Source organism: Molossus molossus, unplaced genomic scaffold, assembly GCF_014108415.1.
Source record: "Molossus molossus isolate mMolMol1 unplaced genomic scaffold, mMolMol1.p scaffold_m16_p_14, whole genome shotgun sequence".
Classification (NCBI taxonomy): Eukaryota; Metazoa; Chordata; class Mammalia; order Chiroptera; family Molossidae; genus Molossus; species Molossus molossus.
Genome location: NW_023425349.1, coordinates 49,206,337 through 49,350,515, shown reverse-complemented (window position 1 = coordinate 49,350,515; position 144,179 = coordinate 49,206,337). Strand labels below are relative to the sequence as shown.

The 144,179-nt window shown below is 38.8% G+C and overlaps 2 protein-coding genes and 1 pseudogene across 3 annotated transcripts in view; 1 reads left to right on the top strand and 2 right to left on the bottom strand.

Moving 5' to 3' along the window:
- Positions 1-35,304: 35,304 nt before the first annotated feature.
- On the top strand, positions 35,305-92,792 carry CUNH9orf85 (chromosome unknown C9orf85 homolog). Of its 2 annotated transcripts, XM_036261332.1 has the most exons (5): positions 35,305-35,482; positions 69,940-70,046; positions 90,920-91,033; positions 91,502-91,661; positions 92,471-92,792. In XM_036261332.1, exons 1-4 carry the CDS (start codon positions 35,381-35,383, stop codon positions 91,644-91,646), a joined length of 468 nt encoding a protein of 155 aa, XP_036117225.1. In that variant the 5' UTR covers positions 35,305-35,380; the 3' UTR covers positions 91,647-91,661; positions 92,471-92,792. The 2 variants fall into 2 exon arrangements, with proteins under 2 accessions (XP_036117225.1, XP_036117224.1); XM_036261331.1 differs by lacking the exon at positions 92,471-92,792 and having other exon boundaries at positions 91,502-92,104.
- Positions 92,793-116,323: 23,531 nt separating this feature from the next.
- Positions 116,324-116,671, bottom strand: LOC118629303 (annotated as a pseudogene).
- Positions 116,672-138,331: 21,660 nt separating this feature from the next.
- Positions 138,332-144,179, bottom strand: part of CUNH9orf57 (chromosome unknown C9orf57 homolog) — a 13,749-nt gene continuing 7,901 nt past the window's right edge. Inside the window, exons 2-3 of the mRNA XM_036260352.1 lie at positions 143,325-143,444; positions 138,332-138,456 (exon numbers count right to left, since the gene is read on the bottom strand). Of these exons, the coding sequence (XP_036116245.1) occupies positions 138,332-138,456; positions 143,325-143,444 (245 nt within the window). The remainder of the gene's footprint in view (positions 138,457-143,324; positions 143,445-144,179) is intronic.

Here is a 144,179-nt window from a genome sequence, read left to right as displayed (position 1 = left end):
CTAAAATCAATAAAATACATTTAAAAAAGAGAAGGGCAGAAAAGTGTCTCTTGGATACTGGGAAACAATTTTACTTATTTTATCTTTATTCTTTTCAGCCTTCAAAGCAAAAACAGCCTGAATATGTTAATATCTTGGTCTGATTGGAACTAGAGCCAGAACAAAAATGATAACTAGGTATCATCTCTAGTGCCAAACTCCCTGAAGTGGTATGCTAAAAAGGATTCTGAGGGCATGCCCAGGGCTTAGCAGGTGAAGAATGTGTGATAAATGAACAATGTTTACCATAGAATTTGGCTATAAATTTATTATCCTGGTCAGGAGGATAAAGGACCTGGTGAAGGAAATGGAGTTCTAAGGGTCAGTTCCCAAGAAGGAGATGACCTGGAAAAAAGTTGAGGCAGCCCTGGCCGGTTTGGCTCAGCGGTTAGAGCGTCGGCCTGCGGTCCAGAGAGACCCGGGTTCGGTTCCCGCTAAGGGCACGTACCTCGGTTGCAGTTTGTCCCTGGCCCTGGTTGGTCGTGCAGGTGGTAGCCACTCGATGTGTCCCTTTCACGTCGATGTTTCTCTCTCTCTCTCTCCCTCCCTCCCACTCTATCTGAACAAAAAATGGAAAAATGTCCTCAGGTGAGGATTAAAAAAAAAAAAAAAAGTTGAAGCAGAAGGTACAATATAGCAATGCTATCTATTATTTCTTAACCCCCAATATATTACATACATGCCATCAACTGCTGACCCACAACAGTCTATTAAAAGCTTGATTAATAAGTAAACTGTACATAGCTTGACTATGTTCCTATAATTTACCACTTGAACATGGAGACTTTTACATACTATAAATAAAGTAATTTTGAAATAAACCTGGCTGACTGAACATATATAATGCTTCAGAGATGCTCCCGGGGATAAACGCAAAGGTGAGCAGCACAAAGGAGAAGAGCTGCAGTGCTAGGGTCTAGTTTAATAAAAAGACAATCTCACTTCCTTCAGGGTGGCAGAAGAAATTATTCCCATCACCACTGCTTTAAACAGATCACTGATGTCCACTTAATAAAAGCTTGCAAATTAGCACCTTCCTAATAATAGGTCTGGTATAGAAAACAGCAATATGGACTTGCTTAAAAGTTATTTTCTCCTTTTCTGTGTGAAACAATTCACAAAAAAAGTATAAATGAAACAAATAATCAGAATTGAGTAAGTTACTAAGAAAAAACATTTTATTCTTTTTTTTTTTTTTTTTTTATCCTCACCCAAGGACATTTTTCCTTTTTTTTTTTTTTTTTTTTTTGTTCAGGTAGAGTGGGAGGGAAGGAGAGGAACAGAGAGAGAGAGAAAGAGAAACATCGATGTGAAAGGAACACATCGAGTGGCTGCCACCCGCACAACCGACCAGGGCCGGGGACAAACTGCAACCAAGGTACGTGCCCTTAGCGGGAACCGAACCCGGGTCTCTCAGGACCGCAGGCCGACGCTCTAACCGCTGAGCCAAACCGGCCAGGGCAAAAAAACATTTTATTCTTAATAAAACTTAAGAATCATTAAAATATTAAATTTAGATAATTTAAATCCAATTTGTTTTATATGAAACTCATCTGAATAAAAAATGTCATTTACTAGTCATTTCTTGGCAACAAAATCTTGAAGGGACAAGGCAGAATAATCATAGGGAGAAAGTGATAGAAATCTCAGAGTACACAAAAGCCATGAAGGACAGACAACAAACTGAATGACTTTTAGAATTTTAGGGCCAGATAAGGATTTAAAATAAGTTCTAATACAGACTCATAACTACAGAGAACTTTTTGTTGGGTGCCAGGTGAGAGGGGGCTTGGGTGAAAAAGGCTAAGGGATTAAATTGGTTGTTTAGACTGATGAACCTCAAGAGGGAAGGGGGCAGGGGGCGGGAAGAGAAAAACCAAAGAATTTAGTAAATTCAGATTGAAATAGTTCAGTGCCAAACAGATTCTTAAGAACAGATTAACTACTAACGAACATGAATCAGATGAACATCGAACTTTTCAATAGCAACACAAGAAACCAGAAGACATTGGAGAGATAGTATTAAAGGAAGGAAAAAAAAGGCATGTTGAATCTAGAATTTTACATAGTAACAAAATACCATTTTAGTGAGGATAAAATAAAAAAGCTTTGAAGGTTTACCAAACCAAGACCCTCTTTAAACAACTCCAGCAAGGAGGAAAATAAATCTAATAGATTCTATGAGATAGCTGAGCTATGACCAAAAAAAGTTAATCTATTTTTTGTAAGTAAGCAACGGATTTAAAAAAAAAAAAGCAGCAAAGTATATCCCTAACAATCCAAAATCAAAACTTTGGAGAATACCAATCTGAAGAGGATTGGAAGAAGAGTTAGTGAGTATTTAAGAAAATGTGCTGGGGCCTAGTCACTTGACTTGTTCAGAATGATATTAGTACTGATAAGCATAAGACATGGAAGAAAAACATGAATATGAGTATGACTCAGATATAACTACCATAAAGATTATAGTCTGTAGGAGTCACCTCAAGTAGTTATTCATTACAATTATCTAGATTTGAATATTTATCAGCATGTTAGATTCAAGAAGGAGCATAACCACAAAAAAAAAAAAAAAAAAAAATTAAGGGCAGAAAACAAAAAGCAAAAGAAAAATGTAAAAGACCCAAAAGCTGATTCTTAGAAAAGGCTTCCACTACTACTAATAACTAGCATTCACAGAGCACTTACTGTCGGGTGTTACTTTAAACATTTTTCATATATTAACTCATTTAACCTTTAAAACAACCCTCTGACATAGGAACTATCATTTGAGGAAACAGGGGCACAGAGTAGTTATGTAACCTGCCAAAGGTCACATAGCTGCTAGGTGGTGAAACTGATAAGTGGCTGAATGACTGGAGCCTGAACTCATATTCACTATTTTGTGAAAGAGTACTCAGACAAGACTCATCAAGAAAAAAACCAAAACACTAAATACTAAATGAAAAAGAAGGCAGACTTACAGATAGTTAAAAAGTGACAATAAATTAAATAACTTTGATGAAATACACAAACTTGAGTAATAAAAAACAAACAAAAAAGGCAATTAAAAAATGAACAAAGAATCTGAATACACATTTCTCTAAAGATATAAAAATGGCCAGTAAGTACACGAAAGGATGTTCAACATAGTCATCAGAAAACGCAAATCAAAACCATGATACCACTTCTTACCCACTAGCATGGTAGAACAAAAAAAATCGTATCAAGGGTTAATAAGGATCTGGAGAAACTAGAACCTTCATACACTGTTGGTGAGAAGTAAAATGGCGCAACTAATTTGGAAAACAGTTTGGCAGTTCCTTAAAAACCTAAACACAAAATTACCATTTGACCAAGTGATTCTACTCCTAGGTATACACACAAGAGAAATGAAAACATATGTCCAGCCCTGGCCAGTGTGGCTCAGTTGGTCTCGTGCACTGAAAGGTCACCAGTCAGAGCACATGCCCAGGTTGGGGGGTTGTTCCCTGGTTGGGTGCATGCAGAAGGAGACCAATAGTTGTTTCTCTCTCACACTGATGTTTCTCTCTCTCTCTCTCCCTCCCTACCCCTCTTCCTTCCTCTAAAAAACAAAATATCAGTAAGAAAACATATGTCCACACAAAAATTTGTACATAAATGCTCACAGTGCTATAATTCATGTAGCCAAAATAACCATAAAATGTCCGTCAACCAATGAATAAGCAAAATGTGTTATGTCCATGATATGAAATATTGTTCATAAAAAAGAACAAGTATTGATGCATACTTCAAAGTGGATGAATTTTGAAAAAATTATGCTAAATGAAAGAAGCCAGTTACAAATATCTTTTACTATATGATTCTATTTATATGCAATGTCTAGAATAGGCAAATCTATACAGACAGAAATAGATTAGTGGCTCTATGACTATGGCAGGTAGGAGACTAGGGGAGCAATGGCTATAGAGTATGGGGTTTCTTTTGGGGGTAAGAAAAATGTTCTAAAATAAATTTGGGTAGTGGTTGTACAACTCTGTTAATAGTATATTAAAAACCACAGAATTGCCCTGGTTAGTTTGCTCAGTGGTTAGAGCGTAGGCCTGTGGACCAGAGTCCCGGGTTCGGTTTTCGCTAAGGGCATGTACCTCTGTTGCAGTTTGTCCCCAACATGGTTGGGGTCGTGTGGGTGGCAACTACTCGGTGTGTCTCCCTCGCATCGATGTTTCTCTCTCTCTCTTCCCCCCTCTCTCTCTCCCGCTCTGTCTCAAGATAGATGCAAAAATGTCTTCGAGAGAATAAAAAAAAAAAACCCACCGAATTGTGCATTTTAATGAATAGATTGTATAGTATGTGAATTATATCTTAATAAAGTTGTTAATAAATAAGGGTATTTGAAAAGCTAAGGTAACTTGACAAAGAAAGAAAGAGCAATAGTACCCATGTTGGGTAGCTGGGAATTTTCCCTTTCAGGTATTAAGACAGACTACACAAAGACAAAGTAATAAAGACAAACTGGTGCTGGCACAGAAACAAATAGACAGTCACAGAAGAGAGCTTATAAACAGACCCGTGCATAAATGAGAACCTTCTATGACATAGCTGGTTTCTCAAAGCAGGACGGAGAGGATGGATCCTTGAGAAGACAGTTCTGGGAAAATTTACCAGACAAGCAAACGTAGTTGGATCCCTACCTCTTATTATGTAGAACATAAACCACAGAGGGATTATGGATCTGAAAGGCAAAACTAATATAACAACAACAAAATCCACAAAAGATAAAAAATGGTAGATTTAGTTTCATTTAAATAAAGAATTTCTATGCAGTGAAAAATGCTTTGAGAAAGATGATTTCTTCATCTCAAACTATCAGAGGGTTAATATTAAATAATAAGGAACTTCTAACTGCTGCAAAACAAAAACAAAAACAGGTAACTCAAGAGAACAAATGGGCAAAATATACGAACAGGCAATTTACAGAGGGATAAGTAAGGCTAACAAGTATATATGAAGAAAGGTCACCCTCCTCAACTGTCAAAGAAATAAGAAATATAACTTCAACACTATAAGAAAAATAATAATTCTAAAACTAACTAATATCAGTGGGGGAAATGGAGGAAAGAGGAATCTTTGTGAAATGCTTGGTAAGCCATTTTGTTTACCTATTATTCAGAATCCCACTCCTGGGTTAAGTACTCCAAAGAAATACTTGCACAGGCCTCATGAACAAGGGAGCTCCCTGTAGCATTTTATATATCAGGTGTAGGAAGCAACATAAATTCCATCACTGAGGAAATGAATATAAATGTGTTGGATGCACATAATGGAATATTAATGCAGAGTCAGGAACAGAGCTATGCTCCCAATAATGTCAATTAAAAACACATAAATGTTATATATCTTCAAGGACAAATATCTAAGGGCGTGCATGACTGAGTGGATGTTTATGGAGGGAGAAAGAAGAAAGGAGGTTGAAGGAAAAAAAATAAAAATGAAGTAAACAGCCCAGCCAGTGTGGCTTAGTGGACTGAGGGTCGTCTCATTTACTGAGAGGTCCCAGTTCGATTCCTGGTCAGGGCAAGTGACCAGGTTGAAGGCTGCATCCCCGGTGGGGGGTGTGCAGGAGGCAGGCGATCAATATTTTACTCTCACATCGTTTCTCTCTCTCCCTAAAAAAAATCAATAAAAAAATTAAGTAAACAAGAGCAGGACCCATGTTCACTGATGATGATAATGTGCCACAAACTAAACTAGAAGTTGCAGGGGGTAAAATCATATCTGCTTGCCTACCACTGGACAGCTAGTGCCAATCAGAGTACCTGACACATAATAGGATTTCTAATATTTTTTGGATGAATGAATTAGTAAATTAATAAGATTAATTCAACTCAAGCCCCCCAACAAAAGAAAAAAGTTTACCAAATCACAAATTAACAAAGAAAGCAAGTACATTTTGTGATAATGACTTAAGTTTCTTGTATGGGGATAAAACAGAGGCAGTCAAATAAAAACTTAAGAACGTAAGTTTTGGGGGGGGTGTATGTGGGAAAAAAAATTGCTAGGCACTAAAATCATTCAGTGCATTATGAAGCTCAGAATAGGATAAGTCTTCAAGGGAGGAAGCCTTGCCTCTCTCAAAATCAGTTCACCAAATGAAAGGTCAACTCAATGTTAAACAGATGGCCCATTGTGAAAATTAAGGTTTTCCTTTTGGCAGGGGATTTCAGAGTTACTTCACTTATAGCAGGAGGAATTTCCTAAAACTGTATAAAATAATTTAAGAACCTGCTTCAATGACAAAGGAAAAAAGATGAACATCTGAGTTCTTTCTCAGCAAAACAGGAAGACTATGCTAAAAAAATGTCTCCAAATAGAATGACCTACTATATCTCCTTCCTCTCTTCTGACAGAAAAAAAAAAAAAAATCACTGAAAAAAACAAAACAAAACTCTCTGCAATCTCCTTTATAATAGTTTCTTGATAATGCAGATTGACTCATATTAACCAATAAAGGACAACTGATTCTTTTAGGGTTCAAGATTTTGTTGTAATGAACGGTCTTTTTTTAGAAGGTTTTAGAGAAAACATCTAAAATGTTTCTATCTTTTCTTCATTTTGTGTGAAATTTTGACAACTATGCTCTATCCAATTTAGAGTGTAGGTAGTATATGATAAACCACTTAAACTGTGATACACTAGATTTCATGTTAAGAACTATATTTAAAAAAATTTTTTTTCCCCTTTATTGATCTTTAGAGAGAGAGAAAAGAAGAGAAACAGAGAGACAGAAACATCGATTGGCCACCTCCAGCATGCCCCCACACTGGGGATTGGGCCCACAACCTGGATATGTGCTCTGACAGGGAATCGAACCGGCAACCTCAAACCGGCAACCACTGAGCCACACTGGCTGGGCAAGAACTATATTCTAAAGTCCAGTTGAATTATTTTGAATTTGACTTCATTCATGAATAAATCTGGAGAAATAATTTAATATATTCTGTTCTGTAGAATGTCAGAATTTGTCATGTCACTTAGAGAATCTGCAACTACACTTCCAGTTAGTTATAGGGCCATTTATTTAGAAATCAGACTTCTAGAGGTCCCCAATGATTCAGCAACATTTCCCAGAAATTATTTTCTTAAAGTTACAAACCAATATCTAAGCATTTAAAGACAAAAAAATAATTGAAAATGGGAAGACTGAGCCAAACATAAAGATTAGTTCATTTGTTAGCATTTTAAAAACCACACAAAGGACAAAAAAAAAAAAAAACTAGAATGAAAAATTAAATAAAAAGAGGAAAACAAAAAAAACTCCACACAAATCCACTTTTAATGTTTATTTTTTATTATAAAAATTAAAGCCGGATGTTTTAAACTGACAGAAGAAACAAAAAATAAAATAAAATATAGATTTATAGTCCTGGTTGGTGTGGTTCAGTGGTTAGAGTGTTGTCCCATGCACTGAAGGGTTGTGCATGTGTGAGGCAACCAATCAATGTCTCTCCTCTCTTTCTGTCCCTCTCCCTTCCTCTTTCTAGAATCAATGAAAAACATATCCCCAGGTGAGGATTAAAAAAAAAAAAAGATTTATAGCAGAGCTTCATACCAGAAATGGAAAAATAAGATAGATGCTTGTGACAGCAGAGAAGAGAAGATACATATTCAACTATGAAAAAGAAATAAGATTTTAGCCCTGGCCGGTTTGGCTCAGCGGTTAAAGCGTCGGCCTGCGGTCCTCAGAGACCCGGGTTCGGTTCCCGCTAAGGGCATGTACCTCGGTTGCAGTTTGTCCCCGGCTCTGGTCGGTCGTGCGGGTGGCAGCCACTCGATGTGTCCCTTTCACGTCGATGTTTCTCTCTCTCTCTCTCTGGTCCTCTCTCTCCCTCCCACTCTACCTGAACAGAAAGTGGAAAGATGTCCTCGGTGAGGATTAAAAAAATAAAAATAAATAAAAATAAAATTCAGACTTTAAAAAAAAAAAAAAAGAAATAAGATTTTAGGTCAGTTCTGCACAAGGGGGTCAGAGCCCAACATATCCCAATAGAATGACCCCAAAGAAATCACCATAACACTACTATACAAAGATGGTCAATTATATAACAGCTCAGTAGCCTAAAGCAAATACCAAAGCAAGGAAAAATAAACTCACTTCAGTATCCTTTGAGGGTACCAAGCAAGTTAGGCACTACCAGCCTAAGATTCAGTATGTAATCTGTAACAGCAATTACCAAAGTACAGTGATAAGTAGGAACCATGAATGTTAGGGTCTACATTAGAGTTTAGTACAAATGGAGAAATTGAATATTCACCTTGTAAGTTTGATAATATGCTTTTTCAGTCAAGATGGAGCCCCCAAACATTTATAATGATCAAGAATTCAGCTAAGTGTAACTTAGAAACTAGGTGTTTGGTATGATGTTTAACACATTTTCTGTCTTATTTGTGTTTGCATTATATAGACATATAGCTTGTGAAACTCTTTGGTCTCTTTGAGGTGGACTGTATTTCTTTCCTCTTTTAGACCATCATAGAAATCAGCAGCAGAGGCACTGCACTGTCCAAGAGATCACAGGACATGACTGAGTGACTTTGCTAGGAAAATTCAACTCCGAAGACACAGACCGTATTAACTATGCTACATGGGAATAGAATCTTAAAAGCTTAAGTCCTACATAGTCAGTGTAGCTGTTTTTATACTTATGTTTTCCCTCAGTTTCTTAATACTCACTGCACTGTCTAATACAGGAGCCACTAACTACATATAGCTATTTAAATTTAACTAAAATTACATATTCAATTCCTCAGTCACCTAGCCACATGACTAGTGGATACCAAAATGCACTGGCCTTCCCATCAAAGTACATGTAGGCAATTTTTATAGATTCTCCTCTTGAACACTGTTAAACCACATAGCACTAAATTATACCTACATTATACTGTTTTAGAAGAATGTTACCTTGACAAAAATATTACAACAGCTAACCTAAATTCTAATGTAAAAGCCATTTTGTTAAAAATGAGTAATTCAAATTAATTAGGCTATCTACACATTTTAATGCACTGTCAAAGGGATCCAGGTTCCTGAAAGGTTCCCTGTAAGCTAGAGGTGCGAGTAAATCATAAAAAAAATAAATAAATAAAAACATTTGAGACTATTAGACAACTAATTTATGAACATAGTCCATACAGTATTCTAAACACTTAAAAATCCTGATGATCCACTTAAGCAATGCCCTAAAACAAGTGAATCAAGTCTTCCAGATTAAGCAGGACAGGTTGTCAATTTTTGCATAAGCTAATACCATAGATTCCCATCAAGCTTTTGGTGCCTGGAAAGTGCAATTAGCTCAGCATTCAAAGAGACACCTCTACAAGCATAAGCTAAAACACGGACACATGCCCCCACCCCCTTTCATCAGTTTTTGGCACCTCTATGGAAAGACTTTCCAACACATGCTTATCGTTAAAGTTCACAGAAGAGCTGTCATAGTACAATGGTAGAGACATTCCACAAATACACATTATTCTCTCCCCATTTATAAGTATATGTATTTCTGGAGAGCTTTTCAGGTGAATACTTATTCAACACATTCCAAACCACATACAGCCATCCCTTTGTATTTGAGGGGGATTGGTCCCAGGACTCCCAAGAATACCAAAATCTGCAGATGCTCAAGTCTCATATAAAATGGCACTGTATTTGCATGTAATTTATGCACATCCTCCTGTATACTTTAAGTCACCTCTAGATTACTTATAATGCCTACCTAATACAATATAAATGCTATGTAAATAGTTGTTATATTGTATTGTTTAGGAAATAATGACAAAGGGAAAAAAAAGTCTGTACAAATTCGGTACTGATACAACCACTGTAGGTCTAACTACACAATGCATGTCAGCAAAAACCTAACGTTTTTTGTGAATATTTTCAATCCCTGGTTGGTTGAATCCATGGATGCAGAACCTGCCCTGAGGATAATAAAGTACAGTGATTTTTCAACTGGTGTGCCACAAGAATTTTTAAAACATGCAATACCTATTTAGTCAGGGGCACTGACCTTTCTCCCCTTAGATTGTCATTCAAATGACAACAGCCAACACAATAGCTGTCTGGTGTGAATGAATCAAAATTATATAAATTTTTTTTGTCATATTGGGAAAAAAATGTATTTTTTGGTGTGCTGCAGAATTTTAGTAATTACATGTGCCATGAGATGAAAAAAGGCTGAAAATTGAGGATATAATGAAATCAAAGTAGCCTTAGTTTTGGGAAATGTAGGGATTTGTGATTATAAATGCTGAAAATTTTTTTCAAAAACAGGGCTCATATTTCTGGTATCCTGGTTTGACTTTCTAAGAGTTATAAACAAGATTATAAAACCATTTACAGCCAAAAGTGCCTATGAACAATTATCCAATCGGTCATTCCTTTCCAAGTAGTAAATATAAAAAGCTGTAAGATAAACTGGAGCCAGTCAAAAAACAAATGTAAATGGCAGTAACACTACTACATTCAAATAATTATTAAACAAGCTGCACTTTTAAGATGATATATTAAAAATACAACACTGCACCTGGCCGGTGTGGCTCAGTGGTTGGGCAAAGACTATGCATCAGGAGGTCGCTGGTTTGATTCCTGGTCAGGGTACATGCCCAGGTTGTGGGCCAGATCCCCAGTGGAGGACATGCAGGAGGTGGCCAATCGATGTCCTCTCTCATTGATGTTTCTCTCTCTCTCCCTTTTCCTTCCTCTCTCTCTAAAATTGATAAAGAAGAAAAGAAAATTTTAATAAAAATAAAAATTCAACACTGCAATTACAAAAGTATTACAAGACATGGTTTAAAAATTTCAAATGAGGCCCTGGCCAGGTGGCTCAGTGGGTTAGAGCATTTTCCTGATATATCAAGGTTGTGGGTTTGATTCCCAGCCAGGGCTCATACAAGAATCAACCAATGAGTGCATAAACAAATGGAACAACAAATCTCTCTCTCTCTCAAAATCAACAAACAAAATTAAAAAAAAAAAAAAAAAATCAAACCACACAGGAGGTTACAAAATAAAAAATAAGTCTCACTAGGCTAAAATAAAGACTGTTTAAAAGTCAATTTTAGAGTGCAGTTCCCTAGATATTCTCCCTAACTCAGAAGACCAGTGGTTTACATTGGAAGAACCTTCTCTGAGGAAACAGACTGATCTGAAAGAAAGATTCAAAGATACTGATACTAGCAGTTACACGGAAAGTTGGAGGAATGGGAAAGATGTGTGTAACAGTGATGGTGAGGAGCTATATCCTCTTCTATAAGTGGAATGTCAACACGTAAGTAGCAATATAATACTGTTATCTAAAGATGTGGATGTAAACATCAAAAAAGTCCTTAAAAAACAGAGATATATATCAAGGAGATGGGTGCCCAGGCTTGACAATTTTCATAATAAAGTTTGTAGAATAATTTGGCTTATTAATCATGTGCTTGCATGAATTCAGTAAAAATAAAAATGTAAAACAAAGTCTCTTTCCTAACCCAAATCCAAGACCAAACCCAAACTCAGCTCAAACCCAGAAGTTACAATTTTGGATCATTTGTTTTTAGTGCTGGTGTTTAATACTGTATATGTATCTTCTATTATCATATCCTCATTATAAAATATTTAGATAATTTATCCTACTCTCTTCCTTCTTTGCTCATTCTAATGTGTTATTTTCCATTGGTTATTTTTATAACTTTATATATTACATTTGAATATCCATTTCTTGTTCCATTAAATTTAGGAAGTTTCTATTGGTTCCCCATGTAATCGTATACCATTATTGTTGGGTGCACAATTATTTTCACATTTTTATATCACTTACAGTTTTTAAAACACAGTCTTTAAAAATACAAGCATACCAACACTGTACTAGAGTCCCCTTTTCTCTACACCCTCGCCAGCACTTGTTGTTAGATGATTTGTTGATGGCAGCCATTCTGGCAGGTATGAGGTGATACCTCATAGTTGTTTCAATTTGCATCTCTCTGATGATTAGTGATGTTGAGTATTTTTTCATATGTCTCTTGGTCATTTGTATGTCCTGTTTGGAGGTGTCTATTTAGGTCCTCTGCCCATTTTTTTAATTGGGTTCTTTGTCTTCCTTTTGTTGAGTTGTATGAACACTCTATATATTTTGGAAATTAACCCCTTATCTGATGCATCATTTGTAAACCACATTTTTATGTACACTTTCAGAAAGTTCTTATTTTGATTTCACACCTATGGCAAACTACACATGCTTTATAATTATAGGTTAGTTTGTTCTTTTTTAATTTTCTTCTCCAGCATCCAATGTTGATGTCTAATGCCAATCTGATTTTTGTTTAAGCGATTCTCCTCTCTCCCCACCACACACAAAATAATGAAAATTTCCTTTATCTTTAGCTCTGAAATTTTATGAGACTACATACAAATGTGCGCTATTTTTCATCTCTTCTGTTTTGTATTTAACAGGTCTTTTCGATCTAAAGCCCCAGGACTCCTTTAGCTCAGATTTTTTTCTCCTACTACTTTATTTTCTCTCTACCTTCTTCCCTGTTCTACCAGCAATTCCTATTATCCATTATACCCATAAACTTCCCCTCCCTTTTCCCCAACTCTTTTAGCTTTATGTTCTACAGAGGATTTCTTCTAGTTGATCTTACAGAGCACTACTTTAATATCCTAGAGTATAAAATCAATATTAACATTAAAACTTTTTATTTTATGGGTGCAATATCTTCTCAAATCTCTCTTAGAATATTAACTGAGACCAATTTTGTTGTTCAATCTATCTTGCATTTTCATGCTGTTGAACTGTTTCTTCACTGTTCATATTTATGAACAAAGAATGAAATTGAGTTTCCCTTATATTTTTGTAAGCCTGTTGACCCAGAAGACTTCTAGTCTGAATAGGACTAAAATAAAGAGGATTTCTGAGGGTACTTTAGTTGAGTCAGTCTCAAGTCTGTTTCTCTGTCACTTTTTCTGACACACTCACACACACACCTCTACCTATGAAACAAACAAGTGTGCTCCTTAAATCTTCAATGGAAACACAAGAAACTTTACAAATATTCAAGAACATGGTACAGCTTTAACTATTGGGTCCAGTAATGCAATTAGGGATTCTACCCAGCACATTATTCCAGTGAGTACAGTGTAGTCCAGAAAACACAAAGTTTAAGAATCAAGACATCTGGCTTTTACTTCTAATTTTGCTATGAAAAAATTGATGACATTAGTGAAGTAAATCTTTTTATACCCAATTTTCCTTTTCTATAAAATGAGAAGTTTGAACTAGATATTAAGGTTTCTTCTAGTTCCACAACTTTATGACTAAGATTCATTTTCTTCTCAAAAGCTTCAGATTCAATCTTCCATAGTATGTAAAAGAATAAATTTATTATTAGAAAAACTTCAGATATTTTCAAAGTTCCCACCACTACAAAAGCAAAGCACCTGAACAAGCACATTAATTTATATTTAGCAAGTTATAATTAATTACTTGCAATTTTGGGGGTGGGGGGTGGGCAATGAGGTTGAGAAAGGGAGTGCTGGTTTTCCTGAGGGGGTGAAAGTCCCATTTCTCACAGCTCTGCTTTCCAAACTGAGTGATTTTTCTGTCTGCTGGCTACTGTGGGGAAACAATGCTTTTTGCTTGTTTGTTTGTTTTTTATCCTCACTCGAGGACATTTTTTTCATTTTTTGTTCAGATAGAGCAGGAGGGAGGGAGGGGGAGAGAGTGAGAGAGAGAGAGAGAGAGAGAGAGAGAGAGAGAGAGAGAGAAACAAACAAGGATCGGCCCTGCACAATCCCAACCAGGGCCTGGAACAAACTGCAACCAAGGTACATGCCCTTAGCAGAAACTGAACCCGGGTCTCTCTGGACTGCAGGCCAACACTCACTCTAACCGCTGAGCCAAACCAGCCAGGGCGAAACAATGTTGTTTTAATTGTGGTAAAAGACACGTAACATAAATTTATCATGATAAGCATTTTTTTAAGTGTACAGTTCTGTGGCATTAACTACATGTACATTGTTGTACAATCATCATTACCAATCTTCTCCTGAACATTCTCATCTTTCCCAAATGGAACTCTATCCATTAAGCAAAGACTCCCCAATTTCTTCCTTTCCCCAGACCCTGGCAACCACCATTCTACTTTTTACCTCTATAAATTTGACTACTCTAGGCACCTCATATAAGTGGAATCATACAATATTTGTCCTTTTGTGACTGGCTTATTTCATTTGGCATAATGTCTTCAAGGTTCATCATGTTGTAGCATGTGTCAGATTTCCTTCTTTTTAAAGGTGGCATAATATTTCACTGTATGTATATACCATTTCTGTTTATCCATTAATTCATCGATGGACTTTGTTTTGGTTATTGTGAATAATGCTTCTATGAACACAGGTGAAAAAAACTATCTGTCCCAGTCCCTGTTTTCATTTCTGTCTCCTTTTAGTGGTGACGGTGGTGGGGAGACAACACTGTTTTGGAAAGTGTAAAAATACTTTTAGTGTCAGTCTAATGTATTTTATTGTTTTGAATTGTATTTTACATCCCATTAATTGAAAATGAAATGAAGAGATGTATCTAGCAACTTCTACTTAAATAAAACAAAATTGAGTTAATACTTCAAAGTAAAATTTAAAACCTGAATTAAATATACCTTAAATTTTAATCTATTGAACATGAAAATTGTAAGACCTATCAAGTACTCTAAATACTTAATTCCTAAAATTAAAAATTCCAGCCTATACAAATTATTAAAAGGTATCTTCTAAAAGCACAAAAAAATATACATGAAGGGTCCAGGAAGTCCTGTATAAAAAGGAGCTAGACTGCTTAGGCTTAAAAAATGTTTTCTCTTTAAATGTATAACACAGGGAAAATAGTCAATAATATTGTAATGACTATTATGGTGACAGATGGTTATTAAACTTATTGTGATCACATTGTAAGGTATATAAATGTCAAATCACTATGTTATACACCTGAAACTAACATAAAGTGCATGTCAATTACACTTTTTAAATAAAAAACAAATTTAAATAGTTTGCTCTTTATTGTACAATTAATCAACTGAACCACTTTATAAATTAAGAACTATTTACTAAATCACAAGATGTCCTTAACTGTTTTGAACCATCTCGCTCTCTTTCTCACACACACACACACACACACACACACACACACACACACACACCCTTCATTGGATGTACTTAACATTCAATTATAACTACTTCTAGCAATGGCTGTCAATGTTAGTTGAGCTGAAGTTTGTAAAACAAATCAAATCAAATAGTATTAGTACTAACTTTTGATATTAAAAATTCTAGGTTTACAGATTTGAAATTAGGGTAGGTTATGAAAGCCAGCTAGTGTTTGTATCAAAATATTCTTATATAGCTATATATTATTGTAGAAACTGCATAAATATTAACCTTATTTAATCCTCATAACAATACAATTAGATACCTTATTTCTCCCCTGCCCTGTCCCAATTTACAGATGAGAAAACAATTTAAATTTCCTAAGATCACAATGCTAGTAAACAGTGAAGCCAGGCTTCATATTCATTCAGCAGCTGGGGTCCAGAGCCATGCTTTTATTCACTGAGTTTGATTAGTATGGGACAATGAAGAAAAAAAAAATGTTTTGCTACACTGTGAACAAGAGAGAGTGTAATGAGTCCAGTGGAGAAAGAAAAATAAAGATAAGGACTTTCCATTTCATATATCAAAACAACAGCAACAACAACAACATTTTTTTAAAATCAAAGATTAGATGAAAAAAATAAAAGTGAGATAGTTGTTCAGAATGTCAAAATATGTATCTGGGGAAAGAGGAAGGAAATGATCTTGGCCACCAGATGGCAAAAGAAAAAAGAAAAAACAAAACAAACAAAAAAGTAAAACCTGGACTGGTATCTGTAAAGTCACAGCTTTGTTGTTCTCATCTGAGATTCTGAAGTCACTTTAAATAGGTAAATTTTACTTGTTACCAGGAAGAAAGTGATATATTTCAATGGTCTTTAAATGTATAAGGATTCTAGGAAGCCTTTGGATATAAAAGCTACAATATTGTAAAAATTCTATTCCATAAAATGTACTTGAAACAGACTACCAATCTGCTCTCAAAGGTAGCACCAGTTTGCAGTTAACACCTATACAATGACCCCATGGGGATTTGTCATTTGGATTAACTTTGATAACTTAATAATTTTAAGTGATACTCTGTTGGGATGTTGATGAGTGGCACTGAATCTAGAAATCAATGTGGGAGGAACCGAAATCTCTTGAGTGTCAGTATTCCTGAACAATGTCTCTCTATTTATAGCTTTTTTGAAATCCCATCTTCGAATTGCTTGCTGATGTATTGAAATGTAATACATTTTTATGTGCTGACTTAATATACAACAGTTTGTAAATCCTTACTCTTGTATTACTGTTTCTTGCTTTACTTCACTGGCTGGAATTCCAGTTCTCTGTCAAGTAAGCTCCTGGTCTTCATTGGTGAAACAATGACAGTATTCTTTGAGTATACATTTTCCTATAGAATTTTTATGGTTATCCTTTAGAGACTAAGAAAGTTTCCTCTTTTCCTAGGAGTATTAATGGAATAAATTACACAAAATCCACTTGGCATTCTTGGAATCTAATTTGATGTTAGTTAATACTGCTAGACTCACTTTTCTATTATTTTGCACAGAATTTTTTATGTTCATGAGTGAGAATGGTCTTTAATTATCCCCTTTCATACTTCTCTTGTCAAGTTTTTGTACGAAGGTTATGCTAACCTAATAAAATTTAGTTCGGGAGCATTCTCTCTCTATGCTAAAAAAAAAAAAAAAAAATTAGTTACATTTTCTTATGGCCAATAATTAGATTATCACATTATTTCTGCTAAAGATTTTGTTCTGTTGTTTCTTGATATTCTTTTTTATTTTTTTATTTTTTTTCTTTATTGATTTTAGAGGCTTATTGGCAGCATGGGAGATCATAATTCTGCTTGTTCTTCAGGTTGACAGGCCATTTAAATAAGGACAGGCCACCTGAAATGCCTCAATTTTAACCAGGAAATAACCCAAGATGGCTGGGTCCAAGTCCATCCTTCTTTTGGTGGTGGTGGGGAGTGGTATTTTAGGCTTTTCAAATCCCTAAGAACTGTTTCCCTTGGAATTACTAGAGGCATAGACATGAAAAACTCCTGAGAACTGGGAAGAGCTTTGTAGAGACTGCAATGAAGACATTCACAGTGAAATTAAAACTTATCACTATCCAACAAACTACCACTATTGATGGGTAGTCAGTAGATAAGTACATAAAGATGTTTGTTACATAGGAAATCTATCCTAGTGGTCTGGGAGACACTCTGAGCAGCAGCATGTATTGATGCTACTTCCTTTACTATCTTTCAGTGCTGGAGCTCAGTAGAAATAATCAATCCCATTGCTTGGAAGTCCTATCCTCCACCTCCCACCACATTGACAGTGTATTTATTTATGAGTTTCAGTGTTTGCCATCAGTGAGGTGTGCTTAGATCTGGAAGCCAAGAAGTTATAACCCCTGAAGAACTGACTAGACCAGTACTTAATGTCTAAAGCCTATATCCTGACCTAATGGGTATATATACTATCTCTCAGGGTTGAACGATCTGTTTTTACACCTTACTCTCAAGGTTCTTCTGCCCTTTGTAGAACACCAGTGGGGAGAATCTCAGCTCCGCCAACCTTAGTCAGTGACAATTTAGGAATTGTTCTCGTTGCTGCTCCTTCTGTCCTTATTCTTAACTTTGACTAAATCTAGGGATGAGTGAAGATTATAAATCAATAAAGATCTGTAAGATAGATCACCTTCCTTTGCAAAGTCTGAACAATTTGAAGTCCTTCAGCATGCAACCTTATCAGTATTCTAATGCTTAAGGAGTTGTTTCTTACTAACATCCTCTACCCCAAAATAGTATGAGATAACAACGCAGTATTATTGCTTTCAAACTTAACAGACAAACCGTAATCTGGGCAGCTCTGAGCTAGGTACTATTTAATCAATTCCATGTAAAATCAGTTAATGTGCTACCAGCTTGGGGTCAAACCTGAAAATAATCTTATTTAGACAGCAACAGTACTACTAAAGGGATGTGTGGTTCTATGACCACTGAAACTACATGCAAAGATCCAAAACAGTTAATATTAGTGACCTGGACACTCTATTTAAAAATGGGGTGGGGTGTTGTTTTGTTAATCCTCACCTCAAGATAGCTTTCTATTAATTTTGAGGAGTGGAAGGGAGGGAGAAAGAAACATTTATGTGAGAGAGACACATTGATTGGTTGCTTCCTGTACGACACTGACCAGGGCTGGGGATCAAACCTGCAACCCAGGTACATGCCCTTGACCTGAAATTGGACCTGCAACCCTTCAGTGTGAGGGCAGATGCTCTAACCACCGAGCCAAACTGGCCAGGGCAAAAGGGAGTTTCTTGAGTTAAGATTTCTGTTACAGCCCTGGACAGTTTTTCTCAGTGGTTAGAACGTTGGCCAGCAGACGGGAGAGTCCCAGGTTCGGTTCCTGCTAAGGGCACGTACCTCAGTTGCAGTTCATCCCTGCCCCAGTTGGGGTCGTGTGGGTGGCAACCACTTGATGTGTCTCTCCCACATCAATGTTTCTCTCTCTCTTCCTTTCTCTCTCCCTCCTGCTCATCTGAAGATAAATGCAAAAATGTCCTCGGGTGAGGATAAAAAAAAAAAAAAGAGTCATAGGTATGATTCTGGCCAAGGGCACATACCTCAGCTGTGGTTGTCCCTGGCCCTGGTCGGGGGTCATGTGGAGATAACCAGTCAATGTTTATCCCCCCGCCCCCCTTTCTCCCTCCGTCCTACCCAATCTGACATAAATGAAAAACTATCCTCAGGTAGAGATTAAAAAAAAAAGGAAGAATTTTAGGTGCCAATTAATGCTAATAGATTGATAGGCCCTTTTAACCTAAAGATTAATCCAAGAAAAGCTACTGAACTCTCCATTCCTATAAGCTGCAGCTCCATGAATAAGCTATAAATTAATAAATTCGTTTAGAGGGGCTTCAACAACTCTATTATCTTCTTGTAACCCTGTTCTAAATGAGATATAAAATCACCCAGCAAAGAAGAAATTATTTCCTAAGTTATAACAATATCAAGGGCTGGAGAAAACCATATGCCCTTGTCACAAGTGAGGAAGAACTGTCAACTATCATATATTTTAAAAATTAGAAGAACACAGGAAAGTTTAAACAAAGACTATGTCTAAATTTAACAATGTATAAGGTCTGATCCTCCCCTCCCCTACCCCCATTTTCAATAATAACTAGCTGGCAGCATAGTAGGAAGAATCCCAGTCAATGAATCAGGAAGGCTGGATCTAATCCCCACTCTGACACAACTAGCTCTGAGGCATTAGGGAAGTCATTTTTCTTTCCTGAATCTGTTTCCTTATCTCTAATACAAAGGTTTTGGTTCAACACCACTTGAATTACATTCTAGCATATAGGCTTCTTAATTTTGAATATAAGTATAAGTAGCTAAGAACTAAAAGAGTGAGCGTTTAAACAGAATGTAAACAAATTAATAATTTATTCCTTTCAAAATATTCTTTGGATTCTTAGGCTTTTCCTCTCATTGAATGTATCTAGGCTCTAATTGCTTTTCTCTTCCAGTTAACCTTTTTTCTTGGTTCCTTTAAATGTTACCTTCTACCTTGGCCTTTTGTTTAGCAACTCCCTTTTTAAAGAAAAGAAAATTCAACTGCCTTCCTTGTTATGACATTCAACCACCTTATAGAACAGACTAAAAATGGAAGTGGCCCAAATCTGCATACGAATAGTAACCATTCTCAAAAGGCTCTTCTACTAGACCAGTTCTGAGATGTAACATGTTTATTTGGTGAAGAAGTACAATTTAAGTTATTTAAATTAAGCCAATTTTAACCTACAGCTTATTTAATAAAGCAGTACAGAAAAGTGAAACAGATAAATCTGTTTAAGCATACCAGAAAAAAACAACAAAATCTTATGTCTTTGGAATGGATCAGACTACAATTTCAACTGTTTCTACAGTTATTTTGAAAGAGGAATTTTATCAACCACTGGGACAACAAAACCACAGAACTGCATAGTAAGCAGCATGTAAGTATATTCCTCGTGTCTATCAATTGCTTCTCCATATATATAGTATCCCCTAAAAATGTATATACAACTTTGAATAATTATAAAGCCAGTGTTTATTAAAATACATTTCATTTTCAAAATGTAATAGAATCTACAGACACCCTGTACATAATACCTTTTAAGTAGGGATACAGAAGGAATTATGGCATTTATGCAGTGTCAATCTAAGAGTAATTTTCCATAATGAGGATCATTACCTCTCTCTTTTTTTAAATTGATTTTGAGAGAGAGATAAAAACATCGATGAGAGAGAACATCGATTGGCCACCTCCTGCATGCCCCCCACTGGGGATCAGGCCCACATCCTGGGCATGCACCCTGAGCAGGAATTGAACCGGCGACCTCTTGGTGCATGGTTCGATGCTCAGCCACTGAGCCATACCAGCCCGGCATTACCTCTCTTTACACAGATTGTAATATGGCCAGTCTGTCTATCAACGGTTTCACTATCTACATAAGCTGCCATCTCCACCACTTCCTTTTCCTCTGGTTGCCAGTTGCCTCCCTTCAGTTGTATTCATCTGCAAGTCAAGGTTTGAAGAAACATCACTACATACTCTTAGAAAATATCTAACAGATACTAGTCACTGTCAATTGTGCTTAATTCCTTTCCTGGATTTAACAAACACACATTTTGCCAAGGTTTCTTAAAACACTGAAATTTGCCCTGGCTGGTTTGGCTCAGCGGTTGGAGTGTTGGCCTGCAGTCCAGAGAGACCCAGGTTCGGTTCCTGCTGAGGGCGTGTGCTTAGGTTGCTGTTTGTCCCTGGCCCTGGTTGGGTCGTGTGGGTGGCAGCCACTCGATGTGTCCCTTTCACATCGATGTTTCTCTCTCCCTTTTCCTCTCCCTCCCGCTCTGTCTGAATAAAAAATGAATTTTACCTTTTGCATGAGTGCATAACAAGAATGAGAATAATTATGTCTAAGAAGGTGTAAATGCCTAAGAAAACAAAAACAACATATTTAGCAGATTAGGAGTCAGTTTTAATTCTTTAAGAGCTTGGGTAGCCCTGGCCGGTTTGGCTCAGCGGTTAGAGCATTGGCCTGCGGTCCCGAGAGACCCGGGTTCGGTTCCCGCTAAGGGCACGTACCTCGGTTGCAGTTTGTCCCCGGCCCTGGTCGGTCGTGTGGGTGGCAGCCACTCGATGTGTCCCTTTCACATCGATGTTTCTCTCTCTCTCTCTCTTCCTCGCTCTCCCTCCCACTCTACCTGAACAAAAAATGTCCTCGGGTGAGGATAAAAAAAAAAAAAAAAAAAAAAGAGCTTGGGTAAATCACTTATTTCAACTGTTGAGTATGTTTCTTCATTTGAAAATATAACGTAAAAGACCTAATGTTTGGTAAAGTCTCTTAATTCTAAATTCATGAGTTTTTTTGTTAATTGGTACTCAATATTTTAAATATATTATAATGAATGTATTTATAAATTAATGCTCTAGAGGGTCTTTTCATTTTATGAAAAAATAAGTGTTATGTAATATGGAATAGATTTTAAACTTAGGAAATCACAAAAAATTAGCAAAGACTTTGTGAAGGTATTAGATATGAGTTCCAAAAGCAGAAGGAAACCCCTCCTGGCCAGGAGAATAATATGTGTAAAAGTATGACAGTCAGAAAAACCAAAGAAAAGAATACATGGTAGAGAGAGAAAATTAACAAATGAATGATGATCATTTATATTGCAAATGTATAAACTACATCCTTTAGTTAAATATCAGTACTTGACTACACACAAAAGTAATTTTCTCCATTTTGGTAACATATGTAATTTTCTACTATGCAAAGTAAAGATGATGATTTACTGGATATTTCAGTTAATAAAAATTTGTCTTATATTCCTTCTTTTAAAGACACAAGTAGCAAACAAATATTGTAGACAGTTTTGTTCTCTTTTAGAGACAATTTCTACAGTACGTCTGAAAAACATTTTATATGAGGCTGATAGAGAACAATATACTGACCCTATATGCCAAGTAATGCAATAGGCAAAGGGAGGTGGAGGGAAGGCAAAGAGAGGTTGCAAAAAAAAAAAAGGTTCAGGCATATCCTTAATGCCTGACTTGAGAAGAGTATGATAGCAATATGTCTATATGTCCAGTGTATCTCTGGTGTAAATACTTGTTTGGGATGAGGAAGAAAGCAAGCATTAAAGATCATCCTTACAAATGTCATTAATTGAGTTACTAAATATTATCTTACATGACACATTAGGCATGAAATATCAAACTCATCTAATGTTTTTGGCATTGCATACAATTTTCAACTTTTGAAGAAGTCTTGTTTCACATTTTATGTATCTCATTTTAATAAAATAAACAGTAGAAACAGCACTAGCCTAGGAAACTCAGGTTCTAGTTATAATTCTAATTAAAGTGAATTCCTAAGCCCATCCTTAACTGCCTCAATTTTAATGTGAGAAGACTGAACTGTAGCATCTACAGCATTTTCCTAGCAAGAATAGTTTATCACACTAAATCCTCCCTCTCTAAATCTGCCTGGATTTTTTGGGCCCCTTATCCTATTTTCACATTATTTTTCTTCAAATAACTAGATATGGTTTCATGCTCTCTTTGCCACTGCAGAAAGAAAAATCTTATTGTACAATCTATTAAAAACAGAGTGTATGGTTGCAGTTTGTCCCCGGCTCTGGTTGGGTCGTGCGGGTGGCAGCCACTCGATGTGTTCCTTTCGCATCGATGTTTCTCTCTCTCTCTCTGTTCCTCTCTCTCCCTCCCACTCTACCTGAACAAAAAAAAATGGAAAAATGTCCTCGGGTGAGGATTAAAAAAAACAGAGTGTAAAAGAGATATTTCTTTATTTTTTTTAAAAAAGATGTTTTTATTGATTTTTTTAGAGAGAGGGAAGAAGGGAGAGACAGAAACATTGATGTGAGAGAGAAACATGGATTGGCTGTCTCTTGCATGCTCTCCACTGGGGATGGAGCCCACAACCAGGGCATGTGTCCTGACCGGGACCTCTCAGTCTAGGAGAGGATGCTCAATCCATTAAGCCACACTGGCCAGGCGAAAAAAATTTCTAAAGGAAAACCTGTGGGAGCATTACTAAAAACAAGTCAAAACAGTATCAAAGAGTAGGTAGTTTTCATTGACCTCAACTTCTTAAAGTCTAAATAAAAATAAAAAGAGTTCAATTGGAAAGTCATTCAATTTCTGTCATCTTTTAATTGTAGATAAACACATATGTAATTCTCTTGATTTACTGAGGTTACATTTTCTACCATTTTATAGTAGTTCCCAGCTTTTACAAACAAAAGGGTTATATAGAATAAGACAACAAAAGGAACTCAAAATGTGTAAGCAAATAAAAAAAATATTTGAGAATAAATGTTCATTTCTTCCATTCATACATTCTCCTAACCTACAATTTCTTTTCTGCTTACAAGGTGATCGTATGTTTAAGAACTCCTTGATGGCTTCATTCTGTACTTGTAATAACATCAAACTTCTCCACAGGTCCTTAAAGGCCTTGCATGATCTGGCCTTTGCTTACCTCTCCAAACTTATTTTGACACTCTCCCCTTTCATTACTATAGTTGCATGAAAGCTGTTTCCACATAAGGGTCTGCATATATGTTTTGCTCTTTCTCTGACTTCTCACTATTCCAGTCTCAAATGCCACTTTTTCAGAGAGATCTTGTGAACTCCAAATCTAAACTAAGTTATTCTTTCTCATTGTACCCAGTTATTTTCCTTTAGTATAGTTGCAAATTGAGATGCCTTTACTATTAAGTCAGTGACTATGTGTTTTCTCTTTAGCAGTATACAGGCAGCAGCTGATAAAAATAATCTAACTAAATGTGAGAAAAGAGTAAAGAAAATAAGAACCTGTAGTTATACCTAAAGACCTGACAGCATATAAAATGAGATAATGCTAAATATAATAAAAATAAGTTTTGTTTTGAACCAAATTAACATTAATGTATGTAATTTATAGCTCGAATCTTTCTGAAACCCATGCTAATAAACAGTGCTTCTATTTACATTGTACTCTATGCATTTAAAAACCACCTGATATATGAGGTAGACAAAGTAGGTTTACAGTTGTTTGTATGGAAAATACTACAATAAAGATAATACAAGAATAAACTCTGTATCTCATGCACTCAAAACTGTAAACCTACTTTTGTTCACCCTGTATAATCCCTGAGAGGCAATAAACAGATCATTAAGTTGAGGATAATTACAATTTATTAATTGGAGATATATTTTATCTGGTTAATGCCAATTAATTGCAACATAGCAAATCAACTTCCTGATGATAAAGCTATATAACACTATATTTTTATATATTAAGTTATATCACGAGTACCCTTTGACAAGCCTGGAAAATTCTGTTTTTAAAGGTTTATTTGGATGATGGCAAAAAAAAAAAAAAAAGGTTGAGATGCTTCCCAATGTATTAATTTGGGAGGCAATTTTAGAGAGCCTAGCAGTATTCATTAATTATTTTGAAGGGATAATTTAACTTTTGTATTGGCAAAACTGAACATTCTCTTATGTTTGACTGAGTTTCTTTTGGGGTGAAATCTGTACCCTTAAAGCATTTATTTTAAAATGATTTGGGCATTTAAAGAGAGTGAGTGATTTGTTCCTGTAGTCCCCAAGTGCACCATACTGTCCCTAAGTGAGAAGTGATAATGCCCTAACAACACTGCAAAAGCAATACTGTTTTAAAAGTGCCTTGCCTTGTCATCTAGTTGGGTTGACCAACTGTAGCTGCTGAAGACCTCAGATGGTGGAGCCGTATCCTAACTCAAACATAAAAGTAGACCACACAGTGACTGGAATACTCAGATGCCAAGAAAACAAAAGTTCTTTCCATCTTCACCATTAGCATTAACATTAAGGGATAGTAGTCAATACCATGCTAACCATCTCTAATAGCCTTCATGACTTAGGGAAGAAGGCTGGTAACAGTTGTGGCTATAAGCCCCTAAATATTGATTTTTTTTTTCTGTGTTACTCATTACTTTCCAGTGTCATTACAGGCAGCAGCAGAACTTAAGATTTGAAGAGAAGAATAACATGGACCCTAGCTCAGTTTTTCACTCTGGTAGAAACCCATGTATGGATTAAAGATGTAATGTGGTACTGATTCTCGTATGTGCCCTGACCCAGGATCAAACCCACAACCTTGGTGTACTGGGATGACACTCTAACAAACTGAGCTACCTGGCAAAGGCAAATGTTTTTGTTTTTGTGTGTGTGTGTGTGCAGATTATTTTATTTTATTTATTTTTTTTATCCTCACCCGAGGACATTTTCCATTTTTTGTTCAGGCAGAGTGGGAGGGAGAGAGAGGAACTGAGAGAGAGAGAGAGAGAGAGAGAGAAACATTGACATGAAAGGGACACATTGAGTGGCTGCCACCCACACGACCAACCAGAGCTGGGGACAAACAGCAACCGAAGTACGTGCCCTTAACGGGAACCGAACCCGGGTCTCTCTGGACCACAGGCCGACGCTCTAACCGCTGAGCCAAACCAGCCAGGGCTATTCTGGAAGATTTCAATGCCTTATCCAGCAACTTCTGAGTCCATGCCTAATCAGTTATCTTCTCTATAGGTTTCCTGCATCTTTAGCCTCTCCTGCTGTACTGTTTCATTTTTTCTGTTTATAAATATATTCAAGACTTAAAACAAAAACCTGTGTGTATCTACATTCTAACCACTATGTCTGAGTGTCCTCCAGAATCAAACTTCCCACTATTTCCCACTTGGGCCCAAATAAATTATGATCTAACATCTATCAATGTGTTAATCCACTTAGGATAATGACCTCTTAGTATTTCAAAGTACACTGGGTATTTCTCGGTCTCAATTTACAAGATCACTTTGTGGTATTAAACACCATTTGTCCTTTCCTTCCTTCTTGAAACTAACTTCCAATCTTCCTTTTTTCTGGTGACCTCTTCAAAGGTTTTATTTACTTATTTAATTTTAAAAAACAAAAACAAAATAAATTGGTCATATTTTGTCTTCTTATCCTTTGTCTAACACAAGGCTGTAACTACCGCTTTGGTCATCTTTTGTCTTCCTGTCTTTTTATTTCAACCACACCTATGGCTTTTACTACTACTAATACAATAATGATGCCTAAATCTAAAAACTCAAATCTCTAGTAGCACAGACCTATAGACCCTACAAATCTCCATTAGTATTTTCCTCCCTCTCCCTCTTCATTCTTCTCCTTTAATCAAAGCCTATCTCTCCATCCCCTCAGCCACATCTTAGCTCAGCCACTTTTTATTTAATGTTATAATCACTGACCAATATCTATCTCATAACCCTCTAATTCACACAACACTGCTGCCCGGTAATGTCACATTCCTGTTTAAAATTTTTCAGTGAGCCCGGCTGCTGTGGCTCAGTGGATTGAGTGTTGTCCCATGAACTGAGAGGTCCTTGTTCCATTCCAGGTCAGGGCACATGCCTGGGCTGCGGGCTCAATCCCCAGTAAGGTGCATGCATGAGGCAGCCAATCCATGTTTCTCTCTCACATCAATATTTCTATCGCGCTCTCCTTTCCTCTATTAAAAAAATAAAAAAATCAATAAAAATTTTTTTTCAATGAAACCTCTAAGCCCTCTTGAATAAATTTAATTTCTTTAGCATGCCATACATGACTACTCCCTCACTCTCTGTACTTCCTGGTCTCTACCCTTTTTCTGAGTACTTCCCTATTCATTCATTCTACTAAACATATTGTCCCTCAATAACAGAAACATTATTTCCTGCTTATACACCTTTGCACACTGTTCCCATCTCTGCTGGTAAAATCCTCCCAATGTATCTCAGCCTGGTGTGGCTCAGTGGATTGAGTGTCCAACCATGCACCAAAAGGTCACTGGTTGGATTCCTGGTCAGGACACATGCCCATTGTGGGCTTGATCTCCAGTAGGGAGCATGCTGGAGGCAGCTAGTTGATGTTTCTATCTCTCCCTCCTCCCTCCCTCTCTCTCTCTCTCTCTCAAAAAAAAAAAAAAAAAAAAAAAATCAATAGACATTTTTAAAAAATTCTCCCAATTCCTCACCAACTTACCACTCCTTTCTACAAATAAATGAAACAACTTTTGTTGTATTTTAAAAAGCTTATTTAAGTTTTACTTTTCTTCAGAGATTAAAAAGAAAAAAAAATCTGAACCATGTAGATAATCTCTTCTGTGTATGTATGCATGAACTGGCTCATGAACCAAAATGTTTTCTTATGGATTCTAACAAAAAAAATTGAAAGCCATTATATCAATGGAGATTGTATCAGAATACAGAATATGTATCCTTAATGTATAATTTTAAAAAGTCCTCACTCCTTTAACTTTATTGACCTAAATCTTTATCAATAAATGACATTGAGGTCTATTAAAAAACTGAACAAAATGTAAGCTTTTGTGTTTCATATATGAATTTGCCAAATCAAGTTACTAACCAGCATTATTTTCTTGCTGATAATGTACAGAGATTAATTTTTACATGGGGGGTGGGCAACAGCTAGGAAGTAAACAATTATCAGTACACCAAGCAGGATAATAATCAGAAACAAAAATATCTAGGTCGTGGTCTGTGGATAGCATTTCTGGGATAAGTACTACAGGAATTATTTCAATTGATTTTAATTTCTAAAACTCATTTACGATCAATCTTCTAAATTCAGAAACAAAACAAGTTTATTGAAATCAATAAACTGATGATGTCTTCTACTTTTATTCTTGGAGACACTGGCTTTACTTCAGGTTTGCCGGAAGTGGAATGGAGAATTGCCTACACCAAGTTATTGAGGTTATTTCAACCCCTTTCTTATTCATCCTGACCTACATTAAGCATATATTTATTTTCTTAACCCTATGTGACTACATCTTAAAAAGAAATCTTAAATACTCTAAGACATTTTTAGCACTATGTGTATTTTCAAGGGTAAAGACCTCTAAGTCTACTGCCAATCCTAATACCACCTCCTTAGATACTGTGAGAAAAATGTCTTGGAGTATTTCATGAGGGAAAACTGAAAGTCATAATTAAAATATTGTTTGTATCTTAATGATTTTCCAAAGGCCATGATCTAAAAATATAACATAAGCCACATAGTTTTGTTTTATAATTTAGAGTCAATTTTAGCAATAGTGCAGGAAAAAGGGGGGGAGAGACATAGTGAAAATACAGTCAAAGGTAACCAGATTCGATCCAAATTCTCCTTGACTTTCTGCATCACTTTATAATATTTAACAGCTTCAATTTCAAGTGCAAGATTATACATATCCACTGCCTCCATCAAAGATGATGTGTGGTGATTAATGAGCTAATGCCTATAATAATGCAATGTGGATCTCTAGCATAAAGACACTCTATAAATAAAAAATATTTTCTTCACAAATTTGCATGAGATGATTTTCAAATAAAAACAGGTATAAAGATAATTTACAAATGAGTATGCTAATGAAATATTACCACACTGACTGGTTCTTCTCATTAATATTTCTGAATGGGTGGGATAAAATTTACAACTAAAGACACAGACTATTATACATGCTGATAAATGCTATGAAAATATAGAGTGCCACATGAGAACTAGGTGGGGGTAGGAGGTACATGCTTTCACTTATTATCTCCTTTATCTTAATAATACTTTTCTCAGCTTATCATCCTTTTACACATGAGGAAATCAAGTCTTCAGGTTGTTAAGTCAATTAATTTGTCCAAGTTCACACAACTTAAGTGGGAAAGCCAGGAACACAGGTTTAACTCAAAGACTACAGTCTGTCCACTCTTCCAAGATTTTGCTGTCTTCTTCATGTATGGCTAATGCCCTCATTGCACATCTCAGCTCATTCATTCTTCCTTTCTCAATGAAACCTACCCTAACCATCCTATGTAATAATTTCTCCGTACTTCTTTTTCTTTAGAAGTATTTATCCTTTCTAATATATATATTATTTATTTATTGCGCATACTGCTTATGGTCCTCTGCTAGGTGATAAGCTTTAGGAAGTTAGGGATCTTCCTTTGTTTTCATATGTATCCTCCCAAACCTAGAATGTGATTGATTCACAGTAGACTGGCCCATTTTTTCCTTACCCACTTTTCATCTCTACCTGTGTGCAAGAACTTGTTAACCTTTAATTTTTGGGAAAACAAAGTTAGGGCCTATATCTGAGCCAAATTAACATTAAAATACTTAAATTTACTCTAAAATTGTGTCAGGGTCATAAGTATCATTTAAAAAAATTCTAGCCAGAATAAAAATTGATGAAAAGACATGTGAAATAAACTGTGGAATGTGGAGAATACAAATGATGACAGAAGATCAGCACGCTTAAGAGTGCTCATTTTCTGTGATGTTTTAGAGGTTGAATGTGAGACTCAGATGAAACACAGGAATCTGAGTACACTGAAGCAGTGGTTCTCAAACTTCATGGATTTCAAAAACCAGTTCAATTAAAAAGAAAAGTTGGAATGTCAGAGTTGCCAAATTTTAGTTTTGCAACAAAGGGACATTACAAATGAAATACAATCTACTACTACTATAATTCATGAGGGTATATTAACACAAAAAAGACAATTTCAGTATAAAGGTTAGCCATTCTTCTTAAGCAAATTTAGATTCACAAACACCTCATTACACAAAAATAGTTCTATGTAAATGTAAGATCTAAATGTGAAAAAATAAAACTTTTCAAATAAGCTATAACAGAATCCATAACCTCAAGGATAAAGAAGACTTCCTTTAAAGAGAAAAAGTACAATCATAAAAAAATAAATTGACATTAAAATTAAGAACATCTAGTCATCAAAAGGCACCATATTTAAAGTGAAAAGGCATGCTAAAGACTAAAAAGATATTTGTAAAACCTACCACATATTTTTACCAGTATAAAAAGCATTTACAAGTCAGTAAAATGAACACTCTCATTAATAAAACAAGTAATGCATAGAAAAGAAACATGAATGTCTAAAAATAAAAGTGTTCTCAATTACAGGACTAATTAGGGAGAAACAAATGAAAACTACAATGGGGTACCATTTCATACTCAGAATGGGAAAACATAAGAAGACTAAAGTATTTGGAAGGTGGGAAAATAGACCTCATCCATTACTGAGACAGACACTTTGGAGAGAAAACTGGTAGTTATCTAACAAAGGTGAAGAAGCAGCATTTACCCTGTGTTCTAGCAATCTACTACTAGATTTATATCCCAAGGCAATCATTCTCAATGTTGGCTTTTAGTTGTTATAATGGATGGGGGGGGGGGGGGTACTACTGAACAGATGCCAGGGGTGCCAAGAACTCTTGGTGTGTAGAGATAATGCTGCTCTGTGTCCCATGTCTTTTGAACATTCTGCTGGACAGTAAGGTCAGATATTTATAAACAGGACTTAAAACAAAGTATATCTGTGTTGTTTTAATATAGATGAAGATTTTAAAGAATGCAACCACTGTTTAAAGAGATAAGAATGCACTTTTATTTTTGTTCAAACTTCACTGAAAATAGTTATTTCAGAAATGTATTTATCATCAACAGTGCTACCACTGGTGTCTGAATGGCCAATTCAACCTACCTGTTTTAATCTGCATTAGTAACTGTCATACTCATGGTGACACTACCAATTGGTACAAAGTAGCTGACTACTACTATTTCTTCTAGCAGTGCTTCTTAGACATCAATGTGCACACAAATCACCTGGAAATCTTGTTAAAATTCAGCATCTGAGTTAGTAGAGTGGGGCCTAAGCTTCTGATTTCTAACAAGCTTCCAGAATTCTGATGTTACTGGTCTACCATCACACTTGGTAGAAAGATTTGTAGTTGAGTCCAAGCATTTATACAGCAAACTATATGACTTTGGTCTGGTCAGTGTGACTCAGTGTACTGAGTGCGTTCCCATGGGCTGAGAGGTTCCTATTTGATTCCTGGTCAGGGTACATGCCCAGGTTTCAAGCTTGATCCCCAGAAGAGGATATGCAGGAGGCAGCTGATCCATGTGTCTCTCAAATCAATGTTTCTATCTCTCTCTCCCTTCCTCTCTCTAAAAGAGCAATAAAAACATATTTAAAATATATATATATATATATATATAACTTTGTTATAAATTACTTCTTATATTTTAGTAAGGGCATTACCTTATTTAAAATATGAATGTAAGTTTATTAGTATGAATTTCATTTAAGGACAATATTGGGAAAATTGCAAACCATTTCTATAAAATTGAGATATAGGATCAAGAACCACGGCCTTAAGTAAACATATTCAAGAATATTCCCTACTGTACTGTTTAATAAGCAAACAATTGGAAACAACTAAAATGACCAACAGAAACTTGATATAGTCACATAATGGAACACATATCATATTGCAGTAAAAATAAACTAGAACTACCTAAATAAACAGATAAATCTTGGCAAACTGAGTGAACAAAGCAAGCTACATATACAAACATCCTATTTAAATAACCTTAAAGTAAAGAAAAACTATATAATGTTCATGGATATAAAGGTAGGTAGTAAAGTATAAATATGGATAGGAGGATGCATTTAATTTTGGGTGACTGGTAGGGAATGGGGAAATTGGATTTAATTGGATAAAGCTTCATTTTGTTTTGTAGTTTTATTTCTTCAAATTGGTAATGGATGAATGGATATTCATTATATTGTCTTTTGCCAATACTTACACTGCTATATTATTTCTCTTTTCACCTGAACTGGCAAAAACTGTTGGGTCTAGCCAGGTGTTTGAAAAACACTGCTCCAGAGGAAAGGATTTAGAAAGGATTTAGGACTAGATGTTAGAAAATTCAGCTTCAAGTCTCAATTCTGCATCTTACAAATTGTGTAGCTTTAAGCAATTCAAATAATTAACTTTCCTGGGCTTTATTTCACTTGTATAAGACATCAGTTTTCCCCTCCAACTTACAAAGCTGGGTCTGAGAGACATATAGGGCAATGCACGTGAAACATTTTTAACAGGGTAGGAAAGGAGGGCATAAATTTTCAGCAGTAAGAGCAAATCCTTGAATATATTAGAAATAAAATGTTATCAGTAAATAAACTAACCAAGTTACTTTGTCATTCCCTTTGCTTGTCATCACAGATTCTAAAGATATAACACCAATCTTAACATAGAAGGAACTTTGAGTCTTATCAATTCTTAAATGACATATAGATAGCTAGTCTCCCTATTGTAACTTTCTTTAAGCTAATTCTTCACCAAGAAATTGAAATTCATAATACTAAAACAAAATAAGTGAACTCCACTAAGAAGTACTTAACTAGAACAACCAATGTCACATAACAGAGTAACAGGTGGAACATTTTATTAGCCCTATATTACAGATGAAGAAACTGACTCAGATGGTGGGATAACTGGCCTGGAGCTGTTGACCAATTCAGTGACAGAACTTGGATTGTCTAATACTTCTGTATTCATCAAGCAACCAAAAACATTATTTTGTCATGATGCTTTATGGTACTTTTATTTATCATAGGGATACAGAAAATTATTTGTCAGATGTCATTTCATACACATTTCAAAATGGGCAAAAATATACAAGAAAACAAGCCACTTATCTACTACAGTACCATAGTACAGCAAGGGACAAAGTTAAAACTCCTAGCCTACTAAAAATCTAATCCTAGCCTTGCCAATTAACCTTATTAATACTACAGTAGGAGAAAAGAGAGGTAAAAATATAGGTTGAGGGTGCTATTCATTTCCTCCTGGATCTCAAAAAAAATATAGCAGTTATTACACAACAGAGATTTTATATTTTTTATTAGTGGAAACACGGCTTTCTCCACTGTTCTTCAAGCAACTCACCACCCTTACTCCCAAAACAGAAATTTAACAACAAGCAAAGAGTTGGTAGTACCAAATTAGAAGACTGCAATTACGAAAATTATCAAATTAGACATATTACCCAAGTGAGTTTATTCTATAAACATATATAGAGACAAACTCTTTATGGAGAAAAGTTCATTTTATTTTAAGTCTCCCTGTTAATGTAAACAGATGAATGCTATCACAACACGTTCCTGACTTTTATTCAGACCCATTAGGTAGTTTCAAATGCTGACACAAGATATCCAAAATTCATTTTATTAATTGGAGCCTTATAAAACAAAACAAAAAACAATGAATCATCCTGCGGATCAAGTATTATATATTACAAAAAATATTAAACAGTAATACTTTTTCATAAACAGCTAAAATTTAAAGGTCACCCTCTCTGTATTCCGTTATTCATCCACCTCACACTGATTTAAATGGAAGCATCGTTTTAAAAAAAAAAAAAAAAAATGCCCTGGCACTGCCAGAAATTTCACCACGGATCATCAGGAACACTTTTTTAAAACAAGAAGCTGGGTTAAACTCTCTTTACAAAAGCCCTTCACAACAATACAATCTCATTTAAAAGAACTTTCGTTTCAGGATTAAAAAAAACCACCAAAACACCAAACATAAGCTCCAGTTTTCCGATTAAAAATTCCTGACCAGTTACCGTCGAGTCCGAAAACAGGTAAGACTGCAGTTCACCCACCTAGAGAACAAGTACTGTACCGCCCGCAAATCACTAGGCACCCGGCAGATTCGATCTCAAATCGAGGCTGACACACGAGCACACTCAGGAGAAAGCGTTCAGGCACCGCGAATCTCCGTGAACCTGACCTCCTCTTTCGGTCCACGGGGAGAAAAGCACAGGAAACAAAATGAGACCCTTCGCGGCAAGAAGGACCCGAGACCTTTCCCAGTCCGTCAGCCTGCCTCTCCCAGGCCCCCGATCCCCGCAGCCCCGCGGACCACCGGGACCCCGCTCTACCTTTCCTTCTTGAAACCACTGGAGAATCCTCTCCAAAATCGGGAGGGGCTTCCCCGCCTTTCCCGGCGTCGAGAGGGATCCCGGTCTCTAACAACAAAGACGCCTCCCGTTCCCCTCCCCCGCCGGCCGCGGCTCGTCCCGCCCGCGCTGCGGCTCCGGGCCTAGCGCCCCCTCCCCAAGCCCGGCCGCAGTGTCCCCGCCGCTCGCGGCCTCACGCACCTGCACCTGAGGGGCCGCAGCCAAGGGGTCTGGCAGAAAGGGCCGGGAGCGAACCTCTGCCGCCGCGCTGTCCTCCACTCGGCGCGATCCGCGATGCCGCCGGACTCTCCCGGCCTGCGGGTGGGCCCGGCCGAGGAGGAGGGACGAGGGCTGCTGTCCCCGGCGACGGGACGAAGAAAGACGGCAGCGCCCGAAAGGGCCCACTCGCGCTCCCGAGTCTCGCCTCCTCGCGCCGGCACTGCTCCTCCACACGGGCTCGCGTTCTGCTGACTAACGACCCCGGCGCGAGGCACTGGAGGAGCTGCTGCTGCTGCCGCCGCCGCCGCCGCCGCCGCTTGTTCTCGGGCCTCAGGTCCCGAGTGGCCGTGGTCGCAGCTGCTGCCGCCGCCACCACCAGCACCAGCACCTCCACCGCCGCCCTTTCTGGCACTGCGGACACCACCCAGACCCAGCCAGGTGTTCCTTCTCTTCAGTCTTCCTTTCTTGCTCCTTTTCAGCCTACCAGCCGCTGGGCTCGCCCTCGTGGCGGGAGGGAGGCTGGAAGGGAACCGTAGGGGGACCCGCAGAAGACTTGCTAAGCCTGGAGTTGGTCACTGACTGGATGAAGATGCCAAAGCTGACCCCGGCTCCAGCCTGCGAACGGCCGGGGGGGAGGAACGCAGCCCAGTTTAGCCCGACTTCCACCAATCACAAGCCGCCCAGCCAAGTCGGGCGCCAGGAGAGGCTGAGCTGAGTCGGCAGGAGGCGGGGATTGCGGAAAAGAAGGGCCAATAAAAGTAAAAGTTCCCCGCCCCTCCGCCTTGATGGACTACCACGTTTGGGCCAATGGGGGAATCTTCGCTTCGAAGAAAGCGGGATTTATCTGCGGGGTTTGAGGGAGGTTGAGCAGAGAGATCAAATCTTGGCCAGGTTTAAGAGACTTAAGGTTGCTGAGGGATCGAGGATGTCCTTTGACCTCTGCGCGGAGTCACGTGGGTTGACGGGGGCGGGGCGGGAAAAGCTAGCTAAGTTCCTTCCGGGTTAGTGACAGAGGCCTCTGCTGGTGGAGGTAGTTTCTGGCTTCTCGCATCCTCCTTGTCCCAGCGTGTGTTGATTGTGATTTCCGCGATGAGCTCCCAGAGAGGGAACGTGGCCCGTTCCAGGCCTCAGAGACATCAAAATACGTTTAGCTTCAAAAATGACAAGTTTGATAAGAGTGTTCAAACCAAGGTAGGAACCTGCCTGTTGCATTAAATCCGACTCCAGGGGAAAGGGGAAATGAGAGGAGCTAGCGAGGGCGAGTGTGGACCGCAGCCCAGAGTTAGTGTTGGCTGCAGTGCAAACCTTTCGAAAATGATATTCTCACACCCTTTCTTTGACCTGGATGTGTTGTCTCCTCATAAATGTATCTGGCAACACTTAACGAATTGCACAGAGTGAATGTGTCCCTCATCAAACTTAAAATGCAAATGGGTAAATTGAGTCGTGGAAAGCTCCCATCTGGATCACATATTTACAGTGGCAGAACGAGGATTATGGCACCGAGTGCCTCTAAAATTTTGTGCCAGTTTTATGCAGTAACTGTTTCTTTTTGGAAAACCCCAATCCCACATGTTTGTGGGGAGAATGTGAAGGACTAAGTACTCAGCCCAGTGCTTTCACCAACACAATGGGTATATGTCTCTCTTTGTAAAGATTGTTTTGAGGATCAAGTTGTTTGGTTAATGTAAAAATGCTTGTCTTGCTTTTTGTAACTCATTTACTTCTTTAGCAGGATTTCTGTAAGCTGGAAGAAAATTCCGACTGTCTACATAGCCACAGGTCTTGGGTTGTATAAAACAACTAATTGGTTGTAGGTGTCTCCCCCTCCAACTTCTCCATAACTGTATGGAGAGATCATTGAAGACAGGGCCTCTTGGGGTCCACTAACACATCAGATAAACCTGATATTCACATATTCTAGAGTTCAAATTTACTAGGTGTGTGGTTTAAGAGAATTGTTTAATACTTAGTTTCTCTGAGCTTTACTTTAGTTTCAAATGAGAAACCTGGCAGTTGTGAGGCTAAATTAAACGATGTATGGAAAAGGTCTAGATAATAATAAGTGTCCAACAAGTGATTAATTTCTCAACATTGAAATTAGTGTTGAAGGCAAACTGATTGTGGTAACTTGTGGTCCCCTTTTCCTTTCCTCTTTCTGTCTTCACTAATTCTACAAATATTTAATGAGCACATTCCATGAGCAAGGAAGGCCCTATGCTCAAGTGCACATAATGTTCAAAAGAGTTGACTCTGTCTTAGAGGAGCTTATAGTTTCCCGAGTCACTGGACAATGAGCAAGCACAAAGACATGTACTTACAAATTATAATAAATTCTGATGAGGGGAAAGACAGTTCAGTAAAGAAGAGTAAAGGGATATTTTCAGTTAGGTTCTCAGAGCACCTTTTCTTTCCCTTAGGTTCTGATTCAGAAAAAATAAAACCGAAGCACCATTTGAGAAGACTTTCTCAAGTTTGTGTCAATTATCATTAGGTAAAAAGCTGTGCTATTCCCAATAGATGTCTGTCTGGTCCTGTATTCTTACTGTAAGTTTTGGCACAAACAATTAATTCTGATTTTTTTCATCAGATGATAAAAAGCAGTTTTAGTAAGTATTTAGCTACAGTGTACCTTCCTGTACTTCTAGTACTTATAAGTACAAGACTTCTTGTGCTTGCAGTTCTTTATAGACTTCTTGTCCTTTTCATTGTCAGTTTTCTTGGTGTTATCTAACAGCCATGTCATTGTGGTCTTAAATCTTTTCATGAATCTCTAGTTACTAAGTTTTATTTTGTTTATCACTTTTATTATTAATTCCTTTGCTTCTTCTAAATTGTGAGAAAGATCTGGTGTGGTTCAGTTGGTTGGACATCAACCCTATCACCAAAAGGTTGCTGGTTTGATTCCTGATCAGGGCACATGTCCAGGTTGTGGGCTCAATCCCTGGTAGGGGGCATGGAGGAGGTAGTCCAATCAAAGCTTCACTCTGGCGTGGATGTGGATGTTTCTCTTTCTCCCTCTCCCTTCCTGTTTCTCTAAAAGTCAATGAAAAAAAAAGGTTAAAAAAATAACTGTGAGGAAGCCTCATTTGTCCATTGGTAGAAACACCAGGTGTTTTGTTATTGGAGGTACTAACAGAAACAGCAAGAAATATTTTACTGAGGAAATATTATTAGGTTGATTGTTTATCTGTCTAATGGAGGAATAATAATTGGCCGCATTTATAGCAAATTCTTGAGCCAGTTAGATGCTGCTATCTAAAGCCAAAATTTTGTCAGAAGCATCTGACTCTGTCTTCTTTCCTATACTTTATATCAGAAAGCTATTTGATTTAGTGCCATGTAACAAAGAAGGACTAATAAGAAGTGCATGATTCTTTGTAAGTCTCCTTAAAGAATTGTAGTAACAATTGACTACTTGTATGTCATTATTTTGCAGGATTCCTGCATTAGTTCCCCTTCTCTTTCTCTGCCAAGCAGTTTGTCAGGATGTCACTAAAATTAGAAGATGAATAATGACATGTTTTACTGGGAAATTTTTATAGGCAAAGACCCATTCCCAAAAGTGTTAGCTGTCTTCATATACTCGAATATTTTCTAGAAGAGTAGACAAGCTTGTTCTGTGGCATTCTAAGAGACCACACTGGGACTAAAAGGTCAGGCTAACAGAGGTCAATTTTAGCTTCATAAAAGGGAGTTTTCTAATAATGAGGAGCGTGCACTGGGATTTTTAAATTTCCCCTTCACTGGGGTTATTTAAAAGAGGCCTCTATCGCTATTGGCCTGCAGTGCAGAATCGGGACTTAAAGAAGTGAGGTAGAGGTGGAAATAGGATTAAATCTCTTCTAGTCCTTTGGTACTAAAATGTAGATATTAAAACAGTCTTGTGATTCTTACTGGAAAGGCAGTGCTATGTAATGAGAAGAACACAGGACTAGGAAAAAAGGGTAAATTTTAGTCCCAGTTCTGTCATTTATTTTGTTGTGTGATGTTTACCTATAGCTTTCAATCTAGAATATGGGGTTAATGCTATGGGGTCTTACTTTCCTCAAGATTGCTATGGGAATCATTATAAAAATATTTGAAAGAAATAGTGATGTGAATATAAACTATGTGTAAAGCACAAGATATAATTTATGTGGACTTGCTGATGATCAAAGCCTTAAAAAATTAATTAGAAAAGAAATGTATGCCTGGCCAGTGTGACTCAGTGGTTGAGCGTCGACCCATGCACCAAGAGATTGCCAGTTCAATTCCTGGTCAGGGCACTACCCAGATTGTGGGCCAAATCCCCAGTAGGGGTCATGCAGGAGGCGCCCAATCGATGTTCTCTCTCATTGATGTCTCTATCTCTTTCTCCCTCCCCTATCCTCTCTCTCTTTCTAAAAATCAATAAAGAAATGCATACTTGTTGAAGAATATTGAAATAATAGAGAAATGAATAAAGAATAAGAATGAAAGTACCCTTTCCCAGCCCTATTCTTCTTCAGATTCAGTCACTGTTAACAATTTGATGTGTATGTTTTTAGACATCTGTGCACAATATAGTACATACTGGCTGGGCAAAAGTAGGTTTGCAGTTATTTGTATGGAAAATAATGCATTAATTAATAAATAGTAATATAAGAAGAAACTGTGTTTCCCATACTCACAACTATGAACCTGCTTTTGCCTACCCTGTATGTAATAAAATTATTTTTTCTTTCTCATTTAGTGATGTCAGCACATAGGACTGAGCTCATTCTTTTTAATGGCTGTATAATATTCTGTAAAGTAAGTGTGGAGTAACTTAGTTACTTTTCCATTAATAACGTGTTTTACTATGACAAGTAAAACTGGAGTGAAATTTTTGTATTCACATGTTTGTTCCACATCTGTTGTCAAACATTGCATCTACCCATGGGTGTAGGGTTGAGCATAATATATGGGCATGGCTTTAATTGAAACTTACAGTTTGGTGGGCAAGGTGACAAGCATTAATGAGATAGTCTTTCAAATATTTTAATATAGATGGCAGTGAGGACTATGAAGGAAAAGTCTAAGGGAACCCTGAGAGTAAGAGGAATACTTGGTTAAGTTTGGAGGTTAAAAAGGTTTTCCAGAGATCCGAAGGATGGATAGCATTTAATTAATAAAATGGAAAGAACATATATTATCTTCTGAAGGATGCTATTTGTTTTATATATGTTGTCAGCATTTTTTACTAACATTTCTATAATGTTAGAGAACCAGAATCACATGATGCAGGAGTCAATTTCATGGTCAAATTACTTTGGAAATACTATATATTATATCTCACTTTTAGAGAATCGTAGTGTACATTAGCATAATGCACCGATGTTTTGCAGTTTGAAAAAGTTAATTCAACCAAAACTTGCGTGGCCACCTTTGGTTTATATGACACCTACTGAACTTGAACTAATTTTTGGAGGAAACTCATTTATGGGAAACTCTTGTCTTTACTTTGAAATGGAAAAGGAAAGGAAAATCTGAGGTTATACACTCTAAACAGTTTTGAAACTATAGTTTTGTTAATAATTAATATTTTGTAATGAAGTATGTTAGTCACTATGCACACATGATATACATTATCTAGTTTGATCTTCAGAATAACACTAAGATAATGCTATAATCATCCCATTTTACATATTGGGAAATTAGGACTTAGAGGTAAATGATGTGCCTAACGTTACATAACTTGCACATGGCTGTCCATTGCTTAGGTGAAGTCTGTGCTAGGGGACCTCAAAAGACATTTAAAAAAAACCTCATTTGTGTATGTGTTCAATTGTCTTTTTTTTTTTTTTTTTAAATACTGTAATTTTGTGTGTAATAGAAGCAATGTGATACCAATTGGATTTATGTTAAATATATCCTCCCCCCAATTGACTTGCTATTAAACTCAACATACTTTTTTCAATTGATAAAGAGACTTAATCTCTGATGTGCTGGGCCTTATGATATACATACAAGTATTATTCCAAATAAAAGTCATAGTGCTAGTGAATATTCACTATTGTGACTATTTTAAAATATAGTATGCTCTGTTATTTACCTCTTATGTTGTCTCCTCCCTTTCACACAAAATAATTTTATCCATGCTTGGTACATTCCATATACCTACATTTTCAAGGTGCTTTTACTTGAAGCCAATAAATCGATTTTGCATGTTTCTTAATGTTGAGACCTACTACAGTATAATTGCTTTTTCTACATCAATCATATATATATTATTTATTTGTTTGTTTGTTTTGTGGAAAAAAAACACCATAAAGCTAATTTGCCACTCGTGATCAGCAAAATGGTGATTATTTTTTCTCCCAGAAAATTCTCTCCCTCCTTACCTATTATAATGTTTAGTATAACACGAATGGAGTAAGTCAGACTGAGTTGCAGTCTCAGCTAGCATTTTTCTTTGTTCTTGCTACTTAGCATGTAGTAGGTACATGGACCAGTAAAATCTGTATCATGTGGAAACATTTAAAATGTAGACTCTCTTGCCTAGCTGGTGTGGGTCAGTGGTTGAGCGCTGACCCATGCACCAAGAGGTCGCCAGTTCAATTTTCCTGTCAGGGCACATGCCCAGGTTGTGGGCCTGATCCCCAATGGGGGGCATGACGGAGGCAGCCAATCGATGTTCTCTCTCATCAGTGTTTCTATCTCTCACTCTTTCTTCCTCTCTCTAAAATCAATAAAGAAAAATAAATAAAGCATAATATGCATTTTTTAAATGTAGACTCTCACTCTTCATTCTATACCTACTAAACTAGAATCTGCATTTTATTTATTTATTTAATTTTGTTACTCCTCATCTGAGGATATTTTTTCATTGATTATTTAGACAGAGTGGAAGGGTGGGAGGGAGGGAGGGAAGGAGAGAAACAGATGTGAGAGAGACATGGATAGGTTGCCTCTCGCACGACCCCGACGGGTCAGGGATTGAACCTACAACCCAGGTACATCCCCTTTACCAGGAACAGAACCCACAGCCCTTCAGTCCAAAGGCTGACTCTCTAACCACTGAGCAACTGGCCAGACTTAGAATCTGCATTTTAAAAGACTCCTAGGTGATTCACAGCATATTAAATTTTACCTCAATCATATGTTTTATAATTAAAAACATTTTTTAAATATGTTTTTATTGATCTTTTAGAGACAGAAGAAGGGAGAGAGAGAGAGAAACATCGATGTGACAGAGAAACATCTACTGGCTGCCTCCTGCACACTCCTTACCAGAGACTGAGCCCGCAACCCAGCCATGTGCCCCAATCAGAATCGAATCTGGACCTCTCAGTCCACGGGATGGCACTCAATTTACTAGCCACACCGGCCAGGCTCAATTATATATTTTAGACATTTAATTTAATATATAATAAAGGACAACTGAGACTAATTTATCTTGATTTTATGTATGTTAAGGAATAGTACTATACTCACTGTTGGGGTATAATTGTCAACACTTGTTTCTACATAAAGTTAAATACTACACTGTTAGCATATTCTCAGAATTTTTCATCTAGGTAAATTAGTTCACCTGAGAGAGAGAGAGAGCGCCAAAGTCATAATGTATATTAACTCTTTCCAAAATGGTTTCTTTTCTATTTAGAGAAACACCAGCAGGGAGTGGTGCAGTTGGACAAAGAACCTCAAGGCTGAGAGTTACAAGCTGCTGTGGCACTTGTTATGTTAAGCCCGAGGACTCTTTCCACACTTGCACAAGTTATTATGAGGTCACAGGCAGGTGTCAGAGAATCTTGTCCTCAGAACAACCCTCCTGCCAGCTCACTCCATCCTCAATTGTCTTTGCTCTTTTTCTCACCATTGACTTTTGTGAAAGGAAGAAATGAAATGAGAAGGGGATAAAGGAATAGTTAACATGCCTAAGATTCCTTTCTGAGATTTTATCACTCCAAGCTAAATAACACTTGAATGTATCGAGTACATTAAATAAACATTACTTTTCTGAACTTTTCTGATATGTGCAAGGCCTTCTACATGAGGGTAATTATCATTAGGATTTCTTAGTTGCTAAGTTAAGCAAAAGGGGAATTTATTGTAACAATACGGAGCTGTTCTCATGAAGCTTATAGAAGGTGTTTTTTGTTTTGTTTTTTTACTTCTGAGAAATTTTATGCTTATTTGGCTTTGCTCATGTCTAACGACGCAGCCTTCCAACCTTTCAGTGCCACCTCCCCTAACCCTTCCAATTTGCCTCCTGGAATTGATAGTGTATTATCATCAAATAGAGACACAGTGTTGAAAATAAAGTTTCTTTCACTTTCTTGCCCTACCTGACTGTTCCCTATAGTCCTTAAGTAAAGGTGTTTGTTCAACCCCCATTTAGAACCCTTTCTCCCATTTGCTGCTTCAGTCCATTTCTTCCTCACTCAAAACCCCAGCTCTTCTGAAATACATACCATCTGACTGTTACCCTCTCCAGATCTGTCCTTATCTTCTAGTTATACCTCCTCATTTGTACCTGGCGCACTGCTTTTCCACAATTCCTGTCATTATATTTAGTGACTGCTACATCCACATGGATAATCCATCATTTGATCTCTCAGCTTTTAGACACCTCCCCCCCCCCCTTGGAATCTCCTCCTGTGGTCAAACCTTAAACACTGTTATTGCTTTTAATTGCTCCACTTACAAATTTAAAAAAGAAAAATACTATCACCTACTTTCCTGGTTTCCTTATTCCTCAAGTATATCTTTTTTTTTATTTTTTATTTTTATTTATTTATTTTTTTTGATACGTGCCCCTAGCAGGAACCGAACCTGGGACTCTCTGGTCCGCAGGCCGATGCTCCAACCGCTGAGCCAAACTGGCCAGGGCCAAGTATATCTTTTTTACTCCATTGGGTGCTCCTATCTATTAAGCCTTCCACTTTTCACTGTACCTCATTCATGCCCCTTTCCCCCTCCTTATCTAGTTTGTAGTCCATATTCCATTAATATAACTGCTCTTTTGCATATATCTCAGCTTCCTTATTCTTCTTTCCCTCTGTGGTACTTGCCTAATAGAATTCTAACCTTGCTTAGATCCATCTTTCTGTTATTCCATCATCATCACATCATCACATCTACCAAACTATCGGTATCTGTACCCATATATACTGCCCTTCTATTACAGTGGGTGAAAGACCTATTTCTCCTTAGGACTAGTCCCTCCACTTGAACCCTTGAGCTGTTTCCCTAAAGTACTCAAGGCTTAAGGCTGCTTTGTGGTCCATATTCTTGAGCATTATCAATCTTTCCATATCTAATGGATTATTTCAGTTTCTTTAAAAACTCTCCTTAGATGGAATCCATGTTCTTTTGTAGCTCCACCCTATTTCTTTCTTCCTCGTTGTAGAAAAGCTCCTGGTTATTCACTTCTTTACCTCCTATTGTTTATATCCCTATCCAAATAGTTGTGTACCCACCATTTCACTAAAACCACTCTTGTCAAGGTTATTCATCTCTGTTTCCAAACCCTTGGTGGATAATGCTCAGTCCTTGTCTTACTCAATTGCTCAGCAGCATTTGCCTCTCAAACAGTCTCCTGAAATAATTTCTTCAGTCAGTTCAGTCCATGGTGTTAAATACCATCTTTACACTGATACCTTGGAGATCTGGAACTCCAGGCTAACCTTGCTCCTGAGCTGTAGAGTTGTTGTTTAACTACCTACTTGATCTCTATTCTTGAATATCCAAAAAGCATCTTAAGCTTAACATGCAGAAGAAAGAACTCTTCATTTTTCTCTCTTAAACCTTTTTTTCTCTAGTGTTCTCCAATTCTGTAAGCAATCACCATTTACTCAGTTTCTCAAACCAAAAATGTAAGAATCACCCATGATTCTTGGCCTTTTCTCACATTCTGTGTTTCCATTTATCAAAATTGAGTGGTTACATTATTTTACTTTTCATAACCTCATTATTTTTTGGCATATTGTTTGTTTACTTGTTTGTCTTATTTATAGCCCACCGTAGAATATGATTTATGTGAAGCCAAAGATTTCCTTTACATTTTCAAAACCTAGATCAGGAGTTGGTACATAGGAGGTATTGTATAAGTAGTTGGTGATTGAATAAAGTAAATAAATAATTATAACAGTGTGTTAAATTCTGTAATGAAGGTAGTGTGGGGCATTACCACAATAATTCAGAAATAAAGGGAAAGACAGAATGATTAATATAGCATTATCCTCAAGGAGATAGTACAGCTTGGGGATGAAAGGATCAAGGAGAAGTTGAATGGAATCAGGTAGATGAATGGAATAACGCAGAAAGATGAATGGGTGCTGATGAATTTGTAGGTTGCGGGTCAGGAAATTAAAGGAGTTTAGTCTGAGAAAGTGACATGAAAAGGATCAGGTAAAATTGTTGCACTGGGGAATCTTTTGAAAATGAGGCTTCTCTTTTATTCATTTTTGAGGGAAGGTTTTGTGGCATATTAAAGTCTCCTCAGTAATGTGTGAATAATGGTCATCTTAAAAGAGAGGAGGGCAAAAAAGGCTAAAAGTTGGTAAAGGCTTTTTGCCAAAACAAGATTAGAAATAGGTATTTGTGCTTATTTCCAAAATGAATATATAATATTATGTGATTATAAAAGCATAAGACTGAAAGCCTCTCTTAGGTAATAGGCTCCCTAATTAGAAGAGTGTGGTTGACGAAGACCTTTTTGCCAAAAAGGATAGTCGAATGGATTGATCTCAAACTGTGAATTAAAATTCCAGTACTGTCAGCCCTGGCCTGTGTGGCTCAGTTGGTTGGAACATCATCCAGTACATCAGAAGTTGGTGGTTCGATTCCTGGTCAGGGCACATACCCAGGTTGCGGGTTCGATCCCCAGTTGAGGTGTGTGCAAGAGGTAGCGGATTGATATTTCTCTCTCACGTTGATGTCCCTCTCTCTATCTCTCTCCCTTCCTCTCTCTGAGATGAATGAAAGAAAAAAAAAATTCTAGCCTGGTTGTTGTGGCTCCATGGTTAAGCACTGACCCATGTACCAAGAGGTCATCAGTTCGATTACCCGTCAGGCACATGCCCAGGTTGTGGGCCACATCCCCAGTGGGGGGCATGCAGGAAGCAGCTGATGGATGTTGATGCTTCTCTCACATTGATATTTCTATCTCTCCTTCTTCCTTTCTCTCTAAAAATCAAAGTCCTCACCCAAGGACTTTTTTCCATTTTTGTTCAGATAGAGTGGGAGGGAGAGAGAGGAAAGAGAGAGAGAAACATCGACGTGAAAGGGACACATCGAGTGGCTGCCTCCCGCACAACCACAACCAGGGCCGGGGACAAACTGCAACCGAGGTACGTGCCCTTAGCGGGAACTGAACCCAGGTCTCTCTGGACCGGCCGATGCTCTAACTGCTGAGTCAAACCGGCCAGGGCAATAAAACATATTTTTAAAAAATTCCAGCACTGTCAATTTAGTGCATCGTTCTTATAAAAAGATTTAGTCTGTTTTATTTTGGTTTTGGTCAGATTACTTTGAGGAATAAAAATATTTATTTTATTTTTTTTATCCTCACCCGAGGACATTTTTTGTTCAGGTAGAGTGGGAGGGAGAGAGAGGAAGAGAGAGAGAGAGAGAGAGAGAGAGAAACATCGATGTGAAAGGGACACATCGAGTGGCTGCCACCCGCACGACCGACTAGGGCCGGGAACAAACTGCAACCAAGGTACATGCCCTTAGCGGGAACCGAACCCGGGTCTCTCAGGACCGCAGGCTGATGCTCTAACCGCTGAGCCAAACCGGCCAGGGCAGGAATAAAAATATTTTAAAGTATATGCATTGGTTAGGAAAATTTTTTGTCAGTTGTCAGATTTCAGATGTGTTTGGATATTTGGGCCAAAGGTATCAAGCTCTTGTTTAAGACAGTGGCGACATGGTGTGGTAGAAAGACATTGATTTTGGAATCAAAAGATTTAGGTAAAATTCTCTGCTATTTACTGGCTGTATGATCTTCAACAAATTTCTTAACCTGTTAGGGTCTTAGTGGGTTTAACTGTATTGTGAGAGTTTAGGAAGGTTTGTGAAAATGCTCACATGGTACTTGGCATTAAGATTCTGTAAATGCTAGTCCATTCCTTCACCCTAACTAAGATGTTCATCATCCTCACATGCTACACCCTCAGCTAGTAACTTTCCTGATGAATCCTGTTGGAATGTTTCTCTCCTTCCCTATGGCATTTATTGCCCTCCCCACACATGTGGTACATTTCATATTAGTTATTAGTATATATATGTTGGCTTATTTCTCTCACATACATGAATATCATCTATTTCTTAGAGGACAGGGCCTCAAGCATTTTAAAACTACTCATGGAGTATAACATGCACCTGTAGCAGCAGTTCTGTCCTGTGGGATGAAGGCATAGAGGTCAAGTAGTTCTTATTGCCATTGTACAGTGGATTACTGATCTATGTTAATTCCCCTGTCTTTATTGAATCCCAGGCACTGAAATGATATGAATCCTTTATTCAGGAATCTTAGACTAGTAACTACTTCAAAAAGTGGAAAAACAATAGCTATGAAACATTTTCATTTAATAAACCTTTGCTGAAGTATAACATATAAACATAGAAAAGTGCAAAAATCATAGTAGAGTTTAATTAAGTTTCACAAAGTGGATGCAGTTATGTAACCAATACCTAGATCAAGAGAATGTCACTGGCCTCTCCTAGTCACTACCACTCTACCATTATCTTGATGAATATGAAGTACTTGAAAATAATCTTCAAGTCTAGGCTTTTGAGGGCAAAGGAGAGAGAGAGATACAGGTACTCGGGTGACCAGTTTCTCTTTTCAGCAGTGGTTAGTGGATGTAGATAAGCATCCTAATGCTCATGTATTACTACTTTGGCTGAAAGAAATTGTTATGATTTGATTTCCCAATAGTGATTAATTTGGTACCTGTTGGATTTTTGGCTTCTAAAAACAGCAAAAGTACATTTGAACTTCCCCATAGCTTTGGAGCTGATTATTTCAACTTCATTCCTAATTGTCTTCCACTTTATCTGCTTATTCATGAGGTTGAGTAACATTTTTAGAACTTGATGGTGGACATTTTCTTGGATATTTTATCAAGTTTATTTCTAGTTGGAATAGTTAGGTTTACATTCAAAAGTTAATATAATTATTCAAATTGTTTTTTGGGGGACTAAGTGGTATTTTTGTTCTTGCTGTTTGGTTTTGTTTTCCTTTTTGTTGTGGCTTTGGCAGAGTCATATGCCATTAACAAGGAAGTATTCTTGTAGGCAGTGGAGCTATGTGTGTATAATAATTATCAGTAAATTTATTCTGTTAGCACTAGAATTCTATGTAACTTTATATTAATCAGATCTGGTTTTTAACGTCATTTGATGATATAGGTAGGGCTTTTACAACATCATGGATATGATATACCAAGTAAGCTAGGGACTATTTTTTTTTCTTTATTGAGTCTTGAGAGAGAGGAAAGGAGAGAGAGAGAAACATCAATGACAGAGAACATGAATTGGCCGCCTCCTGCATGTCCCCCACTGGGTATCGGGCTCATAACCTGGGCATGTGCCCTGACTGAGAATTGAACCAGTGACCTATTGGTGCATGGGTTAACTCTCAACCACTGAGCCACACAGCCCAGGCAAACTAGGCAGTATTTTGAATGCTTTTTTGTTCTGTGAAGATTTATGTTACTAAATGCTTAGCCTTCTGTTACCAGATGGCTGATTTGTTGGTTTTGAAATTACTCATGTGACTTAAGTCATCAATTTGAGTAATATATTTGACATCATAGTATATGTCTGTATATGTGAATGTTCTATATACCAGCATTAGCCTTTTTCATAAGACATTATAGTTATTCGATATTGTGTTTCCTATAAACTTAAAAGCTTATAGGACATGATGGTAGATCTAGTTTTAATAAAGTTAAAATCATCATCTGGGATAAATTATTTTCATCTATATTAAAATATTATTATTCCTTTTACATATGTGATGCTGTTGCTTTTTTTTTATCCTCACCTGAGGACATTTATCCATTTTTTTTTTTTTTCAGATAGAGTGGGAGGGAGGGAGAGGAAAAGAGAGAGAGAGAGAGAGAGAGAGAGAAACATCGACGTGAAAGGGACACATCGAGTGGCTGCCACCCACACAACCAACCAGGGCCGGGGACAAACTGCAACCGAGGTACGTGCCCTTAGCGGGAACTGAACCCGGGTCTCTCTGGACTGCAGGCTGACGCTCCAACCGCAGAGCCAAACTGGCCAGGGCGATGCTGTTGCTTTAATTTAAACTTTTTTATTGAACCATGGACAGTTCTTTGACCCTCATGATGACTTCAAGGTCAGCTATTCCTTAATAAATTTAAATAACAAACTCCCTGTTTTACAGTGGCAATTAACTATTCTTAAGACTTCTCTAGGGACACCTTTATTAAGGCCTTCTTTTAGCTACCTAGTGGAAAAAATAAGTCAAATGTTACTAAGGCTTGTAATTCAAAATGACTAACTGAAAATATACACTTACCTTTCTGTTTTCCCCAAATTTCATAGAAGTGACAGAAGAAAAAATAAACCTACAATATTAGAAAACTGAAAAAGCAGACAAAAACATTAAGTACATTTAAGATAAGGAAATAGTATTAGACTGATGCAGCTAAACAGTTTATGAATCTGTTCTACAATACAGATGGAAGTCCAGATTTTTTTCAGTAAAACTCTAGAATAATGCCAGTGTCAGAATTAACAAGATCTGTACCACTCCAACAGTCATCTAACAGTTGCCCTCAAGATAAAGTCAGAAGAACAACTCTCTCAAGTGGGAAATGTCATGAACGACAAATGCAGGAACGACCAGTTCCTGGTCAGTGTTGGTCTCAGAGCTTAACAAGGAACCTCTTATACTTGGAAGCACATGCTTCTATGCTTGCTAAAGTGAAAGCTATCAAACTTTCAACCAGAGGCAAGGATTATATAATTAATTCACTTCCAAAGCATTCACAATTCTCAATTCTGTTTTAGTAATTCATTCTATATTTAATACTGCTTATTCTATACCAGTACTATCCAGGAGAATTTTCTTTGATGATGGAAATATTTCATCTCATTGCTATCCAGTATGGAAGCCACTAGCCACATGTATCAACCGACTACTTGAAATGTGGCCCATACAACTAAGGAACTGAATTTTAATTTTATTTAATTTATTTCCATTTAGATAGGCACATGTGGATAGTGGCTACCAGATTGGGTAGTGCAGATCTAGGCTCTCATAAATATTAAAAGACTGCTAAGAAGCACCAAACTTTTCAGGAAAACCAAAACCATGAGAGATATGTGACTGACTGGAAACCCTACCTCCCACACCCTTTTAACAGAGGTAATATAAGACACAGAAGAGAACTTTTAAAAATATAATTGGTATGCATCCTTAGTAATTCAAAAAGCTCTCAAAATCCATAAAACAAGGATAGCCTGCTGTTAAAAAATGTGACATTTCATGAAAACTACAACTGTGTTGCCTAGCCGGTGTGGCTCAGTGGTTGAGCATCAACCCAGGCACCAAGAGGTCGCCAGTTTGATTCCCGGTCAGGGCACATGCCCAGGTTGTGGGCCAAATCCCCAATGGGAAACATGCAGGAGGCAGCCAATCGATGTTCTCTCTCATCGATGTTTCTATCTCTTTCTCCTTCTCTAACATCAATAAAGGAAAAAAGCAACAAAAAAACTACAACTGTGTTTGTAGAAATGTAAACATCTTAATAGGATGGTTGAATAGCAGTATGGATAAGAATAAAAATTAAATTAGTAATTTGGGAGATCAAGCTGATGGATTAGTCTAAAAGGCCAAAGTGATAAAAAAAATGATGAAATTTTAGGTAGGGAAAACTGAACTAGGAAAGTCTAAAGGAATTCTGGAAGGCAAGGAGGGTGTGCAAGAAATGATGAAATGTAAAGAATAATAACTCAATTTAACAAAGTTGAAAATCTTAGGCCTTCAGATGGAAGGGTTCTAGACATAGGGTGATATTTTTTAACTCCAGTGTTAGAAATTCATACCAGCTTTCAGAGAGGGAAAAAAGAGGTTGGCCATAAAGCAGCTATAATGCTGTAGACATCTAACTTGTTGTCTGCATTTTTTTTTTTTTTTTATCCTCACTCAACATTTTTTTCTATTTTTTGTTCCGATAGAGTGGGAGGGAGAGAGAGGGAGAAAGAGAAAAAGAAACATCGACTTGAAAGGGACACATTGAGTGGCTGGCACCCGCATGACCAACCAGGGCCGGGGACAAACCGCAACTGAGGTATGCACCCTTAGCAGGAACCGAACCCGGGTCCCTCTGTACCGCAGGTCGATGCTCTAACCGCTGAGCCAAACCAGCCAGGGCTTGTCTGTTACTTTTAAAAAATAGGGTAAGGTCTCCAAAATGCTATAAAGGAAATATTTTTAATTTAGAGTTCTTGATAGAGGTAAGCTATGGCTTGCATATCAGGGCAAGAGAATTATCCAGACTAAAAGTTTATTAAAAAAATATGTATATACAAGAGTGGACAAAAGTAGGTTTACAGTTGTTCGTATGGAAAAAGACATGCAAGTTATGATTATTACAATAACTTTATTAACTGTGATGTGCATACTCACAGCTATAGACCTACTTTCGCCCACCCCTATATTTAGGGATCTATTTCCAAATATAAGACGATAAGTGGTAAAAGAAACAGTGGTGAATGAAGAACCTAGTAATCTGAGTTAACTTTAAATAATCATTGATAATATGGCAGTAAAAGTTAATCCTGTTGTTATATGTGAATTATAAAACAGAAGAGGTAAATTTTGGGGAAGACAAAATCTATACCCACAGTTTCAGATTTCAAGCAAATCTGGGAATTAAAAATAAAAGCAAGCTAAAGATCTTGTCTTGTTTGGGTGCTGGCAAAGAAATGGACAAGAAAATCAATATCATTGTCAAAGTTTAAAGTCTGAGTGCCTGTTATTGTTTGCTTGATATCTGTAGTAGGCAATACGCACTGAAAATAAGACCTCATTCTAGCCTTTATGCTGTTGATAGTCTAGCTGGGAAGGTAAGGTCAGTGTACAAGAAGCAACAGTGAGCAAGTTAGTCGTATAATCAAGACCTTACAATAAAAAAAGGCTTTTAGCCCTGGCCGGTTTTGCTCAGCGGTTAGAGCATCGGCCTGCGGTCCAGACCTGGGTTCAGTTCCCGCTAAGGGCGCGTACTTCGGTAGCAGTTTGTCCCAGGCCCTGGTTGGTCGTGCGGGTGGCAGCCACTTGATGTGTCCCTTTCACGTCGATGTTTCTCTCTTCCTCCCTCTCCCTCCCACTCTATCTGAACAAAAAATGGAAAAATGTCCTCGGGTGAGGATAAAAAAAACAAGGCTTTTGATTTGAAATAGGTGAATTAAGGGTTTGAAATGTAGTTTTAGTTCAGTTAGTGAAGTTAAAAAGTTGAACTGTAGTACCCCGATTTCTAGTTTTAATATGTGACCAAAAGAGGTGCAAGGAATGTATCAAGGAAGATGAGTTGCTGTTGTTCTAAATTAAGCATGTGTATCACTTTAGACTTTGATCGGAAACCTTTTGAGGACCTACTTAACTTAAGATTTAGCAATGATCTTTGAAAACATAATGCCTTTCCCATTCTGTGACACCTTTGCAAATTTGCCATAAGTAGTAGAGATACGTGACTTTCTTACTTTGTCCCATTGGGTTGGGACTGAATTAAATAATAGTTTTTGAATCTGTAAGGCTGCCAGTCAGCTCTGGATCTGTGGTGACTCCCCCTCCATCGAAAAATTTCTGAAAGCCCAGTTTGAAAATGCCAGCCAGTTAATCTCTTATTTTAAACACCATTTAAATTCTAGCAAATATTACTTGCTCTCTACATTTACTTCATGACCATTACTATCATCTCTCCAACTAGATTTTAAGCACATAAATCTTCTGAATTCTTGAGATGCCTAGAGTAGTGCTGAGTACATACTAACTCATACTTTTTAAAATTGTTCCTATAGACAGCAGAGAGATAGCCACGATATATGCTATATTTAATTTTGACCTGTGACACATTTTATAGTTTGATATGTTGGAAGGAGACCTAAGCAAAATCAGGAGTAGACTCTTTAGACTCCTGGTGTGGCTACTGACTCACTTACGCTATAACCATGGGTAAATTATATCAACTCTACAAATTAGAATACAAATAAATAACAATACCACTTGCTTTCTTCCACACAGGGATGATGTGAGAATAAAATGAGAAGCATTATAGGACAAAATCATATTTTTAAAAAATCTATAGAAATAAAATATGGTACTTTTATAGGTGATCTGCGTTTGTCATTCAGAATATACCCTGAGTTTATCCCTTAGCTTTTATACTCTTGTCATAAAAAACATTTCTGTTTTCCTTTTAAGAATGAGGAAATGCTATCAACCAAAGTTAAGTTAGTCACATGCAAATACTGAGCTCTAAACGAAATGAATCATGGCACAAGCCTAATTTTTTCCTGATGTGACTTGAGTCCTGAATCAACTGTCAGCATACATAGGTTATTCGTATGACATATTAATATGACCAAAACAAAGCAACTATCTTTAAAGAAGCTAACTAGCTTCAGTTATGGTTATTATTCTTATGTGTCTGCCCCCAAGCAAATGACTTGCAATATCGATTTATTTTAAAAGGTAAAATCACCCCCAGTAAATTCAGTAAAAGGTAAAATTATTTGGTTTGTGGACATTACCAATTATTATGGTTGAAACAGTTAAATCCATAAATTCCTCAATATACTATTAGGAGGAAATGAATATTATTAATATTTTTTGTTTAACATTGTGAAACAATGGCCAGTGAGTAGTTTGTCTCTTTTAAGATCACTAACTTGGGGCATACCATTCCGGTTGGACAAGATCTCAAAATGTGACTAACTTTTAATGAGTGCTAATAAAAACATGTGTTGCCTCATGACACTACACAGTTGCTACTTGAGCTTTTTACATTCCAGTTGAGTTGTACATAATTAGCATATGTGGCTTACCACTTAGTTACCCTTTATTGTTTAGGTCTTAGTGCATTGAAAAATCTGTGAGGAACATGATAGAATAGTAAATTCTCCTCTTTGGAACATTGCTTAGCAAACAGTTTTTCTTTACTAAATGAATTTTTCTAACTTTGGAATTTTGTCTTGTGCTTTAAAAACAAATAATGGATAATACTGCATGGTTACCTTAGGAACAAGCCAGCAGCTTTGGCCCTCTTTGCAAAACAACATACCAGTGTTGGAATTTAAGTTAAAACACAGTACAAATTGAAATGTGTACTCTGAAAAACTGTGAGCTATTTTTTCTTTTACTATTTGGAAAACCTTGAAAGCTATAAGAAAACACTTTCTACTTGTCACTTTAATAGAATGCCCTAAACCAAAAGGCGTCTTTTTATGGGTCCTGCCTCTGCTGTTCTGCTTAATTGTGTGACCTCAAGCAAATCTCTTAATTCTCTGAGCCTCAGGTTTCTCATCTGGAAAATGAAGATAATTATGCCTGCCCCTAACCACAGGAATGTTCTAAGAATAGCAGCAGAGAGAATTTTTATAAAGGATTAGGTATATGGTTTATAGATTTATGATGGTAGTATTTTGTGTAAAAATTATTTGGTTTGTTTTATTTTTATAATTAAAACCAAAAGACCTGTTTTTTAATATACCATGTAAACAACTCTTTCTTATGCATGCTTTTGTCGAGACACCTAGCCAAAGTACAGACATGTCCCATATATGTGAAATCACTCAAGGACATGAGTAAGCAGAAGAACATTGACCAGGAACTGTAAACAACCAAGCAGGGCGTAAAATGATAAATATAGTAGATCTCTCGAAAAGATAAAAACACTTTTTTACCTCTATCTCCTTTAGTTTTGAGATAGACATCCTCTATATCACGGTGGGAGAGAAAGTATTAGGATCTATTTTCCCTGTCGCTCCTCAAAATGCTTATTACTTTCCTGTTAATTAAGATATATTATTTTCTATATTTGATAAGAGTAATGTGGGAATGTGAACAGTGAAGGCAGAAACACAGGTTGAGAATTACTGATCTAGAAATTACCCAGATTTCCCAGCATGTTTCTAATTTTAGGTTCCCTAGGTAATTGAAATTTGCTCTGACATTTGATCTCATAACTAAGGCAGGGTTAAAACATAGGAAAGAGCAAAGAAGAAATAACTTTCCAGCTTTCCATGTGTTTAGATTTGGCTTAAATTCCAGGAAAAGGAATTAAGGCCAGAAACTGCTGATATAAATTCCATTTTCCTTGACCATGAGGAAGTGAGAGTAGAAAACAGGTGGTTTCTATACTGGGTATACCATGTGTGAATTAAGGGACTTTGGGAATACAGAGTGAGAAATTAGGGGAGGTTACATTTTGGGGTGAAGACTTTTGATACAAAATTTTGAAAAAGCTTTTTTTAAAATTAGCATGTAATAGTCTAATTTTCCCAAAGAAGTGATGCTCTCAATGGTGAAACTAGAAATCAGACTGAGATTCAGTTTCTAAAATTGAGGCAATATGAAATAGTGGGGCAGAGGAATGTGGAGGCAGAGGGCATGGTCTTGAGCCTGGTTGTATTTCTTTGTAGATGTGTAATCATAGGCAGATTATTATACCTGTCTCAATTTATTTCTTCATCTGTAAAAAAGGAATAATATTATCCCCCAAGGTAGTTGTGAGGAACTGATATAATTAACTATGAATATTAATTTTTAAACAGAAGATACTATATAAAATGTTTAAAGCAATATTCAGAATTTATTGGATATACACAATTTACCAAGGAAAACATAACTATAAGATAGATGTTCTTGCTTTATATATGAGGCAACAGACACAGAGAAGTTAACCAACACTGAGGTGTGTTTTGAAACTGGTACCCAAATTCTCACTGTTAACCACCATGCAGTTCTCTACAAACATCTTCGTAGTTGCCTATCACATAAACTTTTTTTTTTTAATCCTCTCCTGAGGATATTTTCTCAAATATCTTTGGATAGAGTGGGATGGGGAAAGAAAGAGGGGGAGAGAGAGAAACATCAGTGTGAAAGGGACACATCAATTGGTTGCCTCTCGAACAACCCTAACCAGGGCTGGGGATGAACCGCAACCGAGGTACGTGCCCTTGGTTGGAATCGAACCCGAGACTCTTTGCTCCACGGGCTGATACTCTAACCTCTGAGCCAAACCGGCCAAGGCTACATAAACTTTTTTTTAAAAATTATCTTTATTTTACGATTACAGTTGATGTGCTACATTATATTAGTTTCAGGTGTACAACCCAGTGATTAAACATGTACATAACTTACAAGGTGATCACCCTGATGAATCTGGTACCCATATGACACCATAGATCGCTATTACAAAAGTATTGATTATATTCCCTATTCTATATTTTACATCCCCGTGATTATTCTGTAACTACTAAATTGTACTTCTTAATTTCTTTACTTTTTTTACCCATTCCCCCAATCTCCCTTCCATCTGGCAACCCTCAAAATGTTCTCAGTATCTTTGAGTCTGATTCTGGTCTGCTTCTTTGTTTATTTTGTTTTTTAGACTTCACATATAAGTGAAATCATATGGTATTTGTCTCTGTCTGACTTATTTCACTCAGCACAATACCCTCTAGGTCCATCCATTGTTGTTGCTAATGACAAGAGTTCATTATTTTTTGTGGTTGAGTCATATTCCATTGTATATATGCACCACTTCTTTATTCATTCATCTGTTGACAGACACTTTAGTTGCTTCCATATTTTGGCTATTGTAAACAATGTTGCAATGAACATAAGGATGTACATGTCTCTTCGACTTAGTGTTTTGGATTTCTTCAGATAAAAATACCCAGAATTGGAATTGCTGGGTCCTTCTTTGTCTATTGTTATAGTCTTTGTTTTAAAGTCTATTTTGTCTGATATATGTATTGTTACCTTAGCTTTTTTTTTTTTTTTTTCTCTTTTTTATTGATTTTAGAGAGAAAAGAAGGGAGAGGGAGAGAGAAATAGAAACATCAATGAGAGAGAACATCGATTGGCCGCCTCCTGCATGCCCCTCACTGGGGATTTGGCCCACAACCTGGGCATGTGTCCCGACCAGGAATCAAACCAGCAACCTCTTGGTGCATGGGTCGATGCTCAATCACTGAGCCACACCAGCTGGGCTACCCCGGCTTTTTTTGTTGATTTGTTTCCATTTTCATAAAATACCTTTTTCCATCCATTTGCTCTCAGTCTATGGGTGTCTTTCCATCTGAAGTGAGTCTCTTATAGACAGCATATGTAAAGATCTTCTTTTGTTATCCATTCAGCCACCTTATGTCGTTAGTTGGAGCATTTAATCCATTTTCATTTAAAGTAATTGTTGATAGATATGTATTTATTGCCATTTATTATTCATATTTTTGGTCTTTTATTTCCTTTCTTCTTCTTAAAAAAGACCCTTTAACATTTCTTGTAATACTGGTTTGTTGGTGATGAGCTCCTTTAGTTTTTCACTTGTCTGGGAAGCTCTTTATTAAGTCCTTTGATTCTAAACGATAGCTTTGCTGAGTAGATTTATCTTGGGTGTAGGTCCTTGCTTTTCATCACTTGAATATTTCTTGCCAATCCCTTCCTGCCTGCAAAGTTTCTGTTGAGGAATCAGCTGACAGTCTTATGGGAGCTCTTTTATAGTTGACTGCTTTTCTGTTGCTGCTTTTAAGATTCTCACTTTGTCTTTAACTTTTGGCATTTTAATTATGATATATCTTGGTGTGGACCTCTTTGAGTACATCTTGTTTGGGACTCTGCACTTCCTAGACTAGTGTGTCTTTTTATTTTCTTCACCAGGTTAGGGAAGTTTTCAGTCATTATTTCTACAAATAGGTTCTCAAACCCTCGCTTTCTTTTCTCTTGGTACACCTATGATGTGAAGGCTGTTATGCTTGATGTTGTCCCAGAGGTCCCTTAGACTTTCCTCATTTAAAAAAAATTTTTTTTATGCTGCTCTGTTTGAGTGTTTTCTGCTACCTTATCTTCCAAATCATTGATTTGATCCTCTGCATCATCTAATCTGTTGATTCCTTCTAGTGTATTCGTCATTTTGGTTATTGTATTCCTCATTTCTAACTGGTTCTTTTTTATAGTTTCTGTGTCATTTTTTTATGCTGTTGAAGTTCTCACGAAGTTCCTTGAGCATCATTATAACCATTGTGTTGAACTCTGTATCTGGTAGTTTGCTTGCCTCTATTTCATTTAGTTTTGTTTTTTTTTTTGTTTTGTTTTGTTGTTTTTTTCCTGGTGATTTTTCCTTTTCATTCCTTTGGAGCATATTTTTTTGGTTTCTCAATTTTGGCTGCCTCTCTGTGTTTGTTTCTGTGTGTTAGGTAGATCTGCTATGACTGGCAATCTTGGTAGGGTGACCTTATGCAGTAGGCATCCTGTAGGGTCCAATGGCACACTTTCTCTGGTCACCCAAGCAAGGGGCTCTAGGTGCACACCCCTTTGTGGGCTGTGTGTATCCTCCTGTTGTAGTTGAGCCTTGATTGCTGTTAGCATGTCAGTGGGAGGGACTGACTCCCCCCTCCACACATACACACATACCCATTGACAAGCCAATCAGCTGCAAGAACCAGCCTTGCCTGCAGTGGATGAGCTGCTATGCAGAGACCAACCCCATGGAGCAAAACTCAACTATATAAATTTTATTTATTATTATTTTTCACCACACTAACCAGTGGTGTTTCAACTATAATAATCATTTTCTTTCTAAGGAAAAGTATGTCACCTCCTTAATAATAGTACTCCCTGTAGCAGAGAAGAGGTAGGAAATATATTCTTCTATCAGCTTGCAGTAGCTGTCTCAGGTAGTAGTTCTTACATTTTGCCACGCTTAAGAATTACTTCAAATGCAGAATCCCAGTTGCCAGAAATTAGTAGGTCTTGGGGTTTAGTCCAGGAATCATCATTCTTAACAAACCTTACAGGTGATTCTAACATGTATGGTCCTCAAACCACTTAAGAAAATACTCTGGTGATGTTTCCCCCTGTATTTGATACTTAAATGGATACTCTGGTCTATATGACTATCTTTCCAAGAATTATATTCTCTTGGTTTGTGCATTTAGATCTATGTTGGGATGGTGGGAAGGGGAGAGGGGTTGTTTTCCTAGAAGCCAACCCTCTCTGAGTTCTTTCTTGTTCCATAGCATTCCCCCATCCCTAAGCACTGGTTCACAAAGTGTGGTCTGTGCAATAGAAGTTTCTGAGTTAAAGATTAACAGTCTCTGAGAATGGAATGTGTAAATCTGATTTTTTTTAATCCTTACCCAAGGACTTTTTTTTTTTTTTTGTATTTATCTTAGAATGGGAGGAAGAGAGAGAGGAAGAGAGGAAGAGAGAGAGAAACATTGATGTTAGAGAGACACATTGACTGGTTGCCACCCACACGACCCCAACCAGGGCCAGGGACAAACTGCAACTAAGGTACATGCCCTTAGCGGGAACCGAACCCGGGTCTCTCTGGTCTGTGGGCTGATGCTCTAACCACCGAGCCAAACTGGCCAGGGCTATAAATCTAATTTTTAATATGCTTCCCAGATGGGTCTTAATGTACCCTGGAGTTTGAGAACCGTCTTTAAAGTTACTCTTCCTCAGGGTCTTGTCTTTGTCCCAACTATATACTAGTCATCTTTTCTCTAACCACTTACGGAATCTAGATAATTACTTCGTCTTTATTATCTCCATGTCTGTGCCCATCTTTCTATCCCCATTGCCATAGCCAAATTTAGTGTTTTAGTATATCATTGCTAGATTACTACAGAACTTTCTTACTGATCTCTATACTTCCCTCAGGTCTTGTCTTTTATTGCTGCAAAGGATCTTATCTAGTCAGGTCCCTTGTTCAAGAGTCTAAATTTTTTAGCTTGGCAAGTAAGTTCTCATAATTTAGCCCCTCCCCTTCTCCTCACACCCTGTTGTTCAGCTGTTCCTCACTGCTTGTAATTTCCTAAAAGGGCCATATACTTTCTCATGCTTCCATGGGGCCTTGCCTGTGCACTGGCACTCAGACTTTGATAGGTAGAGGATGGTCCCAAAGAACCCTTTGTCTACCTCTGCAGTAATAATTTCAGCACTGCCTGCTTATGAGCTCAAGAGCAAGGAAGTTACCTCTTTTTTCTTTTTTTTAAACATGTATTCCTAGATCTAATATATGCCTGGCCATACTAGGTGATCAGAAATGAGGACCTGATATTATGAAGTGGGGGGATATGAAGTAGAAGACAAAGTTGGGGACATTGTGGAAAAATTGATTTGTCAGTTTTGGCATTTTGGTAAAATGAGAGGGAAAAGTCGAAGTTGACCTGAGCTATTTATTGTACCTGGGCCTACAAGAAGATATTTTAAAGATGAAGTTTGGGACTAAGGAGGAACAGATTTTATTGTTGAGACAGTGATTGCTATTTAGTCCATGAATTTAAGGTGTTTCAAGGATTTTCTGTAGGAGGAAAGTGGAAATGCTTTCCAGAGAGACATTAGGACTGGGGACATAGTTTTGGATGTAATCCTCATTGAGCTCATTGCTGAGGCTGTAGTTACAGGTTCAGTTGACCAAGAGTTAAAATAGTGTGAATAGAGAGGAGAACTGAACAGGCACCTAGGTTGAAGAAAGAGAAAAAGAGAGTGAGTGAGTGATTGAATGAGTGAGTGGTGAGTGAGTGAGTTGATGATTAAATATTGGGAAATGGATATTTTTAAGGAGTAATCAGAGGAAGAAGTATTAACAAAGGCTTGTGAGAAGGATAAAATGGAGTTGGAGTTACAATCCTACTTTGTGAGGTGAGTCTTTTCTCGGGAAAGATAAAAATACGTATTCCTCGGTAAAACCATTAACATTTTGGTCATTTACAGCAGAATTCTGAGGAAGAAAAGGCTTACTTCTTCTAGAACTGCTCTGACAATAAAGCAGCTTATTTCCATTTAGAGAAGTTGTTCTTGGGTTACTTATTTTATTTATTTTTACTTTTTGTTAATCCTCACCTGAAGATATTTTTTTCTGTTGATTTTTAGAGAGAGTGGAAGGGTGGGAGGGACGGGGAGGGGGAACAGAGAGAGAAACATTAATGTTAGAGACACATTAATTGGTTGCCTCCCGCACATACCCTGACTGGGGCGGGAATCAAACCTGCAACTCAGAAAGTGCCTTTGACCAGGAATCGAACCCATGACCCTTTGGTGCATAGGCCAACACTCTAACCACTGAGCAACATCAACCAGAGCAGCACCAACTTATTTTAATTTTTCCTTAAAAATAAATGAATGAGCCCTGGCTGGTTTGGCTCAGCGGTTAGAGCATTAGCCTGCGGTCCAGAGAGACCCAGGTTCGGTTTCTGCTAAGGGCATTTACCTTGGTTGCAGTTTGTCCCTGGCCCTGGTTGGGTCATGTGGGTGGCAGCTGCTCGATGTGTTCCTTTCACATCGATGTTTCTCTCTCTCTCTCTCTCTTCCTCTCCTGCTCTATCTGAACAAAAAGTAGGAAAATGTCCTCGGGTGAGGATAATAAATAAATAAATAAATAAATAAATAAATAAATAAATAAATAAGCAAGCAAGCCCAACCAGTGTGGCTCAGTTGTTTGAACATTGACTCAAGCACCAGGAGGTCACTGGTTTGATTCCCGGTAGGGGCACGTCCTGGTTCCAGGCTCAGTCCCCATTGGGGGAGTGTGCTGGAGGCAGCCAGTCAATGTTTCTCTTGTCGATGTTTCTCTCTCTCTCTCCCTCTCCCTTTCTCTCTCAGAAATCAATAAAAGCATATTTTAAAAAATAATATATGAGTGAAATATTTTTGGGGAAAAAAATTGCTTTCTTAATAGGTTTCCCTGGTGCCAGAAGATATTGCAACAGCATGCTTCTGTTCATAGGCGGGTGTGGCTCCATTTAAGTGTCCATTTTGCATTAAGTTTGCCAATGAAAATCTAGGTAGTTTGCTTGGCTGCTGAAATAAATCAGTAAATACTTTGGGTAGATTCTACGTAAACTCTCTCTGCATAATTGCAACTGACAATAGCTCTACCCCCTTATTGAGAGAATAGTCCTCTGTTTGGGATGATCAGAGCTCATTTTATATTCAGTCTTTGGATGAAAATGCAATTGTTTATTTTCACAGATGTTGCTTGTTAAAGATTCAACAATAATAAAAAAAGTGGGAGAGGGAACCAATTATTATTTCTTGACTAGAAAGAACTTAGTTTGAAAGCATATTGAACAAGAGGAACAGTTTGAGCCCTAGCCCAGTAGCTCATTTGGTTAGACTATCATCCCCATATGCCAAGGTTGTGGGTTCAACCCCCACTTAAGGCACATACAAGAATCAACTAATGAATGCATAAATAAGTGGAACAACAAAGTGATGTTTCTCTCCCTACCTTTCTCTAAAATCAATCAACAGTATTTTTAAAAAGGAACATTTGAGTATTTCTGGTATATATTTTTCCTTCTCTCAGTTTGATATTGGTATTTTATGGACTTATGAATATAGAGTGAATCGGAGGAAGATAGACTAGATTTCAAGGAAGAAAATTAATTATTTTAGCTTATAGTAGAAATATATCTCATTCTTGATACCTTGGGTATTTATTGAATTAAAATTTTACATAGTACAAAAATCAAATATTGGTAACTCAAATATTTATGTATTTGATTTATGTATGTGTATATAGCAAGTCTTTTAGAAAACTAGGATAATATTTTGCTTAAAGAAGTATTGGGTTGAATTGTGAAAAATTTTTATAAATATTGCTAGCTAATTTCTAATTAGCTACACTGAACAGATATAGTTTCCTAAAAAGAAAGAAGCCTATAGTAACTTTGGTTTTATATTTTTCCTTAAATGACAATAAAACCAATATTACTACTGGAACTCACTTCAAAAGTATTTCTGAGCTATTTATATGACAAGTTTTTTTTGTGAAATAATAAAATACATAAAAATAGTAAGACTCGGTAACTTATCCAAATAAGGTATTTCTTATATGAGTATGTGATAGATATTCAAACTATTCTTATCGTGTTAAAAAAGAGTTTGTAGGTTTGAAAGTTTTAAGTGAATAGAACTCAGTATTGATATTCTAGATTATATAGTAGTGGTGTTCTATCTATAGTAAATGTGACATTAAATTGATTATAGCAATATGAATTTTTATTTTAAAAAAATTTTTGTCTTTATTTTAGAGAGAGAGGAAGGGAAAGGGAGAGAGAGATAGAAACATTGATGAGACCCGCTTGCCCTCTTAGAGAAGGAAAAAAAAAAAAGAAACATCGATGAGAGAGAACATCATTTGGTCGCCTCCTGCACGCCCCTCTCTGGGGTTTGGCCCACAACCTGGGCATGTGCCCTGACTGGGAATCAAACTGGCGACCTCTTAGTGCATGGGTCAACACTCAACCACTGAGCTGCACTAGCCAGGCACCAATATAAGTTTTTAATTCCCTTTTTGAAAAGGAACATGGCAATGTCTTTTGTTCTTTTTAAAATCTTAACTGCCTGAATAAAAAAGCAAAGCAAACTTTTTTTTTTTTTTTTTAAATCCTCACCTGAGGACATTTTTGCATCCATCTTCAGATAGAGCAGGAGGGAGAGAGGGGGTGAGAGAGAGAGAAACAATGACATGAGAGAGACACATGGATTGGTTGCCATCCACACAACCCCAACCTGGGCCGGGGACAAACTGCAACCAAGGTACATGCCCTTAATGGGAACCGAACCCAGGACTCTCTGTTCTGCGGGCCAACACTCTAACCGCTGAGCTGAACTGGCCAGGGCAAAGCAAAGCAAACTTTTATAGACAATGTTAGGAAACATTTGTTTTTTCAATATTCAAATAAATGATTCAAGAAAGAAATCATTCTTTACTATGATTTTTTGCCTCTGATAAATTCCTCTTAGTTTTACTATCTTGTTGAAATGGGACCAGAGCTTTTTACATGCAAATATAATGTGATGAGAATTTTCAAATTCATTACAAGTGTCCTGATGCTTATAATATAATAGATTTTAAAAATATATATTTAGCCCTGGCCAGTTTGGCTCAGCAGTTGAGCGTTGGCCTGCGGACCAGAGTCCCGGGTTCAGTTCCTGCGAGGGGCACGTACCACAAAATATATATATATGTTCAGTCAGAAATTGGAAACCACAAAACTGTCAAATAATAGTCCAAGAGACATAAACATCTGTCCATACAATATTGTTAAGATATTAGTTCTTATATGCAAATATTTATTGGCATACCAAACTAGAAACAACTCAGAATGTCCTTCAAATGGTGAATGAATAAACATTAGAGCACATCCATGCAATTGAATACCATTCACAAAAAAAAAAAAGGAATGAGCTCCTCAAATAGTGATATACTTTATTATTCAATTTATATGACATTTGAGAAAGGCTAAACTGTAGGAGCAGATAAAAAAATCAATGCTGTCTGGGAAGTGGTAGTGGGAATTGACAACAAAGGGACATAAGGAAACTTTTTAGAGTGATGAAAATTTTCTATATTTTGGTTGTCAGATTGATAGAACAATACAGTTTTACAGTAAAGAGAATATACTTCAAAACTGACTTTAGCTGGCAACCTTTTTAAAAATGTAATTCATTTATAAAGAATGATAAAGTTAACATTTAAAATGATTTATTCAGGCAAAAGATATTGAATGGATACTAAAACCATGAAGTGAAATGTTATTGTGTAACAGTATATTGAAATGATCCCCATAGTTCATTGCTAATCTTTATAATTTGAAGAGTCACCACTTTAACTAAGTGATCAGTCAAATTTCTCATTGCCGACGAGGCAAGAACGGGACATTTTGGGCCTTGTGACTTAGAGCGATACGAAGTTTACAGCAGCATGTATGAACTGTTGTGAGCAGTATTAAACCTGGAGCTAATCAAGACTTGAAACCTAACTTCCACTTTACAGAAGTATAGGAGATAAAGCAATGAGTTAAAGTACACCATCAGAAAACAATCAGATAAATCCAGAATGCGGTATTTTCAAAAACAGTGTAATAGAGGAAACCATTCCAGATCAAAGGACAGATTAAAAACAGTACTTGAATACTGAGTAGGGGGCAGGTGGGGTAGTTGAGGAACTGTCAGTGTAGACTGGCTATATTCAGTAACACAAGTTATTTTTAATTTTTCTGAGGTGAGGTAATAGTATTGTGGTTAAGTAGAAGAAAATATTTCTAGGATATATATATGATTAAGTGGTTGTTATCAGAGAACAGCATGGGTGGTCTTTCTCTGTTGCTAGTGGGAATGGGGTTCTTAGGATGCCACTGGAATAAACATTTCTGCAGGCCCCCATGGGGGGATGAGATATGGTGGAAAACTTTATTTTTGTGAAATTACATTCCTGGGTTTCCAAAGTCCCATTTCCTTTAGTCCAGTTATGGAAGAAGTTTAGCTAGGGTTTCAATAGAGCTAGAAGCAAAGCCAGTGTCCAGAGTTTTCCTTCCATGTTGGAACCCAGTCCAGTTCAGCACTAAGCTAGTTACAGTCCATTAATCCATGTGTGTGGGGGCCCACATGGAGACAAACCCCGAGCAATAAGAGTCCCAAGAGCGCAAAAGGAACCAAGAGCACAACAGCAGAAGAGAGTGAATTTCCTTGTGCAGGGAATTAAGTATCCCAAATCTTCTCCTATTTGCAGTGGCCAATGACCTGTTTCCAGATGTGACTGAGAGCAAGCACCTTTCCTATGTCACCCCAACTTTACTGGACATGCATCTATTCTTCTCCTGTCCAGTCCCTTCCCCCAGTGATTTGCAGGGAATAGACATGTGGTTTCTTGGGGAATATAAAGCTTTAGCTTCTGGGTAAAGCTGCCTAAATGACATGCCTATAATGGCTGGCTTCCCCCTTTGCTCCTTTTCTGTTATTAATAACTAGGTTAATTACAACAGTATCAAGGTGAAGTGTCTTGATATTTGCAACTTATTTTAAATGTACACACCCAAAAAGCAAATAAGTAAAATTATAATAGTTGTCTCTAGACAGTGTAATATGGCTACGCGTTAGCATTGTTGTTTTAACTTTTCTGCATGTTTGAAAATTTTTATAATAGAAGAGAATGTTTTTACACTTACTTAAATACTATTTATTGATGACTTCCTTATGATGTGCAGTGCATTGCTGTAGATCCTATGAATACCAGGCAGCTGTACCTACATCACACCTCTGAGAATAACTTTTTAAAAAAATATATTTTTATTAGTTTTTTAGAGAGAGAAAAAGAGACATTGATGCGAGACAATCATCGATTGGCTGCCTCCCGCTTGCTACCTACCAGGAATCAAGCACACAACCCAGACATGTTCCCTGACTGGGAATCAGCCAGCGACCTCTTGGTGCACAAGAAAATGCCAAACCAACTGAGCTACACTGGCCAGGACAAGAATAACTTTTTTTTTTTCTTTATTGATTTTAGAGAGAGAGAATGGGAGAGGGAGAGAGACAGAAACATCAATGAGAGAGAACATCGATTGGCTGCCTCCTGCATGCTCCCCCTGGGGATCAGGCCCACAACCCGGGCATATGCCTTGACTGGGAATTGAACCAGTGACCTCTTGGTATATGGGTTGATGCTGAACCACTGAGCCACACCAGCCGGGCAAGAATAACTTTTTCTTTTAAACCACACTGTGTTTGGCATTATGTAACATGTACTTTGAGAACTGGGATAGAAAACAGCTCTGTGAAGTGCTTTGTATTATAAGGGTGTTTTCGAGACCATTTCTTACTGTATCGTATGATGGGTATTCTTTTGGGGAAAGATGAAACTTTGGGTTTCAGTAACAAGATTAGTTGTGCCGTTTCAGAGAAAGTGGATTTTGGCATGTTACAGACATTGAATAGGTAGGAGCAGAGCTTATGTTTTACTGGCTGCTAGAAGGTTCACGTCTCGAGCAAGTGCACTTCCCAGAGGCACTCCTAACTGCTTTCTAATTTTCCCTACCTATGCTCATTTTCTCCCAATTTGATTTCCTCATCTATTTTTTTTAAATATTTTTTTTTATTGATTTTAGAGAGAGAGGAAGTGAGAGGGAGAGAGAGGTAGAAATTGGGAATCGAACCGGTGACCTCTTGGTGTGTGGATTGACACCTAACAACTGAGCCACACCGACCAGGCACCTCATTTATTTTTTTGCTTGTATTTATTTTATAAGATATTTTATGCCAAACAACATGTTGGGCATATTAAAGCATTTAAAACAATGTAGCTTATAATTTGAAAGTCATCACCTAAAAGACAGTCATATAAGTTTTCTCCCAAATTCAGAGAAATTTTATCCTCTAAGCAAATTTAGACTAAGTGACTGTTACCAGAAAGTTTAAAAATTATATATATTGAAATATGATTAAGATATAAAATACCCTATTGTATAAGGAGGTTTAATGCAGGAGATTCCATGGAAATTAATTCTTTTTTTTATCCTCACCTGAGGACATTTTTCCATTTTTTGTTCAGGTACAGTGGGAGGGAGAGAGAGGAACAGAGAGAGAGAGAGAGAGAGAGAGAAACATTGACGTGAAAGGGACACATCGAGTGGCTGCCACCCGCACGACCAACCCGGGCCGGGGACAAACTGCAACCAAGGTATGTGCTCTTAACGGGAACCGAACTCGAGTCTCTCTGGACCGCAGGCCAACGCTCTAACCGCTGAGCCAAACCGGCCAGGGCAAGTTCTTTTTTATTTATTTTTAATTGATTTTAGAGAGAGAAGAAGGGAGAGGGAGAGAAAGAGAGAAACATTGATGAGAGAGAACATTGATTGGCTGCCTCCTGCATGCCCCGTACTGGGGATTGAGCCTACCACCTGGTTATGTGCCCTGACCAGGAATTGAACTGGCAGCCTCTTGGTGCATGGGTTGATGCTCAACCACTGAGCCATACCGTCCAGGCTGGAAATGAATTTTAACAGCAGTTTGAATTGAGCATTTTCCTTAGAATTTTATTTAATTTTTTTTTCCCAAATAATGAAGGGAAGTAATATATGCCATTGTTTTTCCTTTAGCATTTCTGAAAGAATTATGATGTACAAAAAAATCCTAATGAAAGATTATATTATTCTTAAATGGTATTCAACTTCCTTTTCCCCTACAATAGTTTTGTCCTTCGGTTAAAGGATACTTTATATTTTATAAAATATTTTTCAGCATCAGCATGTTGATACACCTATTATATTTACAATTTATTCTTGCTACCTTCTTGAGAGTTGAAGTCCTTACCCATTTCTTTTTGGGACTGCTGTATTATATTACCAAAGATGCTCTGTCTGACAGCAGAATATTTAAAGCAGGGATAACATTTACTATAAAATATGCTGTATGCATTAGTGATGCCTAAGACATTTTTAAGACGTCATGTATATATTAAGTAGGAGTGTATTTTGATACACCTTAAGTTTATTGTAACCTTTTTAAAAAGAAATATTCACTTGATAAATAAGGCTTTCTTCTTTAACTAGGATTCCTAAGTTCAATGGAATCTTTTTCCTTTAAAGGTCTGGAAAGTAGCTTGTCAAATTAAATGATCTTTCAAGACTTTTGTACTTAGAAAACTAAGTTTCATTTTATATTTGGGGGATGCTTAAATCTTAACTTTAATAAACTTAATATGAAGTATCCTTTAGCAGAAGGATGATACTATTGTTGGGGGAAAGGAATTTGAACATCATTCAAGAGTAACTAATATAATAGTTGTAAACATCATTGGTGTGAGTACAATAAGGTCAGATTGCTGTGTTCTTTGCCCCAGGCAGAATGATCCCTAAAACTAAGACTTAGCTTTCATTGCTCACATCTCTGGAATTTACTTTTTCTTGTTTGCGAAAATACAGTAAGCAAGGTGTGCAGTTCTCTCTCTTTCTGCAATTATTTTACGTGGAAGTACTATTCTCATTCTTACTTCCATTCATTTCTAACACATGGAAATCAAGTTTAATTTTGTAGTAGTGCCTGTTAGTCATGTGAGCTCTGCACAGCTTCTCCATTTATACTGCTTCACACATCACTCACAGGACAAGTTCCCACAAAGACCTGTTTTGTTCTACTATCAATCCACCTAAAGAAACCAGTTTCAAAACTATGCACAGCTTTGTAAATCAAGATGAACTGGTCAGAAATTGGATACAGAAACAAACAAGAAACCAAGTAATTCTTCCTAGTTAACAAGCAGAGTGTTATATATAATCAAATTGCATTCTAAGCATATTCTAATTAGAAAGTTTATATCATATTCATATTGTAATCATAGTCAAGTCGTTAGCTTGTTCTTATTGCTAGAGTTATGAACATATAATTAATGCTTTCAGTAAGATATTGTAGGGAACAGAAGTTAGTGAGAACAAATGATGAAATGGGAACTTTAGTTCTGGGTATTTCCTAGCAAGCCTTGTAGACAATAACTAAGTATCAAGGTTGGTAAGACGAGGAGTTTGATATCAAGCACAGATTTTCTTCTTTCAGGCAACAATTAGCAGACCACAGTAAGAAGGAATATAATGGCATAAGAATTTATTTTCTCAGGGGCTCTCCCTCTAGGTCAGGAAGAAAGGAACACTCATACACAGCTCATAAACACAGACTGGTGTTTTTCACCACAGAATTAAATTCAAGCATAATATACTCACAGCTTAATTTATGGTATTTGAAAATACCCTTGCAGTATTTTCTCTTTCAATAAATGTTTTGTAAAATTATTTCACCTTCTTGTTTAGAATTTTGTCGGAAGTTTTGTTTCAGATGATTGCTGAACATTGTACTTTTCTTTTCTTATTTTTTTAATCCTCACCCAAGGACATTTTTTCATTTCTTGTTCAGATAGAGTGGGAGGGAGAGAGAGGAAGAGAAACATCGATGTGAAAAGGACACATTGAGTGGTTGCCACCCTCATGACCCAGCCAGGGCCGGGGACAAATTGCAACCGAGGTACGTGCCCTTAGCAGGAACCAAACCCAGGTCTCTCTGGACCGCAGGCCTACGCTCTAACCGCTGAGTCAAACCAGCCAGGGCAACATCGTACTTTTAACTTAGTACCAAATAAAAATAACCTTCCAAAGAATCTGCTTCTTTCATGATGCTTTTCTTTTTCCTCTTGAAAAGTAAAAAAAAAAGAAACTGTAGGACTAAGTTCTAAGTCTCATTTCTCAACTGGTAAGGTGTGAATTGTCAAAAGAGTGGTCTTAAAATATGAATTAGGTTTTTTCTTTACTATTACATTTTTACTGAGGTATAATTTACAGTAAAATGCACATAACTTAACTGTATAGTTTGATTTTTAACATATGAACATAGCAGAATCAATGGTGAGGACTTTCTCAAAATACTCCTGCCAGCAGGTTAAAAAATTTCCTAGATGGTTCTGAGCGACACCAGTTAAGAATCTTTGCTTTTGTAAAGAACCAGATTGACTAATGTACATAAAAATACATATAATAAAGTCTTAACACAGATTAACACTTTTTAAAAATTTACATTTCCTGTGTGGCTTTTTCATGGGGTTTGCAATGCTGACTCTCACAGATGAAATTCTCAGTGTGCTTTTCTGTTTGTTTTTAAGAAAATTAATACAAAACTTCATGATGGAGTATGTCAGCGCTGTAAAGAAGTTCTTGAGTGGCGTGTAAAATACAGCAAATACAAACCATTGTCAAAGCCTAAAAAATGGTGAGTTAAGTTTCTTCATTACTTTACCAGTATTATATAGTTTATTTCATTCCCCAGTTTTCGAAATTGTGTTCAAATAAGTATTAAGGTAAATAGAGAAAAAAATTCCATTCTCCCATGTAGCATTTTATCTTACATGCTGAATTTTGCTTTGTGAAGGCAGATTGAAAAAGTGAATTGATTATTCCCTGCCCCATTCTCCCATAAATAAATTATACACCATTTTATAGACTCTTGTTCCTAAAAGGTGTATTAGGGTAGAGAGAAGAATATTTGTTTTGCAAAAGTTTCACTAATAACAGTATTTACTATGGATCATCTTTACCAAGGGGGTCTTAAAAAGGGTCTGACTTTTTTTTTTTTTTTTTTAATCCTCCCCTGAGGACATTTTTCCAGTTTTTGTTCAGATAGAGTGGGAGGGACGGATAGAGGGAGGGAGGGAGGGAGGGAGAGAGAGAAAGAGAGAAAAAGAAACATCGAGAGAGAGAGAGAGAGAGAGAGAGAGAGAGAGAGAGAGAGAGAGAGAGAAACATCGATGTGAAAGGGACACATCGAGTGGCTGCCACCCGCACAACCGACCAGGGCTAGGGACAAATTGCAACCGAGGTACATGCCCTTAGTGGGAACCGAACCCGGGTCTCTCTGGACCACAGACCGACGTTCTCATCGCTGAGCCAAACCCGCCAGGGCTGTTCCTTATATTCTTTAGCTCAGCTGAATTAAGCACCAAATTGGAGAGCAATTGCTGCTTAACAGAGAAAAGTGATCATTTTAAATATAATAGTTTGCATCAATATGTGTGATAGTGTTTTTACATTGAGTTTTAATTTGGTAGTCTATATAGTAGCTATTTAGAACATAGTTGTTCATTATTGATTTATTTTCCTTTTAGTTTTTGAGTAGTGGCAACTTCCTTAAATGTATTCTCTCATCCTTAATGGGAGGAAATTTTACTGAAAGTCTGGGAACTTCATCTAAAAAATAAATATGATATAATCTTTGCTGTTTATTTTTATTGAAATGTCAGACAGTTTGCAAATCTATAAATCAAACTATAGTGTAATTTGTTTTATTGAGAATATTTAACAGTTTTGAAATTTTTATTTCGAACAGTTTATTTTGCCTAAGATGCTTTTTAAAAAAAAAATATATATATATATATTGAAAGGTAAAAGCCTCGAGGAAGGATAGATTAACATTAGCTGTTTAATTTTTACTATTTATTATAGATATAGTTGACCCCTTTTTAAACAGGTAGACAGGTTTCTCTCTGCTCCATTTAGTGATTTTGGGTGTGTGTGTGTGTTCTCTAGCATTTCCTCCCCAAAGAATACACTTTGAAACAAATCTGAAGAGTTTTATGTTCACCAGCCCAAATTAGCAGTAGGGAAATTTGGTAACTGTTTGTATCCAATGCTAGATTTCTATGAATGAGTTAACTGTGTTCTCTAGCATTGAAATTAGATGCTGGTTGTGCTAATAAAGCATATACTTTTAGTTAATAGGTCTAATATAAGATTTGTAGCCTTCTGAGTATTTTCAGCAAGTCTTTCTATAAGGTTATTTAGAGGTCATCACACTCTCCATTTTTTCTATTGGTAGCATTATTTTCTAAAAGAGTTTGAAGTATAGGTAATAAATATTTACTTAGCCATAGAGTTTTAATAGATTAGTATTATAACAAAAAAAATTATTTAAAAACATCCCTGACGTATCCATTGTTTGCATTTTAATTTCTTATCTTTCATATGTGCTATATCCTGTATGTTTATCTTCATTATGAACATGACAGTGTGTAAAAGATTGTATTATTATAAATTTTGCAGATGCTGTGATTTTCTGTAGAATTTCTGAATTTATTTATTTGAGACAGTTCTTCAATTTTTTTTTTTTGTATGTGTATTACTGTGATTTTAATATTATTATTGCTCCAGAAGAATTTGCATACTTTAAATCCTGGAAGGACAAATATTTTCTCCAGAAGGAAACAAATACTCAGTTTAAAAAACGTTAAAGGAAATGGTATTAATAGCAAATCCTATATTCAGTTCCAGAAAACATGTAACACAGCAGCAACCTCTAAGAGTGGTTGGATGTGGACACGTGGACCCAAAGGTCAACAACTCTGTCCTATCTTGGAGTCAGGAAAGTTCATGGTGATGTTGCCACTGCCTGGGCAGTATAGTGTAACCCAGAGGCCTTTGGAAGACCTCAATTAGGTCAAGAAGATGAGGACGTCAGGAGCTACTACTGGTCCACATCACCCTGAGGCAGATGAGGTTAGACATAGAACAGCTGGTGATGAGTGCAAAATGAGGAAAATAAAATATTGCAAAATACCAGAATACAAGATAACAGGACATTAAAGCCTAAAGGAAGATCTCTAGGAATAAAGAAGCCTGAGGCAAAAGAAACAAATGATGGTTAATGAGAGACTAAGAAACTACTAGTTAAAACATGATCCAAACATGTTACTTAAGAGGTCACCTGCCTGGCCTGGAACATCTTGAATTTCAGATTACACTGAACATGTGGCACATTAGGCATTTTAGAAAGCCGAGCTTTCAAACTCTAATCCCGCCTTTAGAGTCTTGTAGAAAGTAGAAGTCATCTATATCCACCTTGCTTTCTTTGCATGTTAAGACTTGACCAACATTCTAAGGGATTTAAATCCAATGATGAAAGATATTAATGGCAGTGAAGAGACCAAAATTATGCCATTCTGAAGCTGCTTTTTGGGCTATTGATTTTAAGCTGTTTATTAAGAAAGAAAAGACTCAGGAAGAAACTTTGACCCTCCCCCCCTTCCTGCCTAAAAGATTTAGACAGAGAAACTAGCTTCAGGAAGGAGATCTTAAGATGTTCCCCTTAGCCCAATTTGAATTAAGTATGGTAAACAAGAGAACTTCAGGCAGGTGCCTATTAGCTAGATACCCACTGTGTCCCATTGTTTCTGAGTCGCCTAGCACAGATTTTCCTGCCCTGTGCGTTTTGTCCTCCTTCAACTACCTGTAAATCCCCCATTCTCACTTCTGAAACCTAATAACCTGCTATCCCCTCCCCTTTTCTTCTTTGTCCAATAATATCTTATATAACACATGTCTGCAATTTTTATGGATTTATCATGTCTATGTGAATTCCTCATGTGCATGCATTAAACTTTATTTTCTCCTGTTAATCTCTATTAATTTGGTTATTAGCCCAGCCAGAAGAATTTAGAAGGTGGGAGGAAAAGTTTTTTTTTTTAGATCCCCACAGTAGCATAATCTGTTTTAAAATTTTTAATGTTTTGTTCAAGTTAATCACTTACAAATTAAATTTTTCCTTTGTTAGGATTTAAACTTATTTATATACTGCCTTAATATATATATATATATATCCCTCCCCAGCCCTGGTTGATCGTGCAGGTGGCAGCCACTTGATGTGTCCTTTGCAGGTCGATGATGTTTCTCTGTCTCTTTCTGTTCCTCTCTCTCCCTCCTACTCTATCTGAACAAAAAATGGAAAAAAGTGTCCTCGGGTGAGGATAAAAAAATAAATTAAATAAAATAAATACACACACACACACACACAACACACATATATGTGTCTAGAAAAATAGATTTTATGTTCTGGTACTGAAATCCCTAAACGGGGACCTAGAAACTTCTTATACCTTGTATTTCAGGTAACTAAGCAATCCTTTTCTATTACTTTAGAAATATAGTAGGCAAATACCCAAACTTGTGTTAGAATCTCTAGCCTGCTTCTTTTTTCTTTCTACCCATAAAAGAAAAATCCACCAATAATAGGAGAAGCTGGAATAAAACAGAAACAGGCCAAAAACAGATTGAGGCCTGAGTTTAGAATTGGACCTGTAAGTCCTCTATATCAGTAGTTCTCGGTAGGAAAGGGGATTTTGCCCCCAGCAGACACCTGGGAATGTCTGGAGACCTTTTTTAGTGTCATGACTAGAGGATCTGGGAGTGATGGTACCGGCATATAGTAAATGCTGCTAAACATCCTACAATACACAGGACACCCCCACAACAAAGATGTATTCAACCCGACATGTCAGTTCTGTCTTGGTTGAGAAAACCTGCTATGCACAAAATCAATGGATACTCACAAGGTGAAGCCACTGAAGCGTCACATATATATTGTGGGGGCTAAAAAAATGTTAATATTCTACTTTTCAACTTCTAAGTTTTTCTAGGTTGAGCTAATAATAAAATTAACAGGAGAAAATCAAGTTTTTAATACATGCGCATGGGGCTGGCCGGTGTGACTCAGTGGATTGAGTGTCATCCCATGCACTGAGAAATCCCAGTTCGAGTCCCATTCAGGGCACATGCTTGGGTTGTAGGCTCTATCCCTGGTTTCTCTCTCACATCGATGTTTCTGTCTCTCTTTCCCTTCCTCTCCCTCTAAAAAATCAATTAAAAAACATTTAATACGTGCACATGAGGAATTCACATTGTCATAAAAATTCCAAACACTGGCAACATTGGGCATATAAGACATTTTTGGACAAAGGAGAAAAGGGGGGATGGGATGGAGTCTTCGATTTCAGGAGTGAGAATGGGCAGTTGACAGGTAGTTGAGGGCAAGCAGAAGGGTTCTTCTAAGGCAGCTCCAACACAATGGGACACAGCGGGTGAGGAGAGGGGAGAGGGGCCGGTATCTGGCAAACAAGCCTGGAGTCTTCCTGACTAATGCCAGGGTGAAGATTCTCAAGGTGATTAGACCAAGTCTCCCTTCCCAAAGCAGGTTCCTGTCTGAATCACTGGGGCAGGAAAGGGGGGAGGGTCAAAGGTTCTTTCTGAGTCTTTTGTTTCTTAATAAACAGTTTAAAATCAATATGCCAAACAGGCAGCTGCAGGGTGGCAAAGCTTTGGTCCCTTCAGTATATTAGGTCAGTGTTTTTCAGATTTGTCAGCTATAGAATTCTTAAATAAAACAAAAGCTTACCCAGGACTTCATTAAATACAGCAGGCCAAAACAGAATGGTCCTGAATGGGGGAAAAGAGCCCAGACCTTAAATGTCACAGGAGGAATGAGATTGAAAGTAGATTTCATCCTAAAAATAATGCAAGTGAAGAAGGAAAGAACGGGTGTAGGAAATACCTTGGAACCAGCATTGCTCTAGGGATGTCTAACCTACCAGTTTCATAACCTGTGGGTGCTTTATGCCTAACGCACTACTTTCATTACATTTTTTCATTAAACAAAGGTACTCCCCCTGAGGACCCGGTCCTCACATCCAGGTATTTAGCCCTTCTAACTAGTGTGTGTGTGTGTGTGTGTGTGTATTTTTTTTAACTTTTTTTTCCTTTATTGATTTTAGAGGGAGAGGAAGGGAGAGGGGGAGAGAGAGAGAAGCATCATAAGAGAGAACAGCAGGAGGGGAGGGAGCTTTGTCCCCAGAGAAGTTCTGCTTTTATATGTATACTATAGTGTGTGGGCCAGTTGGAAAGATGGGGTATTCTGTAAGAAAACAAAAAATAATACTGTTTGGGAGAAAATGTGATAGAGGGGGATGAGATGTTGCTAAACAGGTCATGCCACCCCATGGTATACCTCTAACAATATGCTCACTTCCTCTTTACTACAAAGGTTTTTTTCTAGCCAAATTAGCCAAACTCAGACCTTCCAGATAATCTTTTATAGATCAACCCTATTTTTTTTTTTTTATGTTTTATTGATTTTTTTTCAGAGAGAGGAAGGAGAGATAGAAACATTGGTCGGCTGCCTCTTGCAAGCCCCCTATGGGGATCAAGCCTGCAGCCCAGGCTTGGTCTCTGACAGAAATTGAACCCTCAATTTCTTGGTACACACGAAGATGCTCAACCAACTGAGCCACACCAGCCTGGCAGCCCTGTTCTTTTTAAAGTTAACTATTTTTGTGGTGGTGGTGGTAAAAAACATACAATGTAAAAGTTACCACCTTTGCCTTGGCCGGTTTGGCTCAGCGGTTAGAGCATCCACCTGCGGTCCAGAGAGACCCGGGTTCGGTTCCCGCTAAGGGCATGTACCTCGGTTGCAGTTTGTCCCCGGCCCTGGTTGGTCATGCGGGTGGCAGCCACTCGATGTGTCCCTTTCGCATCGATGTTTCTCTCTCTCTCTCTTCCTCTCTCTCCCTCCCACTCTATCTGAACAAAAAAATGGAAAAATGTCCTCGGGTGAGGATTTAAAAAAAAAAAAAAGTTACCACCTTTATCATTTTCAAGTGTATATAGTTCAGTAATGTTAGGTATATTCACATTGCTGTGCAGATCTCCAAGGTTTTTTCATATTGCAAGTTTGAAATGTTGTACCCATTAAACAACTCCCTTGTCTATTCCTGCCAGCTCTTGTTAATCACCATTCTACTTTCTGTTGCTATAGAATTTAACTACTTTAAATACCTCATATAAAAGAAATCATACAGCCCGGCCAGTGTGGCACAGTGAATTGAGCACTGTCCCATGGACTGAGAGGTCCTGGTTTGATTCCCTGTCAGGACACATGTCAGGGTTGCAGGCTCAATCCCCAGGGATCAGTGTTTCTCTCATTTATGTTTCTATCTCTCTCTCTAAAAAAATCAATAAAAACATTAAAAAAGAAAGAAAGAAATCATACACTATTTGTCCTTTTGTGACTGACTTATTTCACTAAGCATAATCTCTTAAAGGCTCATCCATGTTGTAGCATATGACAATTCCCTTCCTCTTCAAGGATAAATAATATTTCTCTGTGTGTGTATACTACATTTTGTTTATCCATTCATCCACTGGTGGACATTTGGGTTGCTTTCACCTACTGGCTATTGTGAATGCTGCTATGAACATTGTGCAACTGCCTCTTCAAGACTCTTGCTGAATCATACAGTAGTTCTATTTTTAAGTTTTTGAGGGCTCTCCATACTTTTTTCATAGTGATTGCACCATTTTATAATTCTTCCCACAGTGCACAAGTGTTCCAATTTCTCCACATTCTTGCCAACATTTGTTACCCGCCTATTTTTAAGGGAAAGAAGCTTGTACTCCTAAAAATTCTGCTTAATAAAGAGGACCACTGCACTCATTTTTCAAAGAAAGCAAATTAACAGAGAGCACCAAATATATTTACCAGCTTGAGGTTATATTTATGGCAGTACTTTGCACTCATTCTTTGGCACTGGACTCTTTGTCCATCAATTGACATTCATTACTTATTTTTAGGGCACAAGGTAAGACTGCAGAAGAATAATAAAATGAAAACAGGAGAGATAGATTTAGAAAAGATATAAATTATGCCCTGGCTGGGTATCTCAGTTGGTTAGAGCGTCCTCCCATTATGCCAAGGTTGCAGGTTCGATCACTAGTCAGGACACATACAAGAATCCACTAATCAATGCATATATAAATTGAAGAACAAAAATCAGTGTTTCTCTCTGTGTGTCTCTCTCCCTTTCTCTCTCTCCCCTTTTCTCTCTCTAAAATCAATTACTTAAAAAAGTTGTAAACTAAAGGTGGAAGAGTACTTGCTATAAACGATGTTTATATAAAACACCATGAGGAAGGCATCTGAGAATGGAGGGAAAAATAATTAAAAAAACAAACAAGTAAACCCCTCTGTTTTTTTAATAGACAGTACAGTTAAACTCAAGCTTTCTTATTGGGGTTCCACATAAATTGTCACTTATTTATTCATTTGCTCTTAGTTTTTCTTTCCTCATGATCCATGAATATTAATCAGTGTTGTCTGTCAAAAATATTTTTTATCTGCTTTGAATATACTATTTAAAAGTAAAAGTGTAGTTTTCATTACTGTCATCAATTTCTCATCTGTATATGGAGCCTACTTTTTGACAATAATATTGATTGATAAAGCAAGGTTTGATTTAAAATTGCCTGTCCTAAAGTGTAATGATTTTGATCTTCTCTCTCTCTCTCTTTTTTTTTTATCCTTACCTGAGAACATTTTTTCATTTTTTGTTCAGATAGAGTGGGAGGGGGAGAGAGAGAGAAACATCGACATGAAAGGGACACTTTGAGTGGTTGCCACCCGCACGACCCAACCAGGGCCAGGGACAAACTGCAGCAGAGGTATGTGCCCTTAGCAGGAACAGAACCCGGATCTCTCTGGACCACAGGCCGATGCTCTAACCGCTGAGCCAAACTGGCCAGGGCGATTTTCTCTTTTTTTCTAAACTAGTCTGGGTCAGAGGTGAATTATTATATGCTCTTAAGAATTATTCTAATCAAATTCACTACTGCAACAAGAAAAGTTGGTCTAGCTCTGGTGAGTGTGCCTCAGTTGATTGAGTGGCATCTTATGCACTGAAAGGTCACTGGTTCCATTCCCCATTAGGACAGATGCCCAGGTTATGGGTTGTTGCTTACTGGAGGCAATGGATTGATATTTCTCTCTCACATCAATGTTTCTCTCTGTCTCTCTTTCCAACCCTACCTATCTTTCTAAAATCAATTAAAAAAAAAAAAAGTTGGTCTGATCTTTCTACTTATTTTCAAACATATCATTTAGGGACACAGGACAATGAATTGTACCTTCTACTTACTCAAAGTTCTTGGAATTTGGGGATATTGTTTTCTCTTTCTTTTTTTTTTTAATGAATTTTTATTTATTTTTTTGTTACAGATATTTTAACTTTTTACCCCATTGGCAACCCCCACCCCACCCCACCTCTGCCCTGTCCCCGGCTTAGTTGTCCATGTCCATTGGTCATGCATACATGCATATAAGTTCTGTGGTTTATCTCTCCCCTCCCCCCACCCCCCATCCCCTGTTCTGAGGGATGTCAGTCTGTGCCCTACTTCCATGTGTCTGGGTCTACTGTATTCCTCAGACTGTTATGTTCATTATATTCCGTATATAAGTGAGATCATGTGGTATTTGCCTTTTTCTGCTTTGCTTCTTTCACTTAGGATAATACTTTCCAGGTCCCTCCATGTCGTCTCAAAGGATAAGAGATCTTTCTTTCTTACCGCTGCATAGTATTCCATTGTGTATATGTACCACAGCTTTTTTATCCATTCGTCTACTGGTGGACACTTGGGCTGTTTCCAGATCTTAGCTATTGTAAATAGTGCTGCTATGAACATGGGGGTACATATATTCTTCCTGATTGGTGTTTCAGGCTTTTTAGGGTATATTCCCAGCAGTGGGATCACTGGGTCAAATGGGAGTTCAATTTTTAATTTTTTGAGGTAGCACCATATTGTTTTCCATAGCGGCTGCACCAGTCTGCATTCCCACCAGCAGTGTACTAGAGTCCCCTTTTCTCCACACCCTGGCCAACACTTGTTGTTTGATGATTTGTTGATGGCAGCCATTCTGACAGGTGTGAGGTGATACCTCACTGGGATATTGTTTTCTTAAAAGCATTTTCTAAGTAGCATATGATATAACTCTTTAGCATAGTTTCAGAATAATACTTCTATTTTAGGACAGATTACTTAGAGCCATTGGAGGAAATGTGTGTGCAATTCTGTCAATGTTAAGTTTTTATTATTTACACACCAAGGGTGGAGTAGCAAGCTCACTGTTTATGAGAGCACTTAGTCATCACGTATGTGAGAGTATTACAAGTGGAGCTTAATTATGATAAAGGTTAAAGTGTAATCATATAACCAGGAAATGAAGGCAGTGCCAGAAAAGTTGTAGCAGAGTAAAATAAGCTTTTTACTTCTAGTAAGTACTAGAAATAGAAGATAAGTTCTTTTCCCTATTGGTATTTATTGTGTATATCACTGGTTCTCAAACTTTTGTTCTAGGACTATTTTATACTCTTAAAAATGACTGGGGACCCCTGAGAGCTTGGTTTATATAGGTTTCTATGGGTTATAACTATTGATATTTATATTAGATATGAAATCAGACATATTTTAAAATAATTACTTAATAAATAATATGTGTATAAATAACATATGTCCATTAAATGTTAATATTAATAACTGTTCAATGAAAAATAACTTTTATTTATTTTATTTTATTTATTTATTCATTCATTTTTGGTACGCTCCCCTGGCGGGAACCGAACCCGGAACTCTGGTCCGCAGGCCGATGCTCCAACCGCTAAGCCAAACTGGCCAGGGCGAAAAATAACTTTTAAAATAAAAAGTATGCCTGGCTGGTGTGGCACAGTGGTTGAGCGTTGACCCATACACCAAGAGGTCATGGGTTTGATTCCCGGCCAGGGCACATGCCCAGGTTGTAAGCCAAATCCCTAGTGGGGAGCATGCAGGTGGCGGCCAATCGATTTTCTCTCTCCTTTCCTCCCTCTCTAAAATGAGTAAAGAAAAAAAATTTTTTTTAATAAAAAATATTAGTTAGACAAGTGGCATTATTTAACATATTTACAAATTCCTTTAATGTCTGGCTAGTAGAAGTGTTATTGAACAGAAAGAGTTCGCCACCCCACACTAGCAGAGCCAAACACTATAAACACAGAGAGTTGTGGTGGAGAAATATTGGTTATTTTATCAATGAATTGCACCAGCTAGGAGAATGGGAAGCTAATACTCAAAAGTCTGAATTCCTGGGTGGCAGATAGGTTACAGATTATATAAAGTAGAATCACAAAACACCCTGGATTAGGGGTTTGGGTCATGCTGGGAGCTGATTGGTTGGAGTTGAAGTAAGGGTAATTACTTCAGTTCTTGAGGACAGCTCTGAAGTCTCTTCAGGCGTCCTGTCTGGTTTCAGGGGAAAGCAGCCAAGGGGTCCTTCCACCTTGGTGCTTGGGAGCTGAAACAAAATTTATGTGAAGATGTTATCTTTAGCCTGCCAAAGGTCCTGACCTTGAGATAATTTAGTCAGGTCTGGCTAGTGTCTTCTGCATCCTAGGGGGTTGCTGATTATGGGAAAGGTTAGATCTCTGGGTGGGAGGGAGAGAGACCCAGGTGAGTGGGGGTAAATGATTGCCGGAGCTAATCAAAATCACATGGATGCTTGGTTTCAGAAGGAAAATGAAAGTAAATTTTAATAGCCTTTTCTTGATATTTGTAGAAATGTATCTTTGATACTACCAAATCTCAACAAGTGACAATTTTCTACAATGTAAAATCTGAAACTATATCAGTGAACACTTTATATGCTGTTACACTAAATTGCTCTGTCTTGTGCTTTGAATAGATCTTTCTCTTATGGGTGATTTTGGAAAATATTAGTTTACTGAGTTATACATCTTCCAAATATTGATATGCTTTATTATACAATATAAAAAGTTATATTAATATTATTGACATGTCATTAAAAAGTATATGGGTTTTTGCCCTGGCCAGGTGGCCCAGTCCCATACACCAAAAAAAAAAAAAAAAAAAAAAATGGTTGTGGGTTTGATCCCAGGTCGGGCACATACAGGAGGCAACTGATCAATGTTTCTCTCACATCACATCGATATTTCTCTGCCTCTCTAAAAATCAGTTTAAAAAAAATATCTTCAGGTGAGGATTTAAAAATATATATATGGGTTTTTATTTTTGTTTTTTTATCTGATTTTGTGGAGGTGCCACTGTCTTTGTTCATGCCTAATGTGCTAGCACTTTTAGTGTCATAAGAATTAGAATCAATGTATAATGACTTTCAAAGATTGTATAGCAAGGACATGTCAAAGCTGGTCTAGAATCTAGCTAGAATCTAGGTCTTCGGTTTTCTAAATCAGTGCCATTTTCTTTTCTTTTTATCCTCACCCGAGGACATTTTTTCATTTTTTGTTCAGATAGAGTGGGAGGGAGGGAGGGAGAGAGAGAGAGAGAGAGAGAAAAGCATCGAAGTGAAAGGAACACATTGAGTGGCTGCCACCCACACAACCCAACCAGAGCCAGGGACAAACTGCAACCGAGGCACATGCCCTTAGCGGGAACCAAACCCGGGTCTTTCTGGATTGTAGGCCAACGCTCTAACCGCTGAGCCAAACCTGCCAGGGCTAAATCAGTGCCATTTTCAAAATAATATTTTCCAGTATTTACAGAGGTCCATTGAAAACTTCAAATTTTGCCTCTGATTTTCATCCTTAAATATGTAGTGAACATTTTAAAACTTTTAATTACTTTTTCTTTTGTGTTTTTTATTGTAAAAAGATAAATATCTTTTACTTTTAAAATAGCATTTTTAAAAAGTGTATTACTGCCTCCTTTGTTAGCAAACATAGTTTTTAGGAATGACCTGTGTTTTTATTTGACCATGGTTTCCACTAAAATAATTAGTTGTAATATGCGAATGGTCAAGATTGTTTGATTATTCCTAGGAATTGTAGAGAAATGAAAAGAAAGCAAAACCATCATTATTTTATTTATTTATTTATTTATTTATTCCTAACCCAAAGACATTTTTCCATTTTTTGTTCAGATAGAGTGGGAGGGAGAGAGAAAGAGAGAGAGAAACATCGATGTGAAAGGGACACATTGACTGGTTGCCACCCGCACGACCCAACCAGGGCCGGGGACAAACTGCAACCGAGGTACATGCCCTTAGCAGGAACCGAACCCGGGCCTCTCTGGACCGCAGGCTGACACTCTAACCGCTGAACCAAACCGGCCAGGGCAAACCATCATTATTTCAGCACCTGAAATTCTCTTAGCAATGTACTCATAAATTTTTAAAAATTCAGTCACTTTCAAGGGAAATTAGGTAAAATTTGAATTTAGATTATTTTAAAGTTCTTACTATGTATTTTGTATGAAAAAAAAATACATAGGAGTGATTAAATAATTTATAATTATTTTAAAGATATTTCATAAGTTTCATGACAACTTGGAATTCTTATCTCCTCTCATTAAATGTCTAAACAATTTAATGCTTAAGATCAAGATTCTATGGCTAGGCAAATGTAGTATTGTGGTTTAAAAAAAAAAATTCAGAAACTCAATTACTTTCAGACCTTCTCTCCCTCTATTCCCAGTGAGGATGTAAAGCATGGATTAAGAGTTTTGAAAGAGAAGGCACACAAAGGTCCCACTTCTGTGAAAGAGAAACTGGAAGGTTATAAACGCCTAAAATTTATATAGGTTACATTTTCACAAACATATTTATAAAGAGAGTAAATGTGATTTAAAAAAGTGTGTATATCTCCTTATAAATATATATATATTTATTCACAGAAGTACTAGCCTAATATAACCTAACTGGTTTTCAGAATTAATTTAAATTTGAAAAGAGAATAATCTCTTTCAGCAGTAGAATTCCTTCTTTTCTCTAAAGTGGCCATTATAGGCTCGATCAGCAATGGGAACACTGGAAAGCCCCCACATCAAGGAAGTATTGCTTTGATCTGGTCAAGGGCTTTCAAATGGTAGTGTGCATAAGAATGCCTTGAAGATTTGTTTAACAGGCAGATTCTTGGAACTCATCTCCAAGATTCCGATTATGTAAATAATGGGTGTAGCCATTAATCTACATTTTAATAAACTATGCAGGTGATTGAGTTAGTGTTTAGAGTCACTGGGGGATTAGTTGGGCTAGAGAATGTAGAATCTGTGATCTTTTGACTTCAGATTCCAAAACAGGAGATCCCATTTTTAAGCCCATTTTACATGCAAATTTTAACTTTGACAGTTTTGAAAAGTTTTATCCCTGAATTAGGAATTTGAGTATTTAAGGATTTTACCCCAGAAGTCCCTAGGGTGAAACAACATATATATAGAAATGAAAACATTCTAATTTTCTTAAAGCCTCAGATGAACCTAACCAAGATAAACTTTCTTTAAATTTATTTTAAAACTTTAAAAAATTAAAGCAAAAAAAAAAAAACACTGAAAATTTTTCTAATCCAAATTTATTTTTCCACCAATTGGATCACCAATTGTTCATCCATTCACCAGTTGATGGATGGTTTTGCTAGTTTGGTGATTATGAATTACACTGACATTATATACAGGTTTTGTGTAAACATATATTTTCATTTTTCTTGAGTAAATATCTAGCAGTGAGATTGCTGGGTTGTATGTTAAGGGTATTTTTATAAGAAACTGTCAAACTGTTTTCCAGAGTGGCTGTACCATTTGCATTCTCACCAGCAGTTTATGAGAGTTACAGATATTTTAACCTGAAGCTGTATCTCATTGTGACTTAAATTTGCATTTTTCTGATGACTGGTGATGCTAAGCATCTTTTCAAGTGCTCATTTTGCATCCCTATTTCTTCTTTAGGGAAGTTATTTCTGTTCATTAGCTCCTGTTTTTATTGAGTTGTTTTGTACTACTGAAAGTTTTTTATATCCTTAGTATAAATATTTTATGAGATATGTGTTTTGCAAATAATTTCTGCGTTTATATTTTATGGCTTTCCAGTTGTTCCAGCATCATTTGTTGAAAAAACTACCCTTTCTTCATTGAATTCCTGTTGTCCTATGTTAGAAATCAGTTGACATATGTATGGATTTATTTTTGGATTCCATTCCAGCTCGCTCTATCCTTTCACCAATGCCACACTCTTGATTACTGCAACTTTATGGTTGTAAGAAGGAGGTGGAAGGAGGTGGTGCAGGGTCTCCAGAAGTGCAGGTTTATTGGGAATCAGACTACCTCTAAGGAGAGAGTAGCAACCGGCTTGTACAGACTAGGGATTTTTAAATTTAGGGCTGGGAGGGGGGGTGGTCGTTTAGCCGAGGAGATGTGGTCATCTTTGATTGGTCGGGCCTGGGGTCTCCCGAGTTCTTGATTGGTCAGGGGCTGGGGTCTCCTGAAACTTGTTTTTCATGTCCAGCGACCGATTACAGTTTTGAGTGGGTTAGGGTGGTTCCATCATTCCCTTCCACTTGACTGGAGTGATGGGTTTTGGTTTCCTGGAATGAGAGGTTTAGGGCAGTAATATGGAAGTTAAGAGCTAACAATGGTAAGTCTTGAAATCCAGTCAGAAAAAAAATCTTCCAACCTGGTTTTTCTTTTTGAAAATTGTTTTGGCCATTATAGTTTCTTTGCTTTTTTCTTATAACTTTTATACTTAGCTTGTTAATTTTTACAGAAAATCATTGGCCATTGCTACAACATAGAAATAGAAGGAGTTTATTTTTGTTTACTGACCCTATATATTGTGACTTTAATAAACTCACTTTTTATTTCTAATATTTTTTAAATATGTTTTTATTGATTTTTTTAGAGCTAGAGGAAAGAGAGAGAGACATCTATGTGAGAGAGAAACATCGACTGGCTGCCTCCTGTGCACCCATTACCAAGGATCGAACCCACAACCTGGCATGTGCCCTGAACTGAGACCTCTCAGTCCATGTGATGATGCCCAGTCCACTGAGCCACATGGGCTGGGCATATTTCTAATATTTTTAAAACAGATATTTGGGAATTTTCTACATGAGGACAGTTTTATTTCTTGCTTTCCAAACTGTATGGCTTTTATTTCTTTTGACCTTATTGTGCTGCCTAGGAGTAACGAGGGCAGATAGTCTTGTCCTATTTCTGATTTTATGTGGAAGGTATTCAGTCTTTTTTCTTTTCTTTTTTTTTTTGATACGAGCCCCTAGCAGAAACTGAACCCGGGACTCTCTGGTCCACAGTCCGACGCTCCAACCACTGAGCCAAACTGGCCAGGACTCAGTCTTTTATCATTAAGTATGATATTGGTTATAGATTCTTTGTAGATATTTTTGATGAGATCGAAGAAATTTCCTTCAGTTCATTTGCTGAGGCTTTTTATAATGAATGGATATTGAATTTTGTCAAATGCCTTTTCTGCATCTATTGAGATTACCCTATGATTTTTCTTCCTTTGAACATTGATTTGGTGAATTACATTTATTGATATTGAAACTGGACAACAATGGGTCTGGGCTGCTTGTCACCACTTGAGCCAATTAAGCAGAGACAAGGTTGAATCATATAAGAGCATTTATTCCAATATGCTAGCAGTATGGAGAGCAACCAGGTCATCCTGCAAAAACCTGCTCCCCACTCCCTCCATAGCCAGTCACTTATATTGGGTATTCCATGGGGAAGTAGGCAAAAAGGAGTATCAGTGGGTCAAATGATTGAGGAAGTAGGCAAAGGGAAAAATGAGCTGGGAATGTGGGCTGTCTCCAGTATACCATCTCCAAGACTCCAATGTTGCTAGTCTTTCCATGATGGGGGTTGGGGGGAGTTCTCAGGTAAGGAGAATGGATAGCATTCCTGAGGTAAATTCCCAGGGCGCACAGCTCCCGGTCAGGTCAAAACGGGCTTTCTTTAATCAGAACAAAGCAATCATGATGAACAGAGTAAGGATATTCAGCATTTCTTATAACTATGCTAGCACCCCACTATGATTAGTTCTCTATTATTCTATTATTTTCTCCCGCCCCTTTCAATATTAATATTGAATTAGTCTTGCATGCCCTTGGGTAAAACCTCACTTGGTCATGATATGTATCCCTTTTATATATTGCTAGATTTAATTTGCTAACATTTTGTCATAGATTTTTACACTTATATTTATTAGAAATACTTGTCTGTAATTTTGCCTTTGTTTTGTCTTGCTATTTGGGCCTCATCAAATGAGTTGGAAACTGTTTCTTCCTATTTAGTTTTTTTGGAAAAATGTGTGTAAAGTGGAGAAGGCAGGTCGGGTGAAGACAACCCCCTTAGCTGGCAGTGCAGAGACCCCACCCCTGTAATCCCGCTTGCCCCTTACATCAGCCAACCGCCTAAACTACAGTGGAACTAGAAAGCCCCAAATACCCAGAAGCTTATCATGTATCAAAGGCAGCTGGAACCTGGGCGCGGGCCCAGCCTTTGGAGGGGGTCCTCTGTTCCAGCACCAGTGCACACTAAACAGTCCTTTCCTAATCCTCCGAGTGTGCAGTCTGTCTCTCCCCACCAACCAAATTTCCGCCCCAAAAAAGTTAGTATTATTTCTTAGATGTTTGGTAGAATTCATCAGTGAAGCCATTTGGGCCTGGAGTTTTATTTGTTGGAGAGTTTTTAACTATGATTAAATTTTTATTTAATGGATAGAGGAATTTTTAGATTAAGTATTTCTTCTTAAGCAAGTTTTGATAATGTCTCTTTCTTGAATTTGTCCATTTCACTGATATTGGATTTATGGGCATAGAGTTGCCAGTAAAATTTTGTTATTATTCTTATAATATCTCTTGGATTTGTAGTCCTGTTCCCTCTTCAATTTCTGATATTGGTAATTTTCTTCCTTTTGTTTTTTGTCGTGATCAGCCTGGTTATGTGTTATTAATTACGTTAATCTTTTCAATGAGCCTGGTTTTGTATTACTGGTTTTCTCTATTCTTCTGTTTTCAATTTCATTAATTTCCATTCATGTCACTGTTTCTTCTTTTTGATTGCTTTTAGTTTAATTTGTCTTGTTCTATTTTCTTTTCTTTTCTTTTTTCTTTTTTTGTTACCCTCACCCAAGGACATTTTTCCATTTTTTGTTCAGATAGAGTGGGAGGGAGAGAGAGGAAGAGACAGAGAGAGAAACATCGACGTGAAAGGGACACATTGAGTGGCCACCACACGACCAACCAGGGCTGGGGACAAACTGCAACCGAGGTACGCACCCTTAGCGGAAACGGAACCTGGGTCTCTGTGGACCGCAGGCTGATGCTCTGACCTCTGAGCCAAACTGGCCAGGGCTGTCTTGTTCTACTTTCTTAAGGTGGAAGTTTAGTTTTTCTTTTTTAATATAAACATGTAATTATATATATTTCCCAATAACTTTTTTTAGCTTCATTTTACAAATTTTGATGATGTATTTTCATTGTCATTCAATCAAAATATTTTCTAATTTTCCTGTTTCTTTCTCTTTGACCTGTAGATTCTTTAGAAAGAATCTGTTTAATTTATAGATATTTGGGCATTCCCCAGATATTTTTCTGTTACTGATTTCTAGTTAATTTCACTGTGGTAAGATAACATACTTCATATAAGTTTTTAGGTGTCTTTTTGTTTTAATTTATTGAGGTTGGTTTTATGGCTCAGATATGATCTATCTTGGAGAATGTTTCATGTGGACTTGAAAAGAACATGTTGTTCATGTTAGGTGGAGGGGTCTATAAATGTCAATTTGGTTCATAGTCTTCCGTCAACCATGTGTTCTATATCTTTACTGATTTTTTCTATTTGTCCAGTTAGTTACAGAGAGAGGTGTAATTGTGAATTTGTCTTTTTATCTTATTTCTCTTTTTATTTTAATAGTTTTCCCTCATTTATCTTTACAACCTATTGTTGGGCACATAAACATTCAGGATTATTGTGTGTTTTGGGAAAATTGATTTCTTTGTTATGTTAATATACATTTTTGTTGTTGATAATCCTCATCCAAGGATAGTTTCCCATTGATTTTTGGAGAGAGTGGAAGGGAGGAGGGAGAGAGAGACATCCATTGTCCTGGGATCAAACCCTGCGACTCAGGTACATGCCTTGACCCTTCAGTGCTTGGGCTGATGCTCCAAACCACTGAGCCACACCAGCCAGGGTTTAATATACTTTCTTTTGATTAGCATTTGCATGTTTTTTCTTGTTCTACTTTTTAACTATCTATTTATTTTTGTTTAAAGTGGATTTCTTATATCGTATATCTTTCACTCCATGTTTTTCTTCTTTCTAACATTTTCATTTGACTTACATTTTTTTTCTTTATTCATTTTAGAGTGAGAGAGGAAGCGAGAAGGAGAGAGAGAAATATCAATGAGAGAGAGCATCGGTTGGCCACCTCCTGCATGCCCCTCACTGGGGATTTGGCCCACAACCTGGGCATGTGTCCTGACTGGGAATCAAACCGGCGACCTCTTGGTGCATGGGTCGACGCTCAACCACTGAGCTGTACTGGCTGGGCTCCATTTGACCTTTTAAAAACAGCTTTATTAAGATTTAATTCACGTACTATACAGTTCATCCATTTGGAGTGCACAATTCAGTGGCTTTTAGTATATCACAGAGTTGTACAACAGTCACAACAATCAAGTTTTGAACATTTTTGTTATCTCAGAAAGAAACCCAGACTCATAGCAGTCAATCTCTATTTCCCCCCCCAAACATCTCCCACCTCTTGCTTTTTGTCTGTATAGATTTATTGATTTTGAACATTTCATATAAACAAAATCATTTATAGTCTTTGTTACTGACTTTTTCCACTTAGCATCCTTTTTCAAGCACATTGCAACATTTATCTGTACTTAATTCTTTTTTTACTACTAAATAATATTCCATCATATAGCTGTAAGTCTTATTTATCCATTCATCCACTGCTGGGCATTGGATTGTTTCCACTTTTTTGGTTATTATGGATAACGCTGCTATGAACATTTCATGTACAAGTGTTTCTGTGCATATAGGTTTTTAATTCTCAGGTATATTTAAAAGTGAGTTCCTGGGTTATTTGATAATTCTATATTTAACCTTTCGAGAAACTGCCAAATTATCTTCAAAAGTGACTAGGTTAGGGGTTACTGGCTGGGACCTCAGTTCTTGTCTTCTTGAAGGGAAGATTTCAGTCAAGAGACAAAGTGCAACAAAGCAAGCAAGAATTTATTGGCCACAGCAAAAACACACTTAGGACAGTGAAATGAAAAAGGGCAGAGAAGAAGCAACAAGAGAGCCGAGGTTGGGCTGCATTGGCTCATGGGAAGTCAGAGAGAAGGGGCTTTAGAGACAGATTCAGGGGGTTAGCCTGGGTGAGCTGAGGATGCCTGTTGCTCCCCTGGTTGCAAGTCTCCTGGGGTCCCTTAGAGGGAAGAAGGGGGAAGGGAATGGCATGGACATGCTCTCCTGAGGGAGAGTGCTCACAGGTTCCTTTGTGTTGAGGGTATTTATCTCCTACTTGCAGGTGGGAATCTTAGGGGAGGTCTCAGGGAAGGGTTTTAATTGAATATTCATCAGCTTCCCAGCAGTGCTCTTTCAGGGCCGTGGTCTCCACTGATTGGTCAGTGCCAGGGCAGGGGGTCAGTAGTCAGTGCAGCTGATCCTGCGGCACCCATGGTATCACTCTTCCGGTTTTACTACTTTTCTGGACCTGGAGGTGAAATACAACTGAAGCCTAGATGTCATCGTTAGGGAGGAAAAGTCAGGGAATCTAAACCACAGGACTAACGATATGAAAAATCAGGGATTCCAAAACCCATGACCAGCAATATGCTAGTGAGGAAAGGTTACCCTTGGGGGCAAGGTTCTTATTTTCCCAGTTTTGCTCCTTGCTAGGCATCTGGGGCTTTCTGCCCTGGTGAGTTTCTGTACCTGGCCCATCATCCTTGCTCTGCTCATGTCTGTCTAACTGCCCATAACAACCACACCTCTGTACTTCCCACCAGCAATACAGGGATTCCAATTTCTCCACATCCTTACTAACACTTGTTGTTGTCTTTCTGTTTCTTTTAATATTTTTAATTTTTAATTTTTATTTTTTGGTATGTGCCCCTAGTGGGAACCGAACCTGGGACTCTCTGGTCCACAGGCCAACGCTCCAACTGCTGAGCCAAACCAGCCAGGGCTGTTGTCTTTCTTTTTGATAATAATCATCCTAATGGGTGTGAGGTGGTATCTCATTGTGGTTCTGATTTGCATTTCCCTGATGGCTAATGATGCTGTGCATCTTTTCATGTGCATATTAGCCATTTATGCATCTTTTTTGGAAAAATGTCTATTCAGATGTTTTGTTTATTATTTATTTATTTTTAATTTTTTTCTTTATTGATTTTAGAGAAAGAGAGAGAAAGAGAGAGAGAAACATCTCTCTCAGCTGGCCACCTCCTGCATGCCCCCCACTGGGGATTTGGCCCACAACCTGGGCATGTGCCCTCACCGGGAATGGAACTGGTGACCTCTTGGTGCATGGGTCAGCGCTCAACCACTGAGATATACTGGCTGGGCTGTTTTGTTTATTTTACCTATATATTTAGCTGTACTTGCTCATGTTATCAAATAAATCTTAGGTGTTAATAAAAATTAATGTTTGATTTCATTTTCCACTTTTAGTGTTAAATGTTTACAAAAGACAGTGAAGGATTCTTATCACATAATATGTAGACCATGTGCCTGTGAACTTGAAGTTTGTGCAAAATGTGGAAAGAAAGAAGACATTGTTACTCCGTGAGTATTTTTTTTATGTTTGGGTTTTACTCTTTTAGTAATTGATAAGTGAATTTTATTTAAGGAAACATTCAGTAGCTCTGAGAATCTTATCACACTAATGTAGACTTTTTCTACCTAACAGGAAAAAGTCTTAATTTATCATTACAATAAAAGTGAAACTTCTTATTTTTAGGAAATTAAAATATTTATCCATGAAGTTCATATTCATGGCTCATTCCAAAAAGTTCCTTATTATGTAATTAATTTTCTTTAATGGATATCATGCATTAATTTTGTTGAACCCACTTTATTGACAGCAGTATTATAATTTGTTAGATCTTAAATTAGTCTTCAAGGATCTTTTTCTCTATGCTTGTTTCATTAGGCTTCTGTTAATCAGGAAATGTAGTGTAAAGTTCTTTTCAGTCTACACAGTTAAATTGTGAAAGCCTGAGAAATAAAGAGAAGTTTTTCCTTCCACTTTAGGTTTAATAAAGAACCAGAAAAGACAGAAAACATTGAAAATAATCCATGTTCTGACTGTAGAAGAAGCTGCAGAAGAAATGAAGAAGAAAATGATGATTTAGACTTTGATATTGATTTAGATGACTCAGAAGAAGATGACAAATAGAATAATATATTTAAAGTCAGTGTGAAAACATGAAATTCTAAACACTTTGAAGGTTTTACAAAAAACTGTGAAATCTTAAGGAAGAATTTGGAATAACCTATAGAGTGGCAACATTTATACATGGACAATATAAATTGTGTATGATATTTGAGTAATTATAAAACTTACGCAGTTTTCTTACAATAAATTTTTAAGTAGCATATGCTAGAGTATCTGCCAAAATGAGCATTGGGGTATCTTATTGCAGTTCATGGGAATTATTTAGAAGAATATGCTACCTAATACCATAGTAAACAAGATTCAGAATTGAAGGTTTTTTTAGAACTATATCATGGAAAAATCAGATGACATATTGCTAGCCTCAAAAATTGGTCCTCAGTATGTACCCTTTGATAAATTTATCTCAAGTAAATAACCCACATAACAAGAGTCCCCTTACCTTATGTTTGGGTGCTTTATGAAGCAAAACTTTTTTTTTTTTAATAATGTTTAACAAGTATGTAGCAGTTTTTTAAAAGTTTTTTTATGTACATCATCACATTTCACCTTTTTTCTTTTGTGAAAACACATACAGAAAACTGCATAAAATATAGATGCATAGTCTAATAAACACTTATAAAGAAAACTCATACATCTATCACCCAGATGAAGAAACTACTCCTAAACAATATACATTAGCTTTATCTGATTTTTAAATTATTTTTTAATTTTTATTTTGAAAAATCTCAAACCTAAAGAACAAAATAATACAATGAACCTTTGTATACTTCTACCTAGGTTCATATCTGTTAACAATTTGCCATGTTTTCTTTGTATCTGAATAGGTGGATATGGAAATGTATTTTGTTTGCTGAACCATTTGAAAATAAGTGGCAGGCATTGGTTATTGAATACACTTATATTATGTATGTTATTTTGTAAATCTCCTTTATTTTATTATTATGAAATTTGTGAGATTAATTCAGGTTGTTGCAAGAACTCTTATTAGTTTATTTTATATGACTCTGTTTTGTTCTATTGTATTTACATACCACAATTTACTTTATACTCCCTAATCTTGAGGGACATTTGAGTTATCTCAATGTTTTCCTATTAAAAACAATACTGCGCCCAGCCGGTGTGGCTCAGTGGTTGAACATCGACCCATCCACCAAGAGGTCGCCCAGTTCGATTCCTGTCAGGGCACATGCCCGGGTTGTGGGCCAGATCCCCAGTGGGGGGCGTGCAGGAGGCGGCCTATCGATGTTCTCTCTCATCGATGTTTCTATCTCTCTCTTTCTCTCTCCCTTCCTCTCTCTCAAAAAAATCAATAAAGAAAAAAAAATACAATACTGCTGTGAGCACTATTATATGTTTTTTGGTACATATGCCTTGTTTCTTGGTACACATGTTTGTATATATGAATCCAGCAGTGGTCGAGGGCATCAGGTATCTGCATCTTCAGTATTACTCCACAGGGGTGGGCAAAAGTGGGTTTACAGTTGTGAGTACGAGAAACAGTTTATTCTTGTATTATTATTTATTAATTATTGTATTATTTTCCATACAAACATCATTTTGCCCCACCCTGTATAATGCCAGCTGTCTTTCGAGAAGTATTCTCTTCCTTCCCCATAGCAGTGTATTAGCGTTCAGTGCTCTGAAGTTTGATATGTGTGCAATGTATGTCTTTGTCTCATTAATTTTTATTTTTCTAATTACTAAGTTTGAGCTCCTTTGAATGTTTTGACTGGTTTTTAGATATTAGAAGATATTAAGGAATTGTTTTGGAGAAGTGTAATAATGTTATATAAGAAATGCATACTAAATATTTAAGAATGTAATGTCAATTTATTTTAAAATATTTCAACATAGGTCCTGGCTGGGTAGCTCGGTAGGTTAGAGCATTGTTTGGATATGCCAAGGTTGTGGGTTTGATCCCTGGTCAGGGCACATACAAAGAGCAACCAATGAATGCATAAATAAATAAAACAACAAATTGATGTCTCTTTATGTATTTGTCTCCCCTCTCTAAAAATCAGTCACTGAAAAAAGAGTTTAAAAAATTTTTCAATATAAAAAAGTAAAGACACATTTAAAATATATGTTAATCAGGAATACATTTTAAAAATATCTATGAACGCTGTCAACAAAAATATATATAATCTCCCCAGCCGGTGTGGCTCAGTGGTTGAGCATCGACCCATGCACTAAGAGGTGGCCAGTTCAATTCCCGGTCAGGGCACATGCCCAGGTTGTGGGCCTGATCCCTAGTGGGGGGCATGCAGGAGGTGGCCAATTGATGTTCTCTCTCATTGATGTGTCTGTGTCTCTCCATCCTTCCTCTCTCTCTAAAGTCAATAAGAAAAAATAAAATAAATAAATATATATAATCTTATCAGGATATTAAAGAAAATAAAGGTGAAAATAGAGAAAGATAAAAATAAGTAGAGATACCATGTTCATTATGTAGAAGTCTCAATAGTCTAAGCTTACAGTCATACCGAAAGTTTCTTTCCCAATTTGTGTGACTTGTTAGCATATAAATTTATTTTCTGCACTATGTAACTTTTGTGGTTAAAGAGATAACTAAATTATTATTAGGCCTAGAGTAAATTCTTTCCCATCTGAATAATTCCTCAGATTACCAGGAGGGAAATTTAACAAACAGCATCACCTAGTGACACCTACTAATATCTGCATTTTATTCTTTAGTGCTAAGAATGGTGGTTCTGTTTTCTTTTAGCAGACTTAAATTTAATTACTATATTTAGTTCATTGAAAAAAAAATTTTATTGAATTTTAGAGAGAGAGAGAAACATTGACATGAGAGTAGCTGCCTCCTGTGTGCCCCCTACTGGGAATTGAACCCACAAGACTTCAGTGCCTGGGATGATGCCCAACCAACTAAGCACACCTGCTAGGACTATTTTGTTCATTTTTATGTATTTAGGAATTATCCTTTCTAATCTAAAAAGTTGTTTTTGTTTTTTATTAAATTTTTTTTCTTCTTTATTGATTTTAGAGAGATGGAAAGGGAGAAAGAGATAGAAACATCAATGAGAGAACATCGATTGATCACCCCCCATGTGCCCCCCACTAGAGATTGGGCCCACAACCTGGGCATGTGCCCTGGCCGGGAATCAAACTGGCGATCTCCACTGAGTCACACTGGCCGGGCTTGGTTTTTATTGGAACCCAGTGTGGATCTAAATCCTGGCATAGTCACTTAGTAGTTTAGGACTTGATACAAATTAATCTTTCTGTGCCTTGGTTTCCATGAGATTGATAGAAGGATTAAATGCACTAAAATACTTAGAACCTGTATGAGCACTACACAATTGATATTATTGCTACTGTGCTTGTGTGTGGTGTGTGTGTGTATAAATCAGAAAAGAACATCAATTTGGTTGTTTGCCTATATTCTACAAAAGAAGATATATAATGCAGAATGTATATAAATGAAATCCTGTTACTTGCAGATTCATGCTATCCGGTTCCAGAGTCTTTGTTTTTAAATTTAATTACTGCCCTATTGTACCTCTGTATAACATGTCAAAAGCATTTTTAAAGGTAAATACAAAAAGCTCTATTATATGGAAGACATGACATGAACAAGTTATTTGGTGTCTAAGGAGGCTTAGAATACTAATGACAACAATATAATAGTTAACATTCGTTCATTCAACAAATAATCTTTGAGCACCTATATGTGCAAAGCACTGTTCAAGATACTTGGGATACAACAATCAACATAAAGATACCTATCCTTTTAGAGATAACCTTTCAGTGGGTGGAGACAGACAATAAGCAGTAAACATAGTAAATTATATGTTAGAAGATGGAAAGTTCTGAGGAAAAATAAGGCACGGGGCATGGTAGGGTGATTGGAAGTGTAAGGGAATGGGTGGGGTGGAGAGGAGGTGGACAGGTGGGTGGGAAGTAGGCTATGATTTTTAAATACTGTGTCTGGAGAGACATGTTGGAGAAGAGTGTTCCAGGCCAAAGAAACAGCCACTACAATGCCTCTAAAGCCAGACTGTGCCAGGTATGTTCAAGGAACAGCAAGAAAGAGAGTGATTAAGTTGGAGCGTCCTAAGAAGTAAGATCACATGCTTTTAAGATTTTTTTGTCTTTGGTTTTCGTGCATTTGACTATGATTTCTAAGGTGTGAATTTCTTATTTATGACAGCTGTGGTTTTCTGAGCTCCTCCAGTCTATTGGTCAATGTCCTTAAACAGATTTGGAAAATTGTTGGCCGGTATTTCTTCAAATACTGCTTTTACTTATGCTTTCCTCTTCTTCTAGCACTCTGCTTCTAGGCTCAGAGGTTTAATAACTTGCCAAATTAAAAAAGATAATAAATAATAAATTTGAGATTCAAACCAAGTCTTTGTGGCTCCAAAGCCTATATTATTTCAACCACATGTATTCAAAATTACAAACATTTAATGTTCCTAAATGTTTCTTTTTCCCTTAAGTGAAATTTGTAACATCGTTAACTCAAAACACACCTCTATCCCTTTCTTATGTCCTTCTTTCTAAGTCTTTTCTTTCCCTTGTAACATTAGTCCTGCACTGAATGGTTGCCCAGTTCAAAAACTACAATTTTAAAATAAAAAGATTATAGCCCGGCTGGTGTGGCTTAGTGGTTGAGCATCCACCCATGCACCAAGACTGGTTCTATTCCTAGTCAGGGCACATGCCCAGGTTGTGGGCCCCATCCCCAGAAGGGGGGCATGCAGGAGGAGGCCAATGGATGTTCTCTCTCATCAATGTTTCTGTCTCTCCCTCTCCCTTCCTCTTTCTCTGAAATCAATAAAGAAAAAAAAAAAAAGATTATAGGTACCCTCTATGTAACTTGTGGCATTGATTTTTGTCACTCATTATGTTCATATAGGTTAGTAATACTGAATGTTGCAAGACCATTTTCCATAATTTTTACTGGCAACCTTTATGAAGTCAGGGGAATATGCTGGGATTACTTACTCAGCTCTGTACTTTCTCAGTAATTGTACAGATGGAAAAAATTATGAATCCCCCAAATCTCATTTGTAAGACTTTTTAAAAAATTTTTTCTTTATTGATTTTAGAGAGAGAGGAAGGGAGAGGGAGGAAGAGATAATAGAAATATCGATGAGAGAGAACATCGATTGGCTGACTCCTGCATGCCCCCCACTGGGGACTGGGCCCACAACCTGGGCATGTGCCCTGACCAGGAATTGAACCGGCGACCTCTTGGTGCCTGGGTCAACACTCAACCACTGAGCCACACCAGCTGGGCAGCAATGTCAAGCTTGACTTCGGGAAGAGTAGGAGATAGAGGCAGTCTAGGAGTCCAGGAGGCACATCTGTTCGAATCCTAACCCTGCTTCTTACTAGTCATGTGACCCTGGCTCAATTTCCTTACCTATGTGAGGTTACCTGTGTGTACCTTACATATCTGTAAAATGAGGGCAGCGATTTCTGCAGTATAAGACTGCTGCGAGTATTAGATGCAGTGTCCATACAGTTCCTGGCCCACAGTAAGTGCTTCATTTATGGTACTTGTTTTCTTTCATCTGTAAGAAGGTTCTTCTTTTACCATTATGAAGAAAAATGATGGCAGCACGGGGAACAGCAGTCTGAATGACTGGTGCAGGAAACGAATCGGCCCTGGGGAACTGCCAGGCGGCGGAGGTTAGGGAAGATGGTCTCCTCTGGGACAAGACTGACATCCCTTAGCAGAGGATATTGCGGCATGTCCACAAAGACAGGAAACATGAGACAAACGGGCTTCTAAACTATTCACACTTTTAAATAGTACACACAGTATGTTTTCTGGTGAAGTACTCTAAGTTAAAAGCAATAGGTTCAATTGTTATTTTGGAAAAACATACACTGAGAGTGTCCAGAACATCTGGAAACACCAGGAAAAGAGTGTATTTATTTTACTTTACCTCAAAACGTACTGAACCTACTATTTGGAAATGCGACGGGACAGTTACACACTGTTTGAAAATAGATTGCTCCCGTGTTTCTCGCCTTCACAACACTTGAGGCTGTCAGCTGAACGAGGCAGGTGCAGGACGAGCGGCGGTCCGTGGCCGGTGACAAAAACAAGACGCACTGAAACAAACAAGTATTTCTTATAAATCATTCAGAAACAATTTGGAATCCATTTCTTGGCAATGGAAATAGTAGATTTCAGAGCCTATTAAGTGATTGATTTATATGTGGGAAGTCCTCAATTGGTCTTGCTGGAAATACTTAATGATACTGCAGCACTGTTTGTGAAGTTGAGAGGATATCCTACAGAAAATGAAAATCCCAGAGGAAGGAAGCCACGTGGGGGCTTGTTGTCTCTGCATGGTCGTGACCATGGAATATAAGGTTTGCTCTGTAGGATTGTGGTGACCCAACTGGTTTTAACTGAAATGGGCCCTATGGGATAGACTGGAGACAAAACAGGAATCCACAAAACAGTTTCATCATATGTTTGGACAAGCATCCGACCAGTCAACCTTTCTGTATTTTTTCAATCATACGACTTCCTCCTTTTCTATGATCCACTTGTCAAGGACATTTTGCCCACACATGGGACATAGTCCAAAAGTCAATCATGTTTTTCCCAGCTGTAAACTGACTGCCAAGTTGACTAAAAACATCATGGAATTGAAGTTAAAGTAACAATGTTGTTGTTTTTGTTCAGTGTTGCATTGGGAGGCAAAAAGATTTTGAGGGAGTTTCAACTCAAGGACTGCTGACCCCACCAGTTTGCAAGAAGCCCATGAACCCCTGTGTGTGCACAGCATTGTCAGCAGATTGAATAAGTAATATGTCTTGCATATTTATCTACTATTTTTATATGCAGTAGAGATGACTAGTTAAATGCAAATTCAATTTAAATGATTACAGAGTCCTCAATTTCTACTAAAGGCTCAATTCAAATATGCAGGATTGTCACTGTTTTTACCATTAAAAAAGGATCTCGGCCCAAGAATGGTTGGGAACCACTGATAAAAGTATCAGCCTTCATTGTGCCATAAATTCTGTGAAAGCTATTTCCACAATGTAGTGGAACAATTCTGTAGATAATTCTGTCTCTATAGTTTTTCATCGCTGAGGTATAATTTTATGATTCAGTAGACTTACAGAGTTGTGCAGTTATCACCACAGTCCAGTTTCAGTACCTTCCCATCACTCAAAAAGATGTCATGCTTGGCTTTATTCACTCTCCATTCCCACCCCCAGCCCCAAGCAACTACTCTTCTTCCTTCATCTGTAAAAGTGCTTTAATGAACCTTTCATATAAACGAAATCATAAAATATATAGTGGTTAAGTCTGGCTTCTTTAACATTTTTGAGATATATCCATGTTGTAACAGGTATCAGCAGTTCATTCATCATTCTCTTTTTGTTTTCCTCTGTTCTTTCTTTTTCTTTTTTGTATCCTCAACTGAGGACATTTTTGCATTCATCCTCAGAGTGGGAGGGAGAGAGGGAGAAAGAGAGAGAGAAACATCGATGTGAGAGAGACACATCCACTGGTTGCCACCCACACAACCCCAGCGGGGGCCGAGGACAAACTGCAACCGAGGCACGTGCCCTTAGCGGGAACTGAACCCAGGTCTCTCTGGACCACGGACCTATGCTCTAACCACTGAGCCAAACCAGCCAGGGCTCCTTTTCTTTTTATTGTTGAATAGTATTCCATTGTGTGGACTCATTGTTTGTTTACCCACTCAGATTTTAATTGTTTCTACTTTGTGGCTCTTAAGAATAATGCTGTTGTGAACATTTGCATGGACATGTTTTTATTTTTCTTGGGTGTATATACCTAGGAGTAAGATGGCTGGATCATATGGTAAATTTATGATTAATTTTTAGGGAGCAACCGAACTGTTTTCCAAAGTGGCTGTACCATTCTATCATTACTGCGTGAGGCTTGCACGGCGAGGAGGTGCACTCCTCCCCCAACGCTGATAACTGCCGACCCATTTTGATTATTGCCATTCTAGTGGTGCCCAGTCTCACTGTGGTTTTAATTTATATATCCCTAGTGATGTTGATTCGGCATCTTCTCATGCAATTATCAGCCAATGGTATATTTTTAGTGAAATGACTATTCAGTGATTTTACCTGTTTTTAAAACTGGGTTGTTTTATTATTGAGTTCTGAGTTCTTTATGTATATTCTATACACAAATCCTTTATCTATATATTATTTCTAAAACTTAGAAATATTTTTCTGCCAGTCTGTGGCTGTTTTATTTATATGTATATATCATATGGTAAATATGTCTCATTTTAAAACTTTTATCCTTCACATTAAGAAATGAACAGTGTGGAGACATAATAATCCCTCTGGCAGCCGTGGAGGGAGTCCCGAACCTGACAGCTACCCACTGCCCCTCCCAACTACATGCTGCTTCACTTAGGAGACTCTTAGAGCAACCATGTGTGCAGTTTTGTTTGAACAGATTTTTGGAATTGGAAGACATGTAGAGAGCATGTGTGTAGCCCAGCACACTGTCTCAAGAGGTAAGTTAGTATGAAATTTTAAGTGAGAAAATGTTTCCTTCTGTGTTGGGCATACTGTGGACGTGTCCAGTGTGACTCCGGGGAGAGGAGGAGAGCGCCATCCCCCGGAGTGTGAAGAAATGGCCTTCATTTCCTGTAAGTCAAAGTGGGATCCCAGCAACTGAGTACGTGTGTGTGTGTGTGTGTGTGTGTGTGTGTAAATACACATGGTTGGAGGGAGTGGTTCAAGCAGGGACTTCATGAAGGTAAAGAAAGACTAAGTGGACCTACCTTCAACAGTGAAAACTATTTACAGCAAATGATAAAAGTCATAATCTAGATTCTCATATCAGTGCCTGGTTCTTCCTAAGAAAACGGTGATATAACCACTGTAGTTGGAAGAATGAATCATTCTGGTCCATTGTAGATCCTCTTTTTGGTGCCCCCCACCCAAGTTCTTGTTTGCTTCTGGACTCGGTGTTTTTGGCTCCACATCAGAGTCCTTACATCTTTACTATGTCCTTATTTTATTTTATTTTTAATCCTTACTCGAGTTTGATTCCAGACAAGAGCATGTACCTCCCTTGTAGTTTGTCCCCAGGCCTGGTCAGGGCCGTGTGGAAGGCAACCAGTCCATGTGTCCCTCTCACATCAATGTTTCTCCCTCTCTCTCCCCCACTCTATCTGAAGATAAATAGAAATATATCCACAGGCTGACTCTCTAACCACTGAGCCAAACCAGCCAGGGCTATGTCCTTAGTTTAAAATGAATCGGTATCAGTTATTTTCTATAGAAAACATTTTTATATCTGATATGCAAATGTCCTGCACCTGCAGTCTGTGGCCAGTGCAGTTTCTATTCTATCTTCTCTCTTCCCACTTGGCAGCATGGGAATCCTGAGCTAAAAATAGTTTTCCACTTCCCAAAAGTGTGGACATTGAAAATTACTGTGCAACGCCATTAAACCCAAAGGAACCCCATCGCCTCCCTTCCCATCCCCCCGTCCTCCTCTCATCCTGGTCCTAGTGTATATGATTTTCTCAGTTCCTCAGGATGCGTAAGTTCTTGTAAATAGGTTTATAGGAAAGAGTTACCCTCACCTACCCCTTAAATACCTTTGTGTGTGTATGTGTGAAGGGAAGTGGTCTCTCTTTTAGCAAACCTTCCGATGACATAATAATTAGACCCAATTTTGTTTCAGATGAAAGGGAAAGTGATTGCGAGGCTTCATTTTAATTATAACGTTGTCACTAACTGGGTCTATGACTCCAGCAAATTACTTAGGCCTGCCGGACTTGCAGGTTCTCCTTGTTTAAAATAACAGAGTTGGTCTAGATCAGTGGCTCTTGTCATGTGGTCCCTGGACGATCAGCATCAGCATCAGTATCACCTGGGAACTTGTTAGAAATCCGAATTCCCACCCTGGCCGGGTAGCTCAGCTCGTTAGAGCATCATCCAGATGCACCAAGGTTGTGGGTTTCATCCACCATCAGTACACAGACAAGAAACAACCAATGAATGCATAAATAAGTGGAAAAACAAATCAGTTTTTTCCCTCTCTCTCTTTCTCAAGTCAATCAATCATTCAAAGAAAGAGAGATTCTTGGGCCCCACCCCAGACCTACTAAAATACATTCTGTGGTGGGGCCCAGCAATCCGTGTTTGAACAAACCCTCCAGGGTGTCTGATATTTGGCCAAAATTTGAGAACCATTAGATTAGTTCTCAGCTTTGACTGAAAGTTAAAATGTAGGCAGCTTTTATATCCCACCAGTCTTGGGCTCTACCTGCCAAAGATGCTGATTTAAATATTTCTGGTGGAGCCCAGACACGGTTTGGGTTCTAATAGACATCTAGATACTATCAGAGGTTTATTTACAACTAAAACTCAATGTTTCCAAATGTCATTTCTCCCATTCAGACCTGCAGGCTTGTTAGACCACTAGGTGTTGCTATAATGGAGAAGGAAAAGCATTTTCAAAATCTTGCCACTGGATATGCAGAGGAGGAAAATGTATTTCTTAACTTCTGACAGGTTAGTCTGTGATTTATATCTGAGTACAGTTTGTTAAATATTCACTTGTAATTTGTTCAATGTTATTAAAAGGAGTTAATTGGCCTTTGATGATAAAATGGATAAGTACATTGTGGTATATACATACAACAGAATACTCCTCAGCAATAAAAATAAACTTGTGAGGTACACATCGACAATGCTAAGAAATAAAACTGCCTGTTTTTTACTCTCTGCAGAAAAAGACCTCACCACCTCTGTTGTCAGTGATAGGTTAAATGCATCCTAACAAATGAAGGTGAGATAAGAATTGATCTGTAGTAGAGAGAAACAAATCCTTGCAAATTGTACTAAAGCCACTGATTGTCAAAAACAAGATATATTAGAAGGGCATTCAGGGAAGAAAAATGTGTTGAGGAAATGAAAATCAGGGCCATTTAGCAAAAGCACAAAAACCCGTTGGAAAAGGAGCCTTATCATAATATAGATGGGAAATTACCATCCATTACTCAGCTATCACTTTAAAGCCACACACTGGGTGATCAGATTTCATCTTAAGCCCTGCTAATCAACAGCAGGGGCTGGACTGGCTGGCACCTACCTATGAAATCACTCAAGCAGAGTCGAAATCATTGTTCTGCTGGGACTGTATTAAATGCTGTCAGAGTTTTACCTGATCTAGTCATTTCTGAACTAATGTGCTCTGTCCCATTGTGTTCCAACCACTTTGATGTTCTTCTATTGGAATTGGGTAGAATACATAGGGCAGATTATTTCTTTAGATATTTCTTTTTCTCATGCATTCTAACTTGGTCTATGGACATGTAATGGCATAGCTCTGAACACTGAAGTGCTTTCATTAATTCATTCATGACAGACTATCCCAGGCGCTATGGAAGGGTAAGACAGTCTCTGTCCCAGGGGGTTTATTATCTCCTTGAGGGGACTGAACATAAACACACAAAAGTTAATGTTTTAAAATCACAAGATATCTTCTGTTTGTCTCTAGATTCACTTTCCATCCTGTTGCACCCTGGATGGGAGGCTGATCTCATGGGTCACATTCATGGATGTCCTTGCCCTTTGGCTTCTAAATGGATTCATTCGATGGGAATTCCCAAAAGAAGAGTCCAGATTATTCCCCCGGTTCCCTTCCTGGGGGGTCACCATGGGCAGGCTGGATGAAAGTAGAGAGATGGTCTGGTTCTCTCCATACAGACACCTCTGTCTTCCAGTTCTGGAAGGACCTGCTCATTGCTCTCTCAGGTCTAGGGGTGGTAATGGTGCTATGCTGTGCCCAGTTTCAGGGTACTGTGCCTGCTGTGTGGATTCCCTAAACCCTACTCACATCTATGTGAATAGTCCCTTTTTATTTTATGTATTTATTTAATCCTCACCTAAGGATGTTTCCCATTGATTTTTAGAGAGAGTGGAAGGGAGGAAGAAGGGAGGGAGGGAGAGAGAAACATCGATGTGAGAGAGACACATTGATTGGTTGCCTCCCACACGTGCCCCAACTGCGGCCGGGGATTGAACCTGCAACCCAAGTATGTGCCCTTGACCGCTAATCAAACCTATGACTCTGCGGTGTGGGGCCAGTGCTCTAACTGCTGAGCCACACCGACCAGGGCATAAATAGTCCTTTTTTAAAACTCATTTTAAATGAACTAATTTTAGTGTATGTGTCATCTGTTTCTTTCAGGGAACTTGACTGACATAAAAATTGCTATCACACATTGCCCAAGGAAATAGATACTCAGGATGTGATTCTGGATTCGGGTTACCCATCTATTTGAAGAGCATAGGGATAACCTATTTGCCAATAGGAAATAGGATGCATCATCCCTGGTATATGGCAGTGTCATGATTACTCAGATATATTGTCACCGTGTGGGCACGGGGTGAAGTACAGGAAGAGGGCAAGGCACTGGGAGATCAAATAGCTGTGATGTTGTCATTACGGTGCTGCTAATAATTATTATATAGATCATGGAGCCACCTGGCTTCTTTGGATAGTCCCAGAGTGTGCAATAGATAGAGGAGAAATGAAACTGAGTTTCCAATCATAAATGAATAATCAGAAAGCCTGCATGGCAGCTTTTGAAGAATGAGAGCTACTCCTGTAGTCACAGAGCAGATGACACCGTGGTGACTATTATAGGAAGGGTCAGGTGAAAACTGGAGCTGCCCAACTCCCCCTTCAAGATAGTAAGCCAGAAGCAATCCCCGTCCCTAGGGGAACTGCAGAGGTCGGTGTCACCAGCAAGCCCATCCCCTTTCAACTTGCTTGTTTGGCTGGTGTAAAAGTCAGAGGGGTTATGGAGATAGTTATATATGATTGCACACTCGGACAGATGGCAATGCCCGTCGTAACTGTGTTGGGAGCAGTATCATTACTGGAACAAATCAGGACAGCTGTATCCATTTACAGCTGCTGGTCTGACAAGTGCTTTTTTTTTTCTTCTCTTTCTTTCTTATTCTTATCATTAATGACAATCAGAAGCATTTTGAAGCAGATTGCCTTTTCAAGGAATAACAATGATGTGTCTTTATTGATATGCCTCTAGGCCATGTGAACTCTGTTCTCTGTTATGAAACAGCCCAAAGGGACTTCCGTCACCTCAATAGTCTGCTTAGCATCAGTCTAATCCACCACAAAGATGGCATAATGCTAACTAGAACTGGGGAAAAGGAAAGAGCAAGGATCCTAGGTGCCTTATTAAGTTATAATTATGCCATAAAGTGGGAGATAACGTCCACTTAAAGTCCCACTATAAAGTGGGACGTGTAGGGACCTGCCACAGGTGTGGTGTTTTGAGAGGGGCAGCAGATGGAGGCATGTCTTTCTAATTTAAAATAAAATTTTTTTTTCTTTATTGATTGTAGAGAGAGAGGAAGGGAGAGAGAGAGAAACATCAATGAGAGAGAACATCGATTGGTCACCTCCTGCATGTCCCCCACTGGGGATTTGGCCCACAACCTGGGCATGTGCCCTGCTCAGGAATGGAACCGGCGACCTCTTGGTGCATGGGTCAATGCTCAACCACCGAGCCACACTGGCCGGGCTGTCTTTCTAAAGTAAGAGGTGAGTTGCTGCACCTTGCATGGACCACCACAAAAAGGCATGTTGGTCTCTGGATTTTGGAGGCAATGTATGCCACATCTGAGCGTGCTGTGCCAACCCATTTACCTGGTAAGCGGCGAAGCTGGCGGTTTTGAGTGGGATCCAGAGCAAGAAAGGGTTCTGAAGCAGGTGCAGGCTGTGGTGCCAGTCGCCCTGCCCCTTGAGCCTCACGAGCCAGTCGACCCGGTGATACCCAAAATGTCTGTGACCAACAGAATGTCTCATAAAACCTGTGGCATCTCCATAGGAGACTCATGCCCTCTGGTAACTAGAACCATTGGAAAGCAGCCCTGGCTTGCTCCCGTGGCCTGAGAGAGCCCGAGAGCCTTGCCACGGGCCATCACCTCTCTGTGCAACCCAACTGCCTGACATGAATGGGCGTCTCCGCCCAACCACAGGCCGGTGTGTGTGCAGCAGCATTCCATTATAAATGGAAATGGGACATGTGTGATCAGTCCTGGGCAGAGCCAGGAGTCACCTGAACTGCCAAGCAGGTGGCTCAGCCTCTCACATTGCCTGGTCCCCTGTTTCACTACCCGCCTCGCTTCATCCGCATGGCATCATGGGAAGATTTCTGTGACCTCTTGATGGAGGAGAACGGGCCTGGTTTGCTGAAGATCTTCTAATACCCTGGCCTCTGTGGTATACCTTCATTCAGAGATGGCCCTGAAAGACCGTGGTGGAAGGGAGTACTTCCTGTGGGCAGAATTTTGGACTTACAATGGTGAGCAGCAGTCAGATTTACGGAGGCTCTGAAATTCAGAATAGAAAGTTAAGGTTTGGCCCCATAGACTGTGGATCTTAGTGACTGACTCATTAGGCAGGAGGCACAGTGCCTAGGACCTATAGTACTTTCAGGAGGCCTCGAAAATATTTGAATTTTAATTTATTTCAAAATGAAGAAAAACAATGAATATATAAAATAAATACAGTGTAGATTATATTCACCTGTATGACCATGCAGTTGTGATGATAGATAGATAGATAGATAGATAGATAGATAGATAGATAGATAGATGATAGATAGATGATAGATAGATGATAGATAGATAGATAGATAGATAGATGATAGATAGATAGATAGATAGATGATAGATAGATAGATGATAGATGATAGATAGATAGATAGATAGATAGATAGATAGATGATAGATAAATGATAGATAGATAGATAGATGATAGATAGATGATAGATAGATAGATAGATGATAGATAGATGATAGATCGATAGATAGATAGATAGATAGATAGATAGATAGATAGATAGGGTTTTGTTGTTGTTTTTTAATGGAGGAAGTGGCCCACAAAGGCAAAAGTGCCTAGAGTCGCAAAAAATCATAATGTGGTCCTGGGCAGCAGAGTAGGAAGGATTCAGGAATGACTTTAGCATTTGGAAACGGAAAAGGTTAAACCTAAAGCCTAAGTATGTCATTGACTGAGGTGGCGAAATCAGGAAAAGCAGGTTTAGGGGAAATACTGATGCTTTGCTGAGTTGGAGGCTGTTGCAGAAACTCTGGTATGAAGTGATAAGGATTTTGATCAGGGTGGTAGCTTTTGGAAGAGGAGAGTGTCCTTGAACTGGACTGGGAAGAGAGGGCTGAATATGGGAAACCACCTCAGGAACTTCCCATTTCGCCACCTGCTGACGATCCAGACTTCCTGTTAGGGCCATGACAGGAAGAACGAGGTGAAGAGGTGCTTCTCTCCAAAGGCTGTCCTGAGTCACAGCCTCCCCTGCCATTAACTCGAGCCTCTCTCGTGTTCCCTTTATTCCCCGTGTGCGCTTACGGCACTTACAGTATCATTTTCAGAGCATTTGAACTTAAGTATAATGTGAAGAGCACAAAGTCATAATAATATTAGCAATTACAATTTTTACCTGTGGAACTCCTTACAGACGGAAAGTGTTTTCTAGTAAGTGCTTTATAAGATATAACACCCCCAAGAGACAGATGATTTCATTTCCCAGCCTACAGATGAAAGAGCAAGTCAGAGTTCTCCTTGGTAGAACTGGGATCGATGACCACACCCCTAGACTCCAATTCTCTTTCAACTCCACCCTAGCAGTCAGCTTAGATTTAGATGAAAGGAAGTCAAAGTCTTCACCACTCTGCAGGTTTCGATTCAATTTTAAAATACCAAAGACTTCTTTATGGACAAGCCTCCATCACCCCTGCTCATTCATCTTGAAGATACTTCCTAGCCCCTGATAAAAGCCCTTGTCCCTAGTGTGTACTTAGCCTTGACATATTTTATCCTCTTCCTTGGAACCACTATATATCTTCTCCCCCTTTTTATTCTTTCTGTTCTATCTGTCCCTATCTCCTCTTGGTCCCTGCACTCTCTTTCCTCTCTTCTCTCTTCCTCTATCCACTTCTCTCTCCCCTTCTCCCTTTTCCTCTTTCTTCTTCCTTTTTACGTTCATATCTTGACACCATTATTCTATTGCCTGCATCTACATCTAAATATCCATAATATCATCCAATAGTCTTGTTGTATTTCCTTCATGCTTACAAAAGAAACTTGCATTTCCAAAGTAAATCCATAAACTTTCTACAAGTGTATAATCAAACCATCCAACTAGAAAATGGGCAAAGGACATGAAAGAGATATAGGGATTGCAAATAAAAACATAAAAAGACATTCAAAATCATTAGTCATTAGGGAAATGCAAATGAAAACCACAATGTGGTATCACTACACGTCTATTGTAACAGGTAAAGTAAAAAATAGTAACAGCACCAAATGCTGGCAAGGATAAGGCTCTCTCATACATTTCTGGGGGGAAGGTGTAAAGATACAGCCTCTCTAGGAAATACTTGGGCAGTTTCTTAAAGTACTAAATGCATACTTAGCATATGACTTTTACTCACACTCCTGAGCATTTATCCCAGAGAATTGACAATTCATGTCCACATAACAATCTGTACACTAATGTCAGTAGCAGTTTTATTAGCTTCAAACTGTAATCAAAATGCCTCGGATAAGTGAATGACTAAACAAACTGCTGCATTGATACCATGAAATACTACTCAGTCATTAAAAGGGAACAAACTATTGCTACAACTAAGATAAATAAAAGGGCACTGGACTAAGTGAAAACAAGCCACTCTTAAAAAGGCACATACTGTGTAATTCCATTGATATGACAATCTCAAAATGACATAATTATAGAGATGGAAAAGAGATTAATGATTGCCAGGGATTGGGGTTGTGGGGTGGGAGGGGTATGTGACGTAAAGGAGTAGCACAAGGGAGATCTTCGTAGTATTGGAATAATTGTTTACCCTGAATGTGGTAGGATTACATGAGTCCACATGTGATAACATGGCATAGAATGACACACCCACATTGTACCAATGTCCACTTCCTGATGTTGATATTGGACTCAAGTTGCATAAGATGTAACCACTGGGAAGACTGGATGAAAGCTACAGGAGACCTGTTTGTATTAATTTTGCAAGTTGCTGTGAATCTATTTAAAATAGAAGTTAAAACAAGTATATATTAACAATTAAAATATGCACTAGATTCACAAGCCAAAACATATAAAGTGGTGTACAATGAAAAACTTTGCATTTTACCCCTAAAACTGATATCTGTGTCAGTCAAGAACCCAGCATGAAATAGGTGGCAAGCCCAAGTCGGGTAGCTGAGGAAATCTTAATGGAGGGACTATTTACAAAATCTTGTGCATGGTTCAGGAAAACTAACCAAGCATGCCAAAGATCACAAAAGCAAGTTATGGGGAAACATTCAGTTGCTAGAGCTCCAGGTGCAAAAGGAGGGAATAGTTACTGGATCTAGAAAGTTTTAGGAGATTGCAGCCCATAGATGTGGCTGGAAAATAAATACCATCCATCACACTCCTGCCTTCCGGTCTCCTGCTTTGCCCCCATTTACTAAATCCAACCCGAAGCAAGAGGGCATCCACAAAGTGTAACGTTCGCCTGCTGGGGAACAGTAAGGGTGGAGGGAGGTTGAAGACTGGGGCTGGAGGAACAAAATCTAGAATACTCAGCACAGTATTCTTCTAGAGATTTTTTTCTTTTCCTGAAAAAGTAGATTCTTATCTCACCACCCCCCTTTTATAAACACAAAGTAACATACTACTCAGCAAAATGCTCTCCCCTAGTCACTATATTTTAGAGATATTTTCAAATTGCTTCAAGAATAATTCCTCATTGATTTTTGCAGCTGCATAGCATTCCATTATATGCAGTTATATGCATCATAACTATCATTTTATGTACCTAACCAGTCTCCTGTTATTGACGTTTGGGTCCAATCTTTGGCTGTCACAATAATATAATGAGTAACTCTGTATACGTATGTCATTTTATAGGTGTGCCCTTACGGATGCAGGGTAAATTCCCAGAAATGGAATTGGTAGATGAAAGCGATCTGCATTAGTAATTTTGACAGTGATAAGGGACCCTCCACTGGGGTTGTGTCCATTTAAAGTCCTACCAGTAATCTAAGTAAAGTGTCCCTCTTCCCACACCCTTGCCAACAGACTATTACTTTTTTTGCATTTTTGCCCATATAATAGAGGAGAAATGGTATCTCAGGACAACTCTCAGTTCAGTTCTTTCATTATGAGTGAGGTTAAGCTGCTCTTTATACTTGTACGTCTTTTTCTGTAAATGGTTTGTTCATTCTTTGCCCCCTTTTCCTACTGGTTTGTTGGTGTTTCTCTTTTTAATTTCTAGGAGCTCTTTCAACATTAGGGAGATTAGCTCTTCTTCTGTGATATTAACTGTAAAGATTTTTCCTGGGTGTCATTTGTTTTTTACTTTACTCATGATTTGCTCCCCCACACAGAAGCGTTTCTTTGCTTTTTGTATATAGTGAAATTCAGTAATTAGTCATTTTCTTAATAACTACTAAACATAGCAAGGTTTCCATGACCCAAAGTTATAAAAGAATTTCTGTATGTTTTCTTTTTTAGAACTTGTATGCCTTCGTATTTTAAATCTTTCATCGACTTGGAATTTTCTTGAAGTAAGGTGTAAGATATGGTGCCATCTTATCTTCTTTTTTCCCGATTTTAACCAGCTTTCCTATATTATTTGCTGAGGAATCATTCCCCCCACCCCCCACAGATGAGCTGTATCGTTTACTACAATAAAAACCTGCCATGCATTTAGATCTATTTATGAACTTCCTATTCTCTTCCACTGGTCTGTCCATCATACTGTTTTAGCTATTGAGGTTTTTTATATGTTTGAGTATCCCATAGGGTTAGTCCCTGCTTACTGCTCTTCCTTTTTAAAGTGTTTCCATCATTTTAAGTATTGATTTTAGAGTTACTAGTCTAGTTCTAAATAAACAAACAGCAAAAAGCCATCTTGGTTTATACAGAGATCGCATTAAGTTTATAAATTCATACGGGAGAAAACGAACACATTTTGATGTCATCTTCTTATTCATAAACATTGTGTGTCTTTATATTTATCAAGTCTTCCTTTCTGCCCTTCAATTATGTTTTAAAATATTACTCATATAGACCTCACATCTTTCTTGTCAGGCTTATTCCTAGATGTTTTTTCCCTTTTAAAATTATTCAATCATATCTACCATGTTGTTGGTTATTTAAGTGAAAACTATTGTGTGTATTATTTCAAACTATACTACTTTGCAGAATTCTATTTTTCTTCATAGTATTTTTCGGTTGATCCCTTTGATTTTCTAGTATTTACAACTAACAAACATTATACCTTCTCCTTCTAACTTTTATACGTTTTTGTTCTTCAATAAATAATGCTTTTTTTAACCCTTAAAATCTTAATATACATACTTAACAAAGTCAAAGTTAGTCAATATCTCTATTCTCTTACTTCCAAATTCAGGACCTTGGAATTTGTCTTATACATTATTTTTGTCAGGGTTTTAATTCTATGTTCTTTTCCCAAAAATTAGACTTCATTATTACTGATGTATTCAGTTGGCCTCTATTTGTTTATATTTACCAGCATGTTAGCCAATTTCTTTATTCCCTCCCCCTTTTCCCTCTGTTTCCTGTGATCATTTTCCATCTTCAGGAATGTCTTTCAACATTTTTCTGCGGAGAGTCTTTGGTGGTAAGCAATCTTAGTCTTTGCTTTCCCAAGAAGGAAAAGAGTTTTGCTGAGCAGGTGGTTCTAGGTTGATGGTTATGGTCCTTCCTTCTCCTTGTCTACTGTGAAGTGCTGGTCTCCAGCCTGCCACTCAGTCTGTGACTTCCTTTTGTAGTCCCTGTTTCCTGTCTCCTTTGTTGGTGCTGTTATAACTCCTTTCTTTTGCTGAAGCACACTCTCCAGGGGTTTCTTTAAAAAGGAGCACGTGAGGTCAGTTTCTGGAATCTGTGCTTTTCTGCAAATATCTTTATTCTACCTTCACACGTGATTTGTAATTTGATGAATTTGGCAGGCATGGTTCCCCAGGCGTTTTGAAGTAATTGTCCTAACACCTTTCAGTATTACTGTTGAGAATTAAATGTCCTTTTGATTCCCCATCCTTTTGTTTTCCCTCTGAAAGTGGTCAGCATCTTTAACTTGTTCCTCCAAAATTTTATTCTAACATGCCGAGGTGTAGGTCTTTATATTTATTGTAATCAGGCAGTTGGTGAACTCTTTCAAGTTGGAACCTTAAGTTTTTTGTTTTTTGTTATCCTCACCCAAGGACATTTTTCCATTTTTTGTTCAGATAGAGTGGGAGGGAGGGAGAGAGAGAGAGAGAGAGAGAGAGAAACATGGATGAGAGAGAACATCCATTGGTGCCTCCTGCATGCCTCCCATAAGGGATCGGGCCCACAACCCGGACATGTGCCCTGACTGGGAATCAAACCAGAGAACTCTTGGTCATGGGTCGATGCTCAACCAGTGAGCCACACCAGCCAGGCTGAGTTTGCATGAACCTTAAAAAAAAGATTTATTGATTGATTTTAGAGAGAGAGTGAGGAAAGGAAAGTGAGAGAGAGAGAGAGAAAGAGAAACATCAATAACAAGTTCCCTCACTTATTTATGCATTAATTGGTTGCTTCTTGTATGTACCCTGACTAAAGATTGAGCCCACAACCTTGGCATATCAGGATGATGCTCTAACTAGCTGTGCTACTGGGCTAGGACCAAGAACTTGTTTTTAAAATTTTTGATTTCTTTTTCATAGCACCTTGTTTAGTTTTTATGAATAAAATATCTTCTCTTATCTCACTGAAATTAATGACAGTTTAAAAAAATGTATTATTCTGCTTTGTACATTATATTTGTGTTTTCTGGGTTCCTTCTCATATATTTGTTTTTCCTACTTGAAGTTTCAACAAAAGTCTGGCTGCTTTTGTATAACAAAACATTCTGTGAAGGGAGGTTGAGAGGAAATTAAAAGATAAAGAGGAGGTTACTTAGCTGCTATTGTTTTAAAACTAAGCATCAAATTCTTGACTGTCATTTTTCTCTTGACTTTACATACTATTGTATTTGTAGGAAAAAAAACAACAGCAAATAACCTTGACCTTTAAAAAACAACTATGTTTTTTTATTAGTAATAATAAAATAAGGCATAAGCTTGTGTGGGATTTTTTTTTTAAGGCAAACTTTTTTTCAGTTGATTTTTTTTAGAGAGAAAGAGAAACAAAGGGAGAGAGAGAGAAACACTGATTTGTTGTTCCACTTATCTATACATTCATTAGTTGTTTCTTTTCTTTTTTATCCTCACCCGAGGTCATTTTTTCATTTTTTGTTCAGATAGAGTGGGAGGGAGAGAGAGAGAGAAACATTGACCTGAAAGGGACACATCGAGTGGCTGCCACCTGCACAACTCAACCAGGCCTGAGGACAAACTGCAACCGCAGAACCTGCCTTTAGCAGGAACTGAACCCGGGTCTCTCTGGACTGCAGGCCGATGCTCTAACCACTGACCAAAACCATCCAGGGCCATTAGTTGTTTCTTGTATGTGTCCTGACCGGGGATCAAATGCCCAACCTTGGTGTTTCAGGAGGACGCTCTAACCAACTGAGTACCAGAACAGGGCTTGTGTGGGACTTTTAATAATATTGACTATAGGAAATATATTTCTTTGTTTTAAGTGTTGAGTGCCAACATTTTGCCTACACATACTTTTAAGAACACTAGACCATGAGTTAGGAGGACTGGGTTCTACTTCCTGGTTCTTGCTGTGTGATCATTGGTGCATCCCTTTCCTTCTGTGAACCTCAGCTTCCTCATGTGTAAGATGAAGTCTGTTTCCCTCACTGGGCTGTTGTGGGGATCAACTTTGATAAACCATTTGTCTTTACCCATAAATCATCAGTTGAAAGGTTCTTAAGTCCCTCTGTCCCACGAAGATCTGCAGGCATGACACCTGCTCGCCGAGGCCTTATTCTCCCAGCAAAGAAGGGCTGAGGGTTGGCCAACAGCTGCCACATTTTAATTGCTTTGTTTTGTTTTTTTAACCTTGTCTACTTTTAATTGGTTGAATCTGGATGAGAATCCTAAGGCCATATTGTATTTTATTCAGCCTCTGAATAGTTTTCTGAATATAAATATGGCTACATGAAGTTTATGTCACTAATTTAATGTCAGAAAAATTATTTTAATCCATTAATCACATTGGGTGGATAAGACAGGTGGCCACTGAAAGTATAAAGGAATAATCTATGAGTGACTAAAGCTAAAAGCAATGCTCCTCAGAAGTAGGTCAAGTAGTTTATTAGGGCTTGGTGGTGACTCAGCCTGTAGAGGCTTCGACTTCCAGGTTGAGGGACTTGTGAGGTGGTTTTGGGAGTGTGTGTATAGCTTGGTAGGAAGAGTGATTCATTCTTCTAGAAGAGTCTCTCTACATCTCTGTCTCTGTGTCTTTTGTTTAAATCTGTGATTTTGTTTTTAATTATCTTAAGCCTTATGATCACATAATTAACAATTCTGTGCTGATGGTCTATTCTCCTATACTTTAATCTTTCTAGTGAGTTGGCAAAAGCACCATTACCAACCATGCATATACAGCAATTCTACAGTTGTGTTTTGATAGCTGTTCAAGACAATCTTGAATTAAATTATAACTTTGTCTGACTTAAGGAATTCACAAGCAAATGTTGCTACTATATCTTGTCATGCTGAATTTTGAAAGCATCTGAACTTGCAGATTATCTATAAAATGTGAGAAATGTTAAATATTATTTTTTTATATTATATGTAAACCACACTAAAATGCCTTTCATTAAGCAAATGGCAACAGTTTCGATACAAGGAATTTTAATGAAATTGGCATAGTTAGAACCAGAAAGATTGAAATGGATACTGCCAACTTATCTTCAGCCCCTGCCATTTATTTGTTTGTTTATTGTTTTTGTTCATCCTTATCCAGGATATTTTTTCATTGATTTTTAGATAGAGTGGAAAGAAGGGAGTGGGAAAGAGAGAAAGAAACATTGATGTGAGAGAGACACATTGATTGGTTGCCTCCTGTATAACCCTGACTGGGGCCAGGGATTGGACCTGCAACCCAGGTACGTGCCCTTGACCGGGAATCAAACTCAGAACCCTTTGATCTACGGGCCGACATTCTAACTGCTGAGCCAAACTGGCCAGGGCAGCTCTTGCCTTTTAATAGGCTAATGAATACAAGTTGAAACACAAGTAAGTCCTACTGGTCTAAGAGACAGTGAAGGGATTTCCTCAGTATTTAAACATATCAGTATAACCAGTTATATAAATATAAAACCAATCTCCTACAGGTTTTGAGATGGCATCCACCATCTCTGTGAATAGTTGAACATTACAAATCAAGTCCAATCCTGTCTTTAGAAGGGGAAAATTGATAGCACTTGCTGGACTGAAATTGCCATCACAGTGTTACTGTCATAACTAACTAGTTATTAATATTAATACTAGAAAAGGAGCAAAGAGCATTATAAGCATGGTCATCTGGGCAGCTTCACCAAGAAGCCACAACTTTACACTCCCCATAGAACCACCAGTCCATTCCCTGCAAATCACTGGGGGAAGGAGTCCAACAAAGTCTGAAAAATTTGGAAATACACAACCCCAGAAACAAAGAACTCTCTTGTTTCTCTTGCTTCACTCCTGATTCCTTGCACTCTCTTTTCCGTGACCTGTGCTAGCCTGCCATGTGGCCCTAGAAGCTGCACGCCCATGGCCATGTGGACCCCACCTGCAATGGACTACAGCTAGGAACACAAGCTAACCTAGCCAGATGCTGGACTGGACTGTGATGTAACATGGAGCAGAGACTCTGGGCACTGGCTTTGATCTTGGCCCTGCTAAAGACAAAATGGGACTTTTTCCATGGTGGAAGGAGGAAGATGGGACCAAGGTGGGGGGAGAACTTCCTTAATGTTATCAAGTTTTCCACAATACCTCATCCTTCGGTGGGGGCCTCAGGATATTCTTGTTCCCACGCACCTCAAGAAGCCCACATGTGGGGACACAGAGAACTCCTCATCAATAACAGGAGTTCAAAAAGCTGATCATATTCATTTAACCACAAGATAATCTTATTTAAATCAGGACTGCCCAAAAGAAATGTTCTCACCCGGCTGCTGTGGCTCAGGGGACTGGGCGTCATCCTATGGACTGAGAGATCCCAGTTCAATTCCTGGTCAAGGCACATGCCCAGGTTGCAGGTTAGATCTGATTGATGTTGATCTCTCATCAATGTTTCTATCTCTCTCTCCCTTTCTCTCTTTCTAAGATCAATATAAACACATCTTTAAAAAAGAAAAAAAAAAAAGAGCCCCGGCCAGTTTGGCTCAGCGGTTGGAACGTCGGCCTGTGAACCAGAGAGTCCCAGGTTTGGTTCTCACTAGGGGCACATACCAAAAAAAAAAAAAAAAAGAAAGAAAGAAATGTTTTCTACTCAGTTGTGCGTGCACAATGCAATGTGCAGATGATGTACTGTAGAACTGAACACTTGAAAACTATATAATTTTATTGACCAATGTAACTGCAATAAATTCAATAAGAAAAAAAAATTCATATAAAAAACAAAATGTTCTATCAGCCATTCATGATCTGAATTCTGGTGTATGAGATCAATTTAAATGTGGTACACATTAATAAGTCATGAGATGTTTCTGTTTTGTAATAAATAAAGCAACTCTTGCTCACTAGTATCTTCTTCGAGATAAGCTATCAAATCTGCCCTTTCTGTATTCTTCTCAATGCTAGTGAAGGCCATTTTTGTTCCAGGGATGTATTCTTGGGATTCTCCAAATACTCCATCAGTATATCAGGTGATACCTTTGTTCTTGTTGGCATCTGTGAAAGAGAATCTAGGAGCTTGACCTGTCTTTCACCCAAAAAGATCATGGACACTCTGCCCAGTCTTGTGCTTGCCTCCCTTGTCCATGGTATGGCACTGGGCACACTCCTGAACAGAAATCTTCTTGCCCTTCTCAACGTCACCCATGTTTATTTATTTTTATTTTATTTTTTAATCCTCACCCGAGGATATTTTTCAATTTATCTTCAGACAGAGTGGGAGGGAGAGAAAGGGAGAGAGAGAGAAACATCGATGTGAGAGGGACACATCGATTGGTTGCCTCCCCTATAACCCCGACCAGGGCTGGAGACGAACTGCAACCGGGGCACGTGCTCTTGGCCGGAATCGAACCCAAGGTCCACTGTCCGATGCTCTACCGCTGAGCCAGACCGGCCAGGGCTTGACATCACTGTGTTTAAATCGCTCTTTTGTCACACATGACACAGAGGTTCCCACTCCACTTGCAAGCCAGATTGCCTGCTGTCTGTCTGTCTTTCCCTCTCTCTTGTTCTCCCTCGCTCTATCTTCCTCTCATTCATTTGCTCTAGTCTCACAATCTCTATAACTCCTTTGTTCTTTTCTCAGACCTGCTTTGACTCCTGTTTCTTCCCAACACACCCTTTTAAGTCTTTTAAACATTTTTTTTTTTTATCCTCACCCGAGGACATTTTTCCATTTTTTGTACAGACAGAGTGGGAGGGAGAGAGAGGAAGAGAGAGAGAGGGAAACATCGATGTGAAAGGGACACATCGAGTGGCTGCCACCCGCACAACCAACCAGGGCCGGGGACAAACTGCAACCGAGGTACGTGCCCTTAGCGGGAACCGAACCCGGGTCTCTCCGGACCGCAGGCTGACGCTCTAACCACTGAGCAAAACCGGCCAGGGCTTGTGTGAGGCTTTTGGCTGAGACAGGACAGGGCCAGGGATGGAAGAGGACTGCTGTGTCCATGGCTGGCACTGGTGGTGAACGTGCTCCCTTCTGTCACTCTCCCTTCCCTGTCCTGTCCTTTATTTGAACCTAGTGATGTCCACAGGGCAGCTTTAAGGTATAAATGCTATGGTCATCTCCTCTCCTCACTACTCATTTCTCCTACTTTTGCTTTCGTCTATTTAAAAAAAAAAAACTATATATATTTATATATCTATCTATCTATAGCTATAGCTCTATCTATCTATCTATCTATCTATTTATGTATCTATCAATCATCTATATAATTGATTTTTAGATAGAGAGGAAGGAAGAGGGAGAGTAATAGGAACATTGATGACAGAGAAACATCAGTCGGCTGCCTCCTGCACACCCGTCCCAGGGATCAAGTTTGCAACCCAGGCATGCGCTCTGACTAGGAATTGAACCAGCAACCTTCTGGTGCATGGGACAGTGCTCGACCAACTGAGCCACTCCGGCTGGGGTAGTCTATGTTTTGAAGACCCCTGGGTCTTTGGAAGTATTTCTGTGTAAGAAAACACAAGGGAGATTTCCTGGTTCTCTATCTGTAAGGGACACACAACCATAAAAATGGATTAAAATGTCTAACCACTGTGCTGTACAACTGAAAAACTAATATGATATTAAATGTCAACTGTAATAAAAATGTTTTAAATTAAAAATGAAAAAATAAATAAATGCAACATGGGAGGCATTTAAACACACATACACACACGCACGCACACACACACACACCTAAGAAGTTTAATTTTAGTTCCTAAGAGGATTGAAGGGTAACTAGTCATTGATTGGCTTTAAGGGGGGAAATTGTATGTGTATTTTTTTTTTTTTTTTTTATCCTCACCCGAGGATATTTTTCCATTTTTTGTACAGATAGAGTGGGAGGGAGAGAGAGGAAGGGAGAGAGAGAGAGAAACATTGACGTGAAGGGACACATCGAGTGGCTGCCACCCGCACGACCAACCAGGGCCGGGGACAAACTGCAACCGAAGTACGTGCCCTTAGCGGGAACCGAACCCGGGTCTCTCCGGACCGCAGGCCGACGCTCTAACCGCTGAGCCAAACTGGCCAGGGCATATTTTTTTCAAAGGCAACCCATAGTCATGACAAGCTGGACACTGAAATAAGTTCAAGACTAGTAATTAAGCATAGTTTTCAAAGATAATGATCCAAGGAAGACATAGAATAGAGATAAGGAACAATAAATCTGTATTTGTTGAGCCTGTGGCAATATTAAAAATATTAAAGGATTCAAAGACCTTTCAATAAATATAACTGGATAAGAACAAGTGATTAACGGCGGTAAAGTAGATTGTGCTTCTATGCATAAAGAGATGTTAAGCCATAGCTCAGTTCACTTCACACATGTATTAGCTACACACCAGGAACAAAGCTCTGCTCTAGGAACTAGAGAGAACTACAGAATAAATGAGACACTGTTCTGCCTTAGCCGGGTGGCTCAGTCGGTTGAGCATTGTCTGGTGCACTGAAGGGTCACAGATTTGATTCCTGGTCAGGGCACATAACCCAGGTTGTGGGTTTGATCTCCAGTTAGGGCTCGTACAGAGGGCCATCATTCAATGTTCTCTCTCACATAGATGTTTCTCTCTCTCTTCTCTAAAGTCAATTTTAAAAAGAAAAATAAATAAAAGGTTATACAATAGACCTTTTTTCTTTTACTTTTATTTTTTAAATGAATTTATTTTTGTTACAGATGTTTCTCCTTTTCCCCCCACTGATTCCACCCCCCCTGCCCTGTCCCCAATTTTGTTGTCCATGTCCATTGTTCATGCACACATGCATATAAGTTCTGTGGTTTATCTCCCCCCACCTCTTCTGGGGATTGTCAGTCTGTACCCCAATTCCACGTCTCTGGGACTACCCCATTCAGACTGTTATGTTCATTATATTCTACAAATAAGTGAGATCATATGATACTTGTCTTTCTCTGTTTGGCTTGTTTCACTTAGGATAATACTTTCCAGGTCCCTCCATGTCATCTCAACGGATAAGAGATCTTTCTTTCTTACCGCTGCATAGTACTCCATTGTGTATATGTATCATAGCTTTTTTTTATCCTCACCCGAGGACATTTTTCCATTTTTTGTTCAGATAGAGTGGGAGGGAGAGAGAGAAAGAGACAGAGAGAGAGAAACATCGATGTGAAAGGTACACATCGAGTGGCTGCCACCTGCATGATCCAACCAGGGCCGGGGACGAACTACAACTGAGATACGTGCCCTTAGCGGGAACCAAACCCGGGTCTCTCTGGACCGCAGGCCGACGCTCTAACCGCTGAGCCAAACTGGTCAGGGCTGTACCACTGCTTTTTTATCCATTTGTCTACTGATGGACATTTGGGCTGTTTCCAGATCTTAGCTATTGTAAATAGTGCTGCTACAAACATGGGGGTACATATATTCATTCTGATTGGTGTTTTAGGCTTCTAAGGGTATATTTCTAGAAGTGGAATCACTGGGTCAAATGGAAGTTCAATTTTTAATTTTTTGAGGTAGCACCATATTGTTTTCCATAGTGGCTGCACCAGTCTGCATTCCCACCAGCAGTGTACTAGAGTTCCCTTTTCTCCACACCCTCGCCAACACTTGTTGTTTGATGACTTGTTGATGGCGGTCATTCTGACAGGTGTGAAGTGATACCTCATTGTTGTTTTAATTTGCATCTCTCTGATGATTAGTGATATTGAGCATTTCTTCATATGTCTCTTAGCCATTTGTATGTCCTGTTTGGAGAGGTGTCTAATTCCTCTGCCCATTTTTTAATTGGGTTCTTTGTCTTCCTTTAGTGGAGTTGTATGAGCACTCTATATATATTGGAAATTCATGCCTTATCTGATATATCATTGGCAATTATGCTCTCCCATACAGTAGGTAGCCTTTCCGTTTTGATGATTATATCTTTTGCTGTGCAGAAGCTTTTTAGTTTGATGTAGTCCCATGTGTTCATTTTTTCCTTTGTTTCTGTTGCCTTAGGTGATGTATCAGTGAAAATTCTGCTGCGTATGATGTCTGAAATTTTGTTGCCTACAGTTTCTTCTAGGATTTTTATAGATTCATGAGTCACATTTAAGTCTTTTATCCATTTTGAGTTTATTCTTGTGTATGGTGTAAGTTGATGGTCTAGTTTCATTTTTTTGCATGTAGCTGTCCAATGTTCCCAACACCATTTATTAAAGAGGCTGTCTTTACTCCACTGTATGCTCTTCCCACCTTTGTCAAATATTAATTGAGCATATTGCCTTGGATCCATTTCTGGGCTCTCTGTTCTATTCCACTGGTCTATATGCCTGTTCTTGTGCCAGTACCAGGCTATTAAGATTACAGTGACTTTGTAGTATAACCTGAAATTTGGTAATGTGATCCCTCCAACTTTGTTCTTCTTTTTCAATCTTTGTTCTTTTTAAAGACACTATTCTGTTAAGGACATGAAGATTTTCTGCTATTTTTTTTTTTTTTTATCCTCACTGGAGGATATTTTTCCATCTAACTTCAGACAGAGTGGGAAGAAGAGAGAGAGAGACAGAGACAGAGAGACAGAGAGAGACATTGACTGGTTGCCTCCACACAACCCTGACCAGGGCTGGGGACCAAACCACAACCGAGGTATGTGCTTAACTGAAATTGAACCTGCGTCCTACGGCGGATGCTCCAGCCACTAAGCCAAACTGGCCTGGGCATTCCCTGCTATTTCATATGTATTTGCTCCTTCAGATTATGCAGTTCTGTTGTAGTCTGTGCGATGTTCTTATTGGTTTTGTTCCTGCTAAGGCTGTAGGGTAAAACTTCTGAATCTTTGTGCAGGGCGTGGGCCTCTGCCCCGAAGAAGGCGCCGGGGAAGGCGGAAAGATCTCAAAGAGCCAGAGGGCTCTCTGAACTCAAAGCCACGAGACATAAACCATGTCATCTGGTTGGCTCTAGCTCCGGTTTTGTTTTGTTTTGTTTGGCTGGTCGTTTGTATTCCTGTTGAGCCTTTAGTAAGGTCTCCTTCCAAGGTTCTGGCCTTGCTTCACCTATGCTTCTGAAGGACACTGAGAGTCTTAGGTCCTTATGATCAGTGATTCTTGAAATGTGGTCTCTAGGACCAACAGCTTCAGCATCTACCCAGGAACTCATTAGCCATGCAAATTATTAGGTCCCACTCAGAAACTCTGGGGGTGGGGCCCAGAGCTATCTTTACAAGCCTTCCAGGAAATTTGAGGCTGCCTCACTGTTGAGAACTACTACTGGACCCTGAGAATTAAAGAACAGCACCCCCTGGAAGCCATGTGGTCCCAGACACCACGGAAAAGGAGCTAAATCCAGGTGGAATCAGTCCCTTCCCACACAGAGGGGTTCTGTGTTGATATAACTAAGGGACATTGCTATTCTATAATAATCCAAGCTCTCAAGATGAGTGAATATGGCTGAATTCTAAAATGAATATTCTATTTACCTTTTCTCTTTCTGGTCTTTATATTATTTCCTTATTCTAAGACCTTCCATGCTTCCCCATTAACCAGCTGTCTTCAGGGTCTCTGCAGTGGGTTCTGTTTCGATTCTCAGGCTCTCTCTCACTTCTTCTCCACATGGAAACCTTTCTTTCTTTCTTTCTTTCCCCTCCCCATCCCTCCCTCCCTCCCTCCCTCCCTCCCTCCCTCCCTCCCTCCCTCCCTCCCTCCCTCCCTCCCTTCCTTCCTTCCTTCCTTCCTTCCTTCCTTCCTTCCTTCCTTCCTTCCTTCCTTCCTTCCTTCCTTTTCTGTGCTCATGTAACTCATGCTACAACAGCAGCTGCCACAAGGCGTCAATTTGCAACTATGTCCCCTCTCTAGACTGAGCTCCTGGAGGACAGGGACCACATTCTATTCCTTTTTATCCCCAGCATTTATCATAGTGCCTGCTTAACAGTAAGTGATTGGAGAATGATTTCAAAATGAAGTAGATGAATCTAACTTGTAGTCTCGTCATGTAGAACTAGCTGCTGTGCATGGAACTCCCTAACTCTGTTCCTTCATGCAGTTCCTTTCAATGTAAGGTGTCCTTCTACACCCTTTTCTAGCCTCTCAGAATCCCACGCATCCTTTAAGATCCACTCACAGGAGGCGCTCAGTGAACACGTGGGAGGGAACTGTCGAGTACTGTATGGAATGTGCACTTGACCAGGCAGAGTCATCAGCAGGCAAGTTTACTACTAGTCACACTGTTGCTAGACAGTACATCTACGATGAAAATAGCACAAATAATAACAATTACATTAATCTGGTCACAGAAAAAATCAGCAAACTTCAAAACAAAGACCCCAAACCCTTCTGATATTCAACATTGAAATAAATGTGAGCTCTGCATATATTTAAGAAAGATTAAGAAAAACAAAGAAGATAATTCTTTTCCACTCCACTTTTTCCAGTTCTGGGTCTTGGCAGCTGGGGACTCTCCTGCCAGCTTAGGGCACAAGGTGGGAACTCAGCCTGGGCAGGATGCCCTTCCTGTGCAGAGGAACTCACACCCACACCCGCATGCACTCAGACTGGAACAATCTGGGCATACCTGGTCACCTCACGTGCGCACCTTGGGATGTGGGGGAAACTGGAGTACCCAGAGAAAACATATACCAATTCTCACAGACAGCAGCCCCGGCTGGGAATCGATTTTTCTTTTTCTTATCAATGTTCTAATGAAATGACATTGAAAGAAACAATGTATTTCGAGGATGGCTGTATACATAGTTATATACAAGGTCAGTGATAAATTTTATTGGTATTTTCCTCCTGGGGCAGACCCTTCCCCTAACAGCCCCTGGCATATTGCTGTTAAATTCCAAATCCAGTTTGTGGTGCATTTTTGCTCCTTCCTCCTGAGCGCACACTTGATGTCTGCCATGTGGTCTCTCCTGGGTCTGCCTTCCCTCTGAATGATTGTTGTCTTTGTAGAGCTGCTGGGAGGAGCTCCCTCCCTTGTTTGGGGCTCACAGCACTTTTCTTCCCAAAGGATTTCCCTACCCAAGGCTGCTTACCGGCCTTTGTCTCAAGTGATACTTCTTTCAGAGCACCCCTGGGGCTTGCAGAGCTGTTCTGCTCTCTTGGCCAGAGCTCTAGCAGAGTGGCTACAGCCAGGCACTGCAATACACCTCCCAGGACCTGGATCCTTCCACTTTTAGGGAGCATGTCCACCTCCATTTGTGCACAAATATTTAAGGAGCATTTCCCATAGGCCACGTGGTATTTAGGCACTGAGGGGCAGGGGTCAACCCAACAGACATAGTTCTTGCGCTCAGAGCAAATCGTTAAAGGAATAAGTGAGCACAATAAATTCAGATGATGATAAGTGCAATGAGGAAAATATGTGAGGGAGCCACTGGGGGCAGTACTACTTAGATTGGCAGGTAGGGGTGCCTCCTGGAGGACGAATGTGGAACAAAGATAAACCGGTCTATCTCTTGAAAAGATCTGGAGGAAGAACATTACAGGCAGGTAAAAACAAGGGCAAAGTTGCTGAGCTATGAGTACGCAGGGTGTGTGACCAATAGAAAGAAGCCAAAGTACTTACAGCAGAGGGAGGGGTGAAGTCTGTCAGGCAAAGGTCATGATAGGGAGTTTAGATTTTTGTTCTAAGGACAAAGGAGAGCTGGCCAACGGGTGAATGACCCAATATGATTTACATGTATACAACTTATATTACGTATCTCATTTAACCCTCTCCACAGATAGCGAGGAAATTAGTACTCAAAGACAGAGAAAGGAAGATACAGAAAACTTATATGGTGAATCCAAAGTTCACCCAAGGGCTGAGCAGAGCCTGAGACGTGGGTCTTTACGCTCCCAAGTCCACCATTGGTCATTGGGCACCAGCTGGGTTCAAATTAATTGTAAGGATGAGAGCAGGGATGTGGTATTTAATTTGCCATATTCTAAGTAAAGAATCTTGGAATGGGGGTGTCTGGGGAGACACATTTCTCAGTGGACTAGAATGTGCAGCAGGAGCTCAGCTGGCTTTGTAAAGCCTTCTGGAGACAGAAGGACTGGTTCTGGAAGAATCTGACCTCAAGATTTCAAGAGTTCTACAGGGTTAAGGGATAGTAATTTTATTTCAATAGCTCAATCTTTTCTTTTTTTAAAAAATTTTTCTTCTTTATTGATTTTAGATAGAGAAGAAGGGAGAGGGAGAGAGAGATAGAAACATCGGTAAGAGAGAGAACATTGATTGGCCGCCTCCTACATGCCCCCAACTGGGGATCTGGCCCACAACCTGGGCATGTGCCCTGACCAGGAATCAAATTGGAGACCTCTTGGTGCATGGGTTGACGCTCAACCTCTGAGCCACACCGGCCGGGCACAATAGCTCAATCTTATGGAGCACTTACTATGTGCCAGGCACTGTACTAAATGCTTTACACACACACACACACACACAGAGAGAGAGAGAGAGAGAGGCCAGTTTTTAGAAGAACACCAGGCAGGGAAAAAGGCAAGGACAAATTTCCTAAGATACTAATAAGCTTGGTGTGTTTGATGATTAGAAAGAGGTCAGTGTACTAAGAGCAGAAATGCTTTTTATCCTCACCACAAGCCACTAAGGAAGAGATGGTCGTTATTCCAATGTTGCAGATAAGGAAACTGAGGCATGGAGAGGAAATAGTTAGCCCAAGGTCACACAACAAATAAGTAGCAAGAACTCTAGAAACCACACTTTTTAACCCCATAACAAACTGCTATTTATTGAGTGGTCAATACCGACAGGAGCTTGACACAAATAATTTATGACCCAGCCCTGAGAGGTAACCATTATTAGCTTCCTGATTTGGTATTACTAATTTCCTTGAGGCTGCTCGGTGAGCTGGAATTCAATCCCAGATATGCCTAATGCTTAAATCCATGCTCTTTGCTTTACATTCTGCTGCCTCTTAGCTCTCTCAAACTAGACTGAATAGCAGGCCTTTACCAATCTGACCTGCAATGTTGAAATCTGAGGTCAACAGCTCAGGTGTTCTTGTTATTTTATTTATTTATTTTTTATCTTCACCCAAGGACATTTTTCCACTTTTTTGTTCAGATACAGTGGGAGGGGGAAAGAAAGAGAGAAACATCGACGTGAAAGGGACACATCGAGTGGCTGCCACCCGCATGACCAACCAGGGCCGGGGACAAACCGCAACCGAGGTACACGCCCTTAGTGAGAACTGAACCCGGGTCTCTCTGGACTGCAGGCTGACGCTCTAACCGCTGAGCCAAACCGGCCAGGGCTGGTGTTCTTGTTATTAACCCACTGAGATGCTTGAATTGCAAAAAAAAAAAAGTAGCTCCAGAGTCTTGCTGAGAGGAGGGTTATAGGATGGAAGGGGCAGGACCCTATTAAATGTCATGGCCAAGAATGTGGCTTCAAAGCCTAAAGCCACAAGTTTTCCCACAAGGAAGAGCTGGATAAAGTGACAATTACTAGAGGGTTGGGAAGGTGCATGGTGACTTCAGGGGAACCTCAGCCTATACCCATTGCAACAGAACTGCTAGACAGTCTTTAATTCTTTTTTCTCCTTGCTTTTTTATTTTATTTTTATTGATTTTTTTTTTTTTTTAGAGAGAGGAAAGGAGAGTAAGTGGCGGGGGAGACCAATTTGTTGTTCCACTTATTTATACATTCATTGGTTTATTCTTGTATGTGCCCTTGGAGTATTGGGAGGACACTCTAACCAACTGAGCTACTCAGCCAGGGCTTTTAAAAAATGTTTTCTCTATGACATGACCTATTCAATACTTACTACCTTTCATATCTCCCAAGAGGAAGGCATATAGTGATTTAGGTTTTGACCAAGAGAATTCCATGGTTGTGGATGTATGCAAATTGTTCTGCTCTTATTTCTCTAAATATATTTTTATATTCCTCATCAATCTTAAATAGTTCTTCCTTCCCCTTCCCCTTCCCCTTCCCCTTCCCCTTCCCCTTCCCCTTCCCCTTCCCCTTCCCCTTTTTCTTCTCCTTCCTGCCAAAAGCTTTATTGTTTCCATTTGGTCCAATGCATGGGAGAGGGCTCCGGGGTGGTTAAAGGATGCCTGGTGGTTTCAGGGAGAGGCCCAGGCAAAAGCCGGACACCAGGGGATGCAGAGGGGCCTCCAAGGCCTCTGGGCTCCAAAGGCACCTAGTTGTGCTGGAGGGTGAGCCTTTGGGAGAGGTGCCCGCCCAGCCCAGCCTGGGGGCGGCCAAGCTGCGGAGGTGAGTCAGGTGTCGCCCACCTTCTTGATGAGTTTCAGCGGCTCACCCAGGACGTGGTTCTCCAGGAAGTCACAGAGATGAGGGTCCGTGCGGGCAGAGCCCAGGACAAGCAGATCCACGAGGCCTGGTCCAGGTTCCTCTCCAAGGCCCAGGGGCCATGGCTGAATTCTACCCTCCTCCCCGCGGGAAGGCTGCGGCTCGTCCTGGAGAGCACGGGCCCGGGCCCTCCTGCTTCTCCTCGGCCAGCTCGCTGGAGAAGTGGCGCAGCCCTGCAGAGCCCGCTGTCGCGGTGGAATAGGAGCCTGAGAGAGGTGGTGCAGGTGGCCCGCGGATGCAGGTTGACCAGGGGCTTGACAGCAGCCTCCACCTCGGTGGAATAATTCTGACGAATTTGGGAGCTTGTGGTTGTTCGATAATAAGAGTTAAGGTAAAAAAACAAAACAAAACAAAAACGGCGTTGGCTGGTCTCAGAGGCTGAGGATGGCGAGGGTGACTCCTCAGGTGGTCCCTGGAAAAGAGGTTGGAGGGTGGTGGAGAATGGAAGCAGCATCCTGGGTCTGTTCTCTTCAAACACTGTTGAAGCAAGAGACAGATCCGAGGGACCTCCAAGGACACTGCCTTAAATATTCCTTCTGATTCTTTTCTAACTAACAGTCAGTCCTTCCAAATTATTATAAATGTAATTGTGGCTGTCTGGTGTGGCTCAGTGGTTGAGCATTGATCCATGCACCGAGAGGTCACCAGTTCAATTCCCGGTCAGGGCACATGCCCAGGTTGTGGGCCTGATCCCAGTAGGCGGCATGCAGGAGGCGGCCAGCCGATGTTCTCTCTCATCAGTGTTCCTATCCCTCTCTCCCTCTCCCTTCCTCTCTCTAAAATCAATAAAGGGGAAAAAATGTAATTGTGTATGGGTATGTGTTTGATAATGAAGGGACTATTTTTTAAAAATATGTTTTTATTGATTTCAAAAAGGGAAGAAGGGAGAGGGAGAGAGAGAAACATCTGAGAGAGAAACATGGATAGGTTGCCTCCTGCACACACTCGACCAGGGATCAAACTGCAACCTGGACATGTGTCCTGACCAGGAATGGAACTGCCAACCCTTTTGGTGCACAGGGATGATGCTCACCCAACTGAGCCACACCAGCCAAGGCCAGGACTTTTTTTTTTTTTTTAAATTAAAATACCACTCATGGCCTAAGAAAATTCAAATAATAAACCCAAAAGAAACAGATGTGAAAGATTGGTCTTTAAACATAAGAACCAATGATGCCCATTGCCCAGGACCTCACGGACATGAAACTATACCCACATCTCGTTGGCCACCAAACCATTGGGCAGAACTTCCTAAACTATGAACTGTTTGAAGCTACCAGTCTGAGCATTAGTGGCTACCTTCTTCGAGCTCTGACTAGCTGCAGGGATTCGGCAGCAGGGGTTGGAGGAACCAGCTCAACCTTGGCCTAGTGCAAAAATGTGGCCATTCGAGGTGTTGAGTAAATTACAGCAGTGTTTACCAGGGTGGGATGGGGGTGGGGAGGAAAGAGGGCCCTCTCTGAGAGGTTGCTAGCAAATTGGGCCATGGTCCTAGAATGGAAATTCTGTGGCCCGAACAGGCCAGCTGAATGTCACTGAAGGGACTATTTATAACGACTACTGCGCGCTATGTTGGATCTTTACTATAGCGTTTAATAACCATGACATTTGTGCAGGAACAACCTTCCAAAATGCAAAGTTCAGAGCCGAGATAATTAACATTTTAAGCAAGCAAGTTAAGATAATATAGACCTATTGTAATCTTAGTTAAATTCGTATCTATATTTAATCTTGCTAAAAATTCACTTAAAGTTTCTACTGCCTGTTTTCCTAGACTTCCTAGGCCACGGAAAAAGAACTGAAATGGAGCTTTCAAATGGCCTGTGTAGTCAACAAATAGTGTTGCACGAGTGAATTGTAACAAAACCCCCAAAACTTGATGAATATTATAAGCCCGTGATTATGCAGATCTTTTGGGTTAAAGAAGAGATTTACGTCCACGGGGCTCAGCATCCATGAGGTTATACTGTTTCTGTAGATCATTACATTAATATTCAAGGGTTAGACTGCCAGCTGCAGCCTAAAACTGAGGGCAGTGAGTGGCCCAGGAGCAGCCCTCAATCAACACAGGATGGGAGCCAGTGAGCAAGTGCCCCTCCCTTCCTCCCTTCAGCTGGACAATTCTGCTTTTCAGAAGGTACCGGAGGAATCACAACAGAAGTGACTTTGACAATGCACACTTATATAGGCGTATCCTTCTTCCCTGATTCGCTTTTTCCCTCTCCCTCCCTCCCTCCTCTTTCCTGGAATCACCTAGAAAATAAACAAGTCTCAAGTCTCAGCCTCAAGTTCTGCTCTAGGGAGTATCTAAATGAAAATGTTTGGTTCCAGAACTAGCCCTAGAAAACAGACCATTCTAATGGGCTTCTGAAAATGTCTTCCTCACGGATGAGAGGACTGATGGGAAGTGGGGTGGTGTTAACCCTTTGCATGCTGCAGCACCACAGTCGCTAAGACTCTGGACTCTCGGAGTGGTGGGCGGTGTGGTGGGCTGGGCTGATGGCGGATAAGTGAAAGGGGAAGCGTTGAGTTCAGATGCTCAGCAGCTGAGTGGTGTGGGGCAATGGTCAGTATAAAGATGGTGGAATTGGCTGGGTGTCTGCCTTGAAATCTTTGAAGGAAAAGAAGAACAGGTGCAGGTCAGCCAATTAGTAACTTAAGGGAAGCTATAAAAGCCTAAGGCTTTCTTGGCAGCATGTAAAGACAGTCTTGTCTCCTGACGCTGTAGGGCAGCCTGTGCTAAAAATTAGACCAAAGATTTAATAAGGAGGCATGACTGTAAAGAGCCCTTGAATACACAGCCTTCACCATCTCCTATGCTCAAGTCAGGGCTCCAGGATGAAGTAATTTGCATATGTGTATCTAAGAACCTTGACCCCCTCCCTCTATTCCTCTGCACATTCCTGGCTGGCAGAAGCAACAGTTCACCTTGCTAGAGGAGAGAGAGCCTCCCCTTGCCTGGAGACCATGCAAAGACCTCACCCAAGGTGGCTGGGTTGCAAGATGTCTGTTTTTGAGATCTGACATTCCCATCCCCACCCTCCAGTTCAGTCACTAGAGTCAGGTTTCAACATACCCCAAGGAGGGAGGTTTAATACCTGCTCTGGTAGAAATTAGTATTCATCAGCATATTTACAGGGCATGGCTAAAGGCATTGTCTATATCACTGATATTATGTCAATTGGAAAAAGTGAACAGAAAGTATCAAATACTATGGCTGCTTTAGACATATTTGGTCCAAAGGATGAAAGATAAAGTGAAAAAGATTCAATGGCTGCCATATTGGTGAAGTTATTAGGGGTCCAATTGTCTGGGTGAGCTGGGACATCCCCCTCAGGGAGAAAACCGAATTATAGCACCTGGTACATTTGACCACTAAGAAAGAGGCTCAGTGCTTGTTGAGCCTCTTTGGATTTTAGACACAGACAGTTTTGAGTAGAGAGCAGAGCAGAAAAGGACTTGACAGCATGTTTGGGTTGCACTGCAATCTGTCCTGAAGTGTGTGCTAAATGGCTCTGTACACCCAATGATGCTGGAGGTATCCATGGTGGAAAGGATGCTGTTTAGTGTTCGATAAGCTCCAGCAGGAGCATCGCAGCACAGACTCACAGGGTCCTGGGCATTGTCATGCCTTCTGTAGCCGAAAGCCACTCACCACAGGAAAATAAGCTCCATCAAGGCCACTGTCATTGTAGACAGTGAGCACCTGACCCTAGGATACCCAGTGACTGTGAGAATGGAGTTGCTCACTGTGGGCTGGGCATCGTCATTATCACTGAATCCTAAGGAGGGCCGGGATCCATTGTGTGACGAAAAATGATTCATAAGAATCAGGCCCACGCAAGTCCAGAGGGTGGCACTAGTGGCTCTTCCTCAGCTCCTGCCCCTGGCCTCCCAGCAGCTTCCAGGGGACACGATGGTGGAATTCCTGGGTCTGGTTCAAGGTGGGTTTGATCAGTGTATTGTGGGAAAAAGAAACTGGACAGTTGTCACATCATAGTCATTCAGCATTGACCCTCAAAGGCAGAGTGAGGGGAAATCCTTTTAGTGGACAAAGCTGCAACCGGTACACTTGGCAGTTTGCTTTGTATGGGAGGAAAAGTAGCCAGAAACACAGGCTCAGGGCAGGGGAAATGGTGTGGTTAGTTGGTCAGGGACATGAAACCAGCAAGGCTGGAAGATTAGAGACATGAGTCCATAGAATTAGGCATAGCGAGAGAGAGCATCCATTCCAGAGAGGCCCAGTGACCAGGTGGACAGGATGACTTCCCAGTGAATATCAGCCAGTATCTCTCCTTGGCCACCCAATGCTTAAGCAATGGGCCTATAAATAGAGTAGCTATGCTGGTAGGGATGGAGACTGTGCATTTGACCAAAGAATGAACTGCCTCTCACCAAGGATGACCTGCTGGCTACTGGCTACTGCTAATGCTGCATGTTCAACATGTAGTATCAGGGAATGACACTGAACCCTCCCTCCGTGGAGGACATTGGCCAGCTGCTTGGTGGTAGGTTGATTACATCAGATCTCTTTCACCTTGGAGGTGGCAATTCAGATCATATGTCAGTTTATATCTGGAAATATATTCTGTTTGAGGGCACATATACTTTTGAGACTAAAAACATAAAGAGGATACATAAATTCCTTTGAGGTATTTCTGGTTTAAGCATAATTACTGGCAAACCATGTGGACTCATTCCCTCTGGTCCTTTTTTTTTTTAATTATATTTTATTTTTATCATTGACATTATTACAGATGTCCCCTATTGCCCCCACCCACCCACTTTACACCCCTCCACCCAGATCTCCCTCTCGTTCTTCATTTAGAGAATATGAGACAGGACAGTGTGACATTTTATCCTCCATGGGACAGCCTTTAAAAAGCTTAAACGGATTTTAAATGGCTTCTCCATAAATAAAAAGTTTCAGCCCAGTCTCAGGTTCTCTTGCATATCTACCCCTCCCCCCAAATATCTAGCATTGCACTCTTCCCACAAGCACATGGGCGTAAAAAGAGTTTGCCTAGTCTTAAAAAGGATTCTGACATTTTGAACCATCTCTATAGTAACATTAATGAGAGCAACCAGTGACTGAGGACTTCCTGCTTCTTAGTCACTGGCCTAGCTATTATTTTTTAAATATTTTTTTTTGTATTGATTTTAGAGAGAGTGGAAGGGAGAGGGAGAGAGAGATAGAAACATCGATGAGAGAGAACATTCATTGGCCACCTCCTGCATGCCCCCAACTGGGGATTTGGCCCGCAACCGGGGCATGTGCCCTGACTGGGAATCAAACTGGTGACTTCTTGATGCATGGGTCGATGCTCAACCACTGAGCCACGCTGGCCTGGCTAACCTAGCTATTTTTGATGAGGTAGTCTATTAGCTTTCAGAACAACTGCACAGGGTAAATATTATAATCACATTGTTGACGAGAACACCAAGGATCAGAGAAGTTAAGTAACTTGCCCACAGCTGGTCAGTTGTGCACCTAGGCTAGAATCCAGCTGTGGTTATCAACAATGCATACAAGATTCTCACTTGTTTTCTGAACTTCAGAGATACATAATCCACTGGGCCAAATGAGTTTATGGTGCCCCAAGAACTACTTTTCCTCCTCTTTTTTTTCATTTTATATATATATATATATATATATATATATATATATATATATATATATATATATAATATATATTTTAATATATATATATTTTAATATATATATATTTTAATATATATATATTTATAATATATATATAAATATATATTATATATATTTTTTATATATATATTTATTTATTTATTTTTTATTAATTAATTTTTGTTACAGATGTTTCTCCTTTTCCCCCCACCGATTCCCCCCTCCCCCTCCCTCCCTCATCCTATATTTTTTACAATGTTCCCCTCTATCAGATTTCAAGCCACCTCCTCAGGCACAGGTTTTGATTCATTTACTTCCCACAGAGACCAATTGGCATACGTTTTTATAACTATTGCTGCTGCATAACTTGGTGCAGGACACTGTGACCTAAAGAGATCATAAATAACTAGAGCATCCTGGCTTGATGGGTCCAGGAAAGAGCGAGCAGAGCAGGGCAGCCATTAAGCTAGACCACAGAGTGCAGTTACCGCGTCTGGCCACCAGATGGCAGAGGCACTCAGGGCAGCGCGGCCAGGATGCTGAGGTTACAGGTGAGACTTCCCAAAGGCCCGAGAGCCAAAGGCAGAAGGGTTTGGCAACAGCGTTCTCAGTAGGGAGGACCAGTTGTTTAGGTAAATATAATTCAAAAAGGCAGAAAATAGAATTCGCTGGTGAGTTTCAAACAGGCTTACTTTGGTTTTGACAGATTTATGCCAGGAAAATAAAATCTAGAAGAGTGCGTGCCCATGGATGTGTTTTGGAGGGGCTGGGGAGAAGAGCGTCCTTGAAAAGGATAATATCAAAGAAACAAGGTCAAAACAACAGATGAACTAATAAACTAGAGAACAGGCTGGATATGATCATAAGGTAGGATACAGAAGAAGTAACTGATATTTCAGGGTGAGGCATATAGTGAGTGAACTTCTGTTATGATGAGGTTCTTGAAGGGCAGGGGGGTCTTTATTCTTTTTTTTTTTTTTGACACCAGAGAGCTATTTGACAAGCTGGTGAAATTCATGGATGCTGTGGTAGATTATATTTTTTAAAATATTGTCCTCAACCACATTTTAGGTCTCATCTTTTCCCAGGAACTTAGTACTTCCCCGTCGAGACGTGGTGTCTCACCCTGGCCGGTGTGGCTCACTTGGTTGGAGCATCATCCTGAGCACTGAAAGGTCATGGGTTTGATTCCTGGTCAGTGCACGTAGGTTGTGGGTTTGATCCCTGGTCGGGGTACGTATGGGAGGCAACCGATTGATGTTTCTCTTTCACATCGTTATTTCTCTCTCTCCCTCTCCCTTTCCTCTCTAAAATCCATTGGAAAAAAAAGTGGTGGTGTCTCTACACTCTCCCCATGAACCTGTGTGGGCCTTTGTGGCTGCCTCAACCAACAGTCCAGTGGAAGTGACATGTGTGACTTTTGAAGATAAGTAATAAAAGTCAGTATAACTTCTGTCTGGCCTTCTTTCTCTTGGGACCCTGAGCTGCCATGTAAGAGGTCAGGCTGCCTTGAAGCTGCCAAGTCAGAGACACCCCGTGGAAAGATCGTGCTGAGACAGGGACACTGGATGAGCCCCACCTGTTTCAGCCCCCAGCTCTCTGACTAATTCCGTGAGAAACCTTCAGCGAGAATTGCCTGGTGGAGTCTAGTCAGTCCTACCGCCTGGATAATAATAAAGTGATTGTTCAGGCTTCCCTTGCCCCATAAATTATTCACGGTTGTACCCTCATCACCTCCATTATGCCTGACATGTGAGAATTGCTCCATAAATATTTGAATTAATGGGTCCAATGTGCTTCACATTTCTACTGTCATTGACTCTTTCTTTCTCTATCTTTCCTCTCCATAATCAGCGCTGTATCTTGGTCTGGCCATCACATTTTTGCCCACATCTCTGAAATTTACAGTGTGCCAGTTTTTTGTTTTTTTAAAGGATTATGCAATTAATTCATTAGCACACGCACATAGTATCACTGAGCTTAACACCTAGTTAGGAAGAATAATTTGTTAAACGAGGAAGCTTCCCGATGGTAAGTATCATCAATAACACCCATATGTGAGCCAAGACATAAATTACAAAGTTAATTTGAGGGCATGTTTTATGCTTGCCCTGGCTCCAAAATTGCTAGTTACAGCTCTGCCTGGAGGTTCCATTCTACACAATAATTTATGAGGGCACATCTATTAACTTTATTCAGAATGTGTGAGGATGAGAAGGTAGAAAATATACTCACACTAGTAAGTTATGGGAGGGATAGATTGGAGTATTAGGATTTGAGGTTCAGCCAAAAGAGGTTACAGCATACTTGCTAGTGATGATCTACAGAGACCATGCAAGACAGGAGACATGTGCCCACCAGCAGGCACAGACACCTTTAACGCCTTCACTTGTAGGATTTGCAGCCATATGGATCAGCTCCCGGGAGAGACAATGTGAAACACTTTGGACAGACAGTGCTGAGATGGCCCCAGATCTCCCCAGAGAGGTGGGTGTTTTACCTCGTCTCCCGCGTTGTACATCAGCCTGCAGTTTGAGCCATAAAGGTATTAGCCCAGGAAATTCTTCAATGCAGAAAATAAAAAAAAAATTAAAGATGGCTCCTGTAGCCTGCAACATTGAGGACTCCAGACTTTTCTCCATCATCATCTAGCTGAATATTTCTTTCTTGCCCAAGTCCTTGGCCAGACTCAGAGTTGCCGCTGAGCTCAGTGGTCAGTCATCAACCATCCCATTCCCTTCTATTTCTTTGCTCCTGTGCTTCTTTCAAGGACCCCGTCTCATTTCTCAGACAGTTCAAGCTTATGCTAAGGAGCTGGGGCCTCACCATCCCACAGCTTCTTGCCCACCATGTGGTTCTCCTAAGGGCTGGCATTGGTGGTGGAGCGAAGAGCACATGGTATGCCACCAAAAGTTCCCAGGCTTCCACCTGTCAGCTCCGGGGCATAGCCTCCCCGTCCACAGAGTAGGGAAGGCAGCAATGGCCACATCAGTTATAAAACGTGTGTGCTCTGCAGCCTCAGAAAGCCGTGTGACTGAGTGCCAGCAGGCAAAACGTTCCATCTCTCCTTCGCTAATAGAATCATTTTAGTCTCTTCCCAGCTACTTCTTCCAGATGCCCTCATTTGTTGATGGCAAAAACTTGTCTTTTAAATGAATTAAGGGGCATGAACCCTCGCGGTTTCTATTTCAGTTGCAACACACACATAATCAACAAGAAAGCCAACCTGATACTCAGGGGATCAAGGCAGGACCCCAGATCCATTAGCCCTTCAGTCTGATGTCTTATAAATCAGGTATCACTTTGTCTTTAGGTGTGAGAGACAGGAAAATAATAAATCTGTTAGCCAAAGGAATCTTGAATGGATGGGGCTTGAGTGGGAGGTGTAAACTAATAAGATGTGAGTGCATGTCTGCAGACCATCTGTGTGTTTCTAGGGAAATGAGGATTGAGAGATTGTTACAATGAAAGGAAGACAATATGACTCGTAGGTGCCTCTTGAAATCAGATCCCGCGTAAACCAAATGTTGGATGTGTCAACCTTGGGGGAGAGAAAATGCCTCACCACCCCTCTCTTGCATGATCAAGTGTATTTGTTTCCCATGGCTATGATAACAAATTGCCATGTTAAAAGAAAGCAAAAAAAAAAAGTCTGTAACTAAATATAGTGATGGATGTTAACTAGACTTATTGTGGTAATCACTTCAAATAATCCTGTTGTACGTGTAAAACTAATAGAATGCTATAGGTCAATTATATCTAAATTTAAAAAGAAACCAAATCCATTACGTTGCCATTCTGGAGGCCACAAGTCTAAAACGTGTCTGCAGGGCTGCATTCTTCTCCGAAGCTCTAGTGGACACCCTGTTTCCTTGACTTTTTCAGCTTCTAGAAGTTTTCCACACTCCTTGGCTTGTGAACCCTTTCTCCCATCTTCAAAGCCAACTGCTTAGCATCTTCAAATCTCCCTTTGACCCCCCTGCTTCCTTCTTGTAAAGACTCTTGTGGTTACATTGAGCCCACTGGGGTAATTCAGCATAGTCTCCTCATCTTAACATCCTTAATTTAAGCCTATCTGCAAAATCCCTTGTAAAGTAACATATTTACAGCTTCCAGTGATTAGAACATGAACATCTTTGGGGGTGTGGGGGCATCACTCAACCTACTGCACCGAGGATGGGAAAGTTATTTTTTGTTCTCATGGTGATTTTTAGGAGAAATTGGCAGGCCCCTGACCTGTTTCGGTGACAGTCACTCCTGTCCTGGCTTGCCTTCCTCCTTTCACGTTCCCACATTACACAGAGCTAGGTGAGCATGCATCGTAACCACCAGGGCCTATTTCATGGGCCGTATTCAGCATCAACTCTTATTTTGAAATCTAAGAAAACAACAGCAAAGAGGTGTTAGTCCGTGTCCAGCCATAAAACCTTAGGATTTGAAGGGATCTGTGAGATCATGTGATCTAGTCCTTTTCAATTTATATGTGAGGAGAATGAGGTGAAGAGACACCAAAGGGACTGGCCAAGGTGAACAAATAGCTAGTGACACGAAAAACTAGCCCCTGCTTCCCAATTCTCTTATTACATCCCGAGGATTGCACATTAAGTTTGTGAAGCTCTATGGAGTTAGTCACCAATTATCTGATGTTGATATATTTCCTCCTGTGATATTGGGTAAATAAGGTTGTATTTAAGAAAACAAAAAAAAACTAAAAGTAAACTCTCCATGAAGTTCCCTGATTTGGGGTAACGACTGTGTACCACTGTGGATGATGCATAAAAGTGACAGGATAATGACAAATGGGTTTAAATCTTAGGATGAAGAAACTATTTTTCCTAGTGAGTTAATAAAAAATGGACTAAGAAGTGTAGTTGAAAAGAGTGTGGAGGAAAATGTCTAATTTCCTTTGGCCTCTTGTGTAGTGCTTGCTTTTCTTTGAAAGTTACAGAAAAGTACCTATTGAGGGCCCTACTATGTGTGAGAACAATAGGTTCTGAGAAAAACACAACAAAGAGTTTTATTAAGATTTATTATTTACTATTTGAATTTCTCAAACTCCTGCAGATACAGAGAAAAACAACTTGAACTTTTAAAATACAATAATCCTAAAGTTACATAAGCAGGGAATTGAATGAGAAGAACTATATGGCATGTTAAAAAATGTGAAGGGCAATTAAAAAACCCCACCAATTCTTTGTGGATGGGAACCTATTCCCCTGCTTGGACTGAACTGCTTAATCTGCCCAAATTAGACAAGCTGGCATACTTAGGCATGGTTAAGGTGTGGAAATCCAGAATTTGGACAAATCCTAATGCAGATGGGAGGAATAAGTGTCCACCTTTGCACCTGCTTGAGCCCTTTGCTGTTTGGGGGTCATAGTTCTCTCAGGCCTAGTCTGCTGATCTATGACTTCTTTTTCCTATGGTATTTGTTGAGTCGGTTCCTTTCATACCATAAATCCCCCAAAAGAGCAAGGCAGTTTTCTTTGGAAACCAAATGAACTTCTAGGTCATTTGTTATCTTGTGATACAGTTCATTCGTTAGGAACTATGGAAATATATCGGAACTATGTTAGGAACTAAGGAAATATATCGGAAAATTAGTAAACTAGAGATGATGTAGTTTGGCTCAGGGGATCATTCGCATTTTTACTTCTTTGTAGTCCTGAAATCATCAGAAGGAGAATTAAGCAGAGAGATGGTATTGGAAAGGATGCTTCTGAGATGAGTTGGAGTTGATCAGGGAGAAGTTGGTCACCTTGAAAGCTGAAGTTGGTTTCAGACCATAACACCTTACAACCTGCAATGACCTGAGGTTTTTGCAGAGGGTTGATGAACAGTAGCTGTTGTCTTGTGATGACCAGGCCAGACTTTGAGACTGACTGGATCAGTCAAGCAATTTGGATAGGGGCCACCAGCTCAGAAGTTGCACAAAGGATAACGGCAGCAGTGAACGGACAAAATTTGATAATGTTTCATGGTTCTCTTGAAGCAGTCAGCTTGGGTGTTCGTACAGCCTTTAACTGAAAACCACTTAATTCCACCTGAGGGGAACAAAGAGGTTGAGGCAGAGAAATCCAATGCAAGGTAGAACCTACCTGGCTCCAGATAATAGGTGGGGGGAAAAAAGAAAGAAAGAAATGCAAAGCAAAATTTATCAAGATACAATCACCTTGCCTGTTAGAACTCCCACCTAAAAGTATTCTAGTTGGGTACATTGCGATACAAAAGCATTGATGTTGTGAAAACAAACTAGCTTTCAAACTCAGATGATAAAAGCCATTCAGTTGCCAGATGACTGTGTTGAGTTGTTAGCTGTTTGGAACCTTCCTAATATCACCCCTCAGTTTATCTTAGGTCATGAATTAATCAAAGAGCTGAATCCTTAGAAGGATTACTTACATGTGTAAATGTTTCTCAAAAATGAGGTGTGGCCCGGGCTGCTGTGGCTCATTGGTTGGGCATCATCCCCATGTACCTGGCGGTTGCAGGCTCCATTCCAGTTAGGGGGCGTGCAGGAGGCAATTGTATATGTTACCCTCTTTTTTTTTTTTATCCTCACCCGAGGACATTTTTGCATTTTTTTGTTGTTGTTGTTCAGACAGAGAGGGAGGGAGAGAGAGGAAGAGAGAGAGAGAGAAACATCGACATGAAGGGACACATCGAGTGGTTGCCACCCGCACGACCAACCAGGGCCGGGGACAAACTGCAACCGAGGTACATGCCCTTAGTGGGAACCGAACCCGGGTCTCTCTGTACTGCAGGCCGACGCTCTAACCGCTGAGCCAAACTGGCCAGGGCATATGTTACCCTCTTACATCCATGTTTTTCTCTCCCTCTCCCTTCCTCTCTCTCTAAAAACCTATTTTTATTTATTTATTTATTTATTTATTTATTTTCTTTATTGATTTTAGAGAGAGAGGAAGGGAGAGGGAGAAATAGAAAGAAACTTCGATGAGAGAGAACATCGATTGGCTGCCTCCTGCATGCCCCCCACTGGGGATTGGACCCACAACCTGGGCATGTGCCCTGACCGGGAATTGAACCGGCGACCTCTTGGAGCATGGGTCAATGCTCAACCACTGAGCCACACCGGCTGGGCTCTAAAAATCAATTTTAAAAAATCTTTTAAAAAAAAGGTGTGTCCTTGACCTCACTTAACTCTCCCCCTGATTATAGAAATAATGCATGTTCACTGTAGAAAATGTGAAAAATACGCATAGTGCAAAGTAAGTGATGTAGTGTCCTGTACCCTGCATCCAGCTTCAGTTGGGAGAACACAGAAGAGCAGTTCCCCAAAGGCAGCAAAATGCATGGTGGTTGGAAACTTGAGCCAACAGTAGTTTCTCGGCTGGGGGTGGTTTTGCTCTCCTACCCCCAGGACAGTAGGTGATGCCCAGAGACATTTTTGTTGTTTTGACTTGGAAGATATTACTATCTGGTAGTGGGTAGAGGCCAGGGATATGCTAAATAAACATCCTACAATATACAAGATAGCCCTGCATAACACATAATTATCCTGCCAGTGTCAACAGTATCAACAATGAGAAATCCTACTGATCAAATTGTCAACAGGGTAAATTCTAGTTCTTTTTGTTTCACATCATTGTGACATGGCGACATTTCCAAGTTAAGAAACTGTTCTTCCCACAACATTGTAGTCATTCTAGGTCCTTGACCCACCAAGAACTATTGTCAATATGGTGCTGTATAAGCTTCCAGGCTCTTCTGCGCAGCATCCTTTAACACTTGTTTTGATGTCAAGCTGACTAGATGACTGTCTCTCCACACTCAGGAAGTGGCGCATGGAGGGGGATGGGGTGCTCTAAGAGGCCTTGCTCCTTTCTCCTTCAAAAGGGAGGGGCCCTGCCTGGCAGAGGTGCAAGTCACAGGGAACTCTGTCAGGGCTTAGAGACCTAGGTTAGACAGGTTGAACAAAACTCAAGTCATCTTAATCCCTAAACCCCAGCAGACATGACCCCCAGATTCTTTTTTTTTTTAATTTTTAAAAAAATCTTTATTGTTGGATGTAAAATGTATTACAGATGTTCCACATTTTTCCCCCATTGACCCCCCTCCTCCCCACTCCCGCCCCCCTCCCACCTTTTCCCACACTATTGTCTGTGTCCATTGGTTATGCATATAAGTTCTTTGGTTTATTTCTTCCCACCCCCCCAACCCCTTTCCCTTTGAGGTTTGTCAGTCTAGCAATGAATTTGTACTTCTTAATCTCTTCACCTTTTTCACCCATTCCCCCAACCCCCCTCCCAACTGGCAACCAACAAAATGTTCTCTGTATCTATGAGAATGTTTCTGTTCTACCTGTTCATTTTGTTTGTAGATTCCATTGTTGATAGATATGTATTCATTGCCATTTTGTTTGTTCATACATTTTATCTTTTTCTTCAAAAAGACCCTTCATCATTTCATATAATAACGGTTTGGTGGTGATGAACTCCTTTAACTTTTTCTTGTCTAGGAAAGTCTTTATATGGCCATCGATTCTATATGACAGCTTTGCAGGATAGAGTAAACTTGGTTGTAGGTTCTTGCTTTTCATCACTCTGCATATTTCTTGCCACTCCCTTCTGGCCTGCAAAGTTTCTTTTGAGAAATCAGCTGACAGCCTTATGGGAACTCCCTTATAGGTAACTAGCTGCCTTTCTCTTGCTGCTTTTAAGATTCTCTCTTTGTCTTGAACCTTTTGCATTTTGATGATGATGTGTCTTGGTGTGGGCCTCTTGGGGTTCATCTTGTTTGGGACTCTCTGTGCTTCCTGGACTTGTATGTCTGTTTCCTTCACCAAGTTAGGGAAGTTTTCTGCCATTATTGTTTCAAACAGGTTTTCGATTTCTTGTTCTCGCTCTTCTCCGACCCCCAGATTCTATTCCTTTCTTCCAACTAACTTTGATCTCCTCTAATATTTATTCTCCTCTTCCAATTCACAGAGAAATGTAGAGTTTTGCTTTGTGGAAATTTCTATTCATAAGTAGTATACTATACGTACTGTTTTGCAACTTTTTTCTACTTAACAATGTTTTAGAGATTTTCCCACCTTAACAAAAGGATCTAATACATTCTAAGTGTTGTGTTTTCTAGCATTTCATGGTGTGAATGTATCATAGTTTTAAGTAACACCTATAGACAAACATGTAGATTATTTCCATCACTTTGCTATTAAATATAAAGTTGCAATGATAACCTTGATATGTGCCTTTTTGTGTTACATGTAACTATTTCTCTGCAGTAGATACCAGGAAATAGAATTCCTTTCCAGAAGGCTGTGCTCATTTACAGTTTTAACGAGGTTGTTTAAAATGCTAAGCCAACAGGTGGCCTCCAAGCCAGGTGCCAGCCTCAGAGAACAGGACACTCACCCTGTGCCACGTTCACACAAGGTCTCAATCTCCAGAGCTCCGCTGCGGGGCTGTCCATCCTAGACAGTGAGCTTTGTTTTCGAGGACCAGGCTGATGTCTGTTTTATCACCACTGTGTTCCCAGTGCTTGGAAAAGCCTTGTGTATTGTAGGGGATAGATAAACTAAAGAATAGTTAAATGAGAAAGAAAGATCCTGACTTGCCAAATAGTTCAGTGTATTCATATTTTTAGTACCGTGAAAACGTTATTGTATGCTTAATGTGGGATCCACGTGTCTGTGTTTACTGGGCACCTGCTATGTGCAGGGCACTGTGCTGGGCAGTGGAGAGCCAATAATAACAGCACAAATGTGGCCTCAGCCTTCATGAAGCTCACATTCCAGAGAGGGAAAAACAGGTCACACCGCTAACTGCACTAGTAATTATTTGATTACTGTTTGGGTTGGGCAAGGTGCTACAAAGAAGTTCACAGTGGGAAGTGTGCCTACGGTGTAGAAAGATGACCTGGTGTAGGGAGGTCAGGGAAGATGTCTACGTGAGATGACATTGGAACTGAAATTAAAAAGAGAAAGAAGGAAATAAAGAATATGGTTCAGCCTTAAAAAAATAAAATGCTAAGCCAATCTCAACTGTTCTTGAAATATATGAGTTCCCATTTCTTCATGCTGTCACTATACCCTGATATTATAAAACTTTTATAATTTTTGCTACTCTGATGGGTTAAAAATATATTATTTCTGTAATTCACTTTTTTTTTGTTATTTACTGATGAGTTGAGCAGATTTTTATGTTTTTAGGTTAGGTCATTTATATTTCCTTCTTTGAAAATTGCCTTTACAATTCCTTTAACAAGTTTAAATTTTTCTTTTTCTGTCGGTCTTTTTAAAATTTGTTTTTTGGATGTTCTTTATTCTGGGTACATAGTAATATGTTTTCTGTTATTTATGTTTCAAACATTTTCATCCAGGTTATTCTTTATCTTTTAAATTTTGGGGTTGTCATTTATTTTACAATTTAAAAATACAAATATAGTCACATTTTTCTACCATTTTGTTTACTTTTGCCTTGTGGATGCTAAAGAGGCCTCCTCTCTTTCAGGCTTAAAATATGTTCTTCAATATTTTCTTCTAATGTTTTCTTCATTTGGACTTTTATATTTCGCTCTTAGGCTGGCTTCCTGGGCCTACAACCTGTGCAGTTGCACAGAGCTGTGCTTAGCAAATTATGTATTGATTATTGGTGAGGATGTGGGTAATGTGAATGAGGCAGTACATAGATTCCTTAGGAATGTGCACTCGGAAGTCAGAGTACTTGTATTTGAGTCTTGGGTCCGACATTCATTAGCTCTGTAACATCATGCAAAATGTTAAATCTCTTTATTTCTCATGTTTAAAAAATGGGGATAGCTGACAAGATCCAGCCAATATCATTGTTTTGTTTTGTTGGTGTGATATAATTCAGGTAAATGTTCAATGAATGTGCTCATTTTTAAAGAGGTTTTTTGTTTGTTTGTTTGTTTAGGTGTTAAAACTTACCTTTAGTGAGGACCTCTTTAAAACAGTACTGACCAGGTTCTGTTTTGCAGGTTCCAAAGTCTACAAGACATCCATGGAAGGGGATTGAAAGGTTGCATGCTCTACAGATCACAGTTCCAACTCCAGCACAGGAGAGAAATATAAGAGGAAAACAGATGACGACCAGAGATAAAAAAAAAAAAAAAAAAAGGGGTGTGGGGAGAAAGAGAGATCCAAAAATAAAGCAGTGATTTTCAACTTCAAAAAGTAAGGAAAAATTTGATTTCACATATGCTACATTCATGAATTGGAAATACTCTGAACTGATGCTAATTAGAAATGAGGCCAGGTGGTCTAAACAACTTGTCAGTTAAAATGTATGCAGTTCCTCGGTGCCTAATTAAATCAATTCAAAGTTATTTAGCAAGAAAAATTAACTTCAGCCATATACTCACTATAAGGTCTTTCTTTCAATGTCTAAAGCAGTACATTATACATAATACATTTTTTTGTGAATATTTATTGCTTGATTCATGTTTATATATTGGTTTTTAAAATATGGTTTTATTGATTTTTTTAGAGACAGAGGAAGGGAAAGAGAGAAACATTGATGAGAGAGAAACATCAGTCAGCTGCCTCCTGCATGGCCCCTACTGGGGATCGAGCCCGCAACCTGGCCATGTGGCCTGAGACCATGGGATGACACTTAATTCACTGAGCCACTCCAGCTGGGCTATACTGGTAATTAAGTACTCAAATTCAATGGGTCAAAAATGTTATTCATTGTGGTTATGTAGAAATAGCCCAGAAATTCTTAAACTTGGTCGACTAGATAAGAATGGGAGATATCTAGAAGACCTTTTTCCAAATTTGTGA

Bases quoted from the DNA above. Each gene is read 5' to 3' on its own strand.
- CUNH9orf85 (XM_036261332.1), top strand. From the start codon at position 35,381: ATGAGCTCCCAGAGAGGGAACGTGGCCCGTTCCAGGCCTCAGAGACAT. The intron at 35,483-69,939 runs GTAGGAACCTGC...TTTGTTTTTAAG, and splicing joins ATAAGAGTGTTCAAACCAAG to AAAATTAATACAAAACTTCA. The intron at 91,034-91,501 runs GTGAGTATTTTT...CTTCCACTTTAG, and splicing joins AAAGAAGACATTGTTACTCC to GTTTAATAAAGAACCAGAAA.